General features: G+C 41.9%; 1 protein-coding gene across 5 annotated transcripts; it reads left to right on the top strand.

Annotated features, from left to right (window-relative positions):
* The first annotated feature begins 30,225 nt into the window (after positions 1-30,225).
* STK38L (serine/threonine kinase 38 like) lies at positions 30,226-89,431 on the top strand. 5 transcript variants are annotated; one of them, XM_074902371.1, is made up of 16 exons: positions 30,226-30,356; positions 42,246-42,328; positions 63,363-63,500; positions 66,326-66,470; positions 68,263-68,314; positions 70,602-70,724; positions 71,298-71,381; positions 73,933-74,056; positions 74,621-74,775; positions 75,582-75,684; positions 76,440-76,501; positions 78,220-78,337; positions 78,757-78,880; positions 81,986-82,081; positions 83,717-83,808; positions 85,297-89,431. In XM_074902371.1, the coding sequence occupies exons 4-16, from the start codon at positions 66,337-66,339 to the stop codon at positions 85,422-85,424; spliced, it is 1,395 nt and encodes a 464-aa protein (XP_074758472.1). In that variant the 5' UTR covers positions 30,226-30,356; positions 42,246-42,328; positions 63,363-63,500; positions 66,326-66,336; the 3' UTR covers positions 85,425-89,431. The 5 variants fall into 5 exon arrangements, with proteins under 5 accessions (XP_074758472.1, XP_074758471.1, XP_074758474.1 ...); XM_074902370.1 differs by lacking the exon at positions 63,363-63,500; XM_074902373.1 differs by lacking the exons at positions 63,363-63,500; positions 70,602-70,724.
* Positions 89,432-115,528: the final 26,097 nt, after the last annotated feature.

A 115,528-nucleotide genomic window follows, 5' to 3' on the forward strand; every position in this document is an offset into this window, starting at 1 on the left:
TCAAGGGTTCTGTCGATGTTGAAGTCCCCAGGAGATACAGCCCCTGACACCCCTATTCTTCTTGAAACATTCTCTCATCTTGCCTCTGGTTTTGGCAATCCCTTTTGATATGTCCCTTCTTATAGCAGTAGTAACAAATAGGGACAGCAGGCCTTTCTCGGTAAGGTCTTTCTCGGGTTTGCCGCTCTAATTTCTTCTCCTTCTTTTCTCCAGAAGGAGTTTCATTTCTCTGGCTTTCCCTTACGGCTGCTACAAAGATCTTTGCCTTTGTTTTCTGTTTTTCTTCATCTCTCCTAATATAAACTTTTTGGGCTTCTCTAAGTAATTCTTCCAATCCCCTTTCTTGCCAATTTTCTGATTTCTTTCTTATATCACCCCAAGATTTTGCCACAAATTGTGTTCTGAGAAGTGCTGTTCCCACTACTGTATTCGGATCAATGCCAGAATATATTTGTAAGCTTTTTCTTAACCTTTGCAACCATTCCGTTGGAGGTTCATCTTTTCCCTGTTGTTCATTAAATGCTTTATTAATGTTCTGTCCTCGGGGAACTGCTTCCCTTATCCCTTGAATAATTAGCGTTCTTATCTCTCTCATAATTTGTCTCCCCTGGGGTTGTTGGTGATCCCAGTGGGGGTCCACGTTTGGCCATTTATGATCCCCCGGGGGTCCTGCCTGATTTTGTCTCTCCCAAATTCTCATTCCAGCTTGCCTGATCATACCTTTTTCTTCGGCAGTAAATAAAATGCCTAAAATGGACTGTACTTCTTCCCAAGTGTAAGTATTGGGACCTAAAAATTGATCTAACCTCTCAGCTACTCTGAGAAGATCATCTAATAGAGTCCTCATCTCTTTTTTAAAACTTTGTACACCGGAGGTGTTTAACGGGACTGCCACAAATCCGATGCCTCCTTGATTGCCTCCGAGGGGTACCTCATGTAAGGGCTATAAAGAAGCTCCCTCTTTTACTTTACGGCACTTTTACTTTCGTGTACATGCAGCCAGAGGTGGGAGGGGAGCCACCGGGGCTGTTAAAGCCCCGCCAGGGCTGTTGGAGTTGGGTAAGTAAAGTATGGAGGCGGCAAGTTATCTAGTGGTTCCCATTCATCATCTTTCCCTATCCCCTCCCTGTTCTCATACTTTTTTATTTTTCTTCGGATTTTTCCTCCTTTTTTAGTGTAAGAATTGAAGCTGGATAAGGACGTGAAGTCCTGATCCATAATTTAGCATAATCACTTTCCTCTTGACTAAGAGGGCTCTTTGAGTTAGCATATGTATTTAAAGCCTGGCAAATCCCGTCTTCAAAAGATCCAAAAGTAGGCCAGAAGACATGTGGTTTTAAAGGTTCCTTCGGCCATTTAACCATGCAATACTGGACTAATTTTAATTTACTTTTTCCTTTTCTAGGACCTCTTTCATTCCAATTTCTAATCATTATGCCTAGTGGACCATCTGGTGGTATATCTGGTAATTTATTCCTTTTTTTCTGGTCCCAGATTTTTGATTCCTTTTGACCCATCTGGAAGTTTAACTGTGGCAACTCCTACAACCCTTGTAGAGGGTTGGATCAAGGGAGTTGAATCTCTTACCCACCTAGGTGTCCCTTGGGAATTTTCTACGGCAATTCCTCTTGCCCTGGGAGTTTTCTACAGCAATTCCTCTTGCCCTTGGTTACCAGTAAGAGTGTCTTGCAGGGGGCTGAACCCTCTACCCACCCATGTACCCCTAGAACCCGTGCTCCCACCCACGAGTCCTGTAGGATCCACTTCGGTCCTTCACTGGCCAAATCCCTTGCGGGAGTTTGGAACTGTGGCTAGAGGACCTCCACACTCGATTCGGAACTCGAATCCTGGCTCCAAAACTACTTTCGTTTCCAGAATGAGGTTCCGTCTCAATCGCACTCTCACGCACAAGCAACCGAGTCCCACCCAATCGAACAGTATCGCTTATACTCACGACTCCGTTGTCCTCGTTTGGGTCTTCGTGCACCAGAATTATGGGTATTTGATACTGCAGTCTTTCCTTTGGAGCTCAAATTCCTTTGGCTATTGCTTCTCTTTTGTCCACTGATCTCTGGAGACTGACCCAGACTGCTACTTTCGAGCCACAATCTGTGGGGCGCCCCTCGAGGAGCCACAATCCAGGAAAGCACACCGAGATCACATCGGGGTCACCAAAATGTTATAATTAAACAAGCCAATTTTAAATATAAATATATTTTTAATTGGGTTCAATTGATTTAGGGTGAGAAACAATAGACAAAGCAGCGCTGGGTGTGCCGGGAGTCTCCGCTCCACCAAGACACACAATGAGTTCTAAAAAGCAGTGTCTCTTATACTCCTGTACCACTGTCTTAACCAATCCTCTTCTTGTCAGATGATTGTCCTGCTCTTTCTCCATTGGATCCTTTGAAAGTCTCATGATCACATCTTTTGGAGGGCTTTTCTTCAAGCAGCAGTTACATGTTATCTCTAGGTGATGGGGTTTCCAGGAAGCAGTTTACCTATCAGCTCTAGGTGATGGGGTTTCTGAGAAGTAGTTACATTTTTCCAACCGAATGGCATACTTTATATTTTATCCACATATATTCAAACATTCATTTTAATATAGGTTATAGTAACTGCAAATCATTTCAAAACCCACACAGGGTACCATATTCTATTTTTACAATACTTTAGACAGCAGAATAGTGTGGTTTAACATTTACAGATCATTCAAACGTATCATACCTGCCTTGCTCAACTTAGCAAATTAGTTACAACAGTTTATTACACTTTGTTTTTGAAATATTTTATCTAGAAACTCCTACTTCACATTAGATGATACATGTATCATCATCAAAGAAGCCAGTTCATTTAAGAATGGGCCTTTGCCAAGTTGAGAACTATTAATTTTATATCCCTGTTTTTTTACTGCACTTAATTGATGTGTAAGAAATACCCAGACCTCAAGAGGTGACAGCTCTGCTCCTGCAAACAGTTCTCTCTCTTTGCTCTGTGTAGCAGAGCCTAAGTTTACTGTTTACTACCAAGGTTGGAGAATTGCCCTTTATACAACTCTGGCAGTAAACAGCACCTTCCTCACTAGCACCTTATAGCTTTGAGGGAGAAGCAGAGGTGTAGGAGAGGCACAGTTATGGTAGAAAGAGCAAGGTTTCAAGCACTTGGCTTCAGTGCTGGCTGAGAGGCAACACCTCTCAAGAGAGAACCAGATTAGTGTTAAAAAATTGTAGAAGACTTCTCATGTTATTAAACAGCAAGCAATAGGGAAAATACTGCTATACTGTTCAGTAAGGAAGAGTCAGTAATGAAAGACATCACAAGGACATGCTTCACACACACTGGAAACAAAGGAGAAGCTGTGCCAATTAGTGGGTTGGGGAAATCTAGTAGGAATGTGCAGAGAACAGTCAGTTGCTGCTAAGGAGACTTAGGGAACAGGGAAGACTCTAGGGAATAGAGCCAGAAGACAGTGAGGCAAGGTACTGGAAATGTAAATCAAGAATACAGCAGAGCAGGGGTTGCATCTCTGTGTGCATAAGGATGGAATTTTCAGGCTTTCAATTATTCCATTGAAATGGAGGGTAGTGAACAGAACAAGGCAGAGGAAAATAAATAACTAAAGCACTTGACTAAACTGCAGGATTTATCACCATCATCTCCTTCTTTTCCAGACACATGATTTTGTGACTTTTAAGAAAGTTTGGGAGGGGAGAGCTGATTTACAATTTTTGAGCACTTAAGAGTTTGCAGTGCTGCATTAGTCTTGTATTAGCTTAGCTTTGTGTAAGAAATACCTCCAAAGTTTTTTCTGGTGATCCCCTTACCCTGTCCTTACTTCTTCCACCATAGAAACAGTAGGTCTGCTCTTTAGACTCCTTGATCCTTGGAACTGTGGTTTTCTCACGCTATCTGTAACCTGTGCTATTTGTGGCCTCTTCGCCCACCAAATCCTTCTCCCTTCAGTGCAGCTTCTCTGAGGTATCTACAGCTGGACCATGCATCTTAGCAACAGAGTGCCTGAATATAAATGCAAGCTTATGTTCTAAGCTTATACCAGCCACTTTTGGACAAATCTTTCATGGTCCTAGAAATGTTTCTTCACAACCTCAGTGGTGTTTTATCCCGCTTCGTTGTAACCCATTCTCTTACCTTCCATACTGACTCCATATTTTGAGCGACAGACTCTGAAGCTAACAGCAGGCTTTGACCCCCCTGCAACTGACCATCCATACATGAAAATATCAAGAGGGAGAGAGGCCAGAAGTCCACGGCCTTCAGGCAGGAAGCTTGTCACCTTGTGTAGGCAAACTTCAGCCCCATTTTGTGTGACCAGACACATGACCCTATTTTGTGACCTGAAGTGTGGTGTTTCAAGTTACAATAGAAGAAAATATGACAGATTCAATTCCAGTCACGTGCCTATTTTTTTGTCCTTGGTTCTCCTATGAAAGGTACACTATGCGGTGATGCCAGCCATCCCTTCCAAGCAAGAATGTCCTCTCCCTAGGCTATTCTAGAAGCCCATGTTCAATAGGATAGCTCCTGTGAGTATAAAGACTTCAATATCAGGCCCTAAAATAGAGGCATTAGGGTTGAAAAACAGAGGAAAAAAATGTTGCAGCAAGTTGCACCATTCTGTTTGCATCTTGTTCCAGTGTCTTTTTTTCTTAATTTAAGAACTTTATGTCAGACAGAAAAGCTGAACTAGATAGCTATGTAGCAAAGACAAGAAGAAAGCAAACATTAAGAAGACATACTGTGTGGTAAACTTGCAATATACAGATGATCTCCCATGTATCAGGATAATATGAAAATAACAATGGATCTAAGAAAGAATCTGCAGAGAATCTTTGCTAAGACAAAAAAAGCATACGATCACTCCTGAAACAGTCTAAGAACTGAACAAATATATAGAATAATGTGTCTAAGAAATAGGAGTATTTTTGTTAATATAGTATTTTGTATCCCTGAGTTTGATTGGAAAGATTGTCAACTTCATTTTTCTTCAGAATTTTAAAGAAAGGACAATGCTGACTATGCTAACTGATGAAGAATATTGAGCTTCCTCAATAATTAAAAACAGTTGTTATTAGTGCTTTTGCTAATTTTTTGTTCCAGACTTTCTGTATTTCCTTGTTTATGGCAAAAGATCATGTACTAAATATGTCTCTTGCAAGTCCACCAAGGATTTTCTTCAAAGAGAATCCAGGAATAATATTTTAAGAGATTATGTTGTTTAAGTGAACTCAGCTATAAATATTTTAATTGCTCACAAAATTAATCAAATTTGTCACATCCTTAAGTACTGCATGAGCCATGCTGTGGGTTCCAAATTGCTTGCAAAAGTCACAGCCACGCTAGAAGTTCATGCTAAAATATAATAATACCAGGTTTGGAAGGAGAGCTGTGAACTGCTAAGACATTCAGGATATGAGTTGACAGTCTGTAAGGTGACTATAGTAATTTTCTTGATTTTGTATAGCTAAATGAGTTGCTTTGTTCATTAGACTACTCATATGGAAACATAAATGGTTTCCCAGTGACATAGATGCTATTAATACAAAGGAAATTATTTGGGCTTTCAAGAAAGTATAAACTAGAATTTTCTAAGAAGGGGTGTGCAGATAGCAAAAATCTGTAGTTGCCTGTATGGAACAGAGCTGGATTGTTGCACATGTTTTCAAAAGGCACCTCATTAAAAAACTTAACTAGTATTACTTACTTGCTGATATTGCTTAACTTTGTTACTATTTTTAAGAGGCATAGCAAATGGTGTATTCTGCCTTCAGTAAGATGTGAGGAAGGAAGGCTACGCCCCTGGATAAATTCATGGTTCATCCACACCCTGAAAAGTGAAATTCTGGTCTTGTTACTTCCAAAAATGTAATAGAAATGGAAAAGGTTCAGAGATGAGCAACAAGGATGATGAAAAGTCTGGAATGGCTTTCAGACTGCGCCTCTTTAGTCTGGAATAAAGGCAACTGAGAAGGTATAGGATATTAAAAAAAAAAAAGAAAAAAAAAAAAAAGAGTAGCTGATACCAAAACCAGGATCCACACCAGGATGCTCTCAGGAGCCAGGTTCAGGACAAGCAAAAGGAGGTGATTTTCACACAGCAGACTGTGGAACTCCCGTGTGCTGGGAATACAAGATGTTTACAAGGTTTTTAGAGGAGACAACACAAGCACTTGGAAGACCAAACCCTTGGAGTTACTATTTAGACAGACCACATCAGGCTTAGGATAGGTGGAGTCTGAGAAGATTTTTTAAAAGTCCATTGTGTATTTCTTCTATTCTTGCTTTTCCCTAGGTGTCTGCCCATGATCACCATGAATGTGACCCAGACAGAGCCTAGGTCTGAACCAGTGCAGACATTCCTATGTTGTTATATCTTTTTAAATATTGATGACAGTTTCCTAAATATGGAGCCCATCTTAGGAAAAAATGAGATGAGCAATGTTACTTCTGTAAATAGTCTCACAGAAGTAAACCAAATCAATTTCAGTGTTACCTGTCTTCAGGAGTTTTCAGGCCCAAGATCTGCTAAACTGTTTAATTCAGCTGTGAAACATTGCATATGAAGTACAATAATACATGCCTCCTTCTAAGTTTGCATTCTGCTTATTAAGACATTACATTTTATTCTATGCCACAACATTTTAAAAATATTTGATTTGCTACTGTGCCCTACAGTAATCGAGCAACTAAAGATCTACAGTACATTCAGCAGGTATGAAATCTCATCAGAATTGTATAATACCATGCTAAGTGTCATAAAACAGATTAAGAGATTTGCATTTATTCTTGTCCTTCTAATGTATTAAATAACAAAAACATATGCTTTTTTATTTAGGCAGATCAGGGAATTACAAGTAAAATTTGTATTAAAACCAGTATCAGCAGCAGCTAAAAAAGTGATAATGAAAATATGTGAATGTTTCTGTATGACTTGCATGTGCTTACTTAGCTCTGCATTATTTCTTGACCAGTCTTAAAAGTTTTGGTATTTTTGGCTTATTTTGAAGAAATACAGCTGGTTCATATTGTACAGAAAAATAGTAAGAAAGCAAGGAAGGAAAGTCAGAACTGATTCCTAAATGTTACATTTAGTTAGCTGTAAACTGCTTGTATTTTCTCCTGTAAATTAAACATTTACAGGTTATTTCTGATGCTGAGGTTAAAAAAATGCAGAATCTTTCCAAGAGACATCTCCAGCATGACTCTGATACAGAAATTTGTATTTGTTACACCAGCTGACTGCAGAAGAAAGAAATGTTTGTCAAAACCTCACATAACTGGCTTTTCACAGATAAGATATCCCTCCTTTGAATTACAATAATGAGGACAGTATTGGTTTGGTTTGCTATGGACCTTCCCCTAAGTTTTTGAAGGCTTCAGAGGTTCAGTGGAATTTTACAAGTGGTATTTAAGCTTTCGTGTTTGCCTTTAATTGCTGTGCACCAGGGTATATCCTGATGCTGCAGCCAGAACCATCTGAGCAGAGGGCACAGAACCTTTCACTGCTTGTTGCAACTAGCAGGACTGGAACACTATACAGTCTGCAGAAGGATGCACATTTAGAGCAAAGATTTTGTTTCAGAATTGTCCTGGTTTTGGCCAGGATAGAGTTAACTTTCCTTGGGCAGGGAAGGAGCACAGCTGGGAGGCCGGGCCCAGATTGGCCATTGGAGTATTCCATATCATGTGACATTATGTAAAGTATATAAGAAGGTGGGTTCTCATTTCTGCTTCTGGTTGGTGTGGTGGGATCTTTTGTTCTGTTGGGATTGCTGTCAGGGGCAGGCCACATACCAGTCATTGTGTGGTGAGCAACCACATTATGTATTACCTGTTTGGACTCCCTATTGTTACTGTTGTTTTGTTACCATCACTGAACTGTTTTTTTATTCAACCTACAAATTCTCCCTTTTTTGTCCCTCCCCTATTTCACCAGGGAGGCAGGGGGTGGGGGGGAAAGTGACTGTCTGTGTGGTGATTGGCTACTGTCCGAGCTCAAACCATGACAAGAAGGTTTTCCTAAGTCCTATGACTGGCAACTTAAAGAAAGTTGCCCTTCTACATAGCACGTGGGTTCTTACAACTCTAAATTAAGGGCTAACTCTGCAAATATACACAAATAGAAGCTATTGGGCCAACACTGCTATAACTTAAGCTGTTTGGTTTGCATTGCAGTTTTGGTTAAAGCCTTATGTATTTCTGACAACTTTCCACACTACATTTACCTGCACAGATATTATTTGCAGGTTTGGTTCTGCCATGGTTCATTTCAGGATGAGCATTTTATTGTAAATTTCTTTGTGTGCAGCCCTTCAAAGGCTACAGACATGCTTAACTGTATTCACACCAGGTATCCCATTGACTTCAGCTGCAACAGTGATGATCCTATTGTAAAATCAAGTAAGATAACCTTTTATGTGTACAACAGTAAGATAACCAACCTTCTACGTGTATAGGTATGTTAAACAACATGTAAAATTAGAAAATTAAAATAAACCATGTATGTTTTGCAATGGAAAGTCCACCAACATAAATACTTTTACAGTCACATAAAAATGGAAAGATTAAATAGTTTTTCCATAGTTATCTTAAGTAACAGCCAGTGCTACTGTTACAATGGTTTTTTTCTTTTTAATTGCACGACTATTTAGGAAAACTCATGATTCTGGCTTGTAAGGAAAGTTATATGCAATTACAAGGAAAACTTATAAACAGACATGTATCATTTGTCTAAAATAAGAGACCAGTTCTTTACATGCCAGAATTTTTGTAATCTTAGGAACCATTTGTTTTCCTTTTCTCTGTTGAAAATAACTAACTAAATAAAAGTTTGCCCCACTTTCCCCCTCACACACATAGGACCAATGAAACAGTAATTTTCCACTGGCATAACAGTCTTTCAGTGTCTGTCATCTACTTTGCTGTCAGGACCCACAAGAGGAGTTGCAGCAGCAGTTCAGGAAGTGTAATGTCATGTTGTGAATATTCATTCAATTTTCCTTGTCACAGCTGGTCCTCATCATCTCCAAGACTGACCTTGCCTCCCCCAACTTCCTTTTGACATCTTTAGAGCAGGGGAGTGGACAGAAGCAAGATACTGAAATCAAAACTCTCAAATACCAGAAATACTCAATCAAAATCACAGGCAGGGAGAGTGGACAGGGTGCAGTCCATCTCTGGGGTCTAGATCTCATCTGAGCTAGTTGTCATCTTATTGTCCTCCATGAGTAGACTGAACCACAGTCTCCACTTGCATCAAAACCACCACCAGAAAAAACATGGTGACCCAGATGGAGGTGCCACGCAAACTTGCAGCGGTCCAGGTCCTGGGCTGCAGGGAGTGCCTGAGCCTGTCAGTCCTGCCAGAGGGCAGCAGTGATAATACCTGTGTGTGCTGCCATCAGCTGGATGACCTGCTCAGCCTGGTGGCTGAGCTCAAAGAAGAGGTCGAAAGATTAAGTATTAGGGAGTGTTAAAGGGAGATTGATTGGTGGCGTAGCACCTTGGCACTCATGAAGCAACAGGAGCAAATGGAGGCTCCAAACAAGGCAGGTAATCCCTCATACTCTTGCTACCAGGTAGAAGGAGGGGACCTAAGAGATGGGGGAGGCTGGAAACAGGTCCCCACTCAGGGAGGCAGGAAAATGCTCTCCTGACCTTCCTCACCCTCTATGCTGACCTTTCACAATAGATTCAGGGCCCTGGAACTTTCAAATGAAGAAGAGAAGGAGGAAGAAAATGAGACAAACAAGGAGAAAGACCAAGGTCCACCAAGGCTGGATCATTCTGGACCAGGTATTAAAAGCAGTTCTAAAAAGAACCCCAGTCACCTCATTGTAGTGGGTGACTCCATTCTGAGGGGTGCTGAAGGCCCAATATGCAGACCAGACCCACTTGATAGGGAAGCCTGCTGCCTCCCTGGGGCCTGGGCCAAGGACCTCATGGCAAAACTCCCCGCTCTAATGAGGACTACTTCCCTCTCTTGTTTTTTCAGATATGTAGCAACAACATTACCAGAAATCCTAAAGCAATAAAGAGAGATTTCAGGTCCTTGGGGAAACTGATTAAGGGGTCAGGGGCTGTTTCGCCAATTATTAGGCCTAGCATAAAGAACACAGCCAGCGTAAAGATGAACCAATAACCAAATTGTATTTGATGCAAAAGGGTCAGTACATGGGTGAGCACTGGGGGTACAAACAAGTCAATTGAATTATACATAATCAACATCAATCCCATTGACCCCAACAATGACACCATGTGTCCTGGTTTAGCTAAGATAGACTCAAGTTTTTTTTTCTTTTCAGCAGAGAGAGAGGGGGAAGGGATCTCCAGCTGGGTTATTCATACCATGCTGACGTCAGGTCCAGGGGCGGAGCCTTTTTACTTTCGCTTCTGGTTTTAGGGGTTGCCATACACACGGCAGGCTTGCTCCTTGACCATCTAGCGGTATTTCTCTGTATGTCTTTTATCTTGTTCACTGTTATTATCATTGCTACTGTTGTTGTTCAGATTGTTCTATCACTCTGTTGCATTAAATTCCTTGTTACTTTAGCCCGGGTCTGTGCATAACTTCCAGCCTGACCGGCCGCGGGTCGGGGAGGGGCAACGGCAACGTGCTCTCTGATCCCGGCAGGAGCTAAACCTGCACACCATGCAACCAACAATGGGTAGAATAAATGCCGAAATGCAGTCTCCCATAGAAGGGACAGTTGACAACCAAGACAACATGCCAAATACACAAGACTAAGGAAGCCACATGTTGAATGTCTGTACAGCTTGCGTTTACAAAAGCCAGACCTGACTGGAGCCCAGTCCCAGGGAGTCAGGAGGTCCTTCCCCAACAGGAAACTCTGCACAGGACATCCACCTCACAGACAGACACTGCCCCTTCCTGCAAGGGGTCCCAGCTTTTATCCCCAAGTGGGACACCTGACCTTTGTTTACTTCCTGTGGGACACCTGGGGCTCATTTACCCAATGGCTCTCCCTGCAAGGCCGGCAGCACCCTGGAGGGAAGCTTAAAGGCAAACTCACCCCCCTTTGTGAAGGGCTATGGGAATCACCCATATGTCAACCTTAATTTGGGGCTTGGGATTGAAACCCCAGCATTTCACTCAGCCCCTTGACATATGGGTGGACCACAGCCCTCACACAATCTCTAAGTGTGACATCTTTATCTTGTATTTGGCTACAGATACTGCCACAGTCATCTCAGCTGTTTCTTCATATTCTTTGCTGTTGTGGTCTTTTTCATTGGAAGATCAGTGTGACTGTGGAAGCTCATGTCATCTGCTCAGCACAGTTCAGCATCAACTTGTATTCCAGACTGTAAGCTGCCCATTGAGGTCGAATACATTTGTCACAGGAGTGATTTCATATTCCCAGCAGTGCCACGCAAGATCTAGAAGACAAAACTTTAGACCAGCGTTATTCCCACAAATAACATTTATTTGCAGGGACATGTTCCCATTTTTTCTGTCCAGGCTTCATGATTAGGATGATGTTATCTTTTTCCTACAGCTATTACTTCAGCTGGCTCAGGGGGGCCACTCAGCCCTTGGACCCATACTACTGCCCCACTGTCGGGGTAGGCAGCGGGTCTGCTGAACGCCTGTCAGAGCAGATGGAGTTCGACCTTAGCCAGATTGTCCTGTACCCGTGAGAAGCCTGCATGCAGAAAGACATACCACAGATAAGGAGCAAGGACAGGGAACATCTGCAAGAAACATGAAACTGTTGACCACAGATAAGGAAGTATGTGAATTATGTTCAGAAGTAAAACTTTAAGAAAGCTATCCACTCATGTACCGTTGCTATGGGTGTACCGTTGCTATGGGTTTAGCCAATTGTGTTAGAGCTTGCAGTAGCTGTAAAAGATATATAAAGCATGTAGAAAACTATAAAGTGTTCCACTTCTTTTGCTTCTAACTTGATTATTGATTGTTGCTTGACCGTCTCTACCACGACAATTGGTGACCTGACGTGATCTGATACAAGTGGAACATAGGGGATTTTTTATGAGCTGCAGGGCGAGGTGCAGCGGAGACGGAGACCGGTGAAGCTGAGAGCAGAGGGGATTCTGCCTGGTCCAGACCTGACATTTTGACACCTGTGTACAAGGTGAGCCATCAGGGAAAACTTATTAAGGTATAACATGTGGCAGCAACTAACTAAAGAGGAGGAGACAATTTTGTCTGCCTGGAAAGCCCTTTTAAAAAGAAAAGGGGTTAAAAACCCAGAACAAAGCCTGAAAAAGATGTTAATATGGAGTAAGACACAAGGCTTTGAAGCTAATCTAACTACTGCTTTTAGTGTGACTGTGTGGCAGAGAATAGGTGAAAAGCTGTGGGATGAAGTTTCAAAAGGACAAAAAGAAGTGTGTGAGCTAGCAACTACATGGCGCTTGCTAACTGAGACGCTGAAGGAGTGGAAAAATGAACATGACGCTGAAGGAAAGAAAGAATCCACTCCTGCCTCTAGTTCATTTGGTCCTGGGCTCAGTTATGGTGATCCCACACTGTCTGCAGTGGCGGGACAAAAACCATTGACAGGAAAAAGCAGGGGGCATTCTCGTCCACCTCCACCTCCCTGTGTGCCGATACAGGAACCTGTGCAGATACAGGAAGACCCTGGAGGGGCTTCTCCCTCACAGGATTCTGATACGCTAAACGTAACACCATCAGCTCCTCCAGAGGAGCCAGCAGTATGTAGTGAGTCTGACAGAGACTCTGAGGGCGGTGAACCCAATAGTAAAGAACTTACTGACAGTTTGCGAGCATTGAATTTGGCAGATAAACAAACAGAACAAAAAGTTACACCATGGACGCTCCCTCCAGCCACTGTGACTGTCCTTCCCAGATCCCCGGAGCAGTTTTGGGAGGGTGTTCGTAAATATACAGCTGAAAGTGGTAACTGGGACTTAGTAGAACGAATCGCTCCTGGCTCTTCCCTCCTGTCTCCCTTTCGTTCAGTTCAACCACAGACACAGGATTTCCCTGTTTTTAAAGCTGCTCCTGGTACTAATCAGCATGATGATCATAACCTGATTAGTTGGAAAGTTGTGCAAGATCTCCAAAATAAGGCACAGAAATTTGGAATAAATTCACCAGAGGTGATGCAATTGATCCATATAATCAGTACAGACTTGCTATGTCCTTATGATATCACCCATCTGACACAAGTCCTATTTCAGCCTGTTCAACTGCAGGTGTTTTTTCATAATTGGAGGCAGCTGGCCAGAACCACTGCAAAGACTAACCAGCGCCTGCCACAAGCTGACCCTAGATTAGGTGTAGGCGAAGAGGCAGGGATCGCCTTATTTGAGGCAGCCGTAAGGGAGAATACCATCACTGTGTCATTTTTAACTGTATGGCAACTGGTACATCAACCCCTGAAACAGTTAAAAAGTGATGGGACTGCCGCGGCAGCTGCAGCTGATGCCAGGTCACCTAGTGGGTCGGATTCGCGGATGGATCCTACAGTTGTAGCTGAAACACCTCCAGAAAAGCCACCAGCCCCTTCCACATGTCCACTATCTGCTGATAAGGACGGCATTTTCCTGTTATTAAAGAACTACAGAAAAGCATCAATGAGGATGGACTTAAAAAAACTCATTTACAACAAGTATACTGGAAGCGATCGCTCACGACTGTACTCGGCATTTGAGTCCCCGCCACCGCCACGGGGCGGCCACCTGCGGCCTCTACCACCGCGCTCTCGGCGCGTGCCCGCCCCCCCCCCCCCAAACCCCAAAAGCGGCAGTTTTTCACAGCAGGTGCTGACACTGTGATGCACCGTCCCTTGGCTGTCAGCACCACATCATCAACAAGCAATGGCTTTTTATATTCTTATCGGTGTTTTACTGTTTGTAGTATTTGTCATTTTATGTTGTGTGAGTGATAGGTCTAAGAGGCCTCTTCGTATGGTTGTGTGATTGTTCTGCGTGTGTGAGGCGCAGCCCAGCTGCAGCTGTGCAGTGCAGAGTCCTCTGACCCGAAGCGGCCAGCAAGGAATGGAGAGCAGGGCAGACTCTATACGGGGAGAGTGCAGGACGAGTGAACATTCCTTAGTGCAGAGCCCTAGTGCCCGCCCATTGGGTCGCGGGTGCTGCCTGTTTATTCATGCTCAGTGTTTAAAGTGGCACAGGTGAAATACCTCTTCTAGCAGAAGACAGTAATTCTGTGTTTATTGTTGTCTTGAATTTAGGTGTGTACTCTGTGGGGAGAGTGCACCTCTGTACCATCTACCTGACGGGGATATTGTTAGCTTACTTGGGTAGCATTTTAAATTAATTGTGCATGTGAGGATTATTGATGCTGATTTTACTGGACAAATTTGTGCTCCGATTTCTACTCCTTACCCACCAGTAACCATTCCAAACGACACTTGCATTGCTCAACTTGTACCTTTTTTGAGTTGTGTTCCTAAGACAGAAAAACAGTTGCGACATGATGGAGGATTCGACTCCACGGGACCTTCGCAAGTCTTTTAGTCACAGACTGTTTTATCATCAAGACCACAGATGACCTGTACACTATCCAACAGAAGAGAATTGCCAGCGACAGTAACGCTTACCAGACTTCTGGACACAGGAGCTGATATAACTATTATATCTCATTATTCCTGGCCACCAGAAAATATGGAAATGGGAGTAGTAGGACCCTGAGGGCCAATAGGTGACTGTCAAATCCCATATGACAACAGCGCCCCCCCCCCCCCCCCCCCCGAATCCGTGGGGAAGGGACTGCTTGTTATAGTAAGGTGTGAAGATTACTACGGATTTTTAACGGGGGTCACTGTTCTGCAGGGCATTAAACGGCCCACACTGGAATTAACCTGTTTAACAACTGACCTTGTGTGGGTAGATCAGTGGCCCCTGCCAACTGAAAAGTTAAAGGCCCTGCAAGAATTGGTACGAGAACAGTTGGTTGCCGGACACATTGAACCCTCTCAGAGCCCCTGGAACACTCCTGTATTTGTAATCAAAAAGAAATCAGGTAAATGGAGGTTTTTACATGACCTGCGGCAAGTTAATGCTGTTATGGCCACGATGGGGGCTCTGCAACCAGGTATGCCCTCACCTGCGATGATCCGTCACAATTGGGAAATCATAGTTATAGATTTGAAAGACTGTTTCTTTACAATACCATTAGTTTCTCAGGACAAAGAAAAATTTGGATTCTCTGTGCCTTCTGTTAATGATGCAGAACCTGTACAAAGATACCACTGGAAGGTGTTACCGCAGGGCATGAAAAATTCTCCAACAATATGCCAATGGTTCGTGGCACAAGCACTGTCACCTGTACGGGAAAAATTTCCCACCAGTTATTGTTATCATTATATGGATGACATTTTGTTGGCATCAAATAGCAAGGAGCAGTTGAGTGACATGGAAAACTTGACTAGAGACTCATCAACAATATGGATTGATTATTGCCCCTGAGAAAATGCAAAAAACAGAGCCCTGGAAATATTTGAGGATGACAGTTACGAACAAGCAGGTTATTCCCCAACCTGTGAAACCTGACCTCGAGGTTAAAACACTCAATGATGTACAGAAATGAATGGGATCTTTGAATTGGATCAGACCTTACCTCGGGCTGACCAATTCGCAGCTGCAACCATTGTTGGAATTGTTAAGGAATTCCAATGATCCGACAGAACCCAGAACATTAAATAAGGAAGCATTAAGTGCAATCCATATTGTGGAGCAATCTATGCACAAAAAATATGTTTCTCGAACAGATCTGTCTCAATTAGTACAATTCTTTGTACTAACCGATAAAACTGTGCCATTTGGTGTCCTGGTGCAGTGGAATCCTGAATGGAGTGACCCCTTACACATTTTAGAATGGATGTTTTTATCATTCAGACCACGGAAAACTGCTCCTCGATTATTTGAGTTACTTGCTGATGTCATCATAAAGGCTAGAAAACGCCGTTTGAAGTTAACAGGATGTGATCCAGCTACGATTGTTCTACCTGTTCAGAACTGGTACTTTGAGTCGTGCCTTGCAAACAAGTATGAGGTACAAGCGGCCTTAACGGACTTTCAGGGACAGGTGTCTTATCATCTTCCATCACACCCGCTACTGAAATTTGCTCAAGAAATACCATTTGGTCAGAAGCACTTGAGCCAGCCAGAACCTGTTAAAGGCCTTACCGTATTCACAGATGGATCAGGAAACACTGGTAAACCAGCAGTGGTGTGGTACAAGAATAATGTCTGGGATAACGAAGTTGTTTACCAAAAGGGTTCTCCACAAATTGCTGAACTGCATGCGATGACTCTTGTTTTTTCTACCTTTCCTACTCCTATCAATATTATAACTGATTCAGCTTATGTGGCTAACTTAGTTTCCCGACTGGACAAAGTAGTCTTAACTTGGTCAAACAATCTAATGTTATCTGAGGTTTTGTTAGAACTTTGGAAAACTATTCAGTCACGCACAGAACCCTATTTTATCATGCACATACGTAGTCATACCTCTTTACCTGGATTTTATACGGAAGATAATGCCAGAGCGGATGCTCTTGTCTCTGCGATGGCTTTGAGTACCGTTCCCAATATGAAACAACAAGCTCTTTTATCACATCAATTTTTTCATCAAGGTTTTCAAGCTCTACAACAGCAGTTCATTTTGTCTCATTCTGAAGGTCGGTCTATTGTTGCTGCTTGTCTTGATTGTCAAGGAACTCGTACTCCAGCGTATTTCGATACTAATCCCAGAAGTGTTCAAGCTTTACAGATTTGGCAAACTGATGTTACTAATATAACTGAGTTTGGTCAACAAAAATATGTTTGTGTTTCTGTTGATACTTATTCACATGCTTTGGTAGCAACAGCACATAATGGAGAAACAAGTAAGGATGTAATCTGACATTTATAAAAAACTTTTTCTGTGCGGTGCCACATCAAATTAAAACGGATAATGGTCCAGCATATGCTTCACAGAAAGTTCAAACATTCTTTAATTTATGGGGTGTTACTCATGTTACAGGGATTCCCCATTCCCCAACAGGACAAGCAATTGTCGAGCGTGCACATGGCACACTGAAGCGGCAGCTTCAAAAACAAAAAGGGGGAATGGTTGGGTAACCACCCCAGGCATGTTTAGATAAAGCAGTTTATGTTCTTAATTTTCTGCATTATGGGGATGTTACTTCTACACCGCCTACATTGCAACATTTTTCCTCTCTTTTTTTGAAACAGAATGTGAAAGAGGGTGTTAAAGTACATGTAAAGGACCTAGTTTCTGGCCAGTGGAGTGGACCATGTAAGTTAATAACCTGGGGAAGAGGTTATGCTTGTGTTTCCACAGGTCATGGCTCCCGATGGTTACCGGCAAGGTGTGTGCATCCACACCTGAGGCGTGAGAGGCAGCCAGCACTCAGGATCCAGCTGTGGGTGCTGTGAGTGCCCCTGTGCAGACAGCTTGTGATCTCTTGACTGATCATTTAAGCAGAATGTCTGGGTAATGTTTGCTACTGCAACAGAACAAACTACACTACAGTTGCCAATTCTTTTTAGAAAAAATGTTAACGGTAACTGCAACTCCTTAATGAAATATATAGGCTTACTAGTCACTAGTGTAAGATGTAGTTTAGATGGAATATAGTTATTAATGAGGATGACATGCTATAAGAATGTGTGTTTTCAACTCACTTTGCTTAGCAAAATCAAGAATTAAGAACTCAAATGTTTAACCTTATTAGAAACGCCTTTGGTTTTCCCTCTTGAGTGGTGGCCAGGCTCTGGGTGGAACCCAACAGGAGGATGAAATCAGATGATTCTGCACAAAGAAAATTGCCAGTTATTTTGGCCTGTTGATTTAGAGGCTGGACCTGCTTGCAGCGATGTTGGATGCCTCACCTACGGATGGACGCATCGCGTAGGATTTCCAGCTTATAAGGAAAGGTACTCTAAATCCTCACTGCAATCACATTTTCCCAGCAACTGCAGATCATTCTGAATCGATCCGTAAGAGCATACAACAGTTAAAAGATGGTGTTAATTGTTTAACAGAAGATGATGGTCTCGATTGGCTAACGAAGTTGTTTAAAGGATGGGGGTTATCGGGCTGGCTGATGTCTTTAATCAAAACCACAGAATGATCCTGTTAGTCATCATAAGTGTACTTTAATTTTGCCATGTCTCATCAGTCTCCTGCAAAGGGCCCTAAAGAAGGCTGCTCATGCAATATTTGTAGCACAAACACAAAAAGGGGGGATTGTCGGGGTAGGCAGCGGGTCTGCTGAACGCCTGACAGAGCAGATGGTGTTCGACCTTAGCCAGAACATCCCGTACCCGTGAGAAGCCTGCATGCAGGAGGGCATACCACAGACAAAGAGGAAGGACAGGGAACATCTGCTGCTAGAAACATGAAACTGTTGACCACAGATAAGGAACTATGTGAATTATGTTCAAAAGTAAAACTTTAAGAAAGCTATTCCAATCATGTACTGTTGCTATGGGTTTAGCCAATTGTGTTGTAGCTTGCAGTAGCTGTAAAAGATACATAAAGTATGTAGAAAACTATGAAGCATTCCACTTCTTTTGGATTCTGACTTGATTATTGATTGTCACTTGACTGTCTCCACCGCGACAAGAGAGTACTTCAAACACCCAAAAGGGTACCAGTGGGCTTTTGGTGTAGCTGCCCTGGAGGAGGTTGAACAGTTGTCCACCTTACCCGGCCTCTCAGAGGATCCCTCAGTGGTGGGGCGGATTAAGGTTGAGGAGCAGCAAGTGCCGATTGCTACCAGGACGGTGCACCGGTGGCAGTACCGCACCAACTGAGATTCCCTGGTCCCCATCTATCAGCTGATGCGTCAACTAGAAAGCCAGAAGGTGATCAGCAAAACTCACTCACCCTTCAACAGTCCTATATGGCCAGTAAGAAAACCTAATGGCGAACGGAGGCTAACTGTAGACTACCATGGCCTGAATGAAGTTACGCCAGCAATCAGTGCTGCAGTGCCGGACATGCTCGAGCTCCAGTATGAACTGGAGTTGAAGGCAGCCAAGTGGTATGCCACGATTGACATTGCAAAGGTGTTTGTGTCCATTCCGATAGCGCCAGAGTGCAGGCCACAGTTTGCGTTCACTTGGAGAGGCATCCAGTACACCTGGAACAGATTGCCCCAGGGCTGGAACCACAGCTCCAACATTTGCCATGGACTGGTCCATACTGCACTGGAGAAAGGTGGGGCTTCAGAACACCTGCAGCACATTGATGACATCATTGTATGGGGGGACACAGCCGAGGAAGTCTTTGAGAAAGACAAAAAGATTAATGAAATCGTCCTGAAGGCCAGCTTTGCCATTAAGCAAAAGAAAGTAAAGGGGCCTGCAAGGGAAATTCAATTCCTAGGGAAAAAATGGCAAGATGGGCGTCGCCACATCCCAATGGAGATGATAAACAAGATAACAGCCACGGCCCCACCAACCTCTAAGAAGGAGACTCAGTCTTTCCTGGGCGCTGTGGGGTTTTGGAGGATGCACATCCCAAACTACAGCCTGATTGTGAGCCCTCTCTACCACGTAACCCCCAAGAAGAACGATTTTGAATGGGGCCCTGAGCAACAACAATCCTTTGAACAAATTAAATGGGAGATTGCCCAAGCAGTAGCCCTCGGGCCAGTCCAGGTAGGGCAGGAGGTTAAGAACATGCTCTACACTGCAGCTGGGGAGAATGGCCCTACCTGGAGCCTCTGGCAGAGATCACCTGGGGAAACCTGAGGCCCGACCTCTAGGCTTTTGGAGCTGGGGATACAAAGGCTCTGAAGCTAATTATATACCAACTGACAAGGAGATACTGGCAGCGTATAAAGAAGTTCGGGCTGCCTCAGAAGTGGTCGGCACTGAAACACAGCTCCTCCTGGCACTCCGACTGCTGGTGCTGGGGTGGATGCTCAAAGGAAACGCCTCCTCCATGCATCATGCAACAGATAGCACGTGGAGTAAATGGGTTACGTTGATAACACAACGGGCTCAAATAGGGAACCCCAGCCACCCAGGGATACTAGAGGTGATTACAAACTGGCCAGAGAGCAAAGATTCCGGGATGTCGCCAGAACAGGAGGTGACACGTGCTAAGGAGGCCCCACCATATAACAAGCTGCCGGATGAGGAGAAGCGATATGCCCTGTTCACTGATGGGTCTTGTTGTATTGTGGGAAAACATTGACGATGGAAGGCTGCTGTATAGAGTCCCACACGACCAGTCACTGAAGCTGTTGAGGGACAGGGTGAATCGAGCCAGTTTTCAGAGGTGAAAGCCATCCAGCTTGCTTTGGATATTGCTGAGCAGGAAAAGTGGCCGAGGCTCTACCTCTACACCGACTCGTGGGCAGTGGCAAATACCCTGTGGAAATCTTTGCAGCAATGGAAGAAGAACAACTGGCAACTTAAGAGTAAAACCATCTGGGCTGCTGAGGTATGGCAGGACATTGCAGCCCATGTGGAAAACCTTGTTGTGAAGGTGCACCATGTGGATGCCCATGTACCCAAGAGTCAGACCACTGATAAACATCAACACAACCAGCAGGCAGATCAAGCAGCTAAGATTAGAGTGACTTGGGTGGACTTGGACTGGCAGTGCAAAGGTGAACTGTTCATAGACTGGTGGGCCCACGAGACCTTGGGCTACCAAGGTAGAGATGCAACATACAGGTGGGCTCAAGATCGAGGGGTGGACCTCACCATTGACACCATTGCAGAGATCATCCACGGCTGTCAGATGTGTGCTGCAATCAAACATGCCAAGCGGGTGAAGCCCCAGCAGAATGGAGAGCGATAGCTGAAACATAGATATGGAGAGGCCTGGCAGATCGACTACATCACACTGCCACAAACCTGCCACATGAAGCATGACATGCTCACAATGGTGGAAGTAACCACTGGATGGCTGGAAACTTACTCAGCACCCCACACCACCGCCCATAACACCTTCCTGGGCCTTGAAACCCAAGTCCTGTGGCGACAAGGCCCCCCAGAGAGAACTGAGTCAGACAATGGGACCCACTTCCAAAACAACCGCATAAATGCCTGGGCAGAAGACCATGGCATCAGGTGGATCTTACCATATCCCCTACCACGCACCAGCCTCTGGGAAGATTGAGTGCTCCAAGGGACTGTTAAAAACCACATTGAAAGCACTGGGAGGTGGGACCTTCAAAGACTGGGACATGCATCTAGCAAATGCCACCTGGCTAGTCAACACAAGAGGATCTGCCAGTCGAGCTGGACCGGCTCAGTCAAAACCTCCACGTGCTGTAGCTGGGGATAAAATCCCTGTGGTGTGTATGAGGAATATATTGGGGAAAATTGTCTGGTTTAGTTCTGCACCAGGCAGAGGTAAATGCAAACCCATCCACGGGATTGCTTTTGCCCAAGGACCGGGGTGCACCTGGTGGGTGATGCAGGACAATGGAGAGGTCCGATGTGTACCACAGGGGGACTTGATTCTGGGTGAGAACATGCCATGAACTATGCTGTGCCTTTGTAAACTATTATTTTGTTATTAACTGCTAAATGGCAGCTGGACATGATGCAGATGGTATAGAATAAAGGGGTGGATTATGTCCTGGTGCAGCTAGGACAGGGTTAAGTTTTCCCAGCAGAGAGAGAGTGGGAAGGGATCTCCAGCTGGGTTATTCATACCATGCTGACATCAGGTTCAGGCAGAAACTTTTTTTACTTTCTTTTTGGTGGGCTTGGTGGCAGGAATCTGTTCCATGACCATTTGCAGTATTTCTCTGTATATCTTTTGTCTTGTTCACTGTTATTGCTGTTCATTGTTGTTATCATTGCTACTGTTCAGATTTTTTATCACACTGTTGTATTAAATTTCTTCTTATATTAGCCCGGGGTTTGTGCCTAACATCCAGCCCAACTAGCTGAGGGTGGAGGAGAGGCAACAGCAACATGCTCTCTGGTCCCAGCAGGGCTTAAACCACCACAGTCACTTCCTGTTCTGGTGACATTCCAGAGTCTTTGCTCTCTGGCCAGTTTGTAATCACCTCTAGTATCCCTGGGTGGCTGGGGTTCCCTATTCGAGCCTGTGTTATCAACACAACCAGTTTACTCCATGTAGCATCTGTTACATGATGCATGGAGGAAGCCTTTCCTTTGAACATCCACCCCAGCACCAACAGTCAGGGTGCAAGGAGGAGCTGTGTTTCAGTGCCGACCGCTTCTGAGGCAGGCTGAACTCCTTCATATGCTGCCAGCATCTCCTTCTCAGTTGGTGTGTAATTAGCTTCAGAGCCTTTGTATCCCCGGCTCCAAAAGCCTAGAGGTTGACCTTGGGTTTCCCCAGGTGCTCTCTGCCAGAGGCTCCAGGTAGGGCCATTCTCCCCAGCTGCAGTGTAGAGCATGTTCTTAACCTCCTGCCCTTCCCTGACTGGCCTGAGGACTACTGCTTGGGCAATCTCCCATTTAATTTGTTCAAAGGATTGTTGTTGCTCAGGGCCCCATTCAAAAATCATTCTTCTTATGGTAGAGAGGGCTCACAATCAGGCTGTAGTTTGGGATGTGCATCCTCCAAAACCCCACAGCGCCCAGGGAAGACTGAGTCTCCTTTTTAGAGGTTGGTGGGGCCATGGCTGTTATCTTGTTTATGACCTCCACTGGGATGTGGCAACGCCCATCTTGCCATTTTCTTCCTAGGAATTGAATTTCCCTTGCAGGCCCATTGACTTTCTTTTGCTTAATGGCAAAGCCTGCCGTCAGAAGGATTTCAATTATCTTCTTCCCTTTCTCAAAGACCTCCTCAGCTGTGTCCCCCCATACAATGATGTCATCAATGTGCTGCAGGTGTTCTGGAGCCCCACCTTTCTCCAGTGCAGTATGGACCAGTCCATGGCAAACAGTGGAGCTGTGGTTCCAGCCCTGGGGCAATCTGTTCCAGGTGTACTGGATGCCTCTCCAAGTGAACGCAAACTGTGGCCTGCACTCTGGCGCTATCAGAATGGAGAAGAACACATTTGTAATGTCAATCGTGGCATACCACTTGGCTGCCTTCAACTCCAGTTCATACTGGAGCTTGAGCATGTCCAGCACTGCAGCACTCATTGCTGACCTAACTTCATTCAGGCCACGGTAGTTGTCCTGGTTCAGCTAGGATAGGGTTAAGCTTCCCTAACAGAGAGAGAGGGGGAAAGGATCTCCAGCCAGGTTATGCATACCATGCTGGCGTCAGGTCTGGGGGCAGAACCTTTTTACCTTGCTCTTTGGCAGGCATCCTTTGTCCATAAACCAGCTAGCGGTATTTCTCTGTATATCTTTTGTCTTGTTCACTGTTATTGCTGTTTGTTATTATCATTGCTGCTGTTGTTGTTCAGATTGTTCTATCACTCTGTTGTATTAAATTCCTTGTTACTTTAGCCCGGGTCTGTGCCTAACTTCCAGCCCGACCGGCCGCGGGTGGGGGAGGGGCAACAGCAACGTGCTCTCTGATCCCAGCAGGAGTTAAACCTGCACAGTAGTCTACAGTTAGCCTCCATTTGCCATTAGGCTTTCTCACTGGTCATATAGGATTGTTGAAGGGTGAGTTTTGCTGATCACCTTCTGGCTTTCTAGTTGGCAGATCAGCTGATGGATGGGGACCAGGGAATCTCAGTTGGTGCGGTACTGCCGCCAGTGCACTGTCCTGCTAGCAATCGGCACTCACTGCTCCTCAACCTTAAGCCGCCCCACCACTGAGGGATCCTCTGAGAGGCTGGGTAAGGTGGACAACTGTTCAACCTCCTCCAGGACACCTACACCAAAAGCCCACCAGTACCCTTTTGGGTCTTTGAAATACCCTCTCCTGAGATAGTCCATGCCCAGGATGCACGGGGCATCTGGGCCAGTCACAATGGGGTGCTTATGCCAGTCCTTCCCAGTCAGGCTCACTTCAGCTTCTAATAGGGTCAGCTGTTGGGATCCCCCTGTCACTCCAGAGATGCAAATGGATTCAACCTCACTGTAGCTCAATGGCATCAGGATGCCCTGTGCACCAGTGTCCACCAAAGCCTTATATTCTTGTGGGTCTGATGTGCCAGGCCATCGGATCCACACTGTCCAGTAAATCCAATTATCCCTTTCCTCCACCTGGTTGGAGGCAGGGCCCCTCTAATCCTCCTCATCATCACTCACTTCTTGTAAGAATGATTTACTGGTCCCCTCAAGAGGGTCAGACATAACATTGGCTATTTATTCTGTCTGAGGGATTTCCGACTGGACACTGGAGCTGCACTTTTCTTGGAGGACTCCCCTTTTGTGATGGTTTTCCCTTTCAGCTGCTCTACTCATGCAGCTAGGGCAGTAGTGGGCTGCCCATCCCATCTCCTCATATCTTCTCCCTGGTGGTGGAGGAAAAACCACAGGGTATCTTGTGGTGGGTTCCTTCCGCTGCCTTTCTCTTGGGTGGGGAAACGTTTACTTCTAATGACTGAGACATCAGCCCTTGCAGGTGGAATGTAGGACATGTCCTCTTCCATTTTTGTGACCCTCTGAGACAGTTCCTCCACAGCTGAGACCCAGGAATGTTGGGATGAAGGGAGATTTCCCTCATATTGCTGGAGCTTGCCAACCACTCCATCCACTGTTAGAGTGTGGGTGTCTGTCCACCAGGACACTATTGCCAGTGCTTTCGAGTGTGCTTCTGGTGCACTCTTCAGGAACATTTGCCACATCAGGTGTGTGCAAGGGGCCTGATCTGGGTCCATGGGTGACTGCTCATTATTCAGATCACCATAGATCATCTAAAACACAGCCAGTTCCCTGAGGTTCTGGATGCCTTTCTCAATGCTGGTCCATTTGCCTAGTTGACATAGGATATCATCCTTGTAGGGGTGCCTCTCCCTTACACTGAGCAGGAGTCACTTCCAAAGGCTGAGGGTTTGAGTCTGTTTCCCTATTTCCTTATCAGTGCCAGTCTCCTTGGCCAAAGATCCCAGCTGCTTGGCCTCTCTCATTTCCATTTCAAAAGCACTGACTGCATTGTCCCAGCATCAGAGCAGCCAGGTGCAAATCTGCTCGCCTCCCAGGCAGCTGAAGTCTCTCCGCATATCTCACAGCTCAGTTGGGGGTAGAGATCGGATGATCACCTCTGGCCCTTCCTCCTGTTACTGTGCTGGGCCTGGCTCATCCCCATCCCCTATTTTGCCAGCTGACTTTCTGGTATATTTTGTTTTCTGTATCAGGGCAACCAACATCGGCACTGGTTGGTGCTCTAGCTCACACGCTGTGCTGGTGGAGGCAACTGATACTGGTTCTGCCTGTTCCCCCAGCCCAGATACTGTACTAATAACTTCACTCAGATTCTGCAGCCCTTTCTCCCCCCTGAGGGCAGTGAGTGGTATTAAAGAGGACACGGTATGCATGGGCAAGTCCCCAACACAACGCAGCCATTTGTGTCTCCTGGGTTTTGCCAGCTTGATAACACACCCTTTCTAAGCACTCCATCAGCTTATCAGGGCTCTGCATTTGTTCAGGAGTGAAATTCCAAAGCATTGGAGATGCCCACCAACTCAGGCCTTTGCCCATTTTTTCCCATACCCCTTGCCTCTCACTATTATCAGAACTTAAGGCAGGTTTCTGGGCACTGCTATTGTTAGAGAAGTGCCACATGGCCAAAACCAAAATCAGGTAGGCATTCAGAAAGCGTTGTGCTGCAAATACACTGGCCTGAATGCCCCAAGGATAACTAAAACTGCCAAAACCAAGAGGATCTCTTCCCCTGGCTCACCCATAGAGGGGGTGAGACCCCTAACAAAAGCCCAGACAGCAAACAGGTACCAGCCCACCCTCAGCAAATACAAAGGTATTATAAGCAATCAATAGCCCATATAACATAACAATCCCGTTTAGACGTTTTCCACCAATAACAAACACCTGCACTGGGAACATACAGTGGATATAAGGAATAATCCAGCCCCACCATGCAAGCAAGTGGAGCAGCATTATAAATATTTTCTTATTACAGAGTACAAATACAACCAGAAAAATTACACCCAACACATTGCTCTAACACTCTCTGGTCAGGGTCTGCCCATTTTTAAATTATCATTTCCACCCTCTTGTGCCCCACGTTGGTGCGCCAAAGAGTCTGTGTTGGTTTGGACCCTCCCAGGACCTGAGACCACGCTGCTGTTGCCCCTCCCCCATCCTCAGCCAGTCAGGCTGAAAGTGAGGCACAAACTCCAGGTTAAAATAAGAATAAATTTAACACAACTGTGTAATAAACAATCTGAACACCAACAGTAGCAATCGTAATGACAATAAACAGCAATAACAGTAAGCAAGAGAAAAGATACACAGAGAAATACCGCAAATGGTTACAGAACAAATCCACCATGTGCTCCCCACCACCAAAGCCACCAAGGAAGAACTCCCATACACAGACCTGACATCAGCACGGTACAAATAACATGGCTGGAGATCCCTTCCCCCTCCCTCTCTACTGGGGAAACTTAACCCTATCCTAGCTGAACCAGGACAAAGCCCCATACTGAATCTCTATACAGCCTGCATTTACAAAAGCCAGACCTGACTGGAGGCCAGCTCCAAGGAGTCAGGAGGTCCTTCCCCAACAGGAAACTCTGCAAAGTGCACCCACCTCACAGACAGACACTGCCCCTTCCTGCAGGTGGTCCCAGCTTTTATCCCCAAGTGGGACACCTGACCTTTGTTTACTTCCTGTGGGACACCTGGGGCTCATTTACCCAATGGCTCTCCCTGCAAGGCCGGCAGCACCCTGGAGGGAAGCTTAAAGGTAACTCTCCCCCCCTTTGTGAAGGGCTGTGGGAATCACCCATATGTCAACCTTAATTTGTGTCTTGGGGTTGAAACTCCAGCATTTCAGGGGCATAAATTGTGTTCTTCTCCATCCATTCAATTGGGGGGATGGATGAAGAAGAATATCAGAGAACTCAACAGATGAACTTGTGGCTCCAAGACTGGTGTTACCATCAGGGCTTCAATCATGGGTTGGTATACAGGACGCCAGGCTTTTTGGCATTGGATGGAAAGCACCTGTCCCCGAGGGGGAAAAGGATCTTGGGGCTGGAATTAGCTGGGCTCATTGATAGAGCTTTAAACCAGTTTTGAAGGGGGCAAAACATTGGCCCATCTGAAGTGCATGTATACCGATGCACGCAGCATGGGTGACAAACAGGAGGAGCTTGCAGCCGTGATGAAACAGGAAAATTACGATGTTGTTGCTATTACAGAAACATAGTGGGATGTCTCCCATGACTGGAGTGTGCCAATTGATGGTTACAAGCCCTTTAGGAGGGACAGACAGGGAAGGAGGGGTGGTGGAGTGGCCCTGTGTGTTAGGGACTGGTATGATTGCTTTGAGTACAAGTGTAGTGAAGACAGGGGTGGAATGTCTTTGCATTAGAATCAGGGGGAAGGCCAACAGGGCAGATGCTGTAGTAGGAGTCTACTATAGGCCACCCAGCCAGGACAGAGAGGTGGATGAAATACTCCATAGGCACTTAGGAGAAATTTCATGATCACTTGCCCTTTTTCTTGTGGGAGACTTTAACTTCCCAGACATCTGCTGAAAATACAACACAGCAGAGCAGGACCAGTCCCGGAGATTCCTGGAATGTGTGGCAGATAACTTCCTGAAACATCTGGTGAGTGAGTCCACCAGAGAAGGTGCCCTGCTGGATCTCCTCTTTCATGACTAGTGATCATGAAATAATGGAGTTCTCTATTCTTAGGCTGTGAGAGGGGGAAGCAGAACTGCCATCCTGGACTTAAAAAGGGCTGACTGACTTGTTTGGGCAACAGCTTGACAGGATCCTTTGGGAGATGGTCCTGAAAGGTATAGAGGTCCAGGAAGGCTGGGCACTCTTTAAGAAGGAAGTGTTAATGGCTCAGGAGCAGGCAGTCCCCAGGTGCTGTAAGAGAAGCCAGCAACAGAGAAGACCACCCTGGCTGAATAGGGAGCTTTGGCTGCAACTCAGGGAGAAAACGAGAGTTTACAGCCGTTGGAAGAAGGGGCTAGCCACACACAGTGATTACAGAGAGGCTGTGAGGCTATGCAGGGTGGAAATCAGGAGGTCTAAAGCCCAGCTGAAAATTAATCTGGCTTCAGCAATCATGACAACAAGAAATGTTTCTGTAAGTATGTGAGCAGCAAAAGAAAGACCAGGGAGAGTTACCTGCTGCATCACACAGACACAAACAAGTCGATGGGATGGGATACACCCGAGGGTGCTGAAGGAGCTGGCTGGGGTGCACGCCAAGCTGATTTCCATCATTTACCAGCATTTCTGGCTGACTGGGGAGGTCCCAACAGATTGGAAATTGGCCAGTGTGATGCCCACATACAAAAAGGGTCAGAAGGATGATCCAGGAAATTACAGGCCCATCAGCTTGACTTTGGTGCCCAGGAAGCTGATGGAGCAGCTCATCCTGAGTACCATAACACAACACATGCAGGACAACCAGATGCTCAGGCCCAGTCAGCATGGGTTTATGAAAGGCAGGTCCTGCCTGACAAACCTGATCTCCTTCTACAACAGGGTGACCTGCTTATTGGATGAGGGAAAGGCTGTGGATGTTGTCTACCTTGACTTTAGTAAGACCTTTGACACCATTTCCCACAGCGTTCTGCTAGCAAAACTGGACATTAGGAAACATTTCTTTACAGAACAGGTTGTTAGGCATTGGAATGGGCTGTCACGGGAGGTAGTGGAGTCCCCATCCCTGGAGGTGTTTAAGAGTCAGGTCGACTTAGCGCTGAGGGATATGCTGTAGTTGGGAGCTGTTAATGTTGGGTTGATGGTTGGACTGGATGATCTTCAAGGTCTTTTCCAACCTAGACAATTCTGTCATTCTGTCATTCTATGAAAATCCATCTCTGTTCCTATTGGGGAGGGGAGGGCAGGGGTACTTGTTCCACTCATTTACGATTTCTACTGATAAAGATTTTCAAAGACTTCTGCTCTGGGAAGAGTGCTTTAGGGAAATACTACTTTTCTAGATCTGTAACCAGTTTATTTTGAATTTACTTATCATAGACTGTCTTTTACTCTCTTGCTAATTCCTTTTCTGGGTTATATGTCTGTGTTTTCAACACTGCAACATGGTAAAAGGGAGCACAACCTCATTACTGCAGGCTCCAAATGTGGAAACGGAGTTCAGATATCACAGAGGGCAGTCCCTCCAGAAAGCACTCTTGCATTGCATTCAAATAAAAACATACTAATTTTAGGCTTCTGTTATTTCAAACCCACCAAAACTAATGCTTCTGAAAACCCATCTCTGCAGGGAGATCCACAGTCCTCAGGAAGGTCCACAGTGAATCTTCTGGCTCTGTCTGCAGGCAAAGGGGACATACAGATACACACTCACAGGTCCTGCGATTGTGAGATCTCTGGGCAAGAAATCTGGTTTAGCACACAGAGCTCCTAGACTAATGAATTAAAACAAATCAAATGCAGCTGCTAAATAAGTCCTCTTCATTAGCAACTATCCTCAAGTCAAGTGACAACACTAGGAGAGACTTTCAGTAGCTTCCACATGTTGCATGTTGTGACAGAAGCAAGATGTTTGTACTTTATCATTCTTCCAACCTGAGTTCAGAGATTTGCCTTCTACATAGCTGGCTTTGTAAGAAATCTGTACCACTGCATCTTTGTGGTAACAGCTTTTCCCCACAAGTGCTGCTGCTTTGTTTTATGATTGGGTATTACTAACACCAAAGCAGGGTTTTACTTATCTTCTGCCTCTGTTAACATCCTTACCCATGTACTTTGGTGGTGTGACAGAAGGCTATAAAAGCAAAAGGCCTGCAAAAGCACTATTTCCAGTTAATTCTACTGTTTTCTGGCTGTGAGATCTCTTCACAGCTACAGGCCCTCCAATGAACCTCCACCGCCAGATGCGGTCGAGAACGAGGGTTTAAGCTAGCTGTTTCGACCGAAGAGAAAGGCAGTCCCTTCGGCCCCAGGGGAGCCAGGGTAGCCAGGCGGGCGGCTCCAGAAAGAGCCACAGGCGAGGCCGACCGCCGACTCTGGGGAGCTTTCGGCTGTTTTGGAAGAGGAGTAGAGGCAACCTTGGGGGGTAGGGGGCGGGGCGCGGTGGGCTCCTGTGGCACCTGCCTGAGGGGCGGGGCGGGGCGCGACACTGGCGGGCGGCAGGAGCAGCCAATCGAGACCCGGCTTGGCGGTGCCGGGCTCTCGCGAGAGCCGCCGAGTAAACATCCGTCCGCCGAGGCCCACCCGCTGCTCCTGTTATCGCGGAGAAGGAGGAGGTTGAGGTTGTGTTGCTGCTCCAACAGGCGCTGGTTGTAGACAGCGAGCGACGAGCTGCCGGGAGGGTGGTGTGGAGAGGTGAGTACTGTGGACAGCCGGAGCAGCCCTCGGCCTAGCCCGGGGGTAGGAGAGCAGCCGTCCCCTAACGTGGTGCGGCAGGGGGTGGGGGTGGGTGTTGTGTGGAAGGGGCACTGTCATACAAGACCGAGAATCTCTCCCTGTCTTTCTTCTTCTCTTCTTCCCCCCCCCCCCCACTCCCAGTGTGAGGCAGCAGCAGCAGCCATAGCCGTCGAGTCTGAGGGAGGACAGCCTTAGTCCCGGTTGCTGATCAGCCTTGCGGGGAGGCGGGAGGATAGAGGGTGGCTCTCGGCTCGGGAGCCGCCGGGGCGGTTTGTCCTCCTGCCTGTGGCGCGCCGCCCCTCAGGTGACTTCTCCCCCCTGCCCCCAGCGACTGAGTCGGCTGGCGAGCAGGGGCTGCCGCGTCCTGCCAGCGGCAAAAGTTGCCCGAGTTCGCCCTTCTCCCCGGGAGTGGGTGCAGCTAGCGGGCGGGGCGCTGCCCCCTCCTTATCCCGCGGGGGACCGCCGGTTGAGCGCAGCGGGCTGAGGGAGCGCTGAGGGTCTGACGTGGCGGGCAGGCTTGGGGAGCTGTGGGAGTGACCCCATGGGGTGAGTGAGGTGAGCGAGGTGAGCATGGGGGGCAGGCTGGGCGCTTGGTCGGGTGGGGTGCACTGTCGGGCCTGTAGGAGTACCGGGCTGTGCGTGGTGAGGCTCGGGCCCGGCAGGCGATTGTGAGGGGGTGTGGGGTGTACCCGGGGTATGTAATGCAGATTTCGGGTTTAAGGGAGGCCTGTGCTATTTATAATTCAGTAAATCACTAAAGGGACAAAATTATCTCCGTAATACACTTAAAAAAAGCGAACAAAACCTGACAAGTTTCCACTCACGAATGAACAACCTGCTTTGTAACATTGTCCTGAGCCAAAGGAGTTTGGGGTTGGGCCAATAATTTGACAGTCTGGCTCATGCACTGTATCTTTAGGCATTTTACAATTACTAAGATAAAAGTTAAATGCGAAGAACTATGAGATGTCTCATGGTTTCGTTTCGTTTATGTTAATTTGAAACGTCTTGTGATAGAGTTCACAAGCATGTGAAAAGGCAGTTTCCACTGATGTTGCCTACCTGATTTCCTGTTGCAAAATCCAGAATAGGAATAAATGAGCCTTGATGTAGCCTCTGGGTGAAAAACAGTGCTGAAGCTTGGCTTTAAAAAAATAAAAATTCTTACAGGATATTTGGTGGGATATATTTGTGTTGTTTTGCTGTTACTTGCTCTTTGCTGAAGAGCAGTGAAATTTATCTTGAGACCACAGATGTTGGATTGTGTGATTCAATGTTTTCATTACAGCTTTTTGAAGTCACTTGAAGTAGAGGGGGATCTTGTTTGTGAGTGTATATAATGGAAATAAATCTCAATAAATTGTTGTGCGTGTTCCATAAAAGATGTCTGGATAGACACAGAAACCTTAAAAACCTTTTTCATTCCTTAGTGTTTAGGAATTTAGGGATGAAAGAGTATCAGTTTAATTTTACTCTGAGCAGGTAACTGAAATAGTAGCCCATAGGCTGCTAACCTGAGAGGTAATGCGCAGTGGCCACACTTATTGCATGTGAGAAATCTTACTGTATCTGATAGAATTGATGCAGTTTTATCTTATGTACTATATGTAAACATGTATTCCTGCTTTTGTTAAAAGGTGTCTTGGATTAGGAAAAGTCATATTTGCATAGTTCTGTGAAACTGGAACTTGGCTGTTTTTCACATTGTACATGGCATAGTATGTGTTCAGTTTAAATATTATTAGTGCTTCATTAGAATTGAAAAAAATGCTAAAATTAAACATTTTATTTCTCAGACATTTCAGGGCAAAATAAACCCCCAAACAGCTAGCTAAACAGAATTCAGAAGCAAATATTTCCAGCAGACAGGTATCATGCTTTATTTTTTTCTGCCTTTCTTTGCAGAAAGTCTTAAAAAAAAAACAAAACAAAAAAAACCACACCCAAAACCCCACAAACTTGTACTGGACTTGGACCAGGCCCCTATGCTTTTGGTGCACAATGAAGGAATGTTCCTGGGAGAACAGAAGTTTTGGATTTCTGTCAAATGATCCGTTGTGGGCCTGCTTGTGCAGGCCTTCTGGTGCTGATTTCTGAGTGTCTGATCCCATGCTTAGGGGAGTCCCTCGTGGGTGTCTCATTGGTTAGAATGAAGTGGGGATGGCACATTGAATGGAATTCAGTATATACATAGCTTCTCATGTGCATGGGTGAGGTTTGCCTAGCTATTGTTTCTCAGGACTTCTGTGTAGCCTCCTTTTGGTTTATCTGTTTGTATGCCCTTGAAGCTTCAGTGGTGGGTAGAAGTTTTTAATCATGTAAGTTACCTGCTGTAGTTTGTGATCTCTCTTGAATCCTTTAGAGACCACAAGGAACCACAGTTGGAGAAGCACTGTTCTTGTCCACTGTATCTGTCTAGGCAACGGGTTTGTCGTCTTAAAGCTTGTCTTCTCACTATAAATACAGTTTTCACTCAGCCCATGTTTATTCTAATAAAAATGTTCTTCTCACCAAGTTTAAGTCGTGTTGTTTAAAATGTAAAGCCAATTGACAAACTTTGATATATGTATTCTAGAAGATGCAGGGTAGACATGTAGATTACAATGAAAAGACTTCTCTGAGTACAGTAATCATCAGCACAAAGACTTCAAAACTGATATTATATGGTAAATTATATGCTTTTAGTCCCCCAGAAGGAGGCTTTATGTGTCTTGGAGTAATGACAGTTGACATAAATGAAGCATACTATTGTCCACAAAATCATTTAATCTTCTCTTGCTTGCAGCTTATTTCAACATGTAGCTGCATTTAGAGCAGACCTGCCATCAGTAGTAATTGCATTACTGTAGCATGAAAATGTGGGTTTGATAAATAACTGACTGAAGTCTAATTCTTTGTGATGGGTTGATGCAGGATTTTTCAGTCTGGTGGCTAAATAACATCTTCTGTTGTGCAAAAGAAGTAACAGTAAGGGTAACCCAACCTAATATTATGGATTATGAACTCAGGGAAGAGTTATTTAGTGCATGGTGTGAATTTATATGGTGAACTCTATTTAAGATGGGGGACCTTTTCTTGAAGGATCAGGATTTAGTTGTTGCCAAATGCAGAAGAGTAGTCTTTATCATTTGATTGATACGAAAAGTCCTGCAGCTCTGTAGTCTAATGGTAGTCTGGGTTTATGGGATTTCACAAGAGTAAGAATCTCCTGGAGCCGTAAAAAGAGACAACTATTCACCTTTTAGTAGCAAGGAACAGGTAATATTAAGTAATAGTTTGGTGCAGACAGGTTGTGCAGATTGAGTTTGTAACAGGTGGCAGAATGAATGGAGGGAGGAAGTAAAGGGATAACTTGGATCTATATGGGGAGAGGAACTGTGTTTACAGGAATAGCATTTATTACATTGCAACTTATATGTATTATATCTCTTATGTTCCAGAGTGTGAGCCTGTAACCATTGACATGCTGTAGAGGAGCTCCAGACTTAGCAAAGATCTTAGCACGTGGGAGTTTATTAAATTTCTTTCCACAGAAGTGGAAACAGAACAACCTTTCTCTTATCTTTGAACAGATGTAAGGTTGTGAGACCTTTTTCTACTATCTGTAATAAAGGTAGCAGTTTACAATTCTCTGAAAGCATTGTGTGTAATGTCACATTAAGTAAGGCACTGCTAGTGCATTTATGAAATGTGCCAAGAAATTTTAGCAATTAAGTCTCCTTGTAGTAAAACAAGACCAAGCAAACCACCCCCAGACAAACAATTAGAAAACTTCAGTCAAGCTGGGTACCTTACCAGAAAGAAGTACTTGGTTTAGGGCCCTCTTTATTTACTATAGTAGTGTAATGCTAATGAGAAATACATTTGTGCTTAAGCTGGGTGCAATTAAAATTAAGATATTGGATCGTGCTGAGCCATAGGAGTTAGAAATACAGTCAGCTTCCATACACAGGAGTTTAAACTGGGGGTGGGGAGGGAATGAACATCATAACTTCAGTAAGACACACGGCTATGCTGAAGCTACTGCTAAGAAGAATGCAAACAGCAAAAGAAAGTTGTTTGGCAAAAGTGGCTTCATACAAGTGGGGAGTTGTGTGTGCTTAGGGGGCTCTCCTGGTTGTACTAGGTTAGGCTCTGTCTCCCTGTGCCAGTTGCAGCAGAGAGCGAGTTAACTTATCTAGCACACTTGTACTCTACCACGAACTGTCAGCATCACTGAGAACTGCCACATTGGACATATGTGTCCTCTTCCTGCCAGACCACTGCCAATTTGGTGACTCTCAGGTCTGCTCTGTGGAAAAGGAGATTTCCAGGGACGGTGTTCATTTCCAAGGTAAATTTGCTTCTGCCATGTAGGCAAACCTTGAATTTGCCAACACTACTACTGATCTGAGCTCAGTCACTTGTTTGATAACTCAGTCACTCGCTTGATAAAGTGAACCTTTCCCATAGATCACTGTTTTGTATTTTGTTTCTTCCAGAATGAGTAGAGCTGAATCTAATAATGAGAGAGGCCTGTTTTAACTACCACGTAATACCAGAACACCTATAGCTTCACTTGGTGGAAAGCCTGTCATCTTATGAGTGCACTAGTAAAAAAATGAATCTACTTGTAGCTGAATCGATAGTTAAATTCCAGACAATATTTCATTGTCTTCAGGAGAGCTGTTTTGTACAAGCCAGCCAGAATGCAGGTTGCCTAGCCACAGAACCCCCTTACCACTGTTTGAAGCTGAACGTTTGATTAGCCATCTTAGGTTTCCAAGAGGAGAGGGTGACAGGACATAGGTGTGGTGTGGTATCTCCGCTTTATTTCCCAGTGCAGAATTTCCCCCTCTGGCAAATCAGCTAGATCTGAACCAGAATGTGGAGAAGGCAGCTCGCGAGCTTAACTGTTCCACTTCTTCCCGTAAAAACTGAGAAAAACCTTTCAGGAAAAAATTATTTTTTCCAAATTAGCCAGGTAGAAATAGCAGACCCTAGTCCAGTGATATTAAGTGCCTTTTGTCTTGTCTTGTATATTGGAGAAGTGTTTATTACAGACATTTCTTAAAATTTGTTTTAATTATATTTTTGCAATGAATAGTTGCATAATGTGTTCCCAGCTCTTCCCTCTCACTGGTGCCTTATAACGGAGGTAACCAGAATGCCAGCCAAATACCAGCCTGATGACGGAAGAATTGTTCCACTTAAAATGTCACTAATTTTTTAGGATGCTGAGTTCTGTATGAAGAGGAAAACTTGTATTGGCTCCACAGACAAAAGCGTTGTACTGCATTGTTCAAAGGCGGTTGGTTCTTGAAGTTAAAGATAACTGGATTCTTCTGTTTTGTGGTATTTAGTGTTTAGCAGAGCAAAAAGGAGAACAAATTCAGTAACAAGGTAAGGATTTAATGGGAGTACCTGTTACAAACTGTAGAAACTGAATATGGAGAATGAAGTCTGTGTAACAATAATTGAAAGTATAATTTAACAAGTTGTAACATCTGGAACTATGAGGGAATTTTGTGTCTGTATATGAGCTTCTTTATGGGACACTAGGCAATCATACAGTAATGAAAGACAGTGGAAGACATGGCTGTTACATGTTTGTTAAAGCTGTTACAACTGTTAAAGCACATTCCTGTTTTGTGGAGTAATGGCTTTGGATTAACAGATAGTTGTGTAGCAAATACACTTGATGAGACTTACTCACCAAGTAAGGTTGTCTTATGGTGCAGATTGTACGGTGATGTGTCTTGGAAAGCAGTTTAGTGCATCACAGCGAATTCTTACTGTCAAGATAAGGTGGAAGAAAGGAATTTTATCGGTTCTGGTGTTGTTAATGTGCATCTTTGTCACATGGTTTTGTTTGTGCTTGGTTAGTCCACTGAAGTGGTAAAGAACTCCAGTTGAGCTGGTGAGTTGATATTCTTCATGGCTGACTTGCCATATTTTGCTTTTATAAGTCAAAAGGGATTTTTTTTTTGTGCCTAAAGAAAATTTCTCTTACTAGATTAAGTTTTAAACTGAAAGCAGGCAACTTATTTCCTTCACTTCATGAAATTATTTACAGTATGAATCTTGGTTTCTGCAAATGCTGTAGGAAAGGAAATATTCACATTCAAGTTGGGGGGTGGGAACAAAATAAAACAACCCTCATATTGTCAATACAGTTTCTAGTAAAGTCTAATTGTTTAGCCCTTCCCCGATCTTAACAGGCATAGATAGCATCTTATAAAGTAATGTCTAATTTGCAGAGAAGCAGGGTTTATTAAAACAGTTCTCCATAAATCCAGCTCTCAGATCTTTTGTGAGCAAAGTATATAGATGACAATTTTATATTGAAGTGTATCAGATGGTTCTCATATGCTTAATTATTGTAAGGAGATTCTTTGCTTATTCGGTCCTGTTTATCTTCTCAAAGTGTTTCATTTAACAGAGAAGGAGAGTTCATATAAAATATGTATTATGTGAGCATCTTAGCCCACTTGTGTTCGGATGTTGTGACCTCACTGTTCAGTTGCATAAGTAGCAATTAGAGACTTTTCTGGTGGTTTTTTTTTTTTCTTTATTAAAAAGCAATTATGTTAAGAACACCTGGAATAATTTCCTGTAAATTGCTTATGCTTTGAATTGTTCCCACTAGAACTTGAAGTCAGGCAAAATTACAGCGAGACGAAAATCTGTAGAGCAGAGACTCTTTTAAAGTATTTGAAAAGCCCAAAGTGCAGAACACAGGCATTACATTAGGGGGATCCTCATCAGAGGAAATAAAAACATACATGTGTAGTATAAAACATGAATATAATTGACCTTTAGTATCTGCTTAGATACATGTGAACTGAAGTCAAGTAAATCTCTCTCTGATATTCTTCAGCTGAATCTGAGTGTTACAGCTGTTTCTGAGGCTGAGTTATACAAGCCTGGAGTGGTTAGACAGCAACAGAAGTTGAGGCTGTGGTTCTCAAGTGAAGTGAATCACGGACTACTGTCAAGCCACAGCGTACTCCTAAATCATTGTGCACCTTTGGTTAAAAAACACTCCTGCCCATTGACCTGCCCCACACTGCTGATAGTGTCTGTGGACCATGGGTCAATCACTAAGTTATGGTGAGCTGTGGTATTAGGAACAATCATCTCCAGAAATAGTTTCAGGTAAGAAAATGAATTACAGGTAATTTATTACACAGTTTTGAGAAGGACAGCTTTTTAGATGAAGGGAACTAAAGATCTGGAAAAACAAAACCAGGTTTTTTTGGTTTGGAAGATGAAGAGAGTAGAAAAAGGAATTCTTTCCTCCCCCTGTTAAATCTTTTTCCTCCCCTTTCTTCTTCTCTCTGTCTCTTTCTCCATGAGCCAGTGACAAAGAGAAAAAAACGAAGTGGAATGCTTTTGATTTTTCAAGCTTTGCTGGCTAATCTTCAAAGAAATTGGAATTTTTCAGCTTCTTAGTTGCAGCATGCACTACTTCTTGACCAGCTCTAGTTCTCTAGTAATGAGTAGTGTTTAGAGGCACCATGCATCTACTCCTTCAACAGGAAGGAACACAGGGAAGTCACTGTGAGCCCCAGGTTCACAAGAAAATGCAAAGTTGTCTTGAAAGATTTGAGGCCATGTAGCTAAGGTAGTGTTTACAGGAGATCAAATGTGTGGGGTGAAAACTTGGATTTCAGCTGTGCTGGCATGGTACTAACATATGGAAGGATGGAGCTGTCCAGGTGAGGATTATAGTGTGTTCACCAGATAATCAGTTTGAGCACGTTGAGCTGCTGACAGAAAAACTTTGCTGAGCACCTTTGTTGGAAACTAGGAAAGAGTTTCCTTGGAGCCTGACAAAAATGCTGCTGCCTTCACCTTCACTCATCAATAAATGCAAAACTCTGACCATGGGGAGGGTACAGTGAAGAAATATGCTTGACCATTATCTGTTTAAAGAAGCAAAGTAACATTCTGCTTTGTAAAATAATTTTTATAATCAAAAGCATCATTTAGGAAAAAAATAGATACACATCCATTTTTTTCATGTGTACTTTAAATCACTGCATTTGAAAGAATAGTGGAAAGTCAAAAATGAAAAAGGAAGCAATTATGAGGTACTTGGGGGGGCAATTGTTATACTCTAATAAAGGTAAGTAATTTTGACTAGTTTTCCCTCTGCCTTTTTTATTAAACAAGCAGTAATATTTGAAAGCTAATTTTGTTTTTGTTTACAGTCCCATCTCAGTTTTGGATTTTGATCCCCAGGCATGAGATGAGTCTGTGTTGTTTAGGGAGCAAAGGCAGCATGAGAAGAATTATGACAATTTTGATTATACTATTTCTCTTTAAAAAGAAAAAAAATCAGAACACTGAAACCTGTTTATTTTCCTTGTATTTCTTCCATGTAGAAGCTCACTTTTGAAACTAGTCTTGACAGTGTCTATTTGACTGTAATTTTCTCAATAAATGTATTTTCTTGGTTCTTCACCTTAAATGCTCTGAAGCAGTCCTGTTGTCTTTAAAGAATGCTGCTATACAGACTAAGAGGATAAAATTTTCTGTATTCTTACTAGGACATTAGAGCGTGATAGTGAATCTGCATCTGCCTGTGTGCAGTTGAAGAATGCATGATGAGATTTTCTTGTCACTGTGGAATCATAAGTGCTTTCCCTCCCTCTCTAGCCTGCCAAGGCAAGGCAAAAATGTTGGTTGAGTAAAGTCTACCCACCCCCATTCTCCTTGAATTGTAAAGTGAATCCTCTCCAGATATTGCTAAAAACAGTGCAGATTAAGCTCCATATTTGTCTTGGATGGAAGGCCAGACTTCTGTCTGGAACATCTGAACTGGTGCTTTGAGTGTTGAATAGAAGGAAGCTGCACCTTCTGGGTGGTGATCATCTTGTCAACAAAGCATCTGATTTACAAGATGAAGTCACTTACAGAAGTAGGCTCCCAGTGTATGTACATCTAGGGAGAGAAATAGGGGCTGTTTTGCTTGTGGTGTAACAAGTGCTGCACCTGCATATGCTTTTTCCTCTTGTTTTTTCTTTTTTGGATAGGACAGGAATGAAGTTGGTTCTTGACCAAGAGTGTAGGATTTTTAATGGAAATAAAATTTGGCTAACCTTACTTTTTACAAGGAAGCTGCAGATGCATGGCTTTCCAGATTAATGAGATCTAAATTAATATTTGTTAATGACTGATGTATGGATAAAATAATTAAGAATTTCCTTGTAATTCTTGGCTTCCTTTGGTACCTCAGTCAATGCTGCTTCTAAGCAAGAGAGTCTTTTGTTAAAATATCTTGCTAAATACTACCCATATTGAATTTGGGGGTATAGTTCTCAAACTAAAAATCTTGCTAAATACTACCCATATTGAATTTTGGGGGTATACTTTGAGGGAGCGGGAACTGACAAAGGATAATCCAGCCTCTGTTGTGGCATTTTTTGAAGGGATAGGCAGAGAGAGAATATATGAATGTATGAAGATCTTTTTATAAGTACTTTTTCAATATTGGAAGATCTGGTGCTCTTTGAGATGCTGATCACATTTGACCCTGCATACTTCACAGGCATTGTTCAATCAGTTTAGCACTGTTTATAAAGCACCAGAATTCAGGGGGGCCTTCATCTTTGAATGAAACACATTCTCTGTTCTGAACTTGGCACCTCTAAATTTACTGAGCAGCACCAATCCCCTAATATTGTGTTTATATTGTTACCTTGTGCTATCTGAGTGCAACAAAGTTCAAATTCATTAATCAACTGATTTTTCAAAACTACTGCTCTGAATTGTATTTGTGACACATATGGCTTTGCTTTCTAGCAAAGTTAATTCACTGGGATCTATATGATACTTTCTGTGAGCATGGGGATTTATTATGAGAAGTGAAGACTGATGTTCACGGTCAAAGATTTTGATCCCGTATTATCTGTGTCCTCTTAAAATTACTCTATATTCTTAAAGCAGAGTTTAAAATATTGTTACTTTTTCTTAGTGTTCTAAGTTTGTATTACTTGCTTTATGCCCCTTTACTGGCAAAAGACAAGGCAAATGCAAGTCCTTGAAATTGAGTGGTTTTATTCAAGGTAAGCCTAGTTTCTGTCCTAAATTTTCTTGAAGAAAAATACTTGGGAGCTCTTTAAACTTTTGTTGGCTCTGGAAAGCAGAAATGCAGTTAGCATGTGGGATGTGAATATTTGTGTTGGATGCTCTCCTTTTGCATGTCTTTGGCATGTTAGAAGTCAGCAGGTCCTAGTGTTTCCTACTAAGAAAGTGTGAGGTTACATATATTACTTAAATAAATATTTAGATTAGTTGATATTTTGTAAAAACACATTTGGGATACTTTCACCAAAGATGCTAGCTAAAAGCAATGCATGTTTTGAAGGAGCGTGCTATTTTGAGGAGGATAATTCATTTTCCCCACCTTATTCAGCCCATGGCCTTTAGAATGGTATCAACAAAGGAAGTGACTCTTACAGATGCTTTTGTGATGTGATTTTTCTGATTTACCTAGAACTGGAATGAGATGCACTGACTCATTTCACGTAAGCTACCAAAGAGCTATTTCCAGCTATTGCCTGGTCTTTGAGCTGAAAGATGCTATCTGCCAGCCACGCTTTACAAAAACCATAACAAACTTGCACTACAAATATTTTTAACATTATAATTAAGCTTTGAAGTTTTGGCACTTATTTGGCAAAGAATGTCTCCAAAGAGGTATTTTTAGCAAACACTGTATAGAGGGAGCTTCGTCTTTTTTCTTTGTGGAAAATATTTTTTATTCTTTGTGAGGTGCCCAGAGTTAAAGGATGTAAAAATGGCAAGATGCTTAAACCACAGTTGGATTAAAATTGTCTCAAGTTTGGTAGGAGCTGGATCTATCCACATTAGGCAGTTGCCCAGTCCTCCTTTGCTGGAGAGTCCAATGCTCTGTGGTGCAGATGGGGGTGGGGGAGGGACACCACCTATTTGGTTTGCTTCATTTGGCCCTTGGAACATATTTTAACTGTTACATCCATTTGCTGTAGGACTACTATTTGATGAGTCTGGGTTTCTAAAAGTGTTTGAGAAATCTGTTATAGACATGGTCAACAGTTACAGGCTTTTGTGATGACCAGCAGAAGTAAACTACGAAATCCAGTAATTAATTTCAGGTACTCTCATCACAATGAGAGTTGGCATTGTATCAGCTGCTAGGCAGGATTAATCTACCTACCCTTGCATGCTTAAAAGTTGCACATCCAAGCCAGTTAGAAATCTTAACTGTCCTCTATAGTCAGTGGAGATGAAAAAGCACTCGGAGATGTTTGCTTCTACCTTCCGCGAGGCTGGCTATTTTAGGACTCTGCAACTACAGTTGGTAGAACAGAGGTTAACGTGTTTTTCAGGAGAAAAAGACGGGTACAAGCAAGGTGCTGCGAGACTTCCAGTTGTGCAGCCTCAAATGCATGTTTATACTCTGATACTGCTCTGTGATTTCTGAGTAGATCCCTATGGCAGTTGAAATTTCCAGTAGTAAAATCTGCTGGCTTCACCCTAGTAAAATATCCCTGCAGGTGCATGCAAAACCTTGTGAATTCACAGACTCCTTTTGTTTTGCTGATAGTGTAGTCAGAATCCATTTGTTTTTCTCCAGAAGAGTGTGAAGAATGTGCTTCCTCAGTAACAGCTTTGAAAGCGTCAGGGCTCAGCGTAAGTAGGCAGAGCTTCTCTGCAGTTGCACCTCTGAAAAACCGCAGGCTCATGTCAACTGAGCTTTTTTCTGTTTCCTGCTGTAATTCTAGTTTTTCCCATAGTTCATTGTGCCATTTAGTGTTAAAAATAGGATTCCATGAAACATTTTTATGTTCCTTTACTTGCATGCATTTTATTTTTCAGACGTGTATCTGTATGAAGGCTTGATAGAGAAACAGCTTGCCTTTCCCCAGTGCTGACCTGATCTGACTAATACTAAACTCAAGGTAAGAACCAGGGCCAATGTGGCAATTCCTTGTCTCATCTCTTCCTTCAGGTTTCTGGAAGCTCCTGCACATTCCACTTTGTGCTTCAGATGCTGGTATGGTGCTGCATAGTTGACTATTTAAATTACTTCTTATTTTGGTGGCTCTGATTAATTTTGTTGTGCCTCGCTTTCCCCATTTCTAAAATCTGTTTGAAATTGTCCTCAGATTTTGAGAATTATATGTGGAGAGTGTGAAGTAAGCCTTTATGTTAACTTGGATATATTTCTACTACTAAATGGGTGGAGTTGGAAGGGGTCTCTTTCTCAGACCGCTGTAGATACTTGTTACAAGGCAGAGTTGAGTTCTTCCCTTGCTTATACACAGAATCACAGAATCATCTAGGTTGGAAAGGACCTTGAAGATCATCTAGTCCAACTGTTCACCTAGCACTGACAGTTCTCAACTACAGCATATCCTTAAGCTCTAAATTGACCCTACTCTTAAACACCTTCAGGGATGGGGACTCCACCACCTCCCTGGGTAGCCCATTCCAATGCCCAACAACCCGTTCTGTAAAAAAATACTTCCTGACATCTCGTCTAAGCTTTCCCTGCCACAGCTTGAGGCCATTCCCTCTTGTCCTGTCTCTTACTAATAGGTTAAAGAGACTCATCCCCAGCTCTCTGCAGCTTCCTTTCAGGTAGCTGTAGAGGGCAATGAGGTCTCCCCTCAGCCTTCTCTTCTCCAGACTAAACACCCCCAGTTCCCTCAGCCGCTCCCCGTACGAACTGTGCTCCAGACCCTCCACCAGCTTTGTTGCCCTTCTCTGGACACACTCGAGTAATTCAATGTCCTTTTTGTAGTGAGGGGCTTAAAACTGAACACAGTCATCGAGGTGTGGCCTCACCAGTGCTGAGTACAGGGGTAAGATCCCTTCCTTGTCCCTGCTGGCCATGCTATTGCTGACACAAGCCAGGATGCCATTGGCTTTCTTGGCCACCTGGGCACGCTGCTGGCTCCTGTTCAGCCAGCTGTCAATCAACACCCCCAGGTCATTCTCTGACTGGCAGCTCTCCAGCCACACCTCCCCAAGCCTGTAGCGCTGCTGGGGGTTGTTGTGGTCAAAGTGCAGAACCTGGCATTTGACCTTATTGAAGCTCATGCAGTTGGCCTCAGCCCATCGCTCCAGCCTGTCCAGATCTCTCTGCAGAGCCTCCCTACCCTCGAGCAGATCAACACTCCCACCCAACTTGGTGTCATCTGCAAACTTGCTGAGGGTGCACTCGATCCCCTTGTCTAGATCATCAGTGAAGATGTTAAACAGGAGTGGCCCCAAAACCAAGCCCTGTGGGAGGGACGCCACTTGTGACTGGCCACCAACTGGATTTAACTCTGTTCACCACAACTCTCTGGGCCCGGTCATCCAGCCAGTTTTTTGCCCAGCAAAGCATGCGATTGTCCAAGTCACAAGCATACACATTCAGAGTCCTCCCAGGATTGAGCCTGGGTTCATTTACTTCCCTTCATAGCTGGTGGTGATACAATGCTGGCTTGCTTTGCCAAGATGATGTGTTTTATGTTTTATTTTTTTGATTTTGCAAAGTACCTTGAGATCTGGGTGGAAAACACTTTTAAAGGGGCAAAGCATAATTTAGTTGAAGGCTGGGGTGGGAGGTACATCACATAGGGAAGCAGAATAAAGTTTGCAGCTCCAGTTGTCACGTCCCGCTCAGACGAGGGGGACAAGTGACTCAGATTCACAAATCCTCAATTGGAGCGGACAACAAGTCTCCAAGTTCAAGCATTTATTAACTACCTACGATGTACTAATTGAACACATGATAATTGGCTAAGTACAGAGCAAATTATGGTGAGCAATATAATATGCTTTGCATTTCTTAACAGAAAAAGGAAAAGAGGGAGATAGAGGGAATGGGGGAATACAGATCACTGGTCTGGGTTCCTGCGCTGATCTCGCCGGCGAGGGTTCCAGGAGACGGCCGTCTTTTTTGCTGGCATCCGTCTTCTTCGCTTCACTGCTCTCTCCAGATGGCCGGGGGGGGGGGGGGGGGGGGGGGGGGCGGCAGGGAGAGAGGGTCAGAGAGAGAGAGATAGTCCTTTCTTCTCCCCTTTGGTTTATGCTCACTTTCCTTGGGTCCGTCCCCTAGGTCGACCCACAGACCTACGTATCCCGTGTACGGGGAGGGGTAAGGTGTTTCATGGGATGATGTAATTAGCATGATCATGACAGCCCTTGTTAGCATATTGAGGGGTGTTAACTTTAATATGCATTTCGTGGATAATGAAGCAAAGTTCATTCACCGGACACATGGCCCTTGAAATTTGCCCAGGTGCCCCAGAGGAGAGCCGTCCTGTCTCCACAGGGCTCTCTCCCCCAGCTACATCGGGCAGCGTTATCAGCTTCGGCCTCCACAGAATGCACCCTGTGACTCAGAGTTTTGTCTTGCAAGTGTTTGAGGCATTTCTTCAATCAGCCTCAACTTTTGCTTTCCTAGGTTGTTTGTCTTAGTTTCTCACAGGCCTGGTTTCTCGTCTCTCACACCAGTTCATTGGAAGATGAAGATGCTTGCTGGCATTATTAACACAAGGAATAACCCAAAGGAGAGGAAAGCAGCTTGAGGCTTGGTAACCACCCCAAGAGACCTTTGCAGCTCTGGGCATGCTGGGAATGGGAGGGCACACCTTCCCTCCTGGAGACTGCCAGCAGAGCAGCTTCCCTGTGCTTTCAGGATTTGCTGAATTTCCGTAATTTTGCAAGATTTTACTCAAGGGGATGTAAAAAGAAAGCCCAAACCCCCAAAATAGCCTCCAGCTCTTGCTTCCATCCCTGTGTTATCATCGTAGTTCTGGAGAGAGTAATTAAATTTTTATTACATATTTAGGCTAGGGAGGTAGGGCTCAATATTAATTGTGGCATGATCTGTGGTGTAAAAAGTGCTAGTTTTTGCACATACCTGACTGCCAGGGGTGCTTCAAAAATAAGGGATTGTACTTGGTTTTCTTTTTATAAATGTGTGCAAGTTGTAATGTAAAGACTCAATCAAAGCAATAATTAATCATCTGAGAAATCACATGTAAATGTTTTTGATTCTGTACTAGTACTACATTATTAGACTACTTTCTCTTTATTTTTTAGTGTTCTTCATATTTTCAGAAGTGAACAGAATATAGCAGAGCAGCTGCTTCCTAGTGGTTTGTGAAATTGAGAAGTATTCTCTCTTTGTTTTCTATTGATGTGACAGACTACATTCCTGATATTATGTGTGTCTTTACCAGGAAACTGGTAAAACTTTCCAAACATTGTCTTATTTTTCAGTACTTTAAAAGAAAGCTGATTAATGTTATTTGCATATGAGCAACAGAATGCGTAGTCATAGCCTGGGGAGTCATTCAAATGAATACTTGCATCTGGATTCAGAATAGCCACATTTTGCCAGGGTAGCTCAACTTGGAAATGTTATTGCCCAACTTGGCCACTTGCAGTATATTAATATTTAATTGTCTTTTGTATAGTTTTTTCCCCATATATTTTCCTTCAATTTCTGAAATCAGAATGAGACTTCAACCCTGTTCTTTGAACAGTGAAAAACATCCGAGTGGCTTATCTTGCCACACACCCTTCCAAATCCACAATATACAGATTAATGCCTCTTCTGTAGTTGACTGAAGTAGTTAACTTGTCCAGTCTGATCAAATGGGCAGCTCAGAGGAGTGCAGTGACAAAGAAGGGACCACATGTTTCATAAGTTCGGGGGTGAGGTTAACTAATTAATTTTCAGAATGAGTTAATTTTTTAATACTACTTCAGTATCTTTTCTTTTAAGAGTCCAGGTTCTTTGTGCATATGACTTGCTAGGTACAGGAATGATATGTTTGTTTTCATGCAGGGTAACTGAGGCACACCCTAAGCATTTTTTTTTTTTTCTGTAGGGTTTGTTTTTGCACATGAGAAACAAAATAGAATCCAGACCGTCTGTTAATTAATGCAGTTTTCTGTGTTATGGCCACAAGAGTATCCTTTCTCTGTACATACATCATCTGCAAATAGAAAAAGAAAACTCAAAATATTCATGACTTCAACACTTGCATCATTGGTAAATACCAGAATTTAATGTGGTTTTAGTTTGCAGAAAGGTCTGTCCAACTCAAGCCATCATTGGAGGTTGTGGTAGGGATACCTTTGCTGGTACCTCTTCTGGTAGAGTTGAGTAGAATGAGGAGGCACATTAAGAAATGAGTGAGAAGTTAGAGTGGGCCTTAAGGTGGATGTTCCTGGTGTGTTACTGTAGATCAGGCTTTGCTCTAAGTCTTTGCTCTCACCATTCATTGGGCGAGCATGAAACTATTCCGATTCAGGTACAAATTATGTCTCTGCTGCATAGTGTGGACTTATGTTCCATGTCAGCATGGCTGTTTGAGCTTGCTTCTCTGTGTTGAACTTTGTTCAACATACAGGAACTGAGTAGTGCTGTAGGAGGAGCCCTTGGTATGGCTTCCAAAGCAAACAGAAATAGCACATAGTACAAACCCTTCCTGGTCTTTGTAAATATAGCTAGGGTTATTCGTGAATACAGTGCAGCACATGATAGTTACGCTATCTAGGGGATAGATGTTCATCATGATTAGCCTCACTGTAACTATTTTTATCAAAATCAAATGGACTGTGTTTTGTGTTGTTGGCAGCCTGAAATAAAGGGGATGTGAGAAAGTAGTTATAGCCTGTCTTTTGAAAGCTTTGCAGAGCTGTTCAAATCTTCATCAACCTATTTTCAAATGGCGCCAGCAGAAGTTGGTGCAAGAAGAATGTGACTCATGGGTGAGAGTTAACATTTGTTTAACGGTTGTCACCATGGGACTCTGTGTTTTATGTTGTACCCATACCCAACCTGATATAACTGGCCACTGTGGAGAGGAACAATCCTGTCCTCCTGTTGCCACAAGTGTATCCAAACCCTGCTTGGGTGTAGTCCAAATTTGGATGCCTGCAAAAGGGACAGTGCTGTTCTCTCCCTTGTCGTCTGTGCCTGTCCATTTTTAATTACTCCTCTTTAACTGAATTTAAATAGTTGTGTAGTTGGAGAGTGGGACAAACCAACTTGCTGATTTTATGGAGGAAGTGTCTCCTTTTTACAGGAGCATGGGTGTGGTTGGTATCTTAGTTTTGTCAGGCTGCTGAGTTCACCTAACTCACCTGTGGCTGTGACTGCATTATTGGGAAAACTATAGGAGTGCATGGTGAGGGCTGGGGAGGGATCAGCAAGTGAGAGGGAGGGACTTCTCTAAGAAGCAGTTCATAGAACTGTGTTGACACTCCTTGAAACAGAACTTGGCAGCAGTGTCTACTCTTTCTGTGTAAGGGCCTTGTGCTTGGGGCCCATCCTCTTAAGGAAATGTTAATGTTAAATACTATTTCAAAAGTGGAAATTATCTCATTCTTCCTATGGCTTATTTAGGTTTTTCTCAGGTTATTATTTATGGGAAATTGCTGGTTGTATCCACCTTGCCAAGCAATTCAGATCACTGCCTGGAAGACTTCTTTATTTGCCACTTTACCAGTCTCCATCTTTACATATTGTTTGCACTAAACTGGTATTTTTGTTCAAATTTCCTGCAGGTAACTCTGCTGGCCTTTGTCTCTGCTTGACAGATAAAGAAATGAAGGCACAATGATGCTTGGTCACCTTATGGGACAATAGAGACACACTGAAAAGGAACAGTAAGCGTCATTCTGCAGGAACACAGGTGTTGCTTTTCCTTCTACTTTCCTGTAAAGCCCATACTTTTATATGAGGTGACCTGTGTTCCACAGAGTCCTTACTGATGAGTCTTGCTCCTTTTCTCAGTCAAGGGCGTGGTTAGCCTTCAGGACGTGCTGCAAGACTGTTCTGTCCTGAAGAATTTCTTCATAGGAAAGTTTTGCTCCTAGAGAAGTTGTCGTTCTCTTATTCTTGCCGTAATAGATTTCATATTGAAAGCATATGAAACTGGGTTCTTTAAGATTTTTTTTTTTAATCTGGAAATTTGCCCATTCTTGCATGTTTAACTGTAGTGTAGCAGCTACATACAACCTTAGTATCTTCTAGAAACTTAAACAAATACCTTCTGTTCCTTTTCCCTCTTACTTTCTCTTGCAGCTGGATATAGCCAGAGCTTTTACCCACACCCTGCTTTTGCTTCTGTTGTCCTTTAGCTAGGAAACCAGGTAATAGAATCAAGTCTGTGAGATTAATTTAAAGGAAAGCACCCATTCTAAGTGAGCTTTCCCAGGCCAAGAATGTAGACTGACCTTCCACAGGGAACTAATGCCTATCACAAACCACATCATTTTTCATCTAGAGACAAATCTTTTATTTCCTTTTCCTTTTTTGCCTTTCTCTTGTCTTCCTGGAAGGGTGGATATGTGATTGATGATCTTTATTGATCATCTTTATTGATGATCTAGATGGGGTGATTGAGTGCACCCTCAGTAAGTTTTCAGATGACACCAAGTTGCGTGGGAGTGTTGATCTGCTCGAGGGTAGGGAGGCTCTGCAGAGAGATCTGAACAGGCTGGAGCGATGGGCTGAGGCCAACTGCATGAGCTTCAATAAGGCCAAATGCCGGGGGCTGCACTTGGGCCGCAACAACCCCCAGCAGCGCTACAGGCTTGGGGAGGAGTGGCTGGAGAGCTGCCAGTCAGAGAGGGATCTGGGGGTACTGATTGACAGCCAGTTGAATATGAGCCAGCAGTGTGCCCAGGTGGCCAAGAAGGCCAATGGCATCCTGGCTTGTGTCAGCAATAGCGTGGCCAGCAGGGACAAGGAAGGGATCTTACCCCTGTATTCAGCACTGGTGAGGCTGCACCTCGATGACTGTGTTCAGTTTTGGGCCCCTCGCTACAAAAACGACATTGAATTACTCGAGTGTGTCCAAAGAAGGGCAACGAAGCTGGTGAAGGGCCTGGAGCACAGTTCGTACGGGGAGCGGCTGAGGGAACTGGGGGTGCTTAGTCTGGAGAAGAGGAGGCTGAGGGGAGACCTCATTGCCCTCTACAGCTACCTGAAAGGAAGCTGCAGAGAGCTGGAGTCTCTTTACCTCTTGTCCTATTGCTTGTTACTTCGTTAATGGCCTCAAGTTGTGTCAGGGAAGGTTTAGACTGGGTATTAGGAAGTATTTCTTTACAGAACGGGTTGTTGGGCATTGGAATGGGCTGCCCAGGGCAGTGGTGGATTTCCCCATCCCTGGAGGTGTTTAAGAGTTGGGTTGACATAGTGCTGAGGGATATGGTGTAGTTGAGAATGGTCAGTGTTAGGTTAATGGTTGGACTAGGTGATCTTCCAAGGTCTTTTCCAACCTAGACGATTCTGTGATTCTGTGATTGTACAGGAGGGATTATGTGTGTATACACATAGCCATAATAAAGCACTCATCTGCTTCATTTCAGCCTTAGAGTAGATTAGCAGCTGGGACGTGAAGCAATAGGCTGCAGGAAGACTCAGATTTCATGAAGGCAAGGTTATATGAGTCTGTCACTGAAAAATCTGCTTTTCTATATACCTAAACATATAATTTTAGAAGGATAACCCCTGGTGTGTGGTTTGAGCCCAGAGGGCAACTGAGAACTGTGCATCTGTTCACTCACCCCTTCCTCCCCAGCACTGGGAAGGAGAAAAATTAATCAAAAGGCTCAGGAATCAAGATAAGGACAGGGAGAGGTTGCTTACCCATTGATGGTCACAGGCAAAAGACAGGTTTGTTAGGGGAAGAAAAAAAGATGTCACTTTATGTTTCAGGACGAGTTTGTGAGACAAGACACACACCAATATGGTTAACAGTCAAGCTCCCACGTTTATTAAAAAAATAAGTCCTTATATATTCTTATACATTCTAAAAATAACAGCAAATCTGTGTGTTGCTCTTGCGCATGCTCATTTCAAAAACTAGTACCTCTCAGGACTTTCGATAAGGACTACTAACGTTGCGCAGCCAGTAGATAAGTTTCTGCTTTGTTATTTTAAGGAATCCCTTCTTACCTGCTTCTTCCCTAATAAGCACAAATTCTTTTGCTTTTGGCCGTTGTTAATCTAGACGCCGTTAGTCTTCTAACCCGAGTGCGTCATTAATTTAGACGTCGTTAATCTTCTAACCCAAATGCTGATGTTACTTTTACATTGTCAGTGACACAGAAGGTTCATGACCAGGCATATGCACCCACAATTCCCCCTTTTCTTTTTATTAAGGTCTCTAGGCTATTTACTACACAAGATAGACAACGTTTCAACAGAAGAAAAAGACAGCATTCCAATAATCCTGCTATGCGTATTGTCTTGCAATTACTAATACTGCCTAAATATAAATTGAGAGTGGTTAGAAAGATTTATACAGCACAAAGATAATAAAGCACTAACACTCAGATCCGCAATTGCTAGGGAACCCTGGGTGCATTGAGAATTCAGAGTACCCTTCCTTGCAAATCAGAAATCCTGCATGATGCGTCCATCCGTAGGTAAGGCATCCAAAGTTGCTGCAAGCAGGTCCAGCCTCTAAATCAACAGGCCAAAATAATTGGCGTTTTTCTTTGAGTGGGAACATCTGATTTCATCTTCCTGTTGGGTTCCACCCAGAGCCTGGCAACCACTCGGGGGGAAAACCAAGGGAGTTTCTAATAAGGTAAAACACTCTGAGTTCCTAATTCTTAATACTGCTTAGCAAAGAAAGTTGAATACACATTCTTATAGCTTTTTATCCTTATTGATAACTATATTCTGTCTAAGCTACATCTTTCACTAGTGACTAGTAAGCCTGTATATTTCAGTAAGGAGTTGCAATTACTGTTAGCATTTTCTCTTTTAAGAGTTGGCAACTGTAGTGTATTTTGTCCTGTTGCAGCATCAAACATTACCCAGACATTCTGCTTAAATGATCAGTCGAAGAGACTGTGAACTGTCAGCACAGGGGCATCCACAGCACCCACAGCTGGATCCTGAGTGCTGGCTGCCTCTTGTGACTCAGGTATGGTTGCACACACCTTGTCGGTAACCACTGGAGACTGAGACCTGTGAAGACACAAGCATAACCTCTTCCCCAGGTTATTAAAGGAAATGGTCCTTCCTAGTTAACACTTTCTAGGTTTTTTGTTAACACTTGAGCTTTGCTTTGGACTTCTTGTTGATCTGGTATCTGTGATGAGAAATGACACAATATTGGTGGCACTTGTGAGACGGGAAAATTTTAAAAGCTTCATGATATATAATTTCTTATTTAGCCTTTCGTGAGGTGTAAATTGATACCCTGCATCTCCCCATTTTTTTCCTTTTTTATCTCTTTTTTTCTTTTTCTTTTCTCCTTTTTACTCTTTTTTTCTCTCCTCCTTTTTTCTTTTTTTTTTTTTCCATTGTTGTCGTTATTGTTGTTGTTGTTGTAATAGACGTTTTAGCGTATGCTCCACAATGGCCTGTCCGATTGGTGAGTGGGGAATGTGCAAGTGCTCCTGCTGATTGTGAGTCTCCCTCGAGAATGATGTTGTGAATAACCCCAGACCAATGGCTCCGCCGAGACTGCTCTAATGGCATTACAGCTGATGGTGGTGTTGGACTGTAACTAGGTGGTAAATTGTTAGTAGCACAGCTCTTTACTGATATTTCTGTCTTTTGCAACTTGTCTAGTATCTTGTTTAAATCATCCTCTTTTTTAACCTTGTTGTTCTTACTATTATTGTCAATTGGGAAGGGAGGGTACAGTGAACTGCCAGCCAACACTGATGACACACTTACGCTGGGCAACACTGACACACTTCATTCAGTGATGTTACTGGCCCCTCCTTCTCCAGAGGAGTCTCGACTGGCTCTACTCTGATGGGGGGGATGCTGTAAGAGCCTCCACAGCCGCCGCAGCTACCTTTTGTTCAGCTTTCATAGTTTGCAAAGCATTTATCATCATCTTCCATGTTTCTTTAAAATGCCCTTTTTGCTACGCCCACTCAGTGAGCTTCTTAAGATTGCTAAGAGCTGTTTCTTCGCCTCTCTCAGAGAGGATACTTAACGACAGTCCTAGTGCCATGTCTTTTTCTATCACGGTCTTACCTGCAGGACTTCTACGTTCCAGCACTTCCTCCTACTTTCCCGCGTGCAAGCTCCCAGTATTGCCTTCAGCGATATTTTGGAGCCTTCTGCATTGAAGCCTTCTGCATTTAAGCCTTCTTTATTGTCCCTGTTCAGGCGCCATATGTTGCAGGACAAGGTTGTGAGACAAGACACATACCAATATGGTTAACAGTCAAGCTCCCATGTTTATTAGAAAAACAAGTCCTTATATGTTCTTGTACATTCTAAAAATAACAGCAAATCCGTGTGTTGCTCTTGCGCATGCTCATTTCAAAAAAAACTAGTTCCTCTCAGCACTTTGGATAAGGACTACTAACCATGCGCAGCCGGTAGATAAGTTTCTACTTTGTTATTTTAAAGAATCCCTTCTGTCCTGGTTCAGCTAGGATAGGGTTAAGTTTCCCCAGCAAAGAGGGGGAAGGGATCTCCAGGTGGGTTATTCATACCATGCTGAGGTCAAGTCCGGGCGTGGCAGCGTGGGAAGCTTTTTCCTTTGTGGCTTTGGTTGTGGGAAGCATATGAGCGAGCTGTCTGTAACCATTGAGGTATTTATCTGTATATCTTTTGTCTTGTTTACTGTTATTACTGTTTATTGTTATCATTGCTACTGTTGTTGTTCAGATTGTTTATTACACTGTTGTATTAAATTTCTTCTTATTTTAACCCGGCGTTTGTGCCTTACTTGTGTCTGAGGGTGGGGGAGGGACAGTGGCAATGTGGTCTCTGGTCCCGGCAGGGCTTAAACCAACACACCTTCTTATCTGTTTCTTCCCTAACAAGCACAAATTCTTTTGTTTTTAGTCATCGTTAATCTAGACGCCGTTAGTCTTCTAACACAAGTGCGTCATTAATTTAGGTGTCGTTAATCTTCTAACCCAAATGCTGATGATACTTTTACATTGTCAGTGACACAGAGGGTTCACGGCCAGGCATACGCACCTACAACTTTAATTCAAAACATTAACTATAATGATGCTTAACAGACAGAATGGGACAGTGAGAAATGTTACCATAACATAAAAACACCTCCCCCCACTCCTCTCTTCTTCCCAGGCTCAGGTTTGTTCCCGATATCTCTGCCTCTTCCCCCAGTGGCACAAGGGCAGGGGATGAGGTGGTGCAGTCAGCCTGCTGCTGCTTCCTCCAGGGTGAGAGGGGAAGCACTCTTCTGCATTCTTTCCTCTGCTTCATATGGCATCCCTCTTATGGGAGACTCCTTTACAGACTCTCAGCTGTGAGTCTTCCCCACAGGATGCATTCTTCTCAAGATTTTTCAGTGTGGGTCGCCTCCACGTGTTGCAGTCCTCTCAGTGATGAACTGTGACAGCAGAGGCTTCTTTCTATAGAGTCTTGGGGGTTCTCCACATGCCGCAGGTGGATCTCTGCTCCTCTGGTGACCTCCATGTGTGTCAGGGAGGGTGGCCCTGCTCCGCTGTCTCACCATGGGATACAAGGTCCATGCTACAGCGCACCACCCCTTCCTCCTTCTTCCTTCCACTGACCTTGGTGTTTGCATAGGTGTTCTTCTCATAACTCCTTCTCAAAGTCCCTCACTCTCTCTCAGTTTCTGCTTCTTAAATATGTTATCAGAGGTGCAGCCGATGTTGCTAATTGGTCCAGCCTTGGCCAGAGGCAGGTCCAACTTGAAGCCCAGGGAGCTTTGAGAAGCTTCTCACAGGGGCCACCTCTGTAGTCCCCTGCCCTGCTACCAAAAACCCTGCCACACAAAGCCAGCACACCAGGCTACCCAGTTGCAGTGTATTTTTATTTTCAAAATGATACATAGATTGATACAGTGATATATATTTTCTCAAAGTAGTATAGATGTTGAAATGCAAAAACAGTTGTATTGACTGTTCTTTGCTAAAACAATCTGATAGTAAGGCAGAATAGTAATGCTTTCTCTTTTCAGTTGTCCTTGTTATCACTGTAGAGATCAGATGTTGCTATTATTGTTCCTTCTTGAAATAATATTTCTTTTTCTACCTTTGGTACTGATGGCTAGAGCTTCTGATGGTTTAGTGGTAAGAATAAGGCATAGTTTCATCCCCACCGTTCCAAATCTGCTTCCCAACTTAAGGCACTAGGAAGGTGGTAAGATGGATTCCTCTCTTAAGTCAAAAGACTGCACACATCTTTCCATCTTTGTGTATCATCAAGGTAGTCTGCTTTCTGTGGCAACGGCTGTCTCCTCCAAAAATCATAAAGAGCTAAACTGTTGTAGTGGGATTTGAATGGACAAACATCTGCTCTCCAGTATTTCATATACAAACAAACAAGATGCTCTACCTGCATTTGCAGCTTTTTAAGGCCAGAGGGATCTGTTGTGCTCATTAACCCTGACTGGAGGCATTGCACAGGCCATAGCCAGTCATTGATGTTCTACATCTCATTTAGCAGTCAGTTCCTTTGCTGGCATGCACTTATGTGTAATTACCATACTTAATTTGATTGATGCGATCTAAAAAGAGCCTGGCAAGAGTCAGGGATTTGAACATGTATCAGTAAAAACAAATTTAGTGTACTCTTTTCTTCCAGCATTCTCCAATGCAAAAGTCACTCATAGTTCCCAAAGGTGAAGCCCCCCTCTGATCCTTTTTCCTAGGCTCCTTAGAAAATAGAAAGGCTTTACAGCATCTGTAAAATTTGAGAGTAGATTGATTGGATCAAAGCTGAAAACATATCACAATTTTAAGGAAACTTTATGCAGATGACATATTAGAAGCTCTTCCTCTGATTCTTTACTTCTGTCCTAAGTTGTGTCTCTTGACCATGGAAGAGCTGTATGTAGAGAAACTCACGGTGAATGAATTTTAATTTTAGATAGTTGGACATGTTTTGGAGTGGGACATATCTTTCATTAGACCTGAGTATAATTTTATCCAGAAAACCAGTAAGGAGGAAACAGATTTTTGGTCATTGACCTTGCTCTGTTCATAATTATTTCATGATCCAAAACATTGCAGCAGAGTATTTAGCACAGGCTTTTTTATGCCAGTTCATTTAGCAGATCTTTTAAACAATACTTTCTTGAATATGCCTGGCTGCAAGTATCTGCTTAAGCTGAGAAAATGCGTAAGTGCACAGGAATGCAGTTACTTCAGTGGATAGAAGAGCTTCCTGTTTTTAGACACTTTGAAGAGGGCAAAGATTTGCAGCACTATGAAACTTGGGGAGAGCCAGGAGAAAGGAAAGATACGAGTGAGGAAAGCAAGCTATGAAATGACATTTCATGGCACAGCATTGTTAGTTTTTCAGCAAGCTAATGGTTTCTCTTGTTGCCAGTAGATTAAAATGCATCAATTCAGATGCCGCAGTAAACCCTGGATGAGAGGGATGGTGACTGCATGGGACTGCAAGTGTAGTTCCTTCGTAGCGTCTTGTGCTTCATTTAATCATATAGAGTGTTTTCGTGAGCTGATCTCCCATTTGGAACACCCCTTGAAAGACAGAGCAGTGTGTGGATACACTAGCACCTCTATTCCCTTCCTGTTCTGAACTCTAGTCCTCCATCCTTGCTGATGGAGCTGAAGTACAACCTCTCTATTTTCTTCTTTCTCTCTACATGAGGTTAATGGAGTGGGTGGGGGCGTCCTATCTTGCAGCAGCTGTATAGTGCTGGCTGGGGTTAAACCTCCACATACATGCACAATAAAGTGATTTGAGTGGATAATGCTAAAATACAAATGATTGGATTGTTTTAAAAAGCCCTCATTAAAGAAAATGAAATGAGCTATTTGAAAGGATTGAGCTCATGAAGATTTTTGGTATGTCACTGCAAATCACTCAAAACTGAACGAGTGTCTTAAGTACAGGATGTCTCAATGTACTTTGGGTGAGAGTGATTGACAGTAGAGCATAAAGAATGTAATTGTATTGCCAAAGGTTGAGGCAAGTGGAGCAAAGATGGAAGTGACCTTATTAGTGGATTTGTTTCTAAATATTAGGTGACCAGTCTCCCATTGTTAGTGAAAGCAAAGGTTATGGTGTTTGAATTAAAAGTTTTTGCTACTTGAAGTGGACAAAAGACTAAAAGGAAGAAAACAAAGTGCATGTATTTTATATAGATGTAGATAACATACTTCATATAAATATATATACTTCATACTTCATATAAATATATAAACAATACCCATATAAATATATATTTTTGTGTATACATACATAGTTTCACCCAGCCCATATCTTTTCCTGTCAGGGAAATTATTTTGTGTTTGTCGGCTGTGCTTGCTGCTTGTTGAAAGTAGCAGAGAACTGAATCACAGCCACTGTTCATGGGAGACTTCTGCTGTTCAGCTTCGTTGAATAGCAGGAAATCCTGGAGTGCAGCATGACTCCAATATTCAGGTTTTATTCCATATTAGGAAATATTTCTTTACTGTGGGTGTGTTGGAATGATTTGCGAGATTAATTTCTGTGGGCCAAATTAAAAGATGAAGCCCTGTCACTTCTGGGTTTTGGACAAACTCCATGGGAAGGAATGAACAGGCTCAGCCTGGGGAAGAGTGGCCCTTTTCAATCAATGCAGGTAAAATTGGCTGCACCAAAATCTTTTAAAAGAAATTGTTTCAGCCCAGTGTGTTTTCTCAGTCTGGGTTATGCAGCTTCTCACACTGACACAAAGCACTTAGTGGCAGCAGGAGAGAAACAAACAGATGGTTTGATGGAAAGTGAGATGGCTTCTTTCAGAAAGAGTACTGGCTAATGCCAATGTACAGTGTGCATACAACTATGGCCTTTGCAGGGCAGGGTTGTTGGTATTTTTCAGAGGGTTTTTTTGCCTAGTCTACTCAGAGCCCCGCTTTGACATTTTGGGGTATTTGTGGGTTTAGTTGTCTACCCCAAGATAGGAAAGTAATTTCCTTTGTTTTGAAAGCATGTCTTACTTGGGTGCATTGGGTGAAAAGTTCTTCTAGGGTTTAGGGGACATGTTGGAGCCAGCCACTGACACCCTAAGTTGCTCTCTGGGCCTTGCAGTCCCCTGGGTTTCCCTGGTGTCATTGGTCCCAGAAGCACAGCAGCTGCTGAGGCTGCAGGACCCGTGCAGCATTTCCATCCCCGAGTCCTTTGTGTCTGTGAATTGTTTCCTCAAGTTTTTTTCATGGTTGTGGAGAGGGATCAGGCACTGGGAGCATCCACCCTTTTTGGTTTATGAGCTGGGGCTGGGTGAGTCATGGAGTGTTCTCTGCTTTTAGCTGTGACTATAATGGGCAATTCATCCAGATGCTTCATAGGGAAAGCAAGAATGACGTAAAGTGGCTAAAACGTTTGAACATCTTTTGCTTTTAAATAGCAAAGCCTGTTCTGACAGGACTAATTTTACTCAGTTTTAGTGCTACTTTAAATAGAACAAATGTAATTCACTCTGTATCTTTTAAAGGAGCAAAACTTAATAGAACAAAATGTACATTGTGGAATGAATAACAAGCCAAAGGAAATGAAGTATATAAATGAAGTAAATGAAATGCTGAAGTGTCAGTGATGTCTTGTTATCTCATTTTCCCTTCTCAGATGGGGACTGTTGTAAAAACTGGAGAGTGTCAGAAAGATCTGGTCTTGGCAATAATGTCAAAGAATAATCATCTGCATATTGAAGGATCTGATTTGTTTTATTTGGCAGATAGCATATTAAATAAAATAGGGCTTGAGAATGGTGAAACTGCTGAAAACCTGAATTATGTAGGAATGTAATATTTATTTTTCTTTCTGAAATGTGCCCCAGAGCAGTGCTTGGCAAACATGCTGATCTATTACCTATGAACTTAGTAATAGCAGTAGCACAGCTAGTATCATCCAGATATTAGAATAGGAATATCAGGCCAAAACCTATTGAGCTGAAGGCTTTTTTATTGACCTAAGTGAACTTTGGACAAGCCTTCATTCTGAACATGGAAATCTGTATTTAGTAATAATAGTATTAAGATCAGGCTCCAAGAGTTGAAAAATACTGGCCCATAACTGACATATATTGGACTGGTGAGGTTTTCATGTTTGCTTGCTGCTCAGACACTTCAGGATCCTGTAGTGTTTTATTTGTTTCTGGATGTTGCTCAAAAGCTTTGGAAGTGGATTTAAAGTGGGTTATAGAAAAAGAAGACAGGGAATCTCTCCAGGAGGAGGTTTAGTATAAACAGTTGGATGATGAAAATATGCACAGTGCAATTGCCAGTTTTGTGCTAACAGAAAATGTAGTGCAGAAAGTAATTTTCCCTCTGGGCTGATACCACAGTATGACCACTTTCTCCTTCTGTTTCATCATTAGGACTATCAGCTGTTGTACAAGATTTTTATCTTTGCTTTCTGTTTGCCTGTCAATTCATACCACATACAGTTGCATGTTTCAGAAGTTGCTGCTCCAACTGCCGCTCCTCCCCTCGCTCTTGCTGGTATGTCACACCACCTTGTCCTTCTGAGCCTCTGGTTGCTTATTTATCTGTCACTGTCTTTTGGTGTGAATCATGCTGTTATTTGTGTATAGTGGGTTGTGTTTTCTCTCTTCCCCCGACCACCCACCTCTCAAAGAAAACTGAAACAAGTTTGGGAACAGCCGGGCTCATGCTCATACTTGTAGCCTTGTGTATCCATGCTGCTTTCCTAGATAGCACTTTTTAAATATACTCCTTGTCGGTGGTGGCTTTTAGTGCCCAGTTTTGTGAGTTGCTTTCCTGTGTTTGTAAGAAGCCAAGCAGTGTTGCTAAGTCTGCTCTAGCTTCTTGCCCAGAAGAGCTCCAGCACTACACATGGTGGTGATAGCTGGTGTTTTTGAAGGTACTTGCTTTATTGAGCTATATGTGTTTACTTTGGAACAGGTCTGGCACCAAAAGCCTGTCTTTTGCTTTTACCTTCCAGTTCTTGAAAAATGCCATGTATATATTTAATTTCAGGATCAAGTTGAATGGCAAAATATGTCATGCTGAGAAAATGGGAACTTTGAAAAGCAGAAATACATTTCAGTATCTGCCTTACCCAGAGGCTTTCATTCAAGAGCCAAATTCGCTTGGAATATAAATGGAATTTTTATAAACTTTGTAGTTTTACACTTTTTACTACAGTGAAGTACTGCCTTCCTAATGTGCTGGGCTTTGGCTGCATGCTTAACTGTATAAATGAAATTATTATTAGCCTTTCTGTGAAGTGACATAGGTGTTTTGGGAGGAATGATTGCTGTTTCCTGTCCTGCTGAACATGTATGTAGCTTTATATTCTAAATCTGAATCAGAGATCCCAGCAGTGTGATGTAAGTAGCATCGTTCTGTCATGTGGAAAAAACCTGCACTTTTCTCTGAGAAAATTGTAAGTGGTGTTTGCTCCCTAACTTAAATATGCACTAAGTAATGAGTCCAGAGTAAACTTATTCTAGGGTTGGTGTATAATTATACTACAAGTGTGGTTTCAAAAATAAGAATATTTCCATTGTGCAACTTAGGTTCAGATTAAGTCGATAGTATAGATCCAGCCTTATTTGATAGTAAGAACAAGCTATATGATGTATCAGAGCTGTGCAGGAGACTTGCCTGTAAAGTGACTAGCATCTTCAGACCCGTTCTTGCAGAAGTGAGGCCCAGTCGTGATACACACTACTCTCTTAAGTGGCACAGTCTTGCTCTTTTGCTGGCGCTCTGTGTAAGAGAAAGCAGGAATTGATCAAATAGGTTACTGTAGTATCCTGAGAAATGTAAAACCCTCTAATAAGGAAGATAGCTGGAAAGATCGGTTTCAGTTTTCACTGCTTGTAGCATACTCTCACATGTTTATATTCTCACTGAAATGAGAAATTATTATAAAAGTAAATGTGAAAGTTTGGAAGGATATATTAGAAGCATCTGAAATGATGAACTTATCTGCTTGGGGGGTGGGGTCGTTTTTGGTATGTTTTGTTGGGGTACTTTTCTTCTTTTTACCATCAAAGTGTTTGATTCTTCATTGTCACTACAGTTCAGATGTTTGGTGATGAAGCTCTCTACTCCACGTCCATGTTCTCTTGTATCATTTTACAGGCTGGAAACTATGCCATGGGGTAATAAAGGGAACTTCTTGAGATCTTGTAGCACAGCTGTGTTGGGATCCTGTTTAATCCCTTGTTATGCTTTTCTCTTTAAAGTCTAGAAATACCTGGATATATAGAAATGACTAAAATTACTGAGGGTGTCAAATCTCCATCCTTCCTTCCTGCCAGGCAATAGCTCTGTGCTCTGCTTGCCTTCATGCACCCTGGATGCCGAGAGCTGGAGCTGTGCAGGCTGGAGACAACTGGCGAGAGGCTTGAATTTTGTGTTCTCATCCCATCCTGATTAGAAAGTGGTCCCACAAAGTGCCAAGTGTTTCTTTCAGGGGAGAGTAGTTCTTCAGGTGCCTTGATTTCTTCACTCTTTGCTCTTCTGAGTTGTTGTAGCAGGTGGGATTGGATGCCTCGGTGATTTTGTTCTCTAGTAACCAGAGTCTTAATCTGATAGTCTAATATGAAAACATCAATGGCAATGTTGGAGCTGCCAAGAAGTGCCCCAGAGAGGACATGAGTTTTGAGTTACCAGTTTTGGAGCAGAAGTTGGTTGTGGGGTTTTCAACAGTGGAAACTCTGTTTCAGAGTTGCGGGGTTGACTTAGAGCTGCTGTGATAAATGGGAGTGCAAACTGAAGTTGTAGTAAACACTGTGTGGCCTTTCTCTCCTTCCAAATTGGGAGAGATCTGGGAACAAAAAGATCAAATGTATGCTTTGACCAGGCAGCATTTTCCTACCAACTGAAATTGTTCTGTTCTGTTCTATTCTGTGGTGGGTCAGGAGAGACTTGCTTAGAGGAGAGTTTTGAAAACTACAGTTTGTTAGCGTTGGGCCTGCTGTCCCCTTTCTGCTGCTGTACCTTGCTCTCCCTCATCCTTCAGCTCCTCCCTGCTTTGCTTCTGTCCCATCTGCCTCTGGGGGCAAGATTTTCCATGGTTGCCCCACATATGTAGCTCCTCATCCCCATGGTATACTTGCTTGATGATGAGGAGCAGGCATCAGGAGAAGGGCTTGTACTGTGAGCTCAGCCATCTGTCCAGGAGGTACAGGCTGGATTTCTGGGCCAAGCAGTAGATATGGCATCTCTGCTTCTGACAGCTCCAAGACACAGTCCTGTGGGCTGTGTGCTACTCATTGATCCCGTCAATTAGATGAGTTTCATGCCTCTCTCATTCACAGCTGGTGGTGTATCATTGTGTTCCGAAGTAGCAGGCCCTTCAGAAAGAAAGGTCTTTGGTCTTTGTCAGCCAGAGGAATTTTGGCCAAATATGGCTGGCTGGTTTAATAAGACCTTTTTCATGGTCTAGGGAGTCTTATGCAAGGCCAGTGGTACAGCAGAGGTAGAATGGTTCCATTATGTAAATGACATAAATTTTGGTGAATTAGTAGGTTTTTGAGAACATTTCCAAGCAGTATGGGTGGTACCTTTTCAAAACACTCCTGTTAATGTGGTGAGGTGTTTTGCCATTATCAGGCCTAGCATAAAGGACACAGCCAGCATAAAGACGAACTAATAACCAAATTGTATTTGATACAAAAGGATCAGTACATGGGTGAGCACTGGGGGTACAAACAAGTCAGTCAGATTATACATAATTGACATCAATCCCACTGACCCCAACAACAACACTGCATGACCAACAATGGGTGGAATAAATGGTGAAATGCAGTCTCCCATAAAAGGGACAGGAGACAACTGAGTCAACAAGCCAAATACATAAGACCAAGGAAGCCACATACTGAATTGCTACACAGCCTGCATTTAGAAAGGCCAGACCTGACTGGAGCCCAGTTCCAGGGAATCAGGAGGTCCTTCCCCAACAGGAAACTCTACACAGGGCATCCACCTCACAGACAGACACTGCCCCTTCCTGCAAGGGGTCCCAGCTTTTATCCCCAAGTGGGACACCTGACCTTTGTTTACTTAATGTGGGACATCTGGGGCTCATTTACCTAATGGCTCTCCCTGCAAGGCCGGCAGCACCCTGGAGGGAAGCTTAAAGGCAAACTCACCCCCCTTTGTGAAGGGTTGTGGGAATCACCCATATGTCAACCTTAATTTGGGGCTTGGGGTTGAAACCCCAGCATTTCATAAGGTCAGCATAAGTCATGTGCTATCAGTAAAAGGCCCCATTTTGAGGCTTCTTCTATTCTGTCCCCCTCCTCTCCAGTATTATTTGTTTATAAAGGTCATGCTTAAGGACTTGACTTGGTTACTCCTAACTGAATATTTTGTTCGGGTTGTGGATTTCAGCTTTGTTTGGGGGTTATTAGTTGCAGAGAGGTGGGAGGAAAAAGGATGAAGAGGTTTTCTTGTCTGTGAGTTGACATAGGATTTTGTGGAGTACCTTGTGTCTCTGCCAGGTCTGTGCTCTTTTCCACTTACTTTGGGGAACCTAGAGAGCTTAGGGCATTTCTTGGTTTTACAAAGTTCTTTTTGGTATGTGTTGTTTTAGTTGGTGTGTTTGTTTTGGTTTGGTTTTTCCCCCATGGTGACAGAGCTAACTGAGGACACCAATTGCAAACTGTGCAAATGTAAAGTACATTCTATCTCAAGGAAATGTGCTGTGGTACAGTGTGGTCTGGAGGCAGGGCTGGTGGGGTGTGCATAGGATTCATGGGATGCTGGAAGCGAACACTTCTGGTGATGTATCCCTCATACTTTGGTGGGCTTATGCCATGGTATGATGGTAAATAACTTTCTCTGAGCTCACTAGTTTACAGGTTGGGTTCTAGTCTATATTTGCCTACTGTAGAACCACAGCAAGTGTCAGCCCTGCTTATTTATGGTATAGTGTGCTATGGCCAGAATTGTTACCTCCTTTTTACAGACTTAATGAAATCGAATGACTTAGATTTGCTATTTGGTTGCATCTGCATTTGTGAGTATAGGACCATGGGGAAAAAAAATAATAGGAAATAAAATTGCAGTGTTATTTTATCCTACCAGGAATACAAGATGTGCAAAGGATAAATATCCTGTTGCTTGCCAGTGTTAGAGGGCCCTCATTATGCCTTAAGTAAAGATTAACCCATTTCAAGCCTGGGTTAATGCTACGCTATCCTGACACTCCAAAATGATCAGAAGGTGGGTTTTTACTCTATTAGGTCATTTCTTGAAATAATTTAATCACACATGTCAGTGTGTAGTCAACAGTTGCTCTGTTTGATTTGGGTGTGTCAACGTGATGCGGGTTTTGCTCTCAGATACCTGTTTTATATTTATCTTTTCCCACCTATCAAGGGCGAAAGAGTGTAATATTGTACAACAAACTCAACAGGGAGAGTGGTGCTAAGTTCTCCCAGCTTTTGGAGAAAGGGTACATCTTTGTGTGAAGAATAGGACCCTTAATTTTTAGTAAAGACTATTAAGAGTTGAAAGCTCTCATCTTTCTTTAGTAGAAAAATCAAAGGGGATAAAAGATTGATTAATAGAAATATTGACATCATTTTAAAGCAGCCTTAGTGCTATTAAAATTTTTTTGTATATGTATAGATAATACATTTTTATTCTCAGAACTCTGGTGTCTCACACACTCCAAAATATACAGCTAAAATAACATGTATATAATGCTTTAAAACACCTTTTTTTGTGACACAGCAGCTGTGTTTCTGGCAACAAATATCTTATTGTTGCACCAAATCCAATTAAAAATCCACAAGATAAAATGCTGTCCTCACAGAGGACAAAAAACACAGAGTGGAGTTAAGCAATCTTCCTGTTCTGAGGAAACACTGCCAAGCTTTCTTCTGTATGAAACTTTGAATCGGTTCACCTTAAAAGGTATTAGGATCTCCATGAAGATTATAAACCTAATTTGGGATTTGTCTTCCTTAGAATCCCCGGTGAAATATGATTATGTAAATAGTCAAAAGGAAGTGTATGTACTTCTGTGCAATTTTCCAAAACCAACCCCAAAACAACCTGAACAAAGGAGTGTGGGGCTGAGATGCTGCTATTGGTGGCTCCCTTCTGTGAAGCCCTCCTAAAGTGCCTTAACCCACTTCGAGGTAGGGCAGGCAGTCTTAGAACAAACTCCGTGCTTTTTTTTTTTTTTTTTTTTTTTTTAAAAATCTCTTCTGGCTTCCCTAGACCAGCTGCAAGGGACTCAGGACTGCCCTAAGATGTCTTTTCCCAGCATTAAAGGCATTGTTCTAGTACATCCAAGTTCTTTGTGTTCAAGATGAAACCTATCAAAGAGAGCAGCCTTTCTTCTTTTCTCTTTCTTCCGCAGTTTTCAAGTGCTCAGTGACACCCTGTGCCCTGATCTACAAGTACTTTATCTACATGGGTATCCTATTTACAGCTGCATAGAAGATTCTCCCCCAGTCTGAGAATCTGAACACAGGGAGTTCTGTAAGGAAAAACTGCTTCAGAAAATGCTTATTTCACTGGCAGCATGACAGGAAAGGAAAAGGAAAGGAAACAAATGGAAAGTCTAATTGCCTAATGTCCTTGTGGTGGGGAAGGGTTTTCTATTCTTAGTGGCTGGTTGTTGCTTTAAAAAAGCAACCAAACAAAAAAAAAGTAACAGAAATTTTCCATTTAAAATAATTGCAATTTCATTATTTTGTTTTCATGTGATGACTTACAGAAATACACATGTAATTTTGTTAAGCAGCTTTAAAACTCTAAGATATTTGATGGCTGTCTTCTATCCTTGAAATAGATTCTCATCAAGATGGGGTTAGGGTTTTTGTCCATTTGTTTTCTCATTTTGTGCTGTCCTTTTGGTAGCATCTAGAAGTTCTGGAGTCTGAAATTCTCATAAAGTTGTGACATGTCTGTCACCGAAATCCGGGATAAAAATAACTTATCGACACCAATGTGATGCAGATAATCAGACACTTCTTTATTGATGGCCGGACGTGTAGGGGAGTGCTCTCACCAACAACACGTGTCGAGCACCAGAATCATACACCTTATATAGAACTTACTCATACATATTCATTAAGTCCTCATACATAAGCACACAACTTCCAAGAAATCATTAACATATTCTCCTCCTATTTCCGAATCTGCGTAGTAAAGGTTAGAAATGTCTAGAAATGGCTCTGGGGTGTAATGTGAGTAGGTGGTCCATGGGTCAGTGGTCGCGATCTCCCCCTGCCGGAATTATCTTTTGCTTAAGGACACAGTTTTCTTGGCAGGTACTTGCAAGCTGTTACAGTTACTTCCCTCAGTTCCCATTAATCCTGGACCTTGACAACTACTTGCATTCTTCTAGTCCTATGTATGTATTATAAATCAGTTTACAAATCACCTCGTGTTTCGTTACCTAGGTTCTAACCGTTCCCATTAAACAATTATGACCAATCCCTTTGGCCTTGGTACAGGGCTGTACAGGGGATTTTAGAGTAGCAGTCGGTTGCTAGATCCAAAATACAATAAATGTAAAATGATTTTTACTAAAATATCTCTTAATTCTATACTTTTATTAAAATCAAACACAATTTAATTTCAGTTGTTAATAAAATCAGTAACATGTCCAGCTGTGGGAGTTGCCTGGTCCTCCTCTCACTTCTGCCTTTTACTTTTTATGCTCTGCCACCTCTTCCCTCCACCAGGCTGGACTCAAGTCCTCTGGAGGTACGTTTTCCTCATTTGTGGACAAGCACTGCTGAGTGAGCTGCCCGTAGACTGCATAATTCTTTGCTGTGATTCACCCTTTGTTTTGCCAACATGTTATTTTTTTAGAAAGTGGGTATTAAGTCCTCCTCCTATCTTATAGGGATAATTGTATAATACAATTTTTTTAATGGAGTTTCTTATGTCTAAAGAACAGTCCTTTTCCTGTGAATTCTATAGCATCTAAGAATTTGGAGATTAAGAGTGGAAAAAAGGAGGTGTTTTGTTGTTGGTTGGTTTTTTTTTTCCCCAAGTGAGTAATGATTTGACATGCTCTGTCACAGTACATGTTACCATGGCGATGACTGCAGGGACTACAACATCCTTTCCCATGAGTAACCACACCCGGGAGAGAGTGACGGTGGCCAAACTTACCCTGGAGAACTTCTACAGCAACCTAATTATACAGCATGAAGAGAGAGAGACCAGGTACTGGCTCTGCTTCCTCTCACCCCTCTTCAGCTTTTCTTGGTTGAGTTTTGGTGGTGTTTGTTCAAGGGTACTTTGATCCCCGTGCATGGAGCAGTTCTCAGTTTTTCTGTACTTGGTAGCAATGAGCTAATCCCCAAAGGGCAGAGGTTACATTTCAGCTGCTGGCTGTGCTGGTAAACCTGTGAACATTCCCAGCTACTGCACCAAGCAGTCATGGAGTGACCTCCACTTTTGACATTCTCATCAGATTATTGCTACTTTGGGGAAACCACTCTGTGCAGGGTCTTATTTTGCAGCATGTGTGAGGTTTCTACTTCTGCATGTGGGGCTGGGGACCTTATTCCTCTACTTGTGCCACAGGGAATAAACTCTACAGAGGTAGATGTTGCGGAGCTGCTGATGGGTGATAACTTGTGTTTGTGTAAGGCAGTGGCTTGTGATGTCTATTCATGCTCTGCAGCAAGGTACTCATGCCAAGACTCAAACCCTGCAGAAGGGAGCGTATAGGAGGTAGGGAACAGGACTGATAGGAGAGGTGTTTGACAGGGTAATGGAGTAAGGAAAGGAGGCAGGGTTGAGGGTGGCCTGGGGTGGAAATAAGGGGCAGTAAAGTGCATAGGGTTGGTGATGGAGGGTTTGAGAGGCTGTTGGGTGGGCAGGAAGAATTCTGGGGATAATCTAATATCCACCTGTAAATTCTCCTTGGGTGGTGTTGACTGGTATTCCTTGTGTGGGAGTATGTGTTGGTCATCTTCACTTTAACTTCTCTCATTGGTGCCCAGTTCTGCTTCAGATGTGGTGAAGTTCTACTTGAATTGTCAAAGCATCAAGCATTTGATTATAATGAATGTTGTGTTTCAAATTGTCATCAGCATGTGAAATTAAGTAATATGTTTTCAATTGAGGGGTTTTCAGCTGAGCAGCAGGGTTTCTCTTCATCATACTTAGTCACTATCCCCTGTAACTGAGTTTCTTCTAATTAGGAGAACAGACTGTCTACTGAGGGCCTTTAACTTGGGGGATCCTGCTGTACTTCCCAAAGTGCAGAAAGACACCAGCAGCTTGGCACCTAGCCTTGAAACTCTTGGCCACTGCTAATGGCTAACCATCTTTCTGAAAGTTGTACCCTGACAGTCATAAAGAAGCATCCCATGGGTGGAAAGAGGGGTCCGTTAGACATGTTGCCATGTGCTGAGCATCCCCTGTCTGTGGGGTGCTCCCAGGCTTCACTCCCTTGCTCAGACCCTCCCAGCCTGGCATGGCACCAGCTGGAGGAGCCCTGGGCAGGACGCTGAGAGGAGACAAGTGATGAATCCAGGAGGTAGACTTAGTTGGCATGAGGGTAAGCAGGACCAGGTGTGTGACCAGGGAGAGGTCAGCAAGGCTGGGCAGACTGGAGAAGAAAACCTGGAGCTGGCTGAGGTATTAGAGGTAGAGCTGAGATAGAAATGGTGCAAAACCACCCTGTTTATTCTGATTTTAATCCTAACTGATAAAACCAGCTTTACTTCAACAAGATTGTATGAAGAATTAGATGTCATTTGAGTGATTATATGTTTGGACCTTTAATGCTCAATTCTGCGAATAAATAAATGCTTTAATTTGCTTGCACATTATCAACAGATTTGGTCACAAATGAGTAAATGGATGGAGTGGGTAGTAAGTCTTCAAATTTCCAAAGAAATTCTTTGGTATCTGTAATATGGGAAGCAAAGGCATTTTCTTTCTGTAGTGTTATGTCTGGTTTTAATAATAAAAAAAAAATATCTTCTATTTCTCTCCTTTGCAGGCAGAAGCAGCTAGAAGTGGCTATGGAAGAGGAAGGCCTTGCAGATGAGGAGGTAAATACTACTTAAGTACTTGGAAGAGACTGCTTTTGTCTCACAACTTCAAATCGTCATTTGAGGAACTTACAGAAACATTAGCTAGCATGACATTAGGTTTTATTTTGTAAATGAATGTTGCCTCTGTAAGTAAGTTATTAGGGAAGCTGTGAACGATAGTTGCAATAGCTAAGGCTTATCATGCCACCCTTAAGTCCTTATGAGACATATGGGCAAGCAAGTATATAGTATGCTTTTCAAAGATTAAAATTGCTTGCCATTAAATCTGGCAAGAAAAAAAAAAGGTGTGATGTGCTTGGAAGAAGTGGATAGAAGGCAAAATGCTGAACCATTTTTTTCTGATTAAAACAATAAATGGGGCCCACCCTTGCACCGTTTGGATACAGATGAGGGATCTCTGTCCGGTTGGCATCTCTCAAAACTTTGGATGGTAAGTTGCTTTTCTGAGGTCCATCACACCATAGATGCCTGTACTGCCTTCAGGATAGGCAGAAAAACAAGTAGGAACAGTGCCTTAGTAATTTCTGAGTCTGTGTGGCTTCTGGGAAACTGTGGGTGAGTAATGCCATCTTGTGGTTTTAAATGATGCTGTCATCCTAGTACAAAACCTGGCAGGTCGATGGATCTCCTTAGCAGCCTCCGAGGTCTTCTCGGCATCTTTGGGAGCATAGGTTGGTATTTGTGGGTGCGTATGCCTGGTCGCAAACCTTATGTGTCACTGACAATGTAAAAGTATTATCAGCATTTTGGTTAGAAGATTAACGATGTCTAAATTAATGACGCACTTGTGTTAGAAGACTAATGGCATCTAGATTAACGACGGCCAAAAGCAAGAGAATTTGTGCTTGTTAGGGAAGAAGCAGATAAGAAGGGATTCCTTAAAATAACAAAGCAGAAACTTATCTACTGGCTGCGTGTGGTTAGTAGTCCTTATCGGAAGTGCTGAGAGGAACTGGTTTTTGAAATGAGCATGCGCAAGAGCAACACACAGATTTGCTGTTATTTTTAGAATGTATAAGAATATATAAGGACTTGTTTTTCTAATAAATGTGGGAGCTTGACTGTTAACCATATTGGTGTGTGTCTTGTCACACATCCTGAAATGCTGGGGTTGCAACCCCAAGACCCAAATTAAGGTTGACATATGGGTGATTCCCACAACCCTTCACAAAGGGGGGTGAGTTTGCCTTTAAGCTTCCCTCCAGGGTGCTGCCGGCCTTGCAGGGAGAGCCATTAGGTAAATGAGCCCCAGGTGTCCCACATGAAGTAAACAAAGGTCAGGTGTCCCACTTAGGGATAAAAGCTGGGACCACCTGCAGGAAGGGGCAGTGTCTGTCTGTGAGGTGGACTCACTTTGCAGAGTTTCCTGTTGGGGAAGGACCTCCTGATTCCCTGGGACTGGGCTCCAGTCAGGTCTGGCTTTTGTAAATGCAGGCTGTATTTGGCTTGTTGACTTGGTTGTCTCCTGTCCCTTCTATGGGAGACTACATTTCACCATTTATTCCACCCGTTGTTCATCGTGCGGTGTCATTGTTGGGGTCAGTGGGATTGATGTTGATTATGTATAATCTGACTGACTTGTTTGTACCCGCAGTGCTCACTCATGTACTGACCCTTTTGTATCAAATACAATTTGGTTATTGGTTCATCTTTATGCTGGCTCTGTCCTTTATGCTAGGCCTAATAATTGGCAAAACACATCCTCATCCTGCTAAAAGGGTTTCCTGCCACAGGTATTTGTCTTCTCTCATATTTAATCCCATTGATGTTTTTGTAGAACAAAAAATATGACAGGATTTGGACAGATTTTTCTTTCAAATACAAGTGTTTGCCTGCTATAAACCAAATGGATTTTGCTATAGACTATGTAAGTTGGATCTCTGCTGCCTCTTAGGCTCCTTGTTGCCTGTCATCACTCTCCACTGGGGTGCAGGTTTTGTGCTTCGCACTGCCCCAAACCAAGAGCCCTTGCCTCAGCTAGTGACTTTGGCCTTTGGACTGATATACTTCAAAGCAGTATGATTTTTTTTTTTTTTTTATTACTGCTTCTTTATATCTGGGTAATAACAAAAATAAAACAACCCCTCCAAAAAGTGAAATTGGCCTGAGGCTTCTATATAAAAAGGCTGTGCTCATGCATCATACATCGAGAAATTCAGAAAGTTTTCTCTTTTTACATTTCCTTTGTAATGCTAATGGGAGAGAGAATACTTCACAGGAATATATATAACTTGACTTTCTACTGTCAAATGACGTACAAATTTCTGCGTATGTGTCTCCTTAGAAAAAACTGCGTAGGTCACAACATGCTCGCAAAGAAACAGAATTTCTGCGACTGAAGAGAACTAGACTTGGCTTGGATGACTTTGATTCTTTGAAAGTTATAGGAAGAGGAGCATTTGGGGAGGTTTGTGGTATTCTTGCTTGAAGAGGATATTAAAATTGGGTTTAACATTAAAATGAAACATTTTAATTACAGAATAAAAAGCTCTGGTTGGGGAGTTTTACTGCAGAAGAATAGCTATTTGAGTAATTGTGCAAGACTCATAAGTCCAGTAATGCATTACATGTATTGATTTCTCAAGGCCCCTGGGAAGGCCCTTAGTTTCCCACTGCTTCCAAAACTGATGTTGCTCACATGGCCCCCTGAAATGATGGATTTGCAGTTGCACAGCTCCTCTCTGTAAATATCTTCTCTGCCCGATGTCACATCACAGTTGTATCTGTTCCTGAATTTTAGCACACACAATTTCACAGCTACTTGGAATTTACTGTGCCTGCTGACTTTTCCTAAAACAATAAGTACTTCAGATTATCTCTTCACCACTAGTGTTATACGTGTACATTTTATCATGTGTTTTCAAATGTTTAACAAAAGAACTTTTCCATGCCTTCCAGTATTTTTTTGGGCCTTCCAGTAGACTCCACGCTGGGATCTAATTTCTGAGATGGAGAAGACTGGTTATATTTCTCATTATAGGTACGCCTTGTTCAGAAGAAGGACACGGGTCATATTTACGCAATGAAGATACTAAGAAAAGCAGATATGCTGGAGAAAGAGCAGGTTTGTGTTGTATAAATCTCCTGGATTTCAAGCTTACGTTGTCTAGAAAATTGCCAAAACTCTTTGTGGCAGATACTATTTGGTTATATTTTCCACTTCAAAAGCCTCAATAATGGGGCTTTATAGTAGTCCAAAACATCTATGGAGTTGTTACCACATTAGAATAAGTTGTTACCACAAAAGAATAAGTAGAACTTAGCAAATAAGGTCCTGTAACAGCATTTTTAAAAATGTTTCCTTTACAACAAATTTGCCATAGTGACAAAGATGTTTATTTTTCTTTTTCCCTTTCTTTATCACTGCAGACCTTTATAGTACTTAATCTGTAAAACTGCATTCAAGAAAAATGCTCTTGAAAAGTAATACTGTGCCAAAGTAAAAACTGAGAGTATTTAATGTTTTCTTTTGCTGGTTAGATACTAACATGTTACACTGTTATTTGGCTTTATTTTGCTTTTTATTTGGGTCTTGTTAGTTTGGGTTGGATTTTGCTTTTACTTTAGTTAACACTTCACTCCAAATTCCTGGTAGGACACAGCAAGTACTTTAGCACCACAAAGCAAGAGAAATCAAGTGTGGATGTCTCAGGCAAAAGGGCAGATAAGAGGACTTTTCCTTACCAGCCCAAACCTTACCCATCATTTGTATTACATTTCCCTGCAGTGGTACTTGTACTTAATTTTCTTCCTGGTGCAGACTTTTTGTCTTCTCGAGCCCATTCCCTGAATATAGGGAACCAGAGGAGCAGCATGTTCTGCACAGCAGCCAGGATGTGTGTGGCCCTCTTGTTAAAGCCCTGCTGCCATTTCATAACCTTATGTGGCAAGGAGGCTGATCTCACATTCTCCATTTAGTTTGGGATAGTAATCTTCCCTGCAGAGTGTTTATCTGCTGTAATTTTCATTGCCTGATTTGTTCAATGGAAAGCAACACAGGACACAAATACAAGAAAATTAAAATTGTTATTCAAGCCTGATGGCACTGGGCAATACCATGGCTGTTTTTTAAGCAAGGTTTTAATATATCTATGTTGAGGAGTAGAAGGTGGAAAGAAATATTTTCTAATGAGAAATGATAGAAATCAAAGTTCGAGTGTCTCCTACAGAGAGGGAACCCATTGCTCTGTGAAACCCTGTGAAAAGAATGCATACATGTTAAGATGTTCCTGGCCAGTAGATTTGGTGAAGACATGCAAAAGACTGTTTGCTGCTTATTGGAAATAGCCCTCAAAGCTGGAATAGTGGTACATACTTTCTCTCCAGAAGCTGCTTCTTGACGTATGAATAATGAAAATCTTACCGCTGTCAAGAAATATTTTTCCATGCATGTCTTTCATTTGCCTTCAGGATGAGGGTATCTTCTAGTAAACACACACCCCTCCCCCAATCTCCATTATTCTTAGTTACCAGTGAATTCATGGGGTAGCAGCTCTCCATATATTTTTCAAAGCCTCAGATGGGACTGGAATATACTGAGCAAGGTCAGATGTTGGTCCTGGCCAAGTGAGTTTGGGAACATCAGTAGCAGTGGTGATAAGTTCTGGGCCAGATGGCTTCATCTTAGCTTCGCTTCCCTTTCCCCTCTGCTTAAACAGCCCAAGACACTTACCATTTTTACACTGTTTTAATACTGACCACTGAGTGCATTGCTATCTGCCGATCTGTAAGGGCTGAAACTCATCCTAGCCCTTTTCCCACTTGGCCAAGACACTTGCTGTACAGTTCAAGTAAGGTTTGCCATGTATGCCCATAGGAGCAGTTTCTGTGTACAATGTGGGTTTTGCGAACTAGACGGTAGTTCACTGTAAGTCAGGCATTTCTCTCTTCACAGTGATGGAGGAATTGGGTTTTGCAGGAAGCAGTTAATTTAGACACTCACTCTTGCTAGAGTAGTTTCCCCAGGCATATGTTGCCAGATTTAAACTGACATATCTGTATAGAAGTAGCTATTAGATCTTTGTTTCTTTGTATTCGTACATGAGAAATCTGGTAACTTCTGACAGTAATCATAATTCATAGAACACTTTACCTCTTTGTTCTTGCATTCTTTAAGACCAGCTCTGGCTTTTTCCAATAATTTCATCAGTATTTGCATCTTGAGTTACATATTAAATTTTTGTCTGAGCTTGCAGTGTGGATGCTACTGTATAAAGCTCTGTGATGGTCAGCTCTAATTTTTTGAATATTCCAATTTCATTTTAGGATATAGTGAAAAAAGGGAATTGCATTTTTCCACCAGCTTTGTCAGTTCTTCCAACAAACAAAACCAGCTTACAAGCTATGCTTTGTGTTTCTAGAGATTGCTTCTGCAAAGTTGTGTAAATGGTTACTTTCAATATTGAGTTGATTTCTGTGGGTTTCTGGTGGGTATTTTGTGAGGACTTTGTAGGATCTAATAAAAATTATAAAAAATATGAGTATGAAAAGAGCATAGAAAATAGTTTCTTTGCTAAAGATCATGAAAATATATTGTAGGACTAGGAATATAATAGTGTTCCTTGTTGAAATATTTAAATTGTCCTTTAATAATAGTAATTTAAAAAAAATTTTAGGTGGCCCATATTCGAGCAGAAAGAGATATTTTGGTTGAAGCAGATGGAGCCTGGGTAGTGAAAATGTTTTACAGCTTTCAGGATAAAAGAAATCTTTACCTAATCATGGAGTTCTTACCTGGAGGTAAGCTGTATATTGTGGTGTTAAGTGATAAAAGTACTTCATCCTTAGCTTTTGTTGTCAGCTTTGTAAAATGTTAGAAACAAGCATACTGTGTAATCTGTGATAATAAAAATTTTAGCACTGTTTTAAATGAAGTCCCAGTAATGTAACAATTCCTGATTTTTAGGAGAAGGAGGAAGATTATGAAAGGGTGTTAAAATAGACTTGGATTAAATAATTATTCTAATCCAATGTTCTGCTTTTTACTGCTGAAGCTATTAACAGTAAAAACAAAAAGAAGCTCTTGTTCAAACAGTTTATTTGTGCAATACATGTATTGTGTGTTAAAATTCACTATATTTTCCTGGGCTATCCAATTAAAAATTCCCATTTAGGATTTTCAACAGTTTTACATCCAGTTTACTAGAAAAGTATGTTGGGTTTGTAGGTCCTTGCAGTAATAGTTTTATAATTAGTAGCTAAAAGGCCAGTTACAAGGTTAAATTTGTATCCTACTGGGGTTTCATGCAGAATTAATCTTATGATTAAAATGTTCTAAGTGGTATTTTCTTCTCTTTTGATTAGGTGACATGATGACCTTACTAATGAAGAAAGACACTTTATCAGAAGAGGAGACACAGTTTTACATTTCTGAAACTGTGCTGGCCATAGATGCTATTCACCAGCTAGGATTCATCCACAGAGATATTAAACCAGATAACCTTCTGCTGGATGCCAAGGCATGTAATGTGCTTGTAAACTGCCTGTGCTTTAAACATTTCAGTCTGCAGATAATGCCATTTATAGTGGTGCTAATCAGTGGGAACTAGTAGTGCCGCAACCAATGACTATATACTGGAGTATAAAGGCAGAAGATGGTCACTATCCTTTCCTTGTAGAACACCAATATACTTGAAGCAAAATCACCCTTTGTTGTTGGAAAGCCCTTTCAAGGCAAGCCTTTTAAGTGGGACCCACTTAAGGGTGTCCAAATGCTCGTATTTGGACACATTAAAAACTGATACACGTAGTTACTTCAAGACAAATGAAAGCATGAAACATTCAGACAGTGTTAAATAACCAGTTCAGTTCCTACAGTTACCACATTTTGTTTTATTACCCGCTCAGCAGTGGAAACACTCTATTAGACTGACTATAGTGAGCCAAGAAGTGGACCCAGTAAGCATTATACACAAGTCTGTAGACTATCTAGCATTGATGTCTGGAAACCTGAATAAAGCCAGGTTACCAAAATCAACAGGAATTTTCTCAGTCTTAGTGGTATCCAGTTCAAAACAAAACCAGGCAAACTAGCTGCCTTCAGCTGTTGCAGAATTTTAGAGGTAACCATTCCCAGGGGGCAGTAACCTGTTTGAGAGAAAACATAGTCTCTCAGTACACCAAGATTCAAGCATCATTTCCTTACTTGGCCTCTGCAAGTGCATCATGGCCTGAGAAGGCACATGCAGTTATTAAAACCTTCTTTTTCAAGCACTACCTTTCTAAATTATGTTTTCATCTTCTTTGGTTGTTTTTTTTTTTTTAGGGTCATGTAAAACTATCTGATTTTGGGCTATGCACAGGTTTAAAGAAAGCTCACAGAACAGAGTTCTACAGGAACCTTACACACAACCCACCAAGTGACTTCTGTAAGTATAACGTGTCCTACTTTAAATGTTTAACTAGTTTTGAGCTGCAGCTATGCTGCATCATAATTTATTTCTGCTGGGGTAAGCAAGATTCATCAGGCTGATTGCATTTAATTGGAAAACTGGAAATGCCTGTTCCCTGGGACATGGAAGCATTTCACAGGAAAGAAATTATGATTTCTGCAGTATTAATGTATTTTTGCACACTTGTACACAGATACAAATACACATGGTGTGATGTATCTGTATTTTAATTTTCATAACAGCTTTAGTGAAGTTACAATAACACTCTTTCAGAAGGACGTGGGTTTCATGTGCCAACTTACTTAAGTCTCATGAAGCTTTTCATAAGAGTAAAATTGTTCATCAACATGACTTGGTGACACATCCACATCAGTGTTTTATTCTACAGATGTAAAATTCCTCTGTAGTTCTTGAATTCTTCATGCTTAAAAAACCATTGCCCTTAACTGAATATACGTTGCCAGGTGCAACAGTAAGTGCTGCTGATCTCAGATCAGTCCATAAAACTTTAAGCAAGTTCTAAATTAGAATTGCTGATCATGTGTCCTACTTACATGTGTTTCATCTGCAAATTGGACAGTAATTGTTATCATTTTCCCATTTCTAGTTATAATCAAGTATTTGTTTCTAGACATTCTAAAGATACAAAATAGTTATTCTGATAAACAGAATGTTATCAGTCTTACAATTCTCAAATGCATTTATTATCTAATAACTGTTTTGTAAATTAGCATTTCAGAATATGAACTCAAAGAGAAAAGCAGAAACATGGAAGAAGAACAGGCGACAACTGGTGAGTTAATAAAATGATGTGTAATTTTTTTTTTTGCTTTTAAACTATTTACAGAAAATGTTAAATAAAACCTCGACGTTAATGCTACTAGGTTTTAAAAACTCAAAGGCCCTCATCTATGACAGATGTCGCTCTTTACAAGCTCCCAAAATTGCAAATAACTCAGGAAGGTGGTGTAGTGATTCTAGTTGTGGAATAGCTTTGTCAGGGTTGCTTTGTCTGTTTTCAGAGCTGTGACTAGCAAGACCTTGCTCTTCTCTATGCCCTTGTTTCCCTTCTGAGCACCTGGACTAAAGAACCTCAGTAGCAAAGCTGTATCTTGAGTTTGTCTTCTAGACTGACCTGGTATTGACACTGTGTGACTTCTGGGTTTAATTCCTCAAGTTCAGTATTGTAAGAAGATGCATAGCTGCATGGCTCTTTTTCAGATTGTTGTGGGGAAAAATTGTTTGTCCTTCTGCTGAACAGCATTATGACAGAAAGGCAGTGGAGGGTATTGGCACTGGAGTGCTGCAGCCTGGGTTTATAATGAAGAGTGGTTAAGTAATAAAGGGAGCTCTAGCATTAACTATATCAAAGGAAAGCATCTGTCAGCCATGGGATTTCAGAATTTTAGCCCAGCTTGTGATTTTTCACCAAAAAAGCAGTTGCAAAACCCTCAGTTTTCAAGTTTTGGAACTTTTTATTTTGCACACTGTTTAAAAAGTGATATGATGCAGCATTCCCAAAAAGCTTTTGGGTTGATTTTTCTTTCCTCTTGAGACGTAATGAGATTACATTGCAACCATGCTGCCTCACAGGGGCTGTATTTCACACTCTTACTCACGCTTGGAGTTAGATCCCTGAAAAGACTACGTTTTCAGGTCAGTAAAGACTGACACGGTTGTACTGTGTGGTGAAGCTAGAAGAATCATGACAGTCCAACAGAGAATAAAATGCCAAACTGATAACTTGGATCAATACTATTTGAAAAGGAGTCATATTCTTGGTTTTCCATTGGTTCAAAAATAAATGTCTTGGCTCTGTTCAATAAAATGAAGTATTTTGTTTCTGGTGAGACAAATGAAAGCTGCTGGCAATGTATATTTAGTTAAGGGCAAAACTGATTTGTCGTTTTTTTGTTGGGTTTTGTTTTTTTTTTCTTCCCTCTCTGCCCCATGCAAAATTTTCCATCAGTAAAGAGAAATTCCTAAATAGCTCAAGATTTAGTAATTAGCCAGAATCATTTAGGCTGCACATTTAAAAGGTTAAAAGGATAGAGCCTGGGTCCAGTAAAAGCTCAAATCAATTTTGCAATAAAGACAAGATAATATGTGGAACAGCTAGTGTATCATGAATGTCACACATGGGAATCTACCACTGGTTATTCCTTTTTAAAAAAAAAAGAAAAAAAAAATGCCCAAAACTACAACAGAATTTACTGGGTATTTTAGTAATGCGGCTACCTGAAATTTTAGCGAAGATGACCTTCTGATATGACAGTGGGAATATTCTATGACTGTCACATTTAGGAGGATGATTTCCATTTATTTTCAGGGTTCCCTGTGCTTACTCATCTAAAAGAGTAATGTTTTTGGGACTTCACATACTGTGAATTCTCAAATTAAGCGTTCTTGTCCATCCAAATAACAAGATCCTATATGTGAATTCCCAGAAAAAGGTTTTGCAAAGTGTAAAACCACAGTATTTATCTTTTAAAGATTTTTTTTTTTTTCCAGGCGTATTCTACTGTTGGAACGCCGGACTATATTGCACCAGAAGTATTCATGCAGACTGGGTACAACAAGCTGTGTGACTGGTGGTCTTTGGGAGTGATTATGTATGAAATGCTAATAGGTATGTTAAAGACTCCAACTTAAGAATCATTCAAAGTGTTCAAAGGTAACAAGGGTCCATTAGTTTACCAAGTCCGATTCCCTGCGTAGTGGAGGTACCAGAATTTCATTCGGTTCTACCTGAAGTAAGCCCCAAATACAGCTTCCAGAAAATTTTGAAGACCTCCCACCTTTCCCAGACAGGAAGAGATGATGCCTCAGTTAATTGTTTCAATGACTAACTTGTTCACTATTAAATGTTTTTGAAGTTCAGTCTCATTACTTGGAAGTTACAAAGTAAATTTTAATGTTGCATTACAAAATAGAAAACTTCTGGCTAGTACTACTTGTTAGATTGGGAGCTGTAGTGTTAAAAACAGAGGCCCAGGTCACTTTGCTCTTCTGGGAAAAGCTTGTTAATATTTCAATTTATTTATACAGGGTATCCACCTTTCTGCTCAGAAACGCCACAAGAGACTTACAGGAAAGTTATGAACTGGAAAGAAACATTGGTATTTCCTCCAGAGGTGCCCATTTCAGAGAAAGCAAAGGATTTAATTTTAAGGTCAGTAACAAAAGCCCACTTCTGGTCACTCGCCCAGACATAGTCATCTTCCATTAAGTTAACTTTCCAATCTGCATGAAGGAAGCTTCACATTGGAGGGAAAGTTGGTTTCTTCTGTGTCACCATCCTTGACAGATTTTTTTTTTTTTTTTTTTAGTCTTTTTGCCTTTGCCATTTGTTTAACATGAAGGAATAAGCTGTAACAATCTTGATTTGTACCATGGTATCAGGAGAAGCAGCAGACTGTGGGGAAAAAAAAAAGTGATTAACACAATTTTTTTCAGAGTAAACTAGAAAATAATGGCTTGCCAACATTTAATGCATTGAACAGAAATCTTTGGATGTTTTGGACTTACTCACTTTTTCCAAAATAACCATTTTTAATCCCTTCTGTTTGCACTGAAGTTTTTGCAAGGGTTTTTGGTGTCAATGTCAGGCAGAAATGCTCTTTTGTGCTGGGAGGTTTCAGGGGAGATGTGGTTTCTGGCTTTTTTTTTTTTTTAACTCCCAAAGATAATATTACAAACTTACACAATTTTGATACAGTCAAAAAGGGGAACATACTTCATAGGCAGAGCCAAGGACTAGAATTTATTATTAGTCCAAGCAGTGCTCCAGTAGCATACAACAAATTTATTCTTAATCCGATTACAGTGATACTAACATTTCAAATTATTTAATTATTGTTAATCCACATTAATAATTTTGTATATGACAAGTTTATTATGTTTTCAGTATCTATTTCTCTAGTGTTCTGCTTAACCTCTCCTGGATGTTGTCAGTATCCTGAGCTTTTTGCTGTTGCTGCTGAAGAGGTCTTCCTCCTCAGTCTTGGCTGTGTTTGGGGCATTTATAGATAATTCAGGCAGTTTATTAACATGTCTTGCTTGTGAATTTACTTATACAGTGACTAGTTTTTAAAAATTATGGTAAAACATCTTTAGTTATTGACGATTTACTCAAATGAGGTCAAAACAGCAGGTTAGGCAACAAACACCTGGCCTTTGAATACTTTGTCCATTATAGCTTGGACAAGTTAGCGTATTTCAAAGGAAGATGCAGACAAAGCTAAAGTTTCCTTATTTTTATGCATATAGATAAAACCAAACTAAAATAAGCTCAAGTTCAGACAAAGCCTGACAGATCCTAAGACCTGGTCTGGCTAACTGTTGTTACAAGGTTTGAGGTCTATTTCTAGCACTTGGCATCAACCAGCTGGCTGGGCTGCAGTAGAAATACAAGCAGGTTTTTTTTCCCAAGTGACACTCAGCTACAAGTAAAAGACTACTACAGTCTATAATTGGAGACACTTTATAGCCTAACATGCTACATTACTAACCTGCTGAAAATTTCAGTAACTAGCAAGAAGGTAACCTTTTCTGTGTTGCAATGTATTGATGTGAAAACTGCCTTGCAAATCTGTGTGATGTGATTGTGTGGAGAGATGATGAGTTCAGGATAACTAAGCCAACATCTGAAGGCTTTGCTCATCTAGGCAAACAGAATTTCATGTAACAAAGGCCAACTGACTTTGAGAATAACAGGAGGCCCGCATCCCCATGCTACCAAGTACTCCCCATTTCCAGGAGGTCATCAGGTGACTCCAACTTGGCAATACCAAGTTTTTTGTCTGACATGGGCGTTTTTTCCTGTTCTTGTAAACCTCCCTCTTTGTGTCACTGTTGACACCTTTTGCTGTCCTCAAAGAAACTGCAAGGAGAGTGTAAAAATATAAAGCAGTTATATCTTTGCTAACACATACAAAAGATAGATAGGATTTAATGAACTCTCAGGCTAAACATTAGTATGTTCACCATATCCTTGATGAGATGCTTCAGAGTCTTTTCCAGACAGCTAGGCATCGGTCTAGAGGAGAAGGGTCAGCCTCTGCTGCTCCCTGGAAAAAATCCCTGATGTCACTGAGTTGCTGTCAGAGCTTTCACCTCTGTATTTTTCTTCTTTAGGATTTTATACTTCTCCTTGTTGGTGTTTTTCCTCCTGCCTACTTGAGCAGGTAACAGTCCCATCTCAACAATCCTATCTCTGTCTCCAGTTCCATCTTTTTCTTCTTACTTGACTATGGACTTTCTCACAGCTGCTCTTATAAAGTGACACGTTTTTTTTGAGTCTGAGCTGAGATTATGCAGTGTCCTGGTTCAGGGATAGGGTTAAGACAGAGAGGGGGAAGGGATCTCCAGCCGGGTTATTCATACCATGCTGAGGTCAGGTCCGGGCTCGGGAGCCTGGGAACTTTTTCCTTGGTGGCTTTGGTGTTGGGGAGCACACGGCAGTCTTGTTCTGTAACCACTGCAGTGTTTCTCTGTATATCTTTTGTCTTGCTTACTGTTATTGCTGTTTATTGTTGCTATCATTGCTACTGTTGTTGTTCAGATTGCTTATTACACTGTTGTATTAAATTTCTTCTTATTTTACCCCGGGGTTTGTGCCTCACTGCCAGCCCGACCGGCTGAGGGTGGGGGAGGGGCAACGGCAATGTGGTCTCTGGTCCCGGCAGGGCTTAAACCACTACATGCAGCTGGGCCATATTAAAAATAGGCCTTGGGTCTTTGTACCACTAGTACCTGGACCTCTAAGGAGAGAGGGAAGAGGGGGTGACAGGGAGAATAGTGACATGGCATGTTTTGAATGTGTCTGGCTCACTGTAGTTCCAAAATGTGACATCAAAGAGTAGTCCTATTTCACTAAGCTTATCTGTTCCTGTTAGTTTGACTTTGAAACATGGATGTTTAAATAGCTGAGAACATGCAGAGGAGTTTTCAGTGGTGTGGACTTAAGCCTCCATTCCAAACTAATCTTACAGGGCTGGAACTTGAGCAACTTTTCATAAACATTGAAGATGTTGTTGCAACATTTTAGAGAACATGCAAGTTGCTGTCATCATAGCTCTTTTGTTTTGGAACTCTAACAGTATTCTACTTCTGCTATTTCCCTTCTCTCCTAGATGCAATGCTGCTTTTACATTACCCAGTGATGCAACAATTTGAAAGAACTTCCTCAGATTTCTGATACAGGATACCACATCAGTTTTATTTGCTGTTGCTTCTGTCTGCATTTATTGTAACATTTTCTTTTTGACTTTTTCAGGTTTTGTATTGACTCAGAAAATAGAATTGGTAGTAATGGAGTAGAGGAAATAAAAAGTCATCCGTTTTTTGAAGGAGTGGACTGGGGACATATCAGGTATATATATACACGGTTTCTAGAGAAAATAAAAGACACAGAAGCAAGAATTTCATGTACTGTCATGTCAAGGATAATTATTTTCAGTCTACCTTTTATTTCGAAAAGCAGCTACTGGCAGTAGGTGAGTGACAGCAAAGGTTTTCAGGCCTCGCTGGCATTCATAGATCTGATCAGAGTTTAACTGTCTTGGGATGCCTTGTATTGCCCCAGAGTGGCCAGGACGGAACGAAATAGTGGTAGAGTGGCTCTGTTATTTCTCATGTATGCTCTGATATCAGCAGAGAGCTTTTCTTCAAATAGTAATGGGCTCTGCAGCTATTGCTACAATAAACCTTTTTTGTAATAGCAGCACAAGAAAAGCAAACTTTATGCTAAAAATGCAGGGAAAATAGATGAATGAAGAGGAGAGGCAGCAGGTAAAAGGAAAACACAGGGCATGTCTTTACTGCAAGTTGCAGATACTACACCTGAGTGAACCAATGTGTCTACAGAGCACTGGGCAGAGGCACTGACTCACCTCACAGTTGCAGCCTCCGTGGCCACATTCCCCTGGGCCAAGCCTGGGTAGAGGGCCTAGCTAAGGTATCTGTACCAGTTCCAGCCTGAGCTTGTGCTTGCAGATGCTGAGCTATATCTGCATCTACCCAAAGTGGTAACACCTTTAGAGCAGACTTTGGTGGCCCCACAGAGACTTTCAGTTGAAATGATAGCTACTGTTCAGCTCCCTTTAGGGTTTGAGGTAGTCTGCTCTTTCAGTAATACTGCAGTTTTCTACATGAAAATCCATACTGTGGGCGTGTGATTGTCCAGCTCATTTCCTCTGGTGCAGAAAGCTTCATTTAACTTATCTTTTCTGTGTAGGAGACATTAATAAGCAGCAATATTAGTAACATACCTGTTCATGACCTGGCCAAATGGTCTCCCATTTCCACCTAGAAGCAGATTTAACTGTAATTGTAATAATTACAACTGTAACAAGTTTGCAGGTATAAATTAATGACTTTCCCACAGTGCTGTGTTCCAGTTTTGAATGATTTTGTGGGACAGATCACTTAGACAACTTTGAAAGCCACCTTAAAACTTCTTAAAGGGCTGCCTAATTGTTGAGCTAATAAAGCAGTAACATGTCAGAGCCAACTGATTTTGGATGAGAGATACTGGCAACTAAGTGTCAGAAATACAAGCTGCAGCCAAAAGGTATTTGGATGAGGTCCAGGCTGGTGAGTGCTGGAATTGTAAAGCAATGCATGTGATGGCTCCAAATACAAGTAAAATCCTGTTCAGTTGAGTAGGCTAGGTTTCTGAAATGAAGGTAACCACAGTGGTTCTTGGTGACAGCCAAGAACGTAGTGATATTTATACGGCAGATAAGTGTGGAATGTTGCTTCAGTTAATGGGAAAACTATGATTTCCCCAAGTTTGCCAAGAAGATACTAATGCTAAATAGGAAAACAATAAATCTCCCTATATGATGTCAGCAAACAGACGAGTCAGATACATCTCTGATAGACTCAGTGGAACCTTTGTGCTTTAAGAGGATGTTGTAACTGTAAAAAGCTAAGTTAATCAAAACTGGGATTTAATGTATCTTTTCCTAGTATTCACTATTCTGGCATTTATTTCTATTTGCAGGGAAAGACCAGCCGCAATCCCTATAGAAATCAAAAGTATTGATGATACTTCCAACTTTGATGAATTTCCTGAATCTGATATTTTACAGCCAGGTGAGACTGCCATTCCAAATTTCTATCTATTACATACCATAATACTCCACAGATGCTGCTGTTGTTTATATTCATTTTTCTGATACCTTAAGGTAATACAGACTTGATCTAGAAACTTACTTTCAAATATAAATGTAAATCTGTGATCTCTCATAGCTTCTACTTCCTTAGAATGTTGGAGGGAGAAAAAGAAGCCCACAGATTTTATGTTAAATCTATTAGTAAAAATGGTTGGCATATATAGTGAGCACAGAAAACAGTACAGTTTCCCACCATATAGTCTAAGCAAATTCTGGTAAAACACTATGTACTGATTTGCTCTTGATCTTTAATGACTTTTGAGTTTCATGCCAAACATAAATGTTCACATATTTGTGGGCAAAAATTTTCAGACAGATAATTAATATAGTGATTTATGAAACTGATTGGCTCTGGAAATCATTTAAGTTTTTTTAATTGTTAACTTCTGTTGGAAAGTAGTAGGAAGTTTTTATACATAAAAGGCTTGACTCTCTGACATGCCAAATTCTCTCAGCTCCCACTGTTTCAATTAATTATTAATGGCTTAAAGATAGGCACATATATAATGATTAATTGATGACAGATAAGTGTAGATGTGTCTAACAATGATAATCATCAAAAAACAGGTCGGGTTTTTTTTCCTGAAATTGCTTTTATTTAATGGCAAGGAAGTTTGTCCTTTTAATGCAAATCAATTAATCTTCAGTGCCTCAAGCTGTAGGTCCATATTTGGATAATGTAAAGTACATTGGTTTTGGTATTTCAGACCTGCTGAAAATGTTACTGTACATCTAGATACCTAAATGCAAACTTTGATATTGGTGTGTTTGGTATCTTGAGTTGAAAATATCGTTATAGAACTCTAAAAACAGTATCCAGATAGCTAAATATAGAAGCCCACTACAGTGAATGTCCATGGGCAGCATGCTAGCCATATGGGCTGTTCATAAAATAGGAGGAGGCTGTACAAGCCTCACAGAAGCTGTAAACTGGGATTAAGTCCTAGGAGAGTAATATGTGCGTGGTATGTGTAGTTCTCTTGGGAGAATCTGGATATATCTTTTTTTCTGTTTGTGTTAAGGATAAAATGGTATGTATACATGTGTGTGTTGTGCAAGGAGCATAATAAATGTTATGTTTTGCATAACTGTATATCCTGTGGGTGTGTTAGAGGTTCCTGTCAAGGTATGCCTGTTATGGTGTGTAGACATACTAAAAAAACACCCCTCAAAACCCAAACAGAAAAAAATGTTTTCCACTTCAGAGTTACATACTGAAATTATACATCTTCTCAGACCATTGACAAAAGGCAACTGACCTGATTAGAAACAAGATTTCTTCAAGGAATTTCTTTTGACTGGAGAGATAAGAGTTTGGGGCTGTTTATGTCAGTGCTCTGTGAAAAATCCTCTCAGAAGCAGTGCTGGTTTTAACCGAGTTGGTTTTACTTTTGTTTCTGAATTCTAGTGCCGAACACAACGGAACCTGACTACAAATCCAAAGACTGGGTTTTCCTAAATTATACCTACAAGAGGTTTGAAGGGCTCACACAGCGTGGCTCAATCCCTTCCTACATGAAAGCTGGGAAGTTGTGAAGCAAAACACAAACATACAAAAGAAATCATACAAACCTCAGGTAGCTGCATCACCAGACCTGCTTGGCATTAGTTATCAATACATTGACTCTGGTGCGCATCAGTTTCACAAGGAAATTCTACAGGATTAGGATTTCTAAGACTACTACAGGAATTAGTTGGCAGTGCCAGCTGGCTTTTTCTTTTTCTTTTAATATTTGAATATTTTTGTTAACTTTATTATACAAAGGTACTGGAATAAAAGGAATGTACATCCCTTTAACTGCACTGCCTATGTGTGTATAATGGTTAATTATACCTCTCTTTACTGTGGTTTTGTACTGTAAACCATCTAATCAACCCAGGAGTAAAGCATACCATTTTATGCAGCGTTGTTGTTGTTATACTGCTTACCTGGTGGGTTATAGATGTGCAGTATAAGAAACCATTGCCTGCATTTGCAAAATTCTCTGAGCAGTTGCTCAAGGGTGTTTCAGTTGTGGTCTGCAGATACCTCATGATTGTGGCAACACAGAATTGTTTTAAATAGCAGTGTCCTGTGGGCCTACTTTTGTACCCTGCCTACCCTCGCTTCTTGCCACTGGAGGGTTTTATCAGCTGATCATCTGTTCTCTTTCTTCCTTTTTCCACTGTGTCTGGTGGTGAGACAGTCCCTGTGACCTGGTTAGTGGTATTTCTGCTTTAAATGATAGTTATTGAGTTTAAGATGATGATGCCTGTTGGCAACTTCAGAAGAAAAGAGGTATCTGAGTAAGAAAAAATAAAGATTTTTAAGGGACAGGAAACTTTCTGATGCCAAGTTCTGAAGAGGTGATAGAGTGTCCAGGACTGCATTCCTATATCAGCTGTAAAGCAGCTCATCTTTTTGCTACTCATAAATGAAATTGCCTTTTCTGTCTGTGCAAAACATATTCTAGAAAAGTAATCAAATTGCTGCTTTTTTCTTTTTTGTCCCCTAAGAAGTTCCAGGCAGAAGGGATCCTGCTCTAGCCTTCTGTTTCCAGAATACCCTGTAGCTAGAGGAAATGGATTGCCCAACTAGACTCAGACTTTTCTGTGGGCTCCATGTTCTAGTATCTCCATCTAACATGGGCCATGGGATTACAAAGGATCAGCTGAGTCTGCAGCCGAGTTTCTAGGAGCCACAAATAACCATGACTGAATTGGGCAGAGCATCCAAAGGCTCTCCCCAGTCTGCAGGATGGTGACAAACTGACACCTGACATGGTTCTCCTTCTCCTAGGTTGAGGAAATTGAAGCTGAAATCCTTCCATATGCAGGGTATGGTATTGCTTCTCAGCCCAGCAGCAGTTCAGGACTGAATTGCACTCCTTGATCAGTTTCCAGTTTTCTGGTTGTTGGCAAATGTATCTATATCTCTGCCTGTACTAGCATATTATCTGCAGTATTTTGAATCTATCATCATACAGTAGAGGTCTTTGGTGTAATTTTCTGGTTACAAAAGAGATACACAGCAGTGAACAATTCCCCAGTAATTGAATGAGCAGAGTCACTGTTGCTGTCTTCCTCCTCTGAATGCAAGTGAAAGGCACTCTAAAACCTTGGCAACACCCACTGGAGTGAAGCACAGTCTATTTTGGCATACTGGCTTTTGCAGCAAAATGGAAATGGCTATTTATAAAGCTATTACAGAAATATTTGTTGCTGTTATGTACCATGGTATAAGCTGTTCTGAATTATTTGTATGCTTTAAAAACACACTGTGGTATTCATCTGCTGCATAGAAGATCATTTACCAGCAGGATTTATGTGCATCAGTGGCTTACTGATCCAACAGCTACTAGGTTCCTCAAGGGCTTCAGTGATATCTTTCCTGCACTGTTTTGTCTCCCTTCAAGAGTCTAATATCTGCTATTTATACTGCATTTCTACCAAAAATTTTAACCTTCAGCTCATCAAAGAGGAGTAGCCAGTACCTCAGGACCCATCCAATTTATATAATGTTATATCAGAACATGGCTAATAGAAACTTTTGCCTAAATGTTGGACTTATATGGGAACAGCTCCTTTATGTCCAAGTTTTTCTTCTTATACCTTACCCTAATTAAGACCCCTTTACTGCCACTGGGGCAAGATCTCTCAGATTCTTCAGTGGTGTTCTTAGCCTTGTCAATGTAGTGAAGCTCTACCTGTATCCATCCAAAGACTGTCCAAAACCAGTAACTTGCTTAAATCCACCTTTACACTTTCAGATTTCATTCCGCCAGTGCCCTAGCAGCTTGAGGCTTCTCACGAAAGGAAATTCCTTTTCTAAAGCCTTCAATCTGTTCTGTGAAGACAGAGGAGCTTAGGCAAAAACTATCAGATGCAAACTTGGCCTCAAAGGACACTGCTATTCAAAAGACTTTTTATTAGTTTTGATTTCCAATCTAACTCATGGGGCACTATGTGTACTAGAAGTGGAATTCCTGCAAACAACACACTGCAAAAGACCACAGTAGCACTATTTGCATAACATAAAAAGAAGTCTTTGCTTGAACTTGCTAAGACAAGATAAGTGTCATGGAAACCACAAATGATCAGTAATTCTGGTGACTTTTTTCCTGTGGGGTTTGAGGGTGGGGAGATAAATGCACAATTTAAAGCTATCTATTAAAAAACTCTGTACATACACACTGGTTTACAAACTCGGGAAAAAGCTCAACCATTATATTTGTAACACTAATGATAATACTCATTTAAAACTGGGTCATTAATCATATCAGTGCTCACGTAGGAGTTATATCTATGGGGAAACAGCCTCCAGCATATTTAGCATAAATTCCTGTATTGCAGTAGTTGATTTTTTTTTTTTAAACATAGCATTATTTTAATCAGTAAGTCAGTTTAAACAATATATTAACTGCTGCTTTTAGGATGATACAATTTTTTTTAAAGGTGAAACTGTAACACTAATGGATTAAAGAGAACAGAAGGTTAATCTACACTGACTGTTTCAAAAAGCAGAAGTGCAACATAGGTTTTGTTTTGTTAGTCTTATTCCTTTGGATGGTTGTGTTTTTTCCTTTGGTAGTGTTTGTCACTGTGCCATTTATTTTTCTTATTCTCGGAGTACCAAAGATCCTGAAATGGCTTGATGATTGGAACCATGTGAAAATTTATTTTCTAGAAGTATGTTTGTTAACTTCTGTTAAAATATGGAATTGTGTATGCAAATCGTTGTCAGAGATTTGCTGGGAAGTTAACCTATTCCAGCACGGAAAACTTGAGTGCATCGATGGAAGTGGTGAGCCTGAATCCAAATTCTGGATCTGAATACTCAGAAACTGGAGAGGAAGCTTGGATTAGGAAACACAGCTGAGCTTTTGTACTTTCTTCCATTTTCAGTCAGAGTGAGTGAGTGGCCTTAGGACATCAGCAGAAGTTGTTTCATGTGCAAAAGGAGTTTAAAAAATTGCCAGCATTCACAAATCAAATATTGTTGATACTGCATTTGCACTGTTAAATTTGCCTTGCTGGAGAGTTATGTAAGTGTTATTTTTATAGGTCAACTAAGAAACACCTGAGCCGTTTAGCATCTGATGTTGGGTGAATTCACCTAAGTGCAAAGGGGCTTGCTGAAAGCTCTCCACACTACTAAATAGGTATAAGCAGTATAAAGGGTGTTGTGTCGGCTCCTTCTAAAGAGGTGACTTTCCTCCTCTGCAAACAGCAAGTAGGGAGTACTGCAGTTTAGCCCAGTTATACTCAAATGCTTAGGAAGTGCTCTCACTTTTTCAATAATATGAGCAATTGCAAGCATTGTAACATACTGTACCTTGTCCTTTTAATGTTGACATATTACAGCTGCTCGTTCTTGGAGTCAAAATGGCAACTGCTATATTTTTCCTAGACTGTTTCATTAGTTGTGATTGGGAAACTTACATGGAAGCATTATAAAAATTTTTATGAGGCTTTTTACAGCATTTGAAAATAAAAGTAGCATTCTTTTTGTAAAGTTGCTGGGTTTATTTTTTTGCACCAGTGTACTGATTTTGTTTATCTTCCAGAATGGGATTATCTAAGGAATTGAGACACTATTTTGTGTATTCTTTTCTTGAATTCCATGGACAGTGAAAATGCTAGTGTTACTAATCTCAGTCAGAAAGTAGAGATCACAAAAATTGATCAACTTGTACCAACTGCAGTCATATAAAGCTACTTCTGAAATCATTATTGTTCTTCACAAGAGATCTTTCTTCTTTTCTATAGACCATAATTTATTCAAGAGAGCCTTCCACAAGTAGTTGTGTCCTCTTGGTTCACTACAGAAACAATTTTGTCCTGTTCCTTACTGAGTTTAGAGCGGTGACAGCAGATGCAGTTGTGAAACAGTCATGTAAAAAAAGCCTTGAGCAGCTGAAAGCAGAGGAGTTAGCAGCTAATGACTGGCCTCTGAAGCCCTCCAGTGAATAACAGCCCTCCCTCCACTTGAGAATTGCTGCTTTCAGTAAATAATACAGTTTTAACAGAATTGTACAAATTCTATTTAATGGGATTATACTTTTCTTCCAGTAACCATATATTGTATCTCAGAGCTACATATCATAAGGAAATGTAGACTTACTTCTTTATCCACTTGCATTACCAGATTCCTCAAAAATACAGCACTTCAGTGGCAAATAAAAAGGCTTTGCCTTCAGCATGTGCAGAATTTTTTTTAAATCAACCACTTTAAAATATTATATACTTAACCACTATATATACAAATATCCATTGTGCATTTTCCATTTCTTTATTCTTGTGCAAAGTGTGCCTTGTACATAAGCAGAACAAATGTGCTTTGGACAATGAAAGGTCTTTTCTGAAAATCTTCCTATGGAAAGAGAAGGGAGGCGTGTTCAAAACAGTCTGTCTTGCTGTTGAGAGTGATGACAATAGTGGTTCCCAGCTCTGGACTAGACGAGGATTTATTTGCAGTTCAGGAAGTGTTTCATGTACTTCTTTAAGGTAATTTTATTTATCATGCATTGTAAATTTCAAATATCACAGAGGTTCTAAAATGCCCATGCCATAGCTTAATTTCAGCAGGTTTTCAGTGTGGGTGCCAGTAGTCTGTAACCTGTCAGCCATGCTGGGCTCAGCAGTGCTAGGCTGTGATGCACAGAATACTGTTCTGTCTAAAAGAAGTCACTGTTTGAGAGATACCAGGTATGTTAACTATTGGGACAGTTAAAGGGCAAGTTAATGTATACATAATACAATGAACTTATTCTCTGTCAATAGTAATGGCACCTAGATTTGTACACTTCATCACACAGAAACACTTGTACAGTTGGTGTGAGGGGAAATGAATCTATGCATTCAAAGAGAGTTCATCCCACTATCTATTACTTCTCTCACCATCTCTCTCCAGGTTATTTGATAGCATGAAGGTTACTGTTCTCTGGGGAAAAGGGGCATGTAGGCTTGAACCTTCTCTTGCTGAGGAGGGAAATTAACCCAGGTTTTTAATTTCCCAATCAAGTCAGAACTCTGCTAGGAACAGTTTGTTTCTCATTTGAACTGACCCTTGATGCCACATCTTGTTTCTATACCACCTGCTTTAATCTGTTTCTAGTGAGCCACCATCTGCTGCTGCTTCTCTCTCCTGTAGGAATATGTGCTCTGTCTATGTACTGTCCCCAGGCAGCCAACCTTTAATTGGTAGCAGTTCCTTCTCCTCCAGGTGTCTCTGCACATCCTCCCCCCTCCAAAGACAAAATCTTTGCCCTTGCCTCTACATTTCCTGCCCACAAAACTTAATTATGTTGAAAGGGCAGCTCATCAGCAGAGTAGTAAGTGCTGTGACCTTGGAGCTGTTGTGCAGAAGTATAACCACAGCCCTTGCTCCACATTTTGAAAAAGAGATGGCAGCTCCAGATAGCAAGTGTTGCATACACGCTAAGTCTATGTTACACCTTGTTTCCTTCCTGGGCTGAGGCAGAAGATTGTATGGGCTGGAATAGGAAGGTCATGGAGCTCCAGCCACAAGCAGGTGCAAGACATTCATACCCCAAGGCCCTGTCCCTGCACACACAGCCATACACAAAACTGAGACTCAAAATGGGAGCATTGATTTGAACATACATCTCTCTAGTGTTAGGAGTTACTCAAAAACTGCAAGAGCTCTGCTAGTCTTGGTCATATTTCTCAAAAAAAGTCTACTTCTGACTTCAATATATCTGTTTAAGAATAACGAATGATCAGATAAGAACTTTTTGATCAGATAAGTGACTTTTTGGTTATGACAGAGTGAATCAGTGGTAAACTAGACACACATCTCAAGATTGTTCAATCCAGCAGCCTGCCTTTAAGGTCTCATCCAGCTCTCACTGATGCCAGCAAAAAATCCCTATCTAAAGCCCAAAGAAACCAGTGAACAAGCATGGTCTCCAAAGAAAGCTGTTTGCTTTTGTGTTCTTTACAAATGAGATTAAAAGATTTTACTATCTATACAACTCAATTGGTTGAAAAGCAGTATGTGAAGAGGAGGGCTTTTGGCTTCCAAGACAATGGTGAGAAATTTGCACAGTACTTCTGTTATTAAAGAAGAAAATGCTACCTTTTTTTATAAACAAAATTAAACTAATGCCTCAAGGAAACTTTTCAAAATATACAATTTATTTCAATGCCTTTTCCTGAAATAGCACAGTACATAATTGGGCTTCAGTATGGATTTTGCATATTCTAGGAAGCAGACATATTGGCTTGACTTCTTGATTTGTGAAATTCACAGGTAGGGAGCAATGAATGTGACGTATTCAGTTGTCTCAGTTCTGTTGAGTAACATTGGGCATATTCATGGGCCCACTCTGTGCAACGGTCATTGGTTTCCCTTTTCAGTTAATTGTGCCTTGGCTTATTGGCACAGATTGAAGGTGGTTTACATTTCTTCATCTTTGCATTGTTCCTATACCAGCTGTTTAACAAGAGGCTGTTAACACTTGAAAAGACCAGGAATCTGAATGGTGGGTGTCAAGCCTACTTTAACCAAGGAGAAGACTTTCAGACATTGATGTAATACATTGTTGGGACCTTTGCAGGCAAGATGGATGAGATGACTGCAGCTTGGGAGGTTCACAGAGTTGTGTGCAATTCCAAGAAAAGGTGTTTCGTCCTTGGAGGGATGCTGCCCCCACGGCTGGTTTTGTTTTCTTTTAGTCACAGCAGAAAAGGCCTGGGTGGGATCTCACTGGTCCTGGTGAGATAGGACTCAGCTTGGGGGTTTGCCCCTTGTGCACCATGGGCACGTTTGAATTGCTCTTCCTTTCAACAGGTCCCCTAGGCAGCTTACTTTATCCTTGTGTAGAGATTTGTAACAGCAATACTGTTTTTCAGAGACATTAAGCTCTTGTGAGGCATTCAGAAAATTCAGAAACCTGTTTCTGCCAGGAATGAAAAGGCTATTTAAAAACTGAAGATTATTTTGGTTTTAAATCACAAGTGGCACCATCAAATTGAGAGACTTCTAGGTAAGAGGTTTACAAGCAAGTGAATTACCTCATGGACACAGACTTCACCAGCCAGGACTCCAAAATAAAGTAGGCACTTTGGAAAATACTAATGTTATAATCAGACGAAGCCAATTTTCATTTAAAAAAAGATATTTTTATTTGGGTTCAATCAATTTTGGGTGAGAGGCAATAGGCAAAGCAGCGCTGGGTGCATGGAGAGCCGCAACTCTGCCACACGCACACCGAATTTCAAAAAACCCCGCGTTCTTATACTCTTGTGTCATCGTCTTTAACCAGTCTTTCTCATCAGATGATTGTCCTGCTCCTTTTCATTGGATCATTTGGGTTGCTGGGGTGCGTGTCCTCCTCCTATTGGGTCTTTTGAAAGTTTCGAAACCTTGGTCTCTTGGCGCGCTTTTCTCCTATTGGATTTTTTTTTTTAAAAAGCCTCATGATCTCATCCTTTTGGCGGGCTTTTTTTTTTTTTTTTCTCTCAAACAGAAATTACTTATCAGTCCTTGGTGGAGTTTTTTTTAAGGCATAGTTACATTGTTCCCATCTAATGTTAGGTGGGGTTTCGGAGACATGGTTACATTGTTCCAATCTGAATGGCCCATTTTACATTTAATTGTCTAACATCTACAGGTCGTTCAAGTGTACCATACCCGCCTTGCCCAGCCCAGCAGATTAGTTACAATAGTTTTTATTACAACACCCACCCTGCTTAACTTAGCAAATTAGTTACAATAAATTATTACAATCCCCCCCTTTTTTTTTTTTTTTTTTTAATACCCTAATTTGCTGGTTAAGCTTTAAAATAGCTTCTCTAGTAGCCTCTAAAAGGGTGGTATCTTCTGGTTCAGTCTCTAGTTGGTGTTCTTCTTGTTGGGCTAAACCAGTGTATTGTTGCCTTAACATCATGAGTTGGACAGCTTCAATCCTGTTCTTAACAAGGTTAATTAATTTGTTCAGGATACAAGGTCCAAAAGTGAGAATTAATAACAGAATAATCAGGGGTCCAGTTGAGGTTGTTATTAGAGTAGTCATCCAAGGAGATTGATTAAACCATGATTCAAACCAGTTTTGTTGAGTTTCCCTTTCCTTTTTTCTTTTTATGATGCCCTCACGCAGCTTGGTCATGGATTATTGGACTACCCCAGAGTGGTCTGCATAAAAGCAGCACTCTTCCCCTAGAGCTACACAAAGCCCTCCTTGCTGTAAAGATAATAAGTCTAACCCCCTTCTATTCTGTAGCACAACCTCCGAAAGGGAAGTAAGGGATTTTTCTAGTAATGATATTGATTTTTCAATTCTTTCCAAATCTTCATCAACTGCAGTTCTTAAGGATGATAATCCTTTATGTTGTTGTACTAGAGAAGTAATTCCAGTTGCTGCCCCTGCAGTTCCTAGACCTATGAGGGTCGCAATTGTTAGGGCTGTGAGTGGTTCTCTTTTCCTTATCCTTAGGTTATTGTTGTTCCAATATTCAAAAACAGTTTCTTTTGGATGATATAAGACCCGAGGCATGACTGCTATTTGTATGCAAAACTATTTGCTTTCATTAAACATAGTTAGGGACAAACAGGGAGTTAGTCCTGTCCCTGAGCAGATCCACCATCCCCCTTTTTTCGGTATGGCCCATTTATTTCCAGCCTTGTTTATTTGTCGTTTCTTATTTCCACACAAATTCTCTTGGTTTCTAGGCACTTTTCCTATACATGTGCCTTGTCCTCTAACTTGTTGCATAGTAAGCCCAATCTTCTTTTTGTTCCATTTACATTGCTCTGGGCTAGCTTCATTACTTAGGCGATATGTAGCCTTAAGTCCTATCCCTTCATATAAAGGTGGTCTTACATCGTAGCACAGCCAACATCCGAAAGTAACATTAGGGTTGGTACTGTTAAGGGCTTGGTATGCAGTCTGTAGTAGTAGCCATAAGGGGTTAGATCCTATGGGTCCCAAAGCAGTAATATTTTTCTGGGTATTTGTAGTGTTAGTTTCAGTTTTATCTGTTACTGTATTATTCTGACCGATTTAATTTGTTATTACCTTGTTTGGGCCTATGGATTTAGGTTTAGGTGTCAGTAGGACCGGTCTTTTTTGGATCAGGATTAATCCTCCCCTATCAGTTCCAGGTTCCCTCAACATTACGCCCCAAGTTCTTCCTACAGTCCATCCTGGCTCTTCAGGTTTCTGTATTGTTAGGGTTAAACTTTTACAATTTCCACTGTTGAGTACCCCCCCAGAATAGTCATAGGTTGGAGTTTTACAATGTTCAGGACTCCACCTGACTTTTAGATATTTGTCCTTTTCTGATACATCCCAAGCAGTGGCTATAGTTTTCACAACCTCAATAGGCACAATAAAAGTAACCTGGTGAGTTGCAATACCTTCCTCCTGGGTTTGAACTTGGACACCAATAAGTGGCCTTTAGGTTAGTTGTGCCCCAGTCCCATTGGTGTTCAGAGTTACAATGAGATCCCAAGGTAGGGTTCAGTAAGTCACAATTTGTGACATTGAACGTGGGAGTTCCAGAAGTAATTACTTTTTGAATGGTAGTTGAATCCTCGTAACGAACTAAAATCCATTCAAAAGGTTGGTGTACCCAATCATTTGTTACATTTTTAATATTAATTATGTATAATAATATTAGAATACCACTCATATTTCTGTGCATTGTCTTCAGTTGTAGGCTTACTAGTGGATGTATTTTATCTAGACGTTATCTCCACTGTTATACCCCTCTGTCTCCTTCGTCTACTCCTTTGCTTGGAGCAACGAGGTATGAATTCTTCTCGACAGCAGTGGTATTCTTCAGGAGTTAATTTTTTTTTTTTTTAATAAGCCTAATTAACTGAAGACACACAGTCTATTCTGAGGTTTATTCCGTATTTATGACTGTTAATCAAATTTTAAAATCTAAAATTTATTGATATTTCCACCTATTTTGTTGTTGTGCCCGCTTCCAAGCAAATCTTGTGGCACATTGTCTTAAGACTTTATACCAATCTGTTTCATATATTTCCCAGGTTGTAGGTATTAGCAACTCCCATCCACAAAACAGAGTACAGATTTCTATTTGAGCAAACTGTTCCCTATTAACTATTATATTATTTATACTATCCCGGCATTGCATACAATAAAGATGCCTTCTAAGTGAAACACAAGACCATTTCTTATTACAATTTGAACATTGACAAGTAACCCAGCATGAGTGCCCAGAAGTAGGATGTTTTATGCATGGAATTTCCAATATATCTTCCGTTGCGGGTAGTTCAGGTATATCAGTTTCGGTTTCACAACGGAAAGGATAAACCTGTGGAGTTCCTTTTAACTTATATAACCCCGTCCCCCCAGTTTGGTAAGGTATCCTTTCTCTTCTCCAAGGTGCAAAATATACTTTTTGTAAAGTATCCCCAGGGGCTATCTGGAGCCACTGGTATAGACTATTTCTTACTTCCCTTCTAGAGTGGGTCATTCAGTTTCCTTCTGGTCTTTCCTTATAGTCATTCGGAGACTTCCTGGTTTAGACACCACCATCCATTCTGCTGAAGGCTGCTTCACTGGTCCTTTAACTCGAGTGGCGTGAGTCCAACCTCTTTCAGCTGTCCGTACCGCAGTTTCTGTAGTTAGAAGAACAAGAAATGGTCCCTCCCATCGAGGGGATAAATTATCTTCTTTCCAGCTTTTTATTAATACTTTATCTCCTGGTTTTATTTGGTGAATTGGGAGTCCTAAAGGTGGGGTTTGAGATATTATTCCAATTTCCCTTAGTTCTTTTAATCTTTTCCCAATGGCAATTATATATTTTTTGATATTATAATCTTCAATTACATTATTCTCCAGGGGCATTCCCTGAAAATAAGGCATACCATATAGCATTTCATAAGGGGATAATCCAGTCTCGCTATATGGTTTGGTTCTTATATTTAAAAGTGCCAATGGTAAACATTTTGTCCAAGGCATTTGCGTCTCCACCATTGATTTGGCCAGTTGTTGTTTTATTGTTTGATTCATTCTTTCTACTTTTCCTGAACTCTGTGGATGCCATGGGGTATGGTATTCCCACCGAATACCTAATGATTGACTTAATAATTTTATTATTTTAGAAGTAAAATGTGTGCCTTGATCAGAATCAATATATTGGATTATTCCATATCTAGGAATTAAATGTTCTAATAATGTTTTTACTACTGTCTGAGCTGTGGTTCGTGTTGTAGGATAAGCTTCTACCCACTGTGTTAAATGATCCACTATTACCAGTACATATCTTGTTCTTCCTACCTTAGGTAATTCTGTAAAATCAATTTGTACCCTTTCAAAAGGCCTATAAGCTGTTTTTCTTCCTCCCATTGCCACTTGTCGGAATACCTTTTTATTTATCTTTTGACAAGTTAAGCAGCCTTGTGTAATTTGTTTTGTTATTTCAATAATTCCAATACAACCGAATTGTTTAAGAAAATGATCACTTAACGCTTTAGTGCCCCAATGTGTCTGTGTATGTAAGCGTTCTATTATTTGCCTGGTATAAGCTTTTGGTAACATTTCTTGTCCATCAGGTAGTATCCATCTTCCTTGTTCCAATTTATCCCCTATTTTTTCCAGCTTTGATCGTTCCTCAGGAGTGAACTTCTTTTCTCCCTCCTCCTGTTCATTTTCACTACTGTTGTTCTGTATTGCATTGATCTTGATTACCTGAGCCTTTAGGGCTGCTTCCTGAGCCTCCTTATCTGCTAAATTATTTCCCCTAGTTCGATAATCCAATCCTTTTTGATGTCCCTTCACATGTACCACTGCTATTTCTTTTGGTTCTCTTAATGCCTTTAAAACTTTTACCACTAACTCCTGGTGTGTAAGACCTTTTCCCTGGGTGTTAAATAAACCCCTTTCTTCCCAAATTTTTCCAAAGGTGTGAACTACCCCATATGCATATTTGGAATCTGTGAACACAGTCCCGCTTTTTCCTTTTAGCAGCTCCAAAGCTCTGCATAAGGCATACAGTTCACAAGCCTGAGCTGACCACGATGGGCTTAGAGGTCCTGATTCCATAAGCTCCAAGTTTTTATTAATTATTGCATATCCCGATTTTCTTTTACCTTCTATTACTCGGGAAGAGCCATCTATAAACAGTATTTCTCCTTTTTCTAATTCAGTGTCACTTAAGTCTGGTCTGATTTTTGTTTGGGTTTCAATTACTTCCAAACAATTATGTTGCAATGTTTTTGATGGTTCTCCAAATAAAAATTGAGCCGGACTTTGGGCAGAGGTCACTCTTAATTCCAAATCAGGGGAGTCAATCAGTATTGTTTCATATTTTAAAATTCGGCTGTCTGTTAGCCATTTTTCCGCTTTTTGCTGTAAAACACCTCTGACATTATGTGGAGTATATACTTTTAAAGGAGCGCTAAAGGTGATTTTCCTGACTTCTTCTACTAATAATGCTGTGGCAACTAAAGCTTGGAGACAAGCAGGCCATCCTCTGCTTACTGGATCAAGCAGCTTAGAATAATATCCTACAGGTTTCTTAACTCCTGCCCAGTCCTGAGTAAGAACTCCATATGCTGTCTGATTTGATGTGTTCACAAAAAGATAAAAAGGTTTCTCCATATCTGGTAAACTTAATACAGGTGCTTGTATTAAGGCTTTTTTTATTTCCTCAAATTTCTGATCATCCTCCATAAACCATTTAAGTTGGTTATTGGTTAATTTTTCATATAAAAATTTCACCTTTTCACTGTAACTTTCAATCCAGGGTCTGCAGTACCCTAGCAGTCCTAATACTTGCCGAATTTCTTTTTTTGTTTGTGGGGGCCTTAAGGATAAGATCCCAGACACCCTGTCAGGGTCCAACTTTTTTTCCCTTCACTCATCCAATGTCCTAAGTATTTCACCTCTTGTTGTACAAATTGTAATTTTGTTCGGGACACTTTTAACCCCTTTTCTCCCAGGAAATTGAGCAATTTAATAGTGGTTTTTCTGGCTTCCTCTTCAGTTTCTGCAGCTATTAATAAATCATCCACGTACTGTAGTAACTTCACCTCTCCAGGAAGCACAAAATCTTGTAATAATTTTTCCAGAGTCTGACCAAATAAATTTGGTGACTCTGTAAATCCTTGTGGTAATGCTGTCCACCTTAATTGCTGTTTTCGTCTTGTCTCAGGGTCTTCCCATTCAAAAGCAAAGTAATCTCTAGACCCTTCATCCAGAGGACAAGCCCCAAAAGCATCCTTTAAATCTATTACACTATAGCAGGTATACTTAGGGGAAATATAGCTTAATAAAGTATAAGGATTTGCTACCACAGGGAATTTAGTAATAGTTCGCTGGTTTACAGCTCTCAAATCCTGTACCATTCTATATGATCCATCCTGTTTCTTTACAGGGAGAATGGGTGTGTTGTGAGGTGACATTCATGGCTCCAATATTCCCTTCTTCAAGAGCCCATCGACTACTGGCTTTAATCCTTTTCGACCCTCCATTGGTATAGGGTATTGTTTTATTCTAATTGGACGGTGTGGGTCTATTATTTGGATACTTATGGGAGCCATTTCTATTTTTCCAGAGTCCCCTTCTTTATACCACACTGAGGGATCAATAACTTCTTCATCTTCTTGTGTTAGATTATATAATTTAATTTGAAATTTATCCTTCTGGCTCTGGATGCTTAAATTAAGTTTTAGAATTAGATCTCTTCCCAATAAATTATATTCCGCCTCAGGGAGCAAAAGTAAATCATTAAGACAAATTTTTTCTTCAGCTTCTATCTCTACATCTTTCAAATTAGGTACCTGAAAGGGTTCCCCTTTTGCTCCTATTACTGATATATAATTTTTCCCTTTTTCTATTCCTTTTGGTAATTTTTGAATGGTTGATTTTTCAGCTCCTGTATCAACTAGAAATAAAACTTCTTCTCTGTGGGGACCAACTAATAATTTTATCAAGGGCTCTGTTGATGTTAAAGTCCCCAAAAGATATAGCCCCTGACACCCCTATTCTTCTTGAAACATTCTCTCATCTTGTTCTCGTTTTTGACAGTTTCTTTTAACATGTCCCTTCTTATTGCAATAGTAACAAATAGGGGCAGGAGACCTTTCTCGGTAAGGTCTTTCCTGTGTCGGCCGCTCTAATTTCTTCTCCTTCTTCTCCCCGGAAGGAGTCTGATTTTTCTGGCTTTCTCTTACAGCCGCTACAAAAATCTTTGCCTTTGTTTTCTGTTTTTCTTCATCTCTTCTAACATAAACTTTTTGAGCTTCTCTAAGTAATTCTTCCAATCCCCTTTCTTGCCAATTTTCTAATTTTTCTAATTTCTTTCTTATATCTTCCCAAGATTTTGCCACAAACTGTGTCCTGAGTAGTGCTGTTCCCGCTACTGTATTCAGATCAATGCCAGAATACATCTGTAGGCTTTTTCTTAACCTTTCCAACCATTCCGTTGGAGATTCATCTTTTCTCTGTTGTTCATTAAATGCTTTATTAATGTTTTGTCCTCGGGGAACTGCTTCCCTTATCCCTTGAATAATTAGCGTTCTTAGCTCTCTCATAATTTGTCTCCCCTGGGGTTGTTGGTGATCCCAGTGGGGATCCACATTCAGCCATTTATGGTCCCCTGGGGGTCCTGCCTGATTTTGTCTCTCCCAAATTCTCATTCCGGCTTGCCTGATCATTCCTCTTTCTTCGGCAGTAAATAAGATGCTTAAAATGGACTGTACTTCTTCCCAAGTGTAAGTATTGGGACCTAAAAATTGATCTAACCTCTCAGCTACTCCGAGAGGATCATCTAATAGAGTCCCCATTTCTTTTTTAAAATTTCGTACGTCGGAGGTGTTTAACGGGACTGCCACAAATCCGATGCCTCCTTGATTGCCTCCGAGGGGCACCTCCCGTAAGGGATATAAAGAAGCTCCCTCAGTTACGGCAGTTTTACTTCTTGTACATGCAGCCGGAGGTAGAAGAGAAACCGCCGGGGCTGTTACGGCCGCCGGGGCCGGGGCCGGCAAAGCCGCCAGAGCTGTTAAAGCCGCCGGGGCAGTTGAAGCAGCCGGATTTAAGGCCGCCGGATTTAAGGCCGCCGGAGCTGTTAAAGCCGCCGGGGCCGGGGCAGGCAAAGCCGCCGGAGCTGTTAAAGCCGCCGGGGCCGGGGCAGGCAAAGCCGCCGGAGCTGTTAAAGCCGCCGGGGCTGTTACGGCCGCCGGGGCCGGGGCAGGCAAAGCCGCCGGGGCTGTTAAAGCCGCCGGACTTAAAGCCGCCGGGGCCGGGGCAGGCAAAGCCGCCGGAGCTGTTAAATTGAAGTATGGGGGCGGCAAGTTATCTAGTGGTTCCCATTCATCATCTTTCTCTGTCCCTTTCTTGTTCTTGTCCCCTTTTGCTTCAGATTTCTCATTCTTTTTTAGTGTAAATATTGAAGCTGGATAGGGACGTGAAGCCCTGATCCACAATTTTGCGTAATCACTTTCTTCTCGACTAAAAGGTCTTTTTGAGTGAACATATGTACTTAAAGCCTGGCAAATCCAGTCTTCAAAAGATCCAAAAGTAGGCCAGAAGACATGTGGTTTTAAAGGTTTCATTGGCCATTCAACCATACAATATTGGACTAATTTTAATTTACTTTTTCCTTTTCTAGGACCATTTTCATTCCAATTTCTAATCATTATGCCTAATGGGCTATCTGGTGGTATATCTGGTAATTTATTCATTTTTTTCTGGTCCCGGTTTTTTGATTCTCTTTGACCCATCTAGGGGTTTTACTGTGGAAGTTTCTCTCACCCTTGTAGGGGGTTAGATCCAGGGAGCTGAATATCTTACCCACCCACGTACCTCCTGGGAATTTTATACAGCAATTCCTCTCGCCTTGGGAGTTTTCTATGGCAGTTCCTTTTGCCTTGGGAATTTTCTACGGCAATTCCTCTCGCCTTGGGAATTTTCTACGGCACTTCCTCTCGCCCTTGGTTACCGGTGAGAGTGTCCTGCGGGGGGGCTGAACCCTTTACCCACCCGCGTACCCCTAGAACCCGTGCTCCCACCCACGAGTCCTATAGGATCCGCTTCGGTCCTTCACCGGCCAAATCCCTCGCGGGAGTTTGGAACCGCGGTTAGAAGACCTCCACACTCGATTCGGAACTCAAATCCTGGCTCCAAAACTACTTTTGTTTCAAAAATGAGGTTCCGTCTCAATCACACTCTCACACACAAGCAACCGAATCCCACCCAACCGAACGGTATGCCTTATACTCACGACTCCGTCGTCTGCGTTCGGATCTTCGTGCACCAGAATTACGGGTATTAATACTGCAGTCTTTCCTTTGGAGCTCCAATTCTTTTGACTATTGCTTCTCTTTTTGTTCGTTGATATCTGGAGACTGACCCAGACTGCTACTTTCGAGCCACAATCTGTGGGGTGCCCCTCGAGAAGCCACAGTCCAGGAAAGCACACTGAGATCACGTCGGGGTCACCAAATTGTTATAATCAGACGAAGCCAATTTTCATTTAAAAAAAGATATTTTTATTTGGGTTCAATCAATTTTGGGTGAGAGGCAATAGGCAAAGCAGCGCTGGGTGCATGGAGAGCCGCAACTCTGCCACACGCACCCCAAATTTCAAAAAACCCCGCGTTCTTATACTCTTGTGTCATCGTCTTTAACCAGTCTTTCTCATCAGATGATTGTCCTGCTCTTTTTCACTGGATCATTTGGGTTGCTGGGGTGCATGTCCTCCTCCTATTGGGTCTTTTGAAAGTTTTGATACCTTGGTCTCTTGACGCGCTTTTCTCCTATTGGATTTTTTTTTTTTTAAAAAGCCTCATGATCTCATCCTTTTGGCGGGCTTTTTTTTTTTCTCTCAAACAGAAATTACTTATCAGTTCTTGGTGGAGTTTTTTTTAAGGCATAGTTACATTGTTCCCATCTAATGTTAGGTGGGGTTTCGGAGACACGGTTACATTGTTCCAATCTGAATGGCCCATTTTACATTTAATTGTCTAACATCTACAGGTCGTTCAAGTGTACCATACCCGCCTTGCCCAGCCCAGCAGATTAGTTACAATAGTTTTTATTACAACACCCACCCTGCTTAACTTAGCAAATTAGTTACAATAAATTATTACACGAATCTTTTTTACTTGTTTTAATTTTTTTAGAAAACCCCAGACTAAATTGATTATCCTACTGGCTCTAATACTAAGATTAGAAAGAGAGAGCAAGTAGGATTTGGAAGCTCTTCTCAAGTTAAACTGTTTCATCATGCAAGGAATTTGTCTGTGATTCACAGATCTTTAAGGCCAGACTATATCACAATCCAGTCTGATGCACTGCATAACATCACTGTATTGTGCGAGCATAGGACAGCCTGTTGCTGGCAAAGCTGGAATTCTTTTGTGCTGTTTTTTTGCTTCCTCAAAGGGCTTCTTTACCAATTATAGAGTGGAAATAACTGTAAAGAGCTTATTTTTGTTATTGACTGATTACAGTATGATTATGCTATTTATATAATTTTTGAAGAAAAAGACTTTTGGATTTGAGGAAGAAATTTTGCTTTAAAATTATAGCAGATTTTACTAATGCATAGGCACAGAATTTACACCAGATGGCTTGTGGTGCCTTTGCCCTTCAAGCACGAACCACAGACTAGAACAGATTATTTTAAAAATTGTATTACTTCTTCTAATTAGACAGCCTGTTCACTTGTACTCTATGAAAACAAACTTGATTCAGAACACAGGTATTGCTCTTTACATTACTTTGAGCTATGTAATACCACGGCCTGAGGGAAAAACATAAACATTTGTGTTCTGGGAGAGAAGTCTGTGAAAAATCTGTATTTCTATTTACAGGTATGCTGAGTAACTTCAGTTTTCTGCTACTAAGTTTCAGTAGAAAAAAGTTAGCTAGTTCATCCTAAGTAGTCACCTAAGTATGTTTTTATGTGAAGTAATACAAGTCATACTAATAACACAGAGTGACTCTCAGTGTTCCCTCAGAAGAGGAGAGTGCTTTTGACCAGTCTCTCTCAGCTTCTTGAAGTAGGTCTCTAAGTGTGGCATGCATGAAGCTAGCTTGGCCCCAGAAATACACGAAGAAATTCACATTCTTTTCAGGATGGTATCTCAGAGAAATGCTGACTGTATGCTCTTCATGTCCTGTGTAACAGCTAAGACACACTGTGCTTTAGATGTCATTAATCATTTACAGAAAAGAAAAAGGAGTAATAATATAGACACCTTTTTTTAACTGCTCAGCCTCAAGCTATTATTTAACTGCTCTGAGGCTTGATTGTTATTTTTACCCCTTTAGCAAGTTGTTGTGCGAGTTGTTTGGAAAAAAAGAGGCTATCTGTTGCTTACATAAAGTATTCTGTTCTCTATTTTATATCTAAAAGCTACTCAACAGAAAGTGCTTACCTAAAAACGGGGCCTACTCAAAATCATTGCCTTACATAAACCAGGATCCTTCTCTGCCAAGACTCAAGGCTAACTATATACTATAAATGCCAGTTACTATCATATATTCAGTGTGTGAAATGTTCAATGAAGAGACCAATCATCACCTTTGAATAAGAAACAAGTACAATAAATGTTTAAAATCTGTGTTAATGAATTGGCAGTGCATTATGTTTATAAGAATGCTCTAAGTGTCAGGAGATGTGACATTGATCATGGATGAGAAATACACAGAAGAAAACATTACAGGCAGAAATATTGCTAAGAGATTGATCTGATTTTCTCACCTAGACATATCAAAGTGCCAAAAATTTCTGCATTGAATTATGAGTACTTCTATTGTTGCACTTAAAAAATATTAAATAATATGTGAATAAGGCACATTAGCTCTATTTCTAGTCAGTCAGTTTAAAAAAACCCTAACTATTGTATTTTTAATGTGCTCAGTGAATGTTCCCATATGGAGAGAGTTTGTATTTAATAGCTGTTAAGCTATTAAGTTTGTTAAAACAGTTTTCTGGAACTGTTTAAATCCTTAACTCATTGAGCTTTATAACAACAGCCATCTTCACTTTCAGTGGTTACTGAGTCTCTGAGACATTTTCAGTCAATGTAGCTGACTCATTCTTCCGGAATTTCCTTAACATTTGGGTGTCCACTGATGATGCAAACCTGGAGGAGGGAGCACATAGCTTCAAAACTGAGGCAAAAGATATTTTAGCAGAGCCAAACATGACATTTAAGCTTCCTATGAACAAATTCTTGGAATTGTTTTTCAATATCTGTTATAGCATACGAATAAAACAAATGTGCATTAATAACAATTATTTTGTCAAAGATGGCAACACTAAACCCCATTTGTTAGCTCTTCCTACTGCTTTTTATTTCATTTAGGGCAGAAATGGTTTGTAATTGCTTTTGTCCAACACAAATTCTGTAAGACCAGTTGAACCCAGCATGATGGAATATATATATATCACTGCAATAGTAACTACAGGATTCCATATAATTTAAAATTGAGATGAAAAGTTGGATTTGCAAGGGAAAAAAAAATAGCATATGAAAAAGTGTGCATTGAAACTGTAGTCGTCCAATTCCGTTTGTTTGGCAGCACCCGAGCTGGAACCCACGATTCCCCAACCAGGTAAACATATTCTGTTAGAGCCGTTCACCCACACCCACACAGCCCTTCCACATGCCTAGTCTAACACTTCGGCTTAGCTATGGGCAAGATGCTGAGCCACCCACTCCCTCCCATACAGATGGGGTGTTTCCAAGTTGAATGTGAAATGTGTTAGTAGCTTCAAAGTATAAAAGATGGCACAAATGTTGTTCAGGACTGCATCTGAGTAATCATTCTCAAGATTACAGTTTGGAGCTTAGGCAAGTAAATTCTACCCAAATCTCAGAAAGCTATGAATGAAACACATCCTTGGTTTTTGTTTTTGATTTTGTTTTTTCCAGTTCTATCATTGACTATGCAAGTTACTAATCTTCCACCACAGTACATGAAATCCATAGCTGTTCATATGGATTTGGCCCATATCATTTTGTGAGGCTTTACTTTCTCAAGTTCTTAGAATCATAGAATCATGGAATCATTTAGGCTGGAAATATCCCTTAAGATCATTGAGTCCAACCATAAACCTACACTGCCAAGTCCACCATGTCCCTAAGCACCACATGTACATATCTTTTAAATAGCTTCAGGGATGGTGACTCAATCACTTCCCTGGGCAGCCTGTTCCAGTGCTTGACAACCCTTGTAGTGAAGAAATTTTTCCTAATATCCCAGCTAAACCTCCCCTGGTGCAACTTGAAGCTGTTTCCTCTCGTCCTATCACTGGTTACTCAGGAAAAGGGATCAACACCCATCTCACTACAACCTCCTTTCAGGTAGTTGTAGAGAGTGTTTTGGCAGACATAGATCTTTATACATAATTAAAATAAAGACAATACTGAACTGCTGCCTTAGATGGGATGATGGAAGCAGAGAAGCAAAGATTTGACGAGGCTTCTGTTTCAAGGCATTAGTTTTCTCAACATAAAATATTAACTTTCCTACACAGAGAAAACCAATAGAGAAAGAACTGTTTTACACATATGAGGTTTTTGTCCAGGTATATCAAGCTATATATGTATAAGAATCTTTGGCAGAACCTAAAAATTTCCTTAATTTTGAAGAAAAACAAGCTTTCTTTTTTTTTTAAGAGAGTCAACAGTAAACAGTCTCTTGTAATTTTATAAATAATCACCTGTAGTCTTACCAGCAGGGGTGAGATGCTTACAAACATTACTACAAGAGTACCTCTGCACTGTTTCTACAGCTCCAGACTCATTGTTCGGTTGCATGTGACTATCCTTTTGAAGAAAACAGCCTTTCAGAAAACTACCTTTCAAGCAATTTCTTCCTGCAAGAGAAATTTTATAATACATAGGTTTGGCTTAACCCTTTGCATGTTTGCAACTACCTTTGATCTGGACACAAAACTGGCATTCAAATATATATATTTCCCATCAGCATAATGGAGTTAATGATGAAAATAGTGATGTAAGTAATAATCCTGCTTTTATTAAAACCACGTGGATCTTTTTTGTATATTTAATTACACTGCCTTTTTCACTTTTAGCAAAATGACTTGCGGAAACACAACTCCACAACCTCTAAGGTTATAAAGTAGGTATGTTTATTCAGCGCTGAGGCACACGGCGGATCATTCCACCATAAATGTGTGCACCTCTTGTGGCACCTTGTCTTGGCTTTATGCTAGAAAGCATTGCATATTCATAATACATCCATACATATGCATGACCTATCCCCGCTTTGTATTATAATGAGCTTGAAAGCCTTTTTCATATGTTCCACCCCAGTCTCCTCCTAGTTGTGTCTACGCAGCATGTCCCAGTGGTCGTGGGCTGGAGTCACAGAGATGAAGCAGCTCCTCTTCCTCACTGTTGAACTTTTTACCTCGGTTTCTTGCACAGTCTCTGTAGATTCCTGGACCTGGGCTGGACATAGGGTTGGTTTTGACCAGTTTTTAGAGCTGTCTTCCTATTCCATCAGGAAGCGTTCCCTCACAGCTTCCATTAATCAAGGTTTCTATATTGTTCTGCTCTCTGGCCCATCAACTATGATCTATTATCCTATTTTAATCTTAGTTATCTTTTAACTAATAGGTCTCTAGTCCCTAGCCTGATCTCTAAGTCTTCCATCTTTGTCTCTAAACTAAGTTATACCTTCATTTCTTGAGTGCCTAATTTCTATATCATATTTTAATTTCCTAGCTCCTCATTTCAAAAGGATGTTTTTTCATCTTAAATTTATCATGCCTCCAGATCTGAAAAAACAATCACTTATCTGCAGGTCAAAGATACAAATTTTAAGAACTTAGATATTAATCACTAGAACAGATGATGAGAGAATATAATATACTTTGCAAAGATTACACCTACTTTTGTTAGTTCCAAAGGACCCCCCATTAATAACAACAGACAGACTCACTGAAAGCCCACTGAACAGTATGCCAGCGGAAGCAGCTTCCTTCATACATGTCACTGTGTGACACATCCAGTCTTATTGGTGAGCAATACCAGCTGCACTGTACATGTAAGTTCCCTCACACCCGAGTTCAATAGATAGAAGCAGGCACACTCGCAGCCGATGAAGATGGCACAGGTAAGAATGTGTGAGTCAAGGCAACAGCCTGTTCTGCCACACCTACAACTGGAACTGAACAAGCACAGGCTGCATCAACATCAACAAACAGGGCAGGACAGTAAGAGAGCTAATGTCCAGCAGAACAGGCATTGCTGTGGTCCCAATGCCAACACTGTACATGTTGCAGAAGCTTCACTTCAGACTAGCTCTAGCAGGGTCTGCTGGAGTGAGTGCCTGTTAGCAGCTGGAGCACATTAAACTCTTAAGGTGCATTTTGAACTCTTCATGCAAAAGGAATACCCTTTGCACACACCAAGACTACTACAGAGTGCAAACCAAAGCACAATGAGGATGGACAGATTGCACTCAAAATTGCACTCCTGGTATTAGCAAAAACATAGCTACAGTCTCAGCCATCTAGTGTGATCCAGGTCTATTAACACAGTTTAATATACTGGTAAAAGTTAATGCTATTTTTATGCTTTTTGTCAATATGTATGACTGTTCTCTGCCCTGCACACACCCTGGACTAGATGACCCAAAGAGGTCTCTCCCAACCAAAATTATTTAAAGATCCTGATTCTTCCTCAGACAAGGTGTCCTCTGTACAGCACCTTGAAAATATAACAGGTACCCGTGAGGCGTGGAATCAAACTCTACAACTCACTAAGAGTTATAAAGTAGAATGTTTATTACGACGTCGGGCACACGGGGGATCGCTCCGTCACAAACGTGGGCACCAGGAGCCAAAAAACCAGCTCCTTTTATTGTTTGAAATGTTACATATGCATTAGGATTCCGAAGATAAGGAGGGAATATTACAATTAGTTCCGAGAAATTCCCCTCTTGCCCCCACCCCCCATGTCCTTCTTCTTTGCGCCTGCGCAGTGCCTCCTGGTGAGGGTGGGTCTGGGTCTTCAAGGGTCTTCAGGATGTAGCAAGACCTCTTCCTCTTCATGCACTTTTTAACTTTGCTTCCTGCGCATGCTCTCTGGACCTTTGGCTCCTCTCCAGGTTGTAGAGTCAGTTTTACCTATTTGTTTTGTTAATTGGAACTTTTGTGTCTATCAAGATATTCCAGGAAGTAAATCCTTGGTGTTACCAGGAACTGGTCATCCTTTAGCTGGTATGGCTCTCCCTTTATCTCAAAGACAGGGATTAGTTTACTATCTATCTTGTTTTCTGTAAGAATGTTATCTAGCTAACATTGCCTGAAGGCTAGCATTGTTTAAGGGGCCTCACAACTTTGTCAATATTTCTTTGCTGCTTTTTGCTTTCTTCAGATCAGTTCCCCCCTTTTACCTATGCAAATTCTTTTCCTATATCATGCCATTCCCTTTAAGGGTTTTGGCCAAGTATGCACATACGGTCCCTACTCATAGTCCAACCATGTTGATAGTCAGTGTCCATCCTTTCGTTGGATTCGGAGTCTTAGGGGTCCAGTCGATTTTGATTCCCATTTCTGTTTTGGGGCTCCTTTGACTTGAGTGTGATGTATCCATGATGATCGTTCTTTAATCTTGATTGCTGTATGGGACGGTAACAACACCTGAAATGGACCCTCCCACTTTGGTTCCAGAGGTGAATCTGAAAAAGATCTGATAAATATATAATCACCTGGTTTAATGTTGTGTACAGGCCCATCCAGACCTCGAGCTCTGGTCCCTAGGACCAATTTCTCTATTTCCCACAGCTGTTATTGTAGGCTTATAACATAATCAGTTACTATTTCGTTCCCAATCTAAGTCGATGCCCCCGCCTGTATCATATATGGTTTCCTATATACTATTTCAAAAGAACTTAATCCCTCCTCAGTTCTGAGTTTGGTTCTGATTTTCAAAAGTGCTAAAGACAATGATAAGGGCCAAGGCAATCCGACCTCCTGACCTAGTTTTGTAATTTAATTAAGTGATTCATCTTGTCTACTTGACCACTTGCTGTGGGCTATATAGGGTATGTAATTGCCAGTCTATTCCTGTGATCAATGCAAGTAATTGTTTTAACCATTTGAAGTTTGGTAACCACAAAGTAAGCTTGTTCCATATTTCTTCAAAGCCTAAAGAAGCATTGTCCTTTCATATCTCCTGCAAAACACTTCATTATTGCAATATTATTCCTAAATCTACATTTATTTTTCTTGTTTCACCTATGTGTGTACAACAACTACAATTCACAACTGTGCTCAACCCCCCATGTGAGGCCAACATCATGTTTCACTGTCAGCACTTCAGACTGAGAAATTATTTCATTCAGTAACACTTATTAGTTCTGCATGGGAATGCATCTGGCCACCTGAGAAGGCATCTGTTAATACTAATAAGTACTGACACCCCCTTTTCTTGGGAGTTCAGAAAAATCTATTTGCCAATGTTGTCCTAGACTATTACCTTTCCCTATAAGTCCATTTTTAATTTTACTTGATGTGTTTGGGTTGTGGTTTTTGTTTTGTTTGGGTTTTTTTGAGTAAACAGCATAGTCATCTTACTGTTTTTTTTTTTTATTTTAACTGCTTGTATAGAGCATCTGCTCCCCAGTGTTTTCTTACGTTCACCTAAATCTAACTTCTATTGTATGTTAGAAGGCACTATTACTCGCTCATCTGGAATATAGAACTATCCATCTTTTTCTTTATTACCCTTTAGATCATCAATCAATTTTTGATCCTCCTTTGAATATTTAGGTTTCAAATCTGAGTTTAGGATTGAGAGTTTTACCATCTGGGACCAAAGCTAATGCTATGGTTGTCATTTCTGCCACCTGTCTGGCCTTTCAATCTGCCAAATTATGCATGATGGCTACTTTTTCAGGGAGTTTTATGGATTCTAGCAGCCTTAAAATTTCCTCTGCATGTTTTATTTGTTTTCTTTGTGCTGTGAATAATCATCATTCTTTCTATACAGCACCATGAGCATGTACTACTCCAAAAGCGCATTTCTAATCTGTCCATATATTAATCTTTTTCCCTTTTGCCAATTCTAAAGTTCTGGTCAAGTCCATTATTTCAGCCTTCTGAGCAGAAGTCCCTACTGGCAATGGTTTAGCTTCTATCACTTCATCAGTGGTGGTCACAGTGTATCCTGCCTTATGGTTTTCTCTGTTTTATGAAGCTGCTTCCATCCGTGAACCAGGTGCCTTCAGCATTCTCAAGTGGTTCTTCTTTAAGTCAGGTCTACTGGAGAAAATGGCTTCCATGATCTCCAGACAGTCAGGGGTTACAGGCTCTGATGTGGTCCCGCTGAGAAAAGAGGCTGGATTCACAATATTAGTGGTCCACTGTTGGCACCAACCTGTCATCCCAAGGAAAGTTCGGAGTTCTTTTACCATTCTGGGTTCACGTGTGCGACAGATGGCCTCTTTCCATTCTCAGCTCTGTTGTTCTCCCGGAATCCTGAATCCTAAGTAGGTCACTTGCTGCTGGACCAGTTGAGCTTTCTGTTGAGAGACTTGATATCCACTAAGTCCCAGAAAGTTAAGCAAACTGACAGTCCATTGTACACAATCTTCCTTCATCCTTGTAGCTATGAAAAGGTCACCTACAGATGGTAGTAAAATTCCTCCTGGCGAGGGTGGGGTCCAGGCTTCAAGTTCCCAGGCCAATTGATTCCCAGAGATAGTGAGGCTGTTTTTAAAAACTTGTGGTAACACTGTCCAGGTTAACCATTTTGTTTGGTTTGGTTTGTTTTTTTCCCTCCCTGTATCAGGGTTTCCTCATTCAAAAGCAAATAGCTTCTGGCTTTCTTTTGCTAAGGCCAGGCAGAAAAAGGCATCTTTTAGATCCAATACAGTAAATCATATTTGAACTCCTTTTAATTTAGTTAACAAAGTATAAAGATTTGCCACTATAGGATATAGGTCTTACACAGTTTTGTTTATTGCCCTTAAATCCTGAACTAATCTATAACACTTGCCATCAGATTTCTTTTCTTTTCCAAGTAAAGATAGCGGTATTACACCCTGGTTTGCATTCAATTAACAGTCTGAATTGCAAAAATTTATTAATTTTTTTTTTTTTTTTAATCCCTATCTGATCTTCTGCACACAAAGGATATTGTTTAGTCCTCACCGGAGCAGCTCCTGGTTTTAATTTGATTTCTGTTAATTTGGCATTCTTAGCCTTACCTGGTATTCCAGAAGCCCACACTCCTGGATATACCTGGTCCAGAATTTCTGTTGGTATTGTGCTCTCCTTTTCAGTCTGTAACAAAGAGAAACTTAAAAGTTTGATTAATTGGTCTTCCTTTATTTTAAACTCAGTTCCTTTGGCACTAAACCCAATCTTCGTTCCTAGTTGTTCTAACAGGTCTCTCCCTAATAATGGTTTAGGGAATCGAGGCAAATAAAGAAACTTATGTATACCTCTTTTATACTTTATAGGCTGCATAAAGAAAGCCTTTCCAGTCACAGAATCACAGAATCATCTAGGTTGGAAAGGACCCTGGAGATCATCTAGTCCAGCCGTTCGCCTAGCACAGTTCCCACCTACAGCATATCCTTAAGCTCTAAATTGACCCTACTCTTGAACACCTCCAGGGATGGGGACTCCACCACCTCCCTGGGCAGCCCATTCCAACACCTAACAACCCGTTCTGTAAAGAAATGCTTCCTAATATCTAGTCTGAACTTTCCCTGGCGCAACTTGAGGCCATTCCCTCTCCTGTCGCTTTCTACTAGGCTAAAGAGGCTCAAACCCAGCTCTCTGCAGCTTCCTTTCAGGTAGCTGTAGAGGGTGATAAGGTCTCCCCTCAGCCTCCTCTTCTCCAGACTAAACAATCCCAGTTCCCTCAGCCGCTCCTCATAGGACATGTGTTCCAGACCCTTGACCAGCTTTGTAGCCCTTCTCTGGACATGTTTGAGTAACTCTATGTCCTTTTTGTAGTGAGGGGCCCAAAACTGAACACAGGAATCGAGGTGTGGCCTCACCAGCGCCAAGTACAGGGGTAAGATCCCTTCCCTGTCCCTGCTGGCCACACTAATCCTGATACAAGCCAGGATGCCATTGGCCTTCTTGGCCACCTGGGCACACTGCTGGCTCCTGTTCAGCGGGCTGTCAATCAATACCCCCAGGTCCCTCTCTGACTGGCAGCTCTCCAGCCACTCCTCCCCAAGCCTGTAGTGCTGCTGGGGGTTGTTGTGGCCCGAGTGCAGCCCCCGGCATTTGGCCTTATTGAAGCTCATGCAGTTGGCCTCAGCCCATGGCTCCAGTCTATCCAGATCTCTCTGCAGAGCCTCCCTACCCTCGAGCAGATCAACACTCCCGCCCAACTTGGTGTTGTCTGCAAACTTACTGCGGGTGCACTCGATCCCCTCGTCTAGATCATCAATAAAGATGTTAAACAGGAGTGGCCTCAAAACCTAGCCCTAGGGGACACCACTCGTGACCGCCGCCCACTGGATTTAACTCTGTTTACCACAACTCTCTGGGCCCGGCCATCCAATCAGTTTTTTACCCAGAGAAGTGTGCGATTGTCCAAACCTCGAGCAGCCATTTTTGCCAGGAGAATGCTGTGGGAAACGGTGTCAAAAGCCTTGCTAATGTCAAGGTAAATTACATCCACAGCCTTTCCCTCATCCAATAAGCAGGTCACTCTGTCACAGAAGGAGATCAGGTTTGTCAAGCAGGACCTGCCTTTCATAAACCCATGCTGACTGGGCCTGAGCATCTGGTTGTACCCCATGTGCTGCATGATGGTGTTTAGGATGAGCTGCTCCATCAGCTTCCCGGGTATCAAAGTCAGGCTGAAGGGCCTGTAATTTCCCAGATCATCCTTCCGCCCCTTCTTGTAGATGGGCGTCACATTGGCCAATTTCCAGTCAGTCGGGACCTCCATGGTCAGCCAGGACTGCTGGTAAATGATAGAAAGTGGCCTGGCGAGCACCCCAGCCAGCTCCTTCAGCACTCTCGGGTGTATCCCGTCTGGTCCCATAGACTTGTGTGTGTCTGTGTGATGCAGTAGGTCACTGACTGTCTCCTGGATTGCAGGGGGGTTGTTCTCCCAGTCTCTGTATTCTGGCTGTGGAGGCTGGATTTCATCAGTACAACTAATCTTGTTATTAAAGACTGAGGCAAAGAAGGCATTAAGCACCTCAGCCTTCTCCTCGTCGCTTGTTACCAAATTTCCTCCTGCATCTAGCAGGGGATGGAGACTCTCCCTGGACTTTTTTTTGCTACTGACATACTTATCGAAACTTTTCCTGTTATCCTTGATTGCAGAGGCCAAATTAATTTCCAGTTGGGCTTTAGCCCTTCTGATTTCCACCCTGCATAGCCTCACAGCCTCTCTGTAATCACTGTGTGTGGCTAGCCCCTTCTTCCAACGGCTGTAAACTCTCCTTTTCTCCCTGAGTTGCAGCCAAAACTCCCTGTTCAGCCAGGGTGGTCTTCTCTGGTGTCGGCTTCTCTTAGAGCACCTAGGGACCGCCTGCTCCTGAGCCATTAACACTTCCTTCTTAAAGAGCGCCCAGCCTTCCTGGGCCCCTATACCCTTCAGGAGAGTCTCCCAGGGGATCCTTTCAAGCAGCTGCCTAAACAAGACAAAGTCAGCCCTTCTGAAGTCCAGGATGTCAGTCCTGCTTAGCTCTCTCCTGACCTCTCTAAGAATAGAGAACTCTTATTATTTCATGATCGCTGTGCCCTAGTCGGCCTCCAACCTCCACGTCGTCCACCAGCCCTTCTCTGCTCACAAAGAGGAGATCCAGCAGGGCACCTTCTCTGGTTGGTTTACTCACCAGCTGCGTCAGGAAGTTGTCTCCCACACATTCTAGGAATCTCTGGGACTGGTCTCGTTCTGCCGTGTTGTATTTCCAGCAGATGTCTGGGAAGTTAAAGTCACCCACAAGAACAAGGGCAAGTGATCGTGAGATTTCACCTATAAAATATCTCGTCCATCTCTCTGTCCTGGTTGGGTGGCCTGTAGTAGACTCCTACTACAACATCTGCCCTGTTGGCCTTCCCCCTGATTCTAATGCAAAGACACTCAACCCCATCTTCACTACACCTGTGCTCAAAGCAATCATAACAGTCCTTAACATACAGAGCCACCCCACCACCTCTCCTTCCCTGTCTGTCCCTCCTAACGAGCTTGTAACCATCAATTGGCACACTCCAGTCATGGGAGACATCCCACCATGTTTCTGTAATAGCAACAACATTGTAATTTTCCTGTTTCATCACGGCTGCAAGCTCCTCCTGTTTGTTACCCTTGCTGTGTGCATTGGTATACATGCACTTCAGATGGGCCAATGTTTTGCCCCCTTCCCCCTTTAAATCTAGTTTAAAGCTCTGTCAATGAGCCCAGCTAACTCCTGCCCCAAAATCCCCTTCCCTCTCCGGGACAGGTGCATTCCATCTAGTGTTAAAAGGTCAGGTGCCCTGTATACCAACCCATGACTGAAGAATCCAAAGCCCTGATGGTAACACCAGTCTTGGAGCCACCCATTCATCTGCTGAATTCTCCTGTAATCTTCCTCATCCATCCCCCCAACCATAGGGATGGAGGAGAACACAGTTTGTGCCCCCAACCCCTTAAGAAGTTTTCCCAAGGACCAGAAGTCTCTCTTCATTGCATTAGGCCTTCTCCT

This window comes from Athene noctua, chromosome 3 (assembly GCF_965140245.1).
Source record: "Athene noctua chromosome 3, bAthNoc1.hap1.1, whole genome shotgun sequence".
NCBI classification, from domain to species: Eukaryota; Metazoa; Chordata; class Aves; order Strigiformes; family Strigidae; genus Athene; species Athene noctua.

Bases quoted from the DNA above. Each gene is read 5' to 3' on its own strand.
- STK38L (XM_074902371.1), top strand. From the start codon at position 66,337: ATGGCGATGACTGCAGGGACTACAACATCCTTTCCCATGAGTAACCAC. The intron at 66,471-68,262 runs GTACTGGCTCTG...TCTCCTTTGCAG, and splicing joins CATGAAGAGAGAGAGACCAG to GCAGAAGCAGCTAGAAGTGG. The intron at 78,881-81,985 runs GTCAGTAACAAA...TGACTTTTTCAG, and splicing joins GCAAAGGATTTAATTTTAAG to GTTTTGTATTGACTCAGAAA.